Below are 121,896 nucleotides of genomic sequence, written 5' to 3'. Positions count from 1 at the left end.
GTCTCCATTACTGAAGGCGAAGGTCTCCATTACTGAAGGTGAAGGTCTCCATTACTCTATCCAAAGGTGAAGGTGAAGGTCTCCATTACTCTATCCAAAGGTGAAGGTGAAGGTCTCCATTACTCTATCCAAAGGTGAAGGCGAAGGTCTCCATTACTGAAGGTGAAGGTCTCCATTACTCTATCCAAAGGTGAAGGCGAAGGTCTCCATTACTGAAGGTGAAGGTCTCCATTACTCTATCCAAAGGTGAAGGTGAAGATCTCCATTACTCTATCCAAAATGGGAAAAAAAAAAAGTTTTGCCTATTGTTCTAATTTAATGACTGAAAATGAAACCAGAAGATGTTATTTCAATGATGTGGCAGTTGCAGAAGAACAGCAGATGGTTCAGTATGCCAGGAGGAAGTCATTGATGTCTAATATTGTGTGAGCTGAATCATCAGAGCAAAGTTCCCCTCCTCGTGGTAAACAAGAGAAGACTTCATTGTTGGTTTTCATTCTTCTCCAATACAATCATAAATTGGTCCATTGTCCTCCTCGCCCCTCACCGGCCTGAGAGACCTGAATAGTATGGGTGACACAAGCGGCGTGAGATTCGGTGACATGATGGACACCAGAAATGTTGGTAAATATGACTCATTAGAATGACTGCATATTATTCCTGATGGGAGGATGTTTCTTTGTACTTGGGAAAGTTTGATGGGTGAATGTTGCTTTGGTCCCATCATGCTCACCAGTGAAGGACACAGCTGATTGTGTGTGTTGCTCCCTCACCAGTTGGATGATAGAGGCGTCATTCTCCTGCTGGTGACTTACATTCTTTAGCATTTTTCGGGAGGAATAGCTAACTATCCCAACTAGTGGGGAGCCACATAAGGAGACAGGGTTCTCTCTACATGTGTTAGTGATTCCGTCATTGCAGAGTCCTCACTAATGCCTCAGAATTATATCTGGGAAGATAGGGGACAAGGTGAAGGTCTGTTGGAGACTGCCAGATCAGATATCACTGGCTACAAGTAATATCTCATTGTATGTCATTGACCCATCAATGAAAGGACACGTTAAGGTGTTTTGCCCAACTGGAAAGTTTCATGAAATGTTTTTTTTTTTTTTTCTTCATGATTTTTACCTAATTTACAATGTTTTTATGACTTGCTGATAAAGTTTATTTCGGCCCTTACATCGGCGTTAGATTTTCATCCGCCCGTAGTTAATCTATTGACACAGTGACTTCACAGACTCATTGCACATTATTCATTAGTATAAATTAAATAAGAGCCTTCACATTTGTGTATGCTTTACTGTATATACATTAGAAATGCAATCTCCATGCATGCTGTTCATTGATCAGCCATAACTTCATGAACACCCACCTAACATTGAGAAGGTCCCCCTTTCGCTGCCAAAACTGCTCTGACCCACTGAGGCATGGACTCCACTAGACCTCTGAATGTATGCTGTGGTATCTGGCACCAAGCCATCAGTGGCAGATGCTTTAAGTGTTGTAAGTTGTGCGGTGGGGTCTCCATGGATCAGATTTTTGGATTGGATTGAGATCTGCAGAATTTGAACTTATTGTTGTATTCCTCAAACCATTCTTGAACCTTTTGCAGTGTGGTGGGGCACATTTATCCTGCTAAAACAGGCCACTGCCATCAGGGAATACAGTACCAATTCCATGAAGGGGTGCAATTGGTCACCAACAATGCTTAGGTAGGTGGCACTTGTCCAGTAACATCCACATAAATGGCGGGAGCCAATGGTTTCCAGTAGAATATTGCCCAACGCATCACAGTGCCTCTGCTGGCTTGCCTTCTTCCCATACTGCATCCTGGTGCTATATTTTCCCCAGGTAAGTGATGGACACGCACCCGGCCATCCACATGATGTAAAAGAAAATAAGATTCATCAGACCATACCACATTCTTCCATTGCTCCCTAGTCTAGTTCTGATGCTTACGTGGCCATTGTAGGTGCTTTTGTCTGTGGACATGGGTCAGCATGATCCTTAACTCCCCACCTCCATCAATGAGCCCCCCACCCCCATCGATGTGCCTTCCCTCCCCACCTCTATCAATAAACCTTCCCCCACCCCCATCAGTGAGCCTTCCCTCCTCACCTCCATCAATGAGCCTTCCCCACCCACATAAGTGAACTCCCCACCCCCATCAATGAGTCTTCCCTCCTCACCTCCATCAATGAGCCTTCACCCCCCACCTCCATCAATGAGCTTTCCCTCCTCACCTCCATCAATGAGCCTTCACCCCCCACCTCCATCAATGAGCCTTCCCTCCTCACCTCCATCAATGAGCCTTCCCTCCCCCACCTCCATCAATGAGCCTTCCCTCCTCACCTCCATCAATGAGCCTTCACCCCCCACCTCCATCAATGAGCCTTCCCTCCTCACCTCCATCAATGAGCCTTTCCCCACCCACACCAGTGAGCTCCCCACCTCCATCAATGAGCCTTCACCTCCCACCTCCATCAATGAGCCTTCCCTCCCCACCTCCATCAATGAGCCTTCTCTCCTCACCTCCATCAATGAGCCTGCCCTCCTCACCTCCATCAATGAGCCTTCACCCCCCACCTCCATCAATGAGCCTTCCCTCCTCACCTCCATCAATGAGCCTTCACCCCCCACCTCCATCAATGAGCCTTCCCTCCTCACCTCCATCAATGAGCCTTTCCCCACCCACATCAGTGAGCTCCCCACCTCCATCAATGAGCCTTCACCCCCCACCTCCATCAATGAGCCTTCCCTCCCCACCTCCATCAATAAGCCTTTCCCCACCTCCATCAATGAGCCTTCCCCCACCCCCATCAGTGAGTCCCCCACCCCATCAATGGGTCTTCACTCCTCCACCTCCATCAATGAGCTTTCCGTCCTCATCTCCATCAATGAGCCTCCACTCCCTAACTCCATCAATGAACCTTTACCCCCACTTCCATCAATGAGCTTTCACACCCACTTCCATCAATGCCTTCCCTTCAACTCCACCAATGAGCCTTCTCTCCTCACCTCCATCAATGAGCCTTCCCATCCTAACCTTCATCAGTGAGTCTTCTTGGACCCACCTCCAACAAAGAGCCTTCCATCCCCACTTCCATCAATGAGCCTTCCCTCCCCACCTCCATCAATGAGCCGTTCTTCCCCCACCTCCTTCAATGAGGCCCCAACCTCCTTCAATGAGCCCCTCACCCACATCAATGAGCCTTCCCTCCCCACCTCCATCAATTTGCCTTCCCTCTCCACCTCCATCAATGACCCCCCCACCACCTCCACCAATGAGCCACCTCAATTAATGAGCCTTCCCTCCCCACCTTCACCAATTAGTCTTCTCTCTTCACCTTCACCAATGAGCCTCTCCCCCCACCTCCATAAACGAGCCTTCCCTCACCACCACCATCAATGAGCCTTTCCTCCCCACTTCCATCAATGAGCCTAACCTCCCCACCTTCATCAATGAGCCTAACCTCCCCACCTCCATCAATGAGCCTCCCACCTCCATCAACGACCCTTCCCTCCCCACTTCCATCAATAAGCCCCCCACCTCCACCAATGGGCCTTACCTCCCCACCTCCATCAATAAGCCCCCCCCCCTCCATCAATGAGCTTTTCCTCCCCACCTCCATCAAAGAGCCTTCCCTCCCTACCTCCATCAATGAGCCTAACCTTCCCACCTCCATCAATTAGCCTTCCCTCCCCACCTCCATCAATGAGCTTTCCTTCCCCACCTCCATCAACAAGCTCCTCCTCACCTCCATCAATGAGTCTTTCCTCCTGACCTCCATCAATGAGTTTTCCCCCCACCTCCATCAATTAGCCTTCCCTCCCCCACCCTATCAATGAACCTTGACATCCCCCATGACCCTGTCCGTGGATGGCCAGGTTTCCTTCCCTGGACCCCTTTTGGTTGGTCTTGACCACTGCACAGAATAAACACGCCACAAGAGCTACTTTTGGTTTTGTCATGATCCAGTTGTCTAGACATTACAATTTGGTCCTTGCCAAAGTTCCTCAAATCCTCACACTTGTCCATTTGTTCTGCTTTAAACAAATTAATGTTCACTCGCTGCTTAAAATATCCCACCCACTTTAGGATGCCATCGTAACCAGATAATCAATGTTATTGACTAAACCTTCCCTCCCCACCTTCATCAATGAGCCTAACCTCCCAACCTCCATAAATTAGCCCTCCCCCACCTCCATCAAATAGCCTTCCCCCCCACCTCCATCAATGAGCCCCCCACCACCTCCACCAATGAGCCTTCCCTCTTCACCTCAATTAATGAGCCTTCCCTCCCCACCTTCATCAACAAGCTCCTCCCCACCTCCATCAATGAGCATTTCCTCCCTCATCCATCAATGAGCCTTTCCTCCTGACCTCCATCAATGAGTTTTCCCCCTACCTCCATCAATTAGACTTCCCTCCCCCACCTCCATCAACGAACCTTGACACCCCCCATGACCCTGTCCGTGGATGGCCAGTTTTCCTTCCATGAACCCCTTTTGGTTGGTCTTGACCACTGCACAGAATAAACACGCCACAAGAGCTACTTTTGGTTTTGTCATGATCCAGTTGTCTAGACATTACAATTTGGTCCTTGCCAAAGTTCCTCAAATCCTTACACTTTACGATGCCATTGTAACCAGATAATCAATGTTATTCACTGAACCTTCCCTCCTCACCTTCATCAATGAGCCTTCCCTCCCCACCTCCATTAATGAGCCTTCCCTCCCCACCTCCATTAATGAGCCTTCCCTCCCCACCTCCATTAATGAGCCTTCCCTCCTCACCTCCATCAATGAGCCTTCCCTCCCCACCTCCATTAATGAGCCTTCCCTCCTCACCTCCATCAATAAGCCTTCCCCCACCCACATCAGTGAGCCCCCCACCCCCATCAATGAGCCTTATTTTCTCACATCTATCAATGAGCCTTCCCTCCCCACCTTCATCAATGAGCCTTCCCCCACCTCCATCAATGAGCCTTCCCCCACCCTCATCAGTGATCCCTCCACCCCCATCAATGAGTCTTCACCGACCCAACCTCCATCGAAGAGCCCTCCGTCCTCATCTTCATCAATGAGCCTTCACTCCCCACCTCCATCAATGAGCCTTCCCTCCCCACCTCCATAAATGATCCTTCCAACCCCACCTCCATCAATGAGCCTTCCCTCCCCGCCTCCATAAATGTGCCTTCCCCCCCTCCACCTCCCTAAATGATCCTTCCAACCCCACCTCCATCAATGAGCCTTCCCACCTCCACCAATGAGCCTTCTCTCCTCACCTCCATCAATGAGCCTGCCCTCCTCTTCCATCAATGAGCTTTCCCATCCTAATCTTCATCAATGAGGCTTCTCTCCCCATCTCCATCAATGAGCCTTTACCCCCACCCGCATCAATGAGCTTTCACCCCCCCCCCCCCACCTCCATCAAAGAGCCTTTCCTCCCCACTTCCATCAATGAGCCTTCCCTCCCCAACTTCCAACTGTCCGTGGTTGGCCGGTTTTCCTTCCTTGAACCCCTTTTTTGGTCGATCTTGACCAGTCCTCTAGACATTTGGTCCTTGCCAAAGTCCCTCAAATCCTCACACTTGTCCATTTGTTCCGTTTTAAACACATTCATTTCAGGGACAACATGTTCACTCGCTGCCTAAAATCTCCCACCCACTTTGCGATGCCATCGTAGCCAGATAGTCAATGTTATTCACGGGACCCGTCAGTGGTCAGAATGTTGTGGCTGATCGGTGTGTAAATATTGTTTTCTATATTCTATATGTGCTTCTTGCAGCTGTTCTCAGTTTCCATTATTATTGTTCTTTAATTTTGGTATCATTTAGGGAAGTGAAAGTTCAAATGTTCTCCACGTACTTAGTAAGATCTCCTCTTATAGTTTGTAGAGTGGAAGAAAAGTACTTGGCTCCCGCCCTCCGAGCGCTCCCCTCATAGGCTGAAATCAGGTCCATCCATTCTCCACACCAGGGAGGAGCTAAGGCATGTCTGGACATGAGTTGGAACCCGCCCCCGAGCTATCTCACCAGGAAGCTATCAAAGCTGACAGCCAATCATAGGCTCCGGAGACATTCTGTGCCCCGCAGCTGCACACATACAATAGGTGTGTATACATGAGGGTGTGGGGCAAGGAATGCCTCTGCAGTCTTTGATTGGCTGTCAGCCAATCATAAGCTATAGGTAAACAACCTTTGTGCAGCAACCCCTCCCCTCCCCCAGTGCCCACGAATACTTACCTGAGCCCCATCTAAATCCAGCGATGTAAATGAGAGGCTCGGCTCCAAGGGAACTCTCCCTTGGAGCGGCGGCTCGGGAGCGAGCCTGCTTGGGTTCCCCCATAGCAAGCTACTTGCTCTGGGGGCACTCATCAGGAGGGAGGGGGCCAGGAGCTCTGACGGGGCACCAGAGAGGAGGAGGATCGGGGCTGCTCTGTGCAAAACCATTACACAGAGCAGGTCAGTGTAACATGTCTGTTTTTTTAATGTAGAAAAATCTGAAGCTTTAATATAATTTTAAGGTTAGGGTTAATTATAGTGTTAGTGATTAGAGTTTAATATTAGGGTTAGGGGGTTAATATTAGGATTAGGGGTTAGGGGTTAATTATAGTGTTATGATTTAATATTAGAGTTATTATTAGGGATAGGCATTAATATTACAGTTAGGATTAGTGTTAGGGTTTAGGATTAGGGTTTGGGGTCAATATTAGTATTCGGATCAGTGTTAGGGTTTAGGGTTTAGGATTGGGTTTGGGGGTTAATATTAGGGTTAGGATTAGTGTTAGGGGTTAGGGTTTAGGATTAGGGTCAGGGATTAATATTATTATTAGGATTAGGTTTAGGATTATGGTTTAATATTAGGGTTAGGGGTTAGCATTAGGGTTTGGGGTTAATATTAGTATTTGGATTAGTGTTAGGGGTTAGGATTAGGGTTTGGGGTTAATATTAGTATTAGGATTAGTGTTAGGGTTTAGGATTAGGGTTGGGGGTTACTATTAGTATTAGGATTCGTTTTAGGGGTTAGGGGTTAGGATTGGGGTGTGGGGTTAATATTAGTATTTTGATTAGTGTTAGGGTTTAGGATTAGGGTTGGGGGTCAATATTAGTATTAGGATTAGTGTTAGGGTTTAGGGTTTAGGATTGGGGTTTGGGGGTTAATATTAGGGTTAGGATTAGTGTTAGGGGTTAGGGATTAGGATTAGGGTCAGGGATTAATATTATTATTAGGATTAGGTTTAGGATTATGGTTTAATATTAGGGTTAGGGTTTAGCATTAGGGTTTGGGGTTAAAATTAGTATTTGGATTAGTGTTAGGGGTTAGGATTAGGGTTTGGGGTTAATATTAGTATTAGGATTAGTGTTAGGGTTTAGGATTAGGGTTTGGGGTTAATATTAGTATTAGGATTAGTGTTAGGGTTTAGGATTAGGGTTGGGGGTTAATATTAGTATTAGGATTAGTGTTAGGGTATAAGATTAGGGTTGGGGGTTAATATTAGTATTAGGATTAGTGTTAGGGTTTAGGATTAGGGTTTGGGGTTAATATTAGTATTAGGATTAGTGTTAGGGTTTAGGATTAGGGTTGGGGGTTAATATTAGTATTAGGATTAGTGTTAGAGGTTAGGGTTTAGGATTAGGGTTGGGGGTTAATATTAGTATTAGGATTAGTGTTAGGGGTTAGGATTAGGGTTTGGGGTCAATATTAGTATTAGGATTAGTGTTATGGGTTAGGATTAGGGTTGGGGGTTAATATTAGTATTATGATTAGTGTTAGGGGTTAGGATTAGGGTTTGGGGTTAATATTAGTATTCGGATTAGTGTTAGGGTTTAGGATTAGGGTTTGGGGTTAATATTAGTATTAGGATTAGTGTTAGGGTTTAGGATTAGGGTTGGGGGTTAATATTAGTATTAGGATTAGTGTTAGGGTATAAGATTAGGGTTGGGGGTTAATATTAGTATTAGGATTAGTGTTAGGGTTTAGGATTAGGGTTTGGGGTTAATATTAGTATTAGGATTAGTGTTAGGGTTTAGGATTAGGGTTGGGGGTTAATATTAGTATTAGGATTAGTGTTAGAGGTTAGGGTTTAGGATTAGGGTTGGGGGTTAATATTAGTATTAGGATTAGTGTTAGGGGTTAGGATTAGGGTTTGGGGTCAATATTAGTATTAGGATTAGTGTTATGGGTTAGGATTAGGGTTGGGGGTTAATATTAGTATTATGATTAGTGTTAGGGGTTAGGATTAGGGTTTGGGGTTAATATTAGTATTCGGATTAGTGTTAGGGTTTAGGATTGGGGTTGAGGGTTAATATTAGGGTTAGGATTACTGTTAGGGGTTAGGGTTTAGGATTAGGGTCAGGGATTAATATTATTATTAGGATTAGGTTTAGGATTATGGTTTAATATTAGGGTTAGGGGTTAGCATTAGGGTTAGGATTAGGGTTTGGGGTTAATATTAGTATTAGGATTAGTGTTAGGGGTTAGGATTAGGGTTTGGGGTTAATATTAGTATTCGGATTAGTGTTAGGGTTTAGGATTGGGGTTGGGGGTTAATATTAGTATTAGGCTTAGTGTTAGAGGTTATGGTTTAGGATTAGGGTTTGGGGTTAATATTAGTATTCGGATTAGTGTTAGGGTTTAGGATTGGGGTTTGGGGGTTAATATTAGGGTTAGGATTAGTGTTAGGGGTTAGGGTTTATGATTAGGGTCGGGGATTAATATTATTATTAGGATTAGGTTTAGGATTATGGTTTAATATTAGGGTTAGGGTTTAGCATTAGGGTTAGGGGTTAGGATTAGGGTTTGGGGTTAATATTAGTATTAGGATTAGTGTTAGGGTTTAAGATTAGGGTTGGGGGTTAATATTAGTATTAGGATTAGTGTTAGAGGTTAGGGTTTAGGATTAGGGTTGGGGGTTAATATTAGTATTAGGATTAGTGTTATGGGTTAGGATTAGGGTTTGGGGTTAATATTAGTATTAGGATTAGTGTTAGAGGTTAGGGTATAAGATTAGGGTTTGGGGTTAATATTAGTATTGGGATTAGTGTTATGGGTTAGGATTAGGGTTTGGGGTTAATATTAGTATTAGGATTAGTGTTAGAGGTTAGGGTATAAGATTAGGGTTGGGGTTAATATTAGTATTGGGATTAGTGTTAGGGTTTAGGATTAGGGTTGGGGGTTAATATTAGTATTAGGATTAGTGTTAGGGGTTAGGATTAGGGTTGGGGGTTACTATTAGTATTAGGATTCATTTTAGGGGTTAGGGGTTAGGATTGGGGTGTGGGGTTAATATTAGTATTTTAATTAGTGTTAGGGTTTAGGATTAGGGTTGGGGGTTAATATTAGTATTAGGCTTAGTGTTAGAGGTTATGGTTTAGGATTAGGGTTTGGGGTTAATATTAGTATTCGGATTAGTGTTAGGGTTTAGGGTTTAGGATTGGGTTTGGGGGTTAATATTAGGGTTAGGATTAGTGTTAGGGGTTAGGGATTAGGATTAGGGTCAGGGATTAATATTATTATTAGGATTAGGTTTAGGATTATGGTTTAATATTAGGGTTAGGGGTTAGGGTTTGGGGTTAATATTAGTATTCGGATTAGTGTTAGGGTTTAGGATTAGGGTTGGGGGTTAATATTAGTATTAGGCTTAGTGTTAGAGGTTATGGTTTAGGGTTAGGGTTTGGGGTTAATATTAGTATTCGGATTAGTGTTAGGGTTTAGGGTTTAGGATTGGGGGTTAATATTAGGGTTAGGATTAGTGTTAGGGGTTAGGGATTAGGATTAGGGTCAGGGATTAATATTATTATTAGGATTAGGTTTAGGATTATGGTTTAATATTAGGGTTAGGGTTTAGCATTAGGGTTAGGGGTTAGCATTAGGGTTTGGGGTTAATATTAGTATTAGGATTAGTGTTAGAGGTTAGGGTATAAGATTAGGGTTGGGGTTAATATTAGTATTGGGATTAGTGTTAAGGGTTAGGATTAGGGTTTAATAATAGGTTTAGAGGTTAGCATTAGGGTTAGGGGGTTAAGGTTTAGGGGTTAATATTAGGGGTTAAGGGTTGGGGGTAAAGGTTTTTTATTTAATTTTTTTAAATTATTTATTGATGTATTATTATGTAGGCCCCAATCACAGCTCATCAGGGAGAAAAAAAAAATCAATTATCCTCCATGGAGACGGATCACATCTCCACTACAACCCGCCTGAAGCTCAAAAAAGTTTAAAAGCTTTTTCTATTTTTATTTTTTGTATCTTAAATTGGGCAGATTGGTGAGTTTTTTTTAAGCATTTTCAGTACCATAAAAATGCGCGGAACCGTTTGATTTGAGTGTTTTAGTGCATTTTTTTTTCTGCTTAAATACAATAAAAATAAATAATAAGTAAACAAAATAATAAAATAAATAAGTAACTAATAATAAAAAGAATATAATTACTTAACCCTGGTATTACCCCTAACCTTACCAAGAAAGAAAGAAAGAAAAAATCACTTTACTTACAAAAAAGTAAAAAAAAATGAATTAATAAATAAATATTATTATTATTATTATTATTATTATTATTATTATTAATAATAATAATAATATTACATAAATAATAAATAAATATTATTCATAATAATAATAATACATACATAATAAATAAAAGAGGATTAAAAAACAGCAACAAATGATGAAAAACATGATATTTTTCACTATTGGCTAATTCAAAATCGCTTTAAAAATTCTGTACAAAAATTCTCAAAACCGCTCATACAAACGCTTGAAAAAACGCTCACAAAAAACGAGACGGTCAGGTGTGAATGCAGCCTAATTTTTCATTTAATTATTGCAGTTGTGTAGAAAAATGCAGAAAAACGCCTAAAAACGCTGGACAAAACAAACTAAAATGCTCAAATCAAAGGTTTCCATGCATTTCTACGGAACAAAAAAAAAAACACTTAAAAACACACCAATCTGATCGATTCAAGTTACAAAAAAAAAAACTTAAGAACTTTTTTGAGCTTCGGGTGACCTGAAGACCTGAAGTGGAGATGTGAACTGTCTCCAGGGAGGATAATTGATTCTTTTCTCCGCTCTTCCAATGTTTTGGAGCTTCAAGCCTCAAGGGGGTTAAAGCGGAAGTTCCACCCATATAAAAGTGTATCTGCTGACTTATAATAATCGGACACTCACTTGTCCCGCGGTCCAGCGATGCAGGGGCAGGAAGCCCCGCTCCTCTCCCCCTCCGCTCCACGGCGCCACAGCCGGGCACCACGCACGGCGCATGTGCGAGCCGCGTTGCACGCTGTGAATGGTCGGGCAATCTTCTGGGACCCGTGACGCATCCCAGAAGATTGCGGGGGGGGGGGGGGGGGGGCAGGTGATCTTCCTTCCGGCGCCGTGGCACCTGTGGAGGAAGTGGGACCTGGGTGCCTGTAAAAAAGAGGTTACCTGCTCCCCTCCCCCTACAAAAAAAATGTCAGGGGGTCGCGGTCACTTAAAGCTGAAGTTCCATTTTTGGGTGGAACTTCCGCTTTAAAGTTCCATGCACGCTAGCAGCTGTAATAAATGACAGAAAAACTACAAGAAAACAAAACCCGACTTCCCCGGAGAAGACTGTGATTGGAGTCTCTGGTCAGATGTTGTCTGTTTTTAGCACCTTTATCCTTTTGTTTTTGTAGCCCCCATAATGGAAGCCCATGTAAGGGGATTCCTCGTCTCTATCAGTCTTCATTACTTTGGAATTGTTACATTTTATTTCAGTGTTGTGTCATCTATTGCTTATGTACGAAGCTGTTCAAGGAATGACACCTTAAAAACGAAGTAATAATATAAATAATAACAGGTTCCGCCCCTGAGGAGCAGATGGAGAGCCAGGACATCATGTATGAGAACACTGATGGTTTGGAGCCCCTCCGGAGGGAACCATCCACCTCCCATAATGACAAGAGGAAGTCAGGTAATGGCAAGTGAGGTGTATCTATGTACTCCCAATGTGGGTTATATGTTGTGCCGTCCAAGATGGGGGGCGGTGCGGCATGGACAAATGTTGGATGCACAATGTGAGCAGACCGGGTGAGAGTCTTCATCTCAGAGGAGACATACTGAGTCCCTTCCACCATACGTCTCTATCCGGCAGGCAGGTTTTTACATTTCAGGTTCAGTTTCCTTTTAGCGTCTTCCATTTTTTGCATCATCAGTGTTGAAAATTGGATTCCATTTTCTATCAGTGTTGTGTAATTGGTGACATGCTGAGGAGCAAACTATGCTGGGCTCCACGTCCTCCATGTGTCAGGCATGAACCCATTCCTTCCCCACATAGGTTGTTCCTCTTCAGCTCCCTGAGGCACTCTGGGCACAGAATTCTCCCCTGAGCACCAACACAGAAGCCCTCTCAGGAGGAGGCCCCTGGCCTGGACTAACCAACACCACCTACTAGGCCAGTGGTCACTAAATGGTGGTCCATGGTCCGGAACTGGACCCACTGACAGTCTTGTCCAGATGTGGCCATGCCACTTCCATGGCTGGGTGTCCTCTCCCAGGCATTCTGCCTGGCCACCCATGGCATCCTCACAGTGGGCAGGGTTGGAGAAGCTGCAGATTGGGACCAAGGGGCAGGAGCTGCCCATATTATTAGGTTAAAAAGGGGGTACTCAGATGGACTGTGACAGGTACTCAAGTACTCAGATGGACTGTGACGGGTTCTCAGGTACTCATATGGACTGTGACAGATACTCAGGTACTCATATGGACTGTGACGGGTTCTCAGGTACTCATATGGACTGTGACGGGTTCTCAGGTACTCATATGGACTGTGACGGGTTCTCAGGTACTCATATGGACTGTGACGGGTTCTCAGGTACTCATATGCACTGTGACGGGTTCTCAGGTACTCATATGGACTGTGACGGGTTCTCAGGTACTCATATGGACTGTGACAGGTTCTCAGGTACTCATATGGACTGTGACAGGTTCTCAGGTACTCATATGGACTGTGACGGGTTCTCAGGTACTCATATGGACTGTGACAGGTACTCAGGTACTCATATGGACTGTGACGGGTTCTCAGGTACTCATATGGACTGTGACGGGTTCTCAGGTACTCATATGCACTGTGACGGGTTCTCAGGTACTCATATGGACTGTGACGGGTTCTCAGGTACTCATATGGACTGTGACGGGTTCTCAGGTACTCATATGGACTGTGACGGGTTCTCAGGTACTCATATGGACTGTGACGGGTTCTCAGGTACTCATATGGACTGTGACGGGTACTCAGGTACTCATATGGACTGTGACGGGTTCTCAGGTACTCATATGGACTGTGACGGGTACTCAGGTACTCATATGGACTGTGACAGGTTCTCAGGTACTCATATGGACTGTGACGGGTTCTCAGGTACTCATATGGACTCCTATTTCTGTTTAGTAGGCACTTCACTTCCCAGGAACTGCTTAAATCTCCAGACCAACAATCCTCCCAAAAACCATAGAAAACATAAAACAAAGTGGCCTCATTGCGCAGGTATACTGATAAACCAATAATCTTTTTATTCTCTAAAACCGTAGTTGAACTCACATTTAAGATGAGATATACAGGCATCAAATGACAATCGGCTACAGATGGAAAGAACGAATGAAGACCACTCCTGTGCTCCTTCTGATGTCACCAGGTCCCAAAAAACGCCCGACGTTTCGCCACCAACGTGCGTCCTCAGGGGCATGACCGTGACAGAAGAAGGAGAGCTATAAATACAGATAACTATCAAACAATTAGTGGCCTACCTTGATTCAGGTGTCAGTCTGTGGCTGCAATGTGCAACCCATTAGAAATCACCGCCGCCCCACCATGTTCCCAGCACATTCAATTGCATTCAAACAGGGGGAAGGTAAACAAGGTGACCACTTCCGGTGCGCCGTGCGTGTCAAAACACCGGACTTCCGGTCTAAAGATGCGCTCCAGCGGAAAGAAAAAACCCCAAATGAAAACGAAAAAAGAAATAGGAAAATTGTGTCCTGCACAAGAGAAAACCCAAACAGACCATATCGATCCACCCAACGAGTGCCCCAGGGCATCCAGCCCCTGAAGCAACCTCGTCAGGTCACTCAGTATACCCGGAAGTGAAGTACGTCACACGGCGCACCACTTCCGGTGTATAGATGCGTTCCACCTCACAGAGCCACTGCATGGATGGTAAACTTCCGGTCCTGCGCAGAGCACTCAGCAGCGAGGGAACAATTCCCTCAGTGTCTATGTGCTCAGCAGGAGTAAAGCCGCCTGTAAACAAGCAGTCTACAACGAACATGCCCAATGCAACCGGCCACACAGAAGCAAACGCACAAATCTGAATGGAAACACCCACACCCCCCTTATCATGACCAAAAACAGGGCAGAAATACAGCATCCAATGGCCACACAGAAATGGAGAACTGCTGACCAGAGCAGCAGTGTGAACCAAACAAAACAAAAAAAAAAAAAATTTTATTTTGTTTATAAAATATGGAACAGCAAAAAAAAAAAAAAAAAAAAAAATTTTTTTAAATAAATAATTCAATTAAATTAAAACAAAAGAGAAGAGATATAAACTAATATATTATGTCACTAAAAATATACCCATAATATATCCCTTTTGATGGGGACCATAAAAAGGATATAATATCTCCAAAAAGAGAAATCAATTAAAATTAACTCAGCAGAGTCAAAAAGTATATCGCATAATACACCTATCCACCCAAGGATCTAGTATAGCTATATGGGAAAGGAACCATAAACATCGTACAGGAGCAAAGGAGTGGTATCCATGTACATAAGTCACAAATTAAAACACACACACAAAGAAATTCAAACAACTTTAGCTGTTACTGATAAATGCATTTACATCCCATTCGACATTCATGCCGAATGGGGCATAGCACTGAACCTGATATATCCATTTAGTTTCGAGACGTGAAATTTCACGAACCATATTGCTACCTCTCCAGTGCCCCTGAAATCTGTCGATACCCATAAAGATGGTGCCCTGAGGGTTCTTATTATGCTTTAGGGCAAAATGTTTCGATAGACTATGTTTTGGGAATCCTTTCTTAATATTGGCTATGTGCTCTTCAAGCCTAACGTGTAATTGCCGCTTGGTCCTCCCAATATATTGTTTCGAACATGGGCACTGTATTAAGTAAACTACATATTTGGAGGAGCAAGAAATAAATGGCTTTATCTGAAATGTTTCCAATGTCGAAGTTGACTGGAACGATTCAGTTCTCCTGCCGGTAAGGGAATTCAGTTTACACGTGGGACATCTCCTGCATGGAAAAAACCCACCCATATTCTGAAAAAAGGAGGATTTCCTCGGTGGACTAATAACGTTAGGGGCCAGCTGCAGTCGTAAAGGGGGCACTCCCCGATAAACTTCTCCAGTTTTTGGTGGGGAAGAAATTGGAGAAGTTACAGAGGGTTGATGCTGAGGTTAATGTCCTTAGGGAGAATCTGAAACCATTTAAAGATTCCGGAGAATATTTGGAGAAATCTGAATCTCTCAGAAAATATTTAGAAAAGGAGGGGATAGAACAGCGTAACAAAAAGAAGAAGAAATATCTTAGAGATTTAGGTGACTACCAAAAAAAAGAAGTATTTAAATGGCAGTCCAAAAAGATAGGAGGAGCTAATGCAGTGGGAGGGGGGGGTGCTGAATCCTCTATGGAGGTTCAAAACCATCAGATTGCTACTGTTGGTTCATCTAATGTTAGTTTAAGCCAATTACCTACTAACAGCCAATATACGGGCCATCCTCAACAGCATGGACCACCAGCCAAAGGTAGTGGTAGAGGAGGTGGGAAGAAACGGGGTGGTAATCAGAGATCGTTACAACCTCCACCACTTAATACACAAAATCGTTTTGCCCCACTTGAGTGGAGAGAAGGTCCATATGTGGACGACCGTTATCTCACTGAGTATCCCAGTCAATGGAGTAACAATAACTTTATGGGGAATAATCGATCTCCTAGAACGCCCAATGACTGGTGGCAGGAGCCAAGGTACCCTCCCACTGGTGTACCAGGTGGTGGAGGGGGTAGGCCTCTAGGAGAAAATAGTTTTTTTCAGGGGGCCCAGAATTACAAGAGAAACCTAAACCCAAAAGGGGTACCAGAGGGGGGAGGCGGGTCCGCACAAAAAAGGAAGCGCATTTGAAGGATTTTGGCTTATTTAATTTGAGCCGAACAGTTTTGACTAACGAGGAGAAACATGTCTTGAATCATGGTCTTAAATTTGCCCCCCCCAAACCTCTGAATAAATTTCAAACTTTTATAGATGTTCAAAAATTCATCAGAAGAATTAATATCCAGAGGTATATGGTTGGGAATCCCTTTACTAAGAAGAGTGTGGTTTCTAATGAGATTAGACACACTCGTTTAACAAATGCCTCCCTTTTCAACCCTCCAGGCCCTATTCCTCCAGCGGTTGCAGTTTTTAAAGATTTGGTCTTGAAAGACCTACAGGAGTTACATGTTAAAAAAAGTAAACAAGAATATACGTTTAGGAAGGGTATGGAAACTTAAAAATAGAGATGATATCATAGTCCGCCCCGCGGATAAAGGGGGGGGAATTGTCATCCTAGACAAAGAGGCCTATAGGACCGAGATGACACGTCTCTTGTCCGATAAAGCCACCTACTCTTTGCTAAGAGGGAATCCTGTAATACAGTATAGAAAGGATTTGGTGGAAATTGTTGATAGGGGTCATCTCGATGGTATTGTTTCCAAAAAAGAGAAAGCCTTCTTGATTCCTATTGTGCCACGCACACCAATCATTTATTATCTTCCCAAGATCCATAAGGATCCTATTTGCCCCCCTGGAAGACCGATTGTCAGTGGCATCGACTCGGTGACTTCCAGGGTGGGCAAATATATTGATAATTTTTTGCAGCCCCTGGTGATAAATACACCATCGTACCTTAGGGATTCTAAGCAGGTCATTAATCTGCTGAGAGATATTTGTTGGGATTAGTGATGGCCGAACGGTTCGCCCGGCGGTCGTTTCGCGGCGAATTTCCGACTTTCGCCGTCCGCGGGTTCGAACGCCTTTTTCCGTCGTTCGCCCCGGCGGACTTACGTGTTTAATGTATACAAGAACTTTAACCTTTCGTGACACGTTTATCATGTGTTACAGGACAACCAATTGAGACATGACAGCTCATGGACACTTGGACATTCCCCCTAACCTATAAATACACCCGATCCGGTGGCCATTTTACATTCTTTCTTCTGTCACTGTAGGGAAAGGATCCTGTGTGGAGTAGGGACAGAGAAAACGCTAGCTATTTGGTACACAAAAGTTCTTTTCAGGACTGGTATAGGTGTTAGGTCAGCAGCCTGAGTTTCTTTTGTCAGTTTAGATAAAGGGACAGAGCGCTGTATGCTGCTATTTTAGGGACAGCTCAGCCAGATTAGTCTTTCTTCATCATCATCATCATCATCATCATTAGCTGTTACTATCAGGTCCACAAAAGAGCTGTTCCAGCTAATCGTTCCAGCCTACTCTTTTTTGCCAATTTGTATAGGGACAGGCAGGAAGCAGTGTGTCAGGCAGTGAGGATAATTTTAAAGACTTGCTGTTACTATTAGTTCCACAAAGGTTCTTTTCAGGACTGGTATCAGTGGTACGGTAATAGGCTTGTACACGTATAATATTCTTTCTTCCAAATATAGAAAGAATATTATACTTGACTGCTGCCCTTCTGCTGCAGTCTGCTAATCATTCACAACTCACTTGTTCCACAAAGCTCTTTATCAGGACTGGTAACTTGGTCTGTCTAGGGTGCTACGGTACATAGGCTTGGGTGCGGTACAGTCTGCTGTTCTGTAAGGACCGCTATCGGTCCACAATACATAGGGTTGCCGTGCACTACTGCTGACCGCTGCCCTATACTGCAGCAGTCCTTCATTGGTATAGGGACTGACGTACAGTCTGCTAATCACTAACACACAACCTGCTTGGTCCACAAAAGTTCTTATAAGGACTGGTAACTTGGTATAGGGTGCTACGGTACATAGGCTTGAGTGCGGTACAGTCTGCTGTTCTGTAAGGACCGCTATCGGTCCACAATACATAGGGTTGCCGTGCACTACTGCTGACCGCTGCCCTATACTGCAGCAGTCCTTCATTGGTATAGGGACTGACGTACAGTCTGCTAATCACTAACACACAACCTGCTTGGTCCACAAAAGTTCTTATAAGGACTGGTAACTTGGTATAGGGTGCTACGGTACATAGGCTTGAGTGCGGTACAGTCTGCTGTTCTGTAAGGACCGCTATCGGTCCACAATACATAGGGTTGCCGTGCACTACTGCTGACCGCTGCCCTATACTGCAGCAGTCCTTCATTGGTATAGGGACTGACGTACAGTCTGCTAATCACTAACACACAACCTGCTTGTTCCACAAAAGTTCTTATAAGGACTGGTAACTTGGTATAGGGTGCTACGGTACATAGGCTTGAGTGCGGTACAGTCTGCTGTTCTGTAAGGACCGCTATCGGTCCACAATAGATAGGGTTGACGTGCACCACTGCTGACCGCTGCCCTATACTGCAGCAGTCCTTCAGCGGTATAGGGACTGACGTACAGTCTGCTAAACACTAATACACAACCTGCTTGGTCCACAAAAGTTCTTATAAGGACTGGTAACTTGGTATAGGGTGCTACGGTACATAGGCTTGAGTGCGGTACAGTCTGCTGTTCTGTAAGGACCGCTATCGGTCCACAATAGATAGGGTTGACGTGCACCACTGCTGACCGCTGCCCTATACTGCAGCAGTCCTTCAGCGGTATAGGGACTGACGTACAGTCTGCTAAACACTAATACACAACCTGCTTGGTCCACAAAAGTTCTTATAAGGACTGGTAACTTGGTATAGGGTGCTACGGTACATAGGCTTGAGTGCGGTACAGTCTGCTGTTCTGTAAGGACCGCTATCGGTCCACAATAGATAGGGTTGACGTGCACCACTGCTGACCGCTGCCCTATACTGCAGCAGTCCTTCAGCGGTATAGGGACTGACGCACAGTCTGCTAAACACTAACACACAACCTGCTTGGTCCACAAAAGTTTTTATAAGGACTGGTAACTTGGTATAGGGTGCTACGGTACATAGGCCTGAGTGCGTTACAGTCTGCTGTTCTGTAAGGACCGCTATCGGTCCACAATACATAGGGTTGCCGTGCACTACTGCTGACCGCTGCCCTATACTGCAGCAGTCCTTCATTGGTATAGGGACTGACGTACAGTCTGCTAATCACTAACACACAACCTGCTTGGTCCACAAAAGTTCTTATAAGGACTGGTAACTTGGTATAGGGTGCTACGGTACATAGGCCTGAGTGCGTTACAGTCTGCTGTTCTGTAAGGACCGCTATCGGTCCACAATACATAGGGTTGACGTGCACCACTGCTGACCGCTGCCCTATACTGCAGCAGTCCTTCAGCGGTATAGGGACTGACGTACAGTCTGCTAAACACTAATACACAACCTGCTTGGTCCACAAAAGTTCTTATAAGGACTGGTAACTTGGTATAGGGTGCTACGGTACATAGGCTTGAGTGCGGTACAGTCTGCTGTTCTGTAAGGACCGCTATCGGTCCACAATACATAGGGTTGCCGTGCACTACTGCTGACCGCTGCCCTATACTGCAGCAGTCCTTCATTGGTATAGGGACTGACGTACAGTCTGCTAATCACTAACACACAACCTGCTTGTTCCACAAAAGTTCTTATAAGGACTGGTAACTTGGTATAGGGTGCTACGGTACATAGGCTTGAGTGCGGTACAGTCTGCTGTTCTGTAAGGACCGCTATCGGTCCACAATAGATAGGGTTGACGTGCACCACTGCTGACCGCTGCCCTATACTGCAGCAGTCCTTCAGCGGTATAGGGACTGACGTACAGTCTGCTAAACACTAATACACAACCTGCTTGGTCCACAAAAGTTCTTATAAGGACTGGTAACTTGGTATAGGGTGCTACGGTACATAGGCTTGAGTGCGGTACAGTCTGCTGTTCTGTAAGGACCGCTATCGGTCCACAATAGATAGGGTTGACGTGCACCACTGCTGACCGCTGCCCTATACTGCAGCAGTCCTTCAGCGGTATAGGGACTGACGTACAGTCTGCTAAACACTAATACACAACCTGCTTGGTCCACAAAAGTTCTTATAAGGACTGGTAACTTGGTATAGGGTGCTACGGTACATAGGCTTGAGTGCGGTACAGTCTGCTGTTCTGTAAGGACCGCTATAGGTCCACAATAGATAGGGTTGACGTGCACCACTGCTGACCGCTCACCTATACTGCAGCAGTCCTTCAGCGGTATAGGGACTAAGAGTTTTGTCACAGGGTCATTTAAAAAATGACATGCAGAGGAAGAGGCAGGCCCTTCCGCAGGGGTGGTAGGGGTAGGGCAGGAGCAACAGGCTTGAGCCAAAGTGGGAAGTTGCAGAAGGTGCGTTCAATTACTTTAAAGGATGCACCAGACTTGGTTGAGTGGCTCGCTCAGCCTTACTCTTCTGCACCCTCCTCATCCTCTCGATCTGCACCCTCTTCTTCACTCTCTGCTATGTGCACCCCCAAAGACACTACCACCAACAACACGACCACCACCACCACCACCACATACCTTCCGCTTGAGTCACTGGAATTATTTTCCGATCCATATCAAGAGGACATTTCTGATGCGCAGCCACTCTTGGTATTGGATCAGGAAGAGGAGGTAGCAACAAGCGCTACTCAGCAGTCTGACGCCAGTACCCAGATCAGCCCAAGGAGGAGGTTGGTCCCCGGTGTTGCTGCCTACTCTACTTATAGCGGTGGGGAAGGTGACGTTGATGATGACGTGTCTAGTGATGTCACGTGGGTGCCCACAAGAGAGGAAGAGGAGGGGAGTTCAGAGGGAGATATGGACCAGCAGATAGGGAGGAGAAGCAGCAATGACTTACATTGCACAGCAGGGACAAAGCAGACTGCAAATGTATCAGGAGCGAGTCATCGACCATGTACGGTCACATCTGGCGCTCCCAGGACACCGGCACATGGCTCCGCAGTGTGGGCTTTTTTTAACGTGTCCGCTGCTGACAATAGCGTTGCCATCTGCAATCTTTGCAGTCAACGCGTTAGTCGCGGTAAGCCCAATACTCACCTAGGGACGACCGCCTTAAGAAGGCACATGAGCAGCCATCACCGAGCCCAGTGGGAGCAACGGAACACACAAAGCCACACTGCAGGCTCTCACCGTCCAGCCTCGTCTTCTACTTCTCCTTCTCCTCTCTCCTCACAATTGTCCTCCACTCCACCTTCCATCACGCCAAGCTCACATTTTTCTGCAAAAAGGCAGGCTTCCGTGGGCCTAATGTTTGAGCGTAAAAAAATGATGACGCCGGATAACCCTCTTGCCCAACGGTTGGCGGCTGGCTTGTCAGAACTCATAGCCCGCCAACTACTGCCATATAAACTGGTGGACTCGGAGGCCTTTCGCAAATTTGTGGCCATTGGAACACCACAATGGAAGGTCCCAGGAAGGAAGTATTTCTCAGAGAAGGGCATCCCAGAGCTATATGGCCATGTTCAGCGGCAAGTGAATGTATCTCTGGCACACAGTGTCGGTGCCAAGATACATCTGACCACAGACACGTGGTCTAGCAAACACGGGCAGGGAAGGTATATCAGTTTTACTGCCCACTGGGTGAACCTTCTGACGGCCGTCAAGCATGTAACCCGTGGCACCCGTGTAGATTTGGTTTTACCGCCACGGATTGCATGCAGGCCTGACTCTTCTTCTCCTCCTCCTACTCCATCCTCCTCCCTCTCCTCCTCAGCTGCCTCCTCCTTTTCCGCTGCTAGCGTCTCTTCCACTGCACCGCCCAAGCTCCCCAGAACCTATTCCACATGCCAGGTGAGACGTTGCCATGCCGTGCTGCGTCTGTTGTGCCTGGAAGCAAAGAGCCACACTGGCCCGGCACTCCTTTCAGCTTTGCGTTCACAGGCAGATGAGTGGCTAACACCGCTCAATTTGACAGTTGGTAAAGTGGTGTGTGACAACGGTGCCAATCTGCTTAGCGCATTGAAACAGGGCAAAATCACGCACGTGCCGTGCATGGCACACGTCTTAAACTTGGTCGTGCAGCGATTCCTTGTCAAATACCCTGGGGTCCAGGACATCTTGCGGCAGGCAAGGAAAATCTCGGCCCATTTCAGAAGATCTTACACGGCCATGGCTCGCCTTGCTGACATTCAGCGGCGACACCATCTGCCGGTCAGACGTCTTATTTGCGATTGCCCGACGCGATGGAACTCAACCTTCTATATGCTTGATAGGCTGCTCCAGCAGAAACGTGCAGTTAACGTCTACCTGTATGAACTCTGCGAAAGAAACGGTTCTGGGGAGCTGGGTTTTTTTTCACCGCGCCAGTGGCTGCTCATGCGCGACACATGCAGACTTCTGCGGCCATTTGAGGAGATCACCAAACTGGTCAGTCGCAGCCATGGCGCCATCAGTGACATGGTACCTTATGCCTTCTTTCTGGAGCGTGCATTGCGTCGTGTCATTGATCAGGCTGTGGAGGAGCAGGAGCGGGAAGATGAGGAAGTCGCAATGCTGGATGAATTCCCAGGGGGGGCTACTCTATCTGAGACAAGTCAACAACAGGAGTCTGATGAGGAGTCAGAGGAGGATGGTGCCGGGGCGGATGAGCAGGAGCAAGAAGAGCATGCTTTAAACCTTTCTGGGATCCCTGTTGTGCGAGGATGGGGAGAGGAGAATGAAGAGGACGACATTATCCTGGATGATGAGCAGGAGCCAGGCCACCACACCGCTTCCACTTTAGTGCAAATGGGGGCCTTCATGCTCCAGTGTTTTAATAGGGACCCCCGTATAAAAAGCATGAGGGTCAAGGACCAGTACTGGGTGGCAACGTACTTAGACCCCCGGTACAAACACAAAATGGCGGAAATGTTACCGCCGTCGCAGAGGGCTGTCAGAATGCAGCACTTCCAGGCCTTGCTTCGAGAAATGCTGCATTCTGCTTTTGCGTGCGCTGGCAGAGGAGCAATTCCCACTCCCAGAGAAGGATTTGCGGGTACCAATCCAACAGCGCCTGCAAGAAGAGGCCGGTTTGAAGATGTGTTGGTGACTTCGGATATGAGGTCATTCTTTCAGCCGACCCATCGACAGGTGTCATCCGGATCCAGCATCAGGGAACGCCTAGACCGTCAGGTGTCCGACTACATTGGGTTAACGGCCGATGTGGACGCTCTGAGGAGTGATGAACCCCTAGACTACTGGGTGGGCAGGCTTGACCTCTGGCCAGAGCTTGCCCAATTTGCAATCGAACTGTTGGCTTGCCCCTCATCCAGTGTCCTGTCCGAAAGGACGTTCAGCGCAGCAGGGGGGATTGTGACCGATAAGCGTACTCGCCTAGCTCACCACAGTGTTAACTACCTCACATTTCTAAAAATGAATGAGGCATGGATCTCGGAGGAATTCAACACATGTGATCAGTAGACCATGTATATGTCTATAAACAATTTTTGGAATCAAGCACACAGACCTTCTTAATTCATTTGGCTCACTTCCCTGACCCAAAAAAGCACACCGTACTATATGCCCCTACCCTCCTCTTTGAAGAGGTTGAGCGGTGTCATATTTCTACTGGGGCTGCTTATTATGAGGGGTTCCCACCATCCCTGTGCTGTGCTGACTTCCTCCTGGGTGTTCTTATTATGAGGGGCTCCCACCATCCCTGTGCTGTGCTGACTTCCTCCTGGGGGTTCTTATTATGAGGGGATCACACCATCCCTGTGCTGTGCTGACTTCCTCCTGGGGCTGCTTACGGTGCTGCTGTCAGCGCTGTATGTCACGGAGCTGCTGTCAGCGCTGTATGTCACGGAGCTGCTGTCAGCGCTGTATGTCACGGAGCTGCTGTCAGCGCTGTATGTCACGGAGCTGCTGTCAGCGCTGTATGTCACGGAGCTGCTGTCAGCGCTGTATGTCACGGAGCTGCTGTCAGCGCTGTATGTCACGGAGCTGCTGTCAGCGCTGTATGTCACGGAGCTGCTGTCAGCGCTGTATGTCACGGAGCTGCTGTCAGCGCTGTATGTCACGGAGCTGCTGTCAGCGCTGTATGTCACGGAGCTGCTGTCAGCGCTGTATGTCACGGAGCTGCTGTCAGCGCTGTATGTCACGGAGCTGCTGTCAGCGCTGTATGTCACGGAGCTGCTGTCAGCGCTGTATGTCACGGTGCTGCTGTCAGCGCTGTATGTCACGGAGCTGCTGTCAGCGCTGTATGTCACGGAGCTGCTGTCAGCGCTGTATGTCACGGTGCTGCTGTCAGCGCTGTATGTCACGGAGCTGCTGTCAGCGCTGTATGTCACGGAGCTGCTGTCAGCGCTGTATGTCACGGAGCTGCTGTCAGCGCTGTATGTCACGGAGCTGCTGTCAGCGCTGTATGTCACGGAGCTGCTGTCAGCGCTGTATGTCACGGAGCTGCTGTCAGCGCTGTATGTCACGGAGCTGCTGTCAGCGCTGTATGTCACGGTGCTGCTGTCAGCGCTGTATGTCACGGAGCTGCTGTCAGCGCTGTATGTCACGGAGCTGCTGTCAGTGCTGTATGTCACGGAGCTGCTGTCAGCGCTGTATGTCACGGAGCTGCTGTCAGCGCTGTATGTCACGGTGCTGCTGTCAGCGCTGTATGTCACGGAGCTGCTGTCAGCGCTGTATGTCACGGTGCTGCTGTCAGCGCTGTATGTCACGGAGCTGCTGTCAGCGCTGTATGTCACGGAGCTGCTGTCAGCGCTGTATGTCACGGAGCTGCTGTCAGCGCTGTATGTCACGGAGCTGCTGTCAGCGCTGTATGTCACGGAGCTGCTGTCAGCGCTGTATGTCACGGAGCTGCTGTCAGCGCTGTATGTCACGGAGCTGCTGTCAGCGCTGTATGTCACGGTGCTGCTGTCAGCGCTGTATGTCACGGAGCTGCTGTCAGCGCTGTATGTCACGGAGCTGCTGTCAGTGCTGTATGTCACGGAGCTGCTGTCAGCGCTGTATGTCACGGAGCTGCTGTCAGCGCTGTATGTCACGGTGCTGCTGTCAGCGCTGTATGTCACGGAGCTGCTGTCAGCGCTGTATGTCACGGAGCTGCTGTCAGTGCTGTATGTCACGGAGCTGCTGTCAGCGCTGTATGTCACGGAGCTGCTGTCAGCGCTGTATGTCACGGAGCTGCTGTCAGCGCTGTATGTCACGGTGCTGCTGTCAGCGCTGTATGTCACGGAGCTGCTGTCAGCGCTGTATGTCACGGAGCTGCTGTCAGCGCTGTATGTCACGGAGATGCTGTCAGCGCTGTATGTCACGGAGCTGCTGTCAGCGCTGTATGTCACGGAGCTGCTGTCAGCGCTGTATGTCACGGTGCTGATGTCAGTGCTCTGTATTACGGTGCTGCTGTCAGTGCTCTGTATCTCCTGCACCCTCTTGTTTGCCTACCCTGGTCCCTGACCTTCCCTCTCCTCCATTGCCTTCATTAGCTCCATAGTCCTGAATTGTCAGAACAATTTCCCAAATAAAAAAAAAATGCTTGTAGTTATCGATCCCAAATTCACCTCATACATGTATTATGCTATTGTCCAGGTGGTGGGACTACGTGCTACCCCCTAATAATTACCCCGTGGCCGCAAATTCGACCTAAAGGTTTGCGAAATTCGCCTCCCATTGAAGTCAATGGAGCCCGCGGCGAACGGTCGTTTTCGCGAACGTTTGTGTCCGTTCGCGTTTCGCGTTCGCGAAACGTCCCGTCGGAAGTTCGTCCATCACTAGTTGGGATGATACTTTTATTTTCGCAACAGCGGATGTTTCCTCCCTTTATACGATTATCTCTCACCAACATGGAATGGAGGCCGTTGAGTATTTTTTGCAACGCGATACCTTGCATCCGCAACAGATTGATTTTATCATGAGCCTCCTTAAATATGCCATGGAGAAAAACTACTTTTGGTATGATGGGTCCTATTATGTCCAAAAGAGAGGTGTCGCCATGGGGGCAAAATTTGCCCCGAGTATGGCTAATCTATTTATGGCCAAATGGGAGGAGGATGTCATATATCGCGAGGCCAAGCCAGAGCTGGTTCTCTGGAAACGGTATATTGATGACATCCTCCTCCTATGGAAAGGTAGTTTGCAGTCACTTAGGGATTTCATTCATGGCCTGAATCAAAACGATAGGGGCATAGTTTTGACCTTTGAAGCCAGCAGTAAGGTAATTCACTTTCTAGATTTGGACATTAGGGTGATAGATAAGAAGATTGTCACCAAAACTTTTTTCAAAGAAACTGACCGCAATGGGTTTATTAATATTAATAGTTGCCACCATAAGGTCTGGTTGGATTCTATTCCCAAAAGTCAGTTTTTACGATTAAGGCGGAATTGCACCGAAGTTGAGGATTTTTTAAGGAGGCTGGCATTCTGAGGGCCCGTTTTATTGAAAAGGGGTATCAGGAAGAAATTTTAGAAAAAGCTTTTTTTGCAGCTCTCTATAAGGATAGGGAAGAGCTGCTAGGGACGAGAGATAGAGTTGAGGACATTTCCTTTAGGTTCTCGTTTACCACGAGTTATTCCAATCAATATTATGACATTAAAACTATAGTGTCTAAATATTGGAATGTACTCAAAGGTGACAAGGTTCTTGGTTCTTTATTGCCGGAACGCCCCAAAGTCGTTTATCGGGGAGTGCCCCCTTTACGACTGCAGCTGGCCCCTAACGTTATTAGTCCACCGAGGAAATCCTCCTTTTTTCAGAATATGGGTGGGTTTTTTCCATGCAGGAGATGTCCCACGTGTAAACTGAATTCCCTCACCGGCAGGAGAACTGAATCGTTCCAGTCAACTTCGACATTGGAAACATTTCAGATAAAGCCATTTATTTCTTGCTCCTCCAAATATGTAGTTTACTTAATACAGTGCCCATGTTCGAAACAGTATATTGGGAGGACCAAGCGGCAATTACACGTCAGGCTTGAAGAGCACATAGCCAATATTAAGAAAGGATTCCCAAAACATAGTCTATCGAAACATTTTGCCCTAAAGCATAATAAGAACCCTCAGGGCACCATCTTTATGGGTATCGACAGATTTCAGGGGCACTGGAGAGGCAGCAATATGGTTCGTGAAATTTCACGTCTCGAAACTAAATGGATATATCAGGTTCAGTGCTATGCCCCATTCGGCATGAATGTCGAATGGGATGTAAATGCATTTATCAGTAACAGCTAAAGTTGTTTGAATTTCTTTGTGTGTGTGTTTTAATTTGTGACTTATGTACATGGATACCACTCCTTTGCTCCTGTACGATGTTTATGGTTCCTTTCCCATATAGCTATACTAGATCCTTGGGTGGATAGGTGTATTATGCGATATACTTTTTGACTCTGCTGAGTTAATTTTAATTGATTTCTCTTTTTGGAGATATTATATCCTTTTTATGGTCCCCATCAAAAGGGATATATTATGGGTATATTTTTAGTGACATAATATATTAGTTTATATCTCTTCTCTTTTGTTTTAATTTAATTGAATTATTTATTTAAAAAAATTTTTTTTTTTTTTTTTTTTTTTGCTGTTCCATATTTTATAAACAAAATAAAAAATTTTTTTTTTTTGTTTTGTTTGGTTCACACTGCTGCTCTGGTCAGCAGTTCTCCATTTCTGTGTGGCCATTGGATGCTGTATTTCTGCCCTGTTTTTGGTCATGATAAGGGGGGTGTGGGTGTTTCCATTCAGATTTGTGCGTTTGCTTCTGTGTGGCCGGTTGCATTGGGCATGTTCGTTGTAGACTGCTTGTTTACAGGCGGCTTTACTCCTGCTGAGCACATAGACACTGAGGGAATTGTTCCCTCGCTGCTGAGTGCTCTGCGCAGGACCGGAAGTTTACCATCCATGCAGTGGCTCTGTGAGGTGGAACGCATCTATACACCGGAAGTGGTGCGCCGTGTGACGTACTTCACTTCCGGGTATACTGAGTGACCTGACGAGGTTGCTTCAGGGGCTGGATGCCCTGGGGCACTCGTTGGGTGGATCGATATGGTCTGTTTGGGTTTTCTCTTGTGCAGGACACAATTTTCCTATTTCGTTTTTCGTTTTCATTTGGGGTTTTTTCTTTCCGCTGGAGCGCATCTTTAGACCGGAAGTCCGGTGTTTTGACACGCACGGCACACCGGAAGTGGTCACCTTGTTTACCTTCCCCCTGTTTGAATGCAATTGAATGTGCTGGGAACATGGTGGGGCGGCGGTGATTTCTAATGGGTTGCACATTGCAGCCACAGACTGACACCTGAATCAAGGTAGGCCACTAATTGTTTGATAGTTATCTGTATTTATAGCTCTCCTTCTTCTGTCACGGTCATGCCCCTGAGGACGCACGTTGGTGGCGAAACGTCGGGCGTTTTTTGGGACCTGGTGACATCAGAAGGAGCACAGGAGTGGTCTTCATTCGTTCTTTCCATCTGTAGCCGATTGTCATTTGATGCCTGTATATCTCATCTTAAATGTGAGTTCAACTACGGTTTTAGAGAATAAAAAGATTATTGGTTTATCAGTATACCTGCGCAATGAGGCCACTTTGTTTTATGTTTTCTATGGTTTTTGGGAGGATTGTTGGTCTGGAGATTTAAGCAGTTCCTGGGAAGTGAAGTGCCTACTAAACAGAAATAGGAATCCTCTTTTCCCATTGGACGACTCCCATTGAGATGATTGCGCTTCTGTAGACGAAGGGAAATCAGCATAGAAAACTGCCTCCCCCTTGGTGATTTACTACATGCGTTTTTATCTGTACATCTATGGTAAGAGTCAGTGTTTTTGGGTGTTGGTGACGGTTCCCCTCCTCCTCTGCGTATGAAATGGATTATGACTATTCCTTCTTCTGCCTTTGGATGTGATCACCATATCTGAGGATATCGTATTTTGAAGCCATTCACTATATTTTTGTTTATGAACTTTTTTTTATATATATATTTTGTTTGTTTTGAATAGAGCGCTATATCATTGTCCATATATCTTTATATATTGTTTCCAGCAATATTTGTGTTAGCAGCTATTTTTGTTTTATATAGATTGATTTTGCTTTTTAGCGCAACAAATTTTTTCACTTTACTCATATGGACTGTGACAGGTACTCAGGTACTCATATGGACTGTGACGGGTTCTCAGGTACTCATATGGACTGTGACGGGTTCTCAGGTACTCATATGGACTGTGACAGGTTCTCAGGTACTCATATGGACTGTGACGGGTTCTCAGGTACTCATATGGACTGTGACAGGTTCTCAGGTACTCATATGGACTGTGACGGGTTCTCAGGTACTCATATGGACTGTGACAGGTTCTCAGGTACTCATATGGACTGTGACAGGTACTCAGGTACTCATATGGACTGTGACAGGTACTCAGGTACTCATATGGACTGTGACAGGTTCTCAGGTACTCATATGGACTGTGACAGGTTCTCAGGTACTCATATGGACTGTGACGGGTTCTCAGGTACTCATATGGACTGTGACGGGTTCTCAGGTACTCATATGGACTGTGACGGGTTCTCAGGTACTCATATGGACTGTGACGGGTTCTCAGGTACTCATATGGACTGTGACAGGTTCTCAGGTACTCATATGGACTGTGACGGGTACTCAGGTACTCATATGGACTGTGACAGGTACTCAGGTACTCATATGGACTGTGACAGGTACTCAGGTACTCATATGGACTGTGACAGGTTCTCAGGTACTCATATGGACTGTGACAGGTTCTCAGGTACTCATATGGACTGTGACGGGTTCTCAGGTACTCATATGGACTGTGACGGGTTCTCAGGTACTCATATGGACTGTGACGGGTTCTCAGGTACTCATATGGACTGTGACGGGTTCTCAGGTACTCATATGGACTGTGACAGGTTCTCAGGTACTCATATGGACTGTGACGGGTACTCAGGTACTCATATGGACTGTGACGGGTTCTCAGGTACTCATATGGACTGTGACGGGTTCTCAGGTACTCATATGGACTGTGACGGGTTCTCAGGTACTCATATGGACTGTGACAGGTTCTCAGGTACTCATATGGACTGTGACGGGTTCTCAGGTACTCATATGGACTGTGACAGGTTCTCAGGTACTCATATGGACTGTGACGGGTTCTCAGGTACTCATATGGACTGTGACGGGTTCTCAGGTACTCATATGGACTGTGACAGGTACTCAGGTACTCATATGGACTGTGACAGGTTCTCAGGTACTCATATGGACTGTGACGGGTACTCAGATACTCATATGGACTGTGACGGGTTCTCAGGTACTCATATGGACTGTGACGGGTTCTCAGGTACTCATATGGACTGTGACGGGTTCTCAGGTACTCATATGGACTGTGACGGGTTCTCAGGTACTCATATGGACTGTGACAGGTACTCAGGTACTCATATGGACTGTGACAGGTCCTCTTTATTGGGGAGGGGGGCAATCAGTGTGATTGGTGTACACTGTAAGCAGTAACGAGATGTTACCGCAATCTCCTCCTCATATAAGATCGGTGTGTGAGGAGGAGAACCCGGTAACATCTCGTTAACGCCGTTTGTTGACATTTAGAGATCGGCTGTGAAATGATCACAGCTGATAACGTAGTAAACAGCCTCCGGCCAATGGCTGTTTACCAACATCAGTGAGGAGCAGTGTTCCCAGGAACAAGCCACCACCGACGTGCACGTGCAACGCACCCGCAATTGCATACTTGCGCCATGCACAGTGGGGCGGAACCATCTGTGATTGGCCGTGACTTCATCACGATGACCAATGGCTGTTTATCAACATCGGTGACGAGCAGTGTTCCCGGGAACACACTGCCACTGATGTGCACGCACAACGCGCCCGCGATCACATGCTTGCGCCGTGCACAGTGGGGTGGAACCATCTGTGATTGGCCGTGACTTCATCACCATGACCAGTGGCTGTTCACCCCCCTCGATCTCCGTGGCACACCACCACCGAAGGAACAGGGATGTGCGGGCATGATCGATGTTTAAATTGAGGGCCGTCACATGAGGCCCTCCCAGAATGAGAGCCGCGCGATCTGGCCATCATATGAAGGCCAGTGGGTGGCAAACGGTTGCTTTTTGCATTTGAGTAGAAAAACGCTCAAAAACACTGGACAAAACAAACTAAAAAACCAAAACAAATTGTAGCTGCTGACTTTTAATAATCGGACACTCACCTGTCCCACGGTCCTACAATGCGGGAGCAGGAAGCCCCGCTCCCTTCCCCCTCCGCTCCGCGACGCCAGCACTCTAACTTTGGGCACGCACTGCGCATGCGCAAGCCACGCTGCACGCTGTGAATGGTTGGGCAATCTTCTGGGACCTGTGATGTGTCCCAGAATATTGCGGGGGGGGGGGGCCGGGGGGTAGGTGATCTTCCTTCCAGCGCTGCGGCGCCAGGGGAGGAAGTGGGGACCTGGGCGCCTGTAAAAAGAGGATATCCACCCTCCCAAAAAAAATTACATGCCAAATGTGGTTTGTCAGGAAGTCACCTTCACTTAAAGCGGAAGTTCCATTTTTGGGAGGAACTCCGCTTTAAAGTTCCATGCACCATGGTCCATGTTCCATAGCAGCTATAAAAAATGCCAGAACAAAACCCGACTTCCCCGGAGAAGACTGTGATTGGAGTCCCTGGTCAGATATTATCTTTTTTTAGCACCTTTATCCTTTTCTTTTTGTAGCCCCCATAATGGAAGCCCATGTAAGGGGATTCCTCGTCTCTATCAGTCTTCGTTGCTTTGGAATTGTTACATTTTATTTCAGTGTTGTGTCATATATTGCTTATGTACGAAGCTGTTCAAGGCATGCCACCTTAAAAAAAAGTAATAATAATAATAATAACAGGTACCACCCCTGAGGAGCAGATGGAGAGCCAGGACATCATGTATGAGAACACTGATGGTTTGGAGCCCCCCCGGAGGGAACCATCCACCTCCCACAATGACAAGAGGAAGTCAGGTAATGGCAAGTGAGGTGTATCTATGTACTCCCAATGTGGGTTATATGTTGTGCCGTCCAAGATGGGGGGCGGTGCGGCATGGACACATTCTGGGTGCACAATGTGAGCAGACCGGGTGAAAGTCTTCATCTCAGAGGAGACATACAGAGTCCCTTCCACCATACGTCTCTATCCGGCAGGCAGGTTTTTACATTTCAGGTTTAGTTTCTCTTTAACGTCTTCTATTTTTTGCATCATCAGTGTTGAAAATTGGATTCCATTTTCTATCAGTGTTGTGTAATTGGTGACATGGTGAGTAGAAAACTATGCTGGGCTCCACATCCTCCATGTGTCAGGCATGAACCTACCTATACACTTTAACCCATTCCTTCCCCACATAGGTTGTTCCTCTTCAGCTCCCTGAGGCACTCTGGGCACAGAATTCTCCCCTGAGCACCAACACAGAAGCCCTCTCAGGAGGAGGCCCCTGGCCTGGCCTAACCAACACCACCTACTAGGCCAGTGGTCACTAAATAGTGGTCCATGGTCCTGAACTGGACCCGCTGACAGTCCTGTCCAGACGTGGCCATACCACTTCCATGGCTGGTTGTCTTCTCCAGGGCATCCTGCCTGGCCACCCATGGCATTCTCACAGTGGGCAGGGTTGGAGAAGCTGCAGATTGGCACAGAGGGGCCATATTATTAGGTAACAAGGGGGTAATTACCCGTCTCGCCATTATGAAAAAAACTCCCACACTATGTCCCGATCTGCAGCTCCTCCCACCCCACCCGCAGTGAGGATGACATCAGTGGCTGGGCGGAAGGCCCGGGAGAGGACACCCCAGGAATGATTAGTTCCTCTGCCCTGCCAAAGGTACTGTAGGACTATGCAGGGGAGTCATGCTTTAAAGGGTCTCTGTGTTGTGTTAAGGGGCACTGCAATGTAAAGGGGGGCAGTGATGTAAAGGAGAACTGAGGACACTGTGGGATTACTTTAAAGAGTGGACTGTGATGTAAAGGGGACTAAGGTACGCTGAAGACGATGATGTACAGCGGGACCGTGATGTGTTGTAGCGCTAATGAAATTCGAACCTCCGGCCGAAGGAAATTTTTCTGAATGGACATTTTAATTCCAGACCTCTGTGCTAGGCAGTAGGGAAGAGCGAACGGTTTGGCCGGAGCATAAGTTCAGGCCAAACTTGGTTGTTCAGATGTTCTGCGAACACCGAACAATATGCAGTGTTCGGGGGAAAATTTGGAACACCGTTAAAGTCTATAGGACACGAACATGAAAAATCAAAAGGCTTAAATACAAAATATTATCATAAAAAGCATTTGGGGACCCGGGTCCTGCCCCAGGGGACATGTATCAATGCAAATAATTTTTTTTTAAATGGCCGTTTTTTCGGGAGCAGTTTTTTAATGCTTAAAGTGAAACAATAAAAATGAAATATTCCTTTAAATATCGTACCTGGGGGGTGTCTATAGTATGCCTGTAAAGTGGCGCATGTTTCCCGTGTTTAGAACAGTCCCTGCACAAAATGACATTTCTAAAGGAAAAATTGTCATTTAAAACTGATTGCGGCTGTAATGAATTGTTGGGCTTCGGCAATATAAAAAAAGAGCATGGGATCCCCCCCAGTCCATTACCAGGCCCTTTGTGTCTGTTATGAATATTAAGGGGAACAGCGAACCAAGATTTTTAAAAAAATTGCGTGGGGTCCACCTAAAATCCATACCAGGGCCCTTCAGATCTGGGTGGGATGGTCAGATGTCAGTCGGGTGGCATGGTGTAAAGTGGCAGATGCAGCCATGAGGGTTGGCATTGCCCGAAGATGTGGTGCTGGGCTCAGTGACCACAGAGAGAAAGTGAAGGAGAACGAGTAAGCTGTGTCACTCCAGTGTGCTGCTGTTAAGGGACTGTGAGATCCTGCCTGTGATGGGCTGTTGCTGAGCTGACAATCAGGCCTAACAAAGTAAGCCAGCAGGAACCAAGAATGTGCAGGTGGCTGAGGAAGAGGAGGCTGTGTATAGAGACTGTATATAGGGACTGTAGATAGGAAGCTGTTCCTGAAGTAGTTGAAGTCAAGTGAGCATCCCATAACCTCCCATCCCCAATAAGAATGTATTCCCCACCACCAGCCCATCAGAATGGTCCCATTTGCTATATTTGCCGTCTCTGGTGGAAGTCATATTCAGTGTTTTCTCTTCTGTACATTGGAGTACGATGGACGGGAAACTTTACCAGATGCAGGAAATTCTCACTAATTACAGCTCTCTGTGTGGTTTAATGCAACCACAGAAAGTGTCCCAGTAGGTTTACCGACATCAAATATCCATTGTGATAACAGTGCTAGAGGTCCGCGCCCAGCTTCCTCTTTCCTGACCAAAAGAAGCAGCTACAATGAAGTCTGTGTCAGGCCCGGAACAGATCTACAGGAACTGAGAGAGAACTTCCTCTTCTACAACAAAGACCCAAATTCAGCATTCATTTCTCTCCAAGTCATTGCTTTTCTAATATACCCCCCCCACGCTCCGAGATCCAAGATATCTCCAAGATTAGATCTAAATATATTTCAAATAAGGGACCAACAAGGGATCTCCGATTCATGTGATCCCGAGTCTCCTGACAGCACAGCCAGGAATCTGTGCTACACTTTGTAATACAATAATTTGCTCTAAATTGCTTTTTACACCAGCAGCCCCCTGTAAAATTATAAGTGGTATAGTTATAGGTCCATCATGGTGAGTGTATTCTTCATCCTCGTGCAGAGCTCCAGGTGCCACAGTTATACATCAATTCCAGCTGTGTCAAACAGTGTGTCCTCTGCTGGGCATTGTGGTTCCTCCTGTCAGCTCCCACTGTGACCATACACCCATGGTGGAAGGGAGATGAGTGTACACCCATTGTGCAAAGTAGATAAGCGTACACTTAAAAAGGGTGGTGAGCATACACCCATGGTGAAAGGGGGGTGAGTGTATACCCATGGTGGTGAGTGAATACCTATGGTGGAAGGGTGGTCAGTGTATACCCATGGTGGAAGGGAGGTGAGTGAACACACATGGTGGAAGGTTAGTGAGTGAACACCCATGGTGCGAGGGTGTTGAGTGAGCACACATGGTGGAAGTGTAGTGAGTGAACACCCATGGTGGAAGGGAGGTGAGTGAACACTCATTTTTGAAGAGTGATGAGTGAACACACATGGTGGAAGGGTAGTGAGTGAATACCCATAGTGGATAGGTGGTGAGTGAACACCCATGGTGGAAGGGAGGTGAGTGAACACTCATGTTTGAAGAGTGATGAGTGAACACACATGGTGGAAGGGTAGTGAGTGAATACCCATGGTGGATAGGTGGAGAGTGAACACTGATGGTGGGAGGGACGTGAGTGAACATTGATGATGGAAGGGTGGTCAGTGAACACCAATGGTGGAAGGGTGGTGAGTGTACACCTATGGTGGAAGGGTGGTGAGTGAACACCCATGGTGGAAGGGTGGTGAGTGAACACCCATGGTGGAGGGTGGTGAGTGAACACCCATGGTGGGAGGGTGGTGAGTGAACACCCATGGTGGGAGGGAGGTGAGTGGACACCCATGGTGGAAGGGTGGTAAGTGTACACCCATAGTTGAAGGGTGATGAGTGAACACACATAGTGGAAGGGTGATGAGTGAACACACATAGTGGAAGGGTGATGAGTGAACACACATAGTGGAAGGGTGGTGAGTGTACACCCATGGTGGAAGGGTGGTGAGTGAACACCCATGGTGGAAGGGTGGTGAGTGAACACCCATGGTGGAAGGGTGGTGAGTGAACACCCATGGTGGAAGGGTGGTGAGTGAACACCCATGGTGGAAGGGAAGTGAGTAAACACCCATTGTGGAAGGGAGGTAAGTGAACACTAGGGATGAGCTTTGAGTTCGAGTCGAACTCAAGTTCGACTCGAACATTGCCTGTTCACCGAACAGCAAACAATTTGGGGTGTTCGCGGCAAATTCGAAAAGCCGCGGAACACCCTGTACAAGTCTATGGGAGAAATCTAAAGTGCTCATTTAAAAGGCTTATATGCAAGTTATTGTCAAAAAAAGTGTTTGGGGACCCGGGTCCTGCCCCAGGGGACATGTATCTATGCAAAAAAAGTTTTTTCGGGAGAAGTGATTTTAATAATGCTTAAAGTTAAACAATAAAAGTGTAATATTCCTTTAGATTTCGTACCTGGGGGGTGTCTATAGTATGCCTGGAAAGGGGTGCATGTTTCCCGTGCTTAGAACTGTCCCTGCACAAAGTGTCATTTCTGCAGGAAAAAAAGTAATTTAAAATCACTTGCGGCTATAATGAATTGTCGGCTCCCCGTAATACAGAGAACAGTCATTGAAAGTCATTGATAAAAAAAAAGCGTGGGGTTCCCCCAAATTCAATTACCAGACCCTTCAGGTCTGGTATGGATATTAAGGGGAATCCCGTGTCAAATTTTAAAAAAATGGCGTGGAGTTCCCCCTAAAAATCCATACCAGACCCTTTATCCGAGCACGCAACCTGGCAGGCCGCAAGAAAAAAGGGGGATGAGAGAGCGCCCCCCTACTGAACCATACCAGGCTACATGCCCTCAACATTGGGAGGATGCTAGGGTGGGAAGATGCCCACGATGACACAAGAAGTGGGCAACTAAAAAGAGAATGAACGGATGCAAATGTAAAAAAGAATAATTGGTTACGGAAATGTGTTTGGAGGAAAAGACCGGAACTCTGGCCTGACAAGTGGATTCTCCACCATGACACTTCTCCTGTATATGAAGTGTTCAGTGTTTTGGCAAATTCCTGGCTTAGAAATTCATTCCGAAACATAACCAACTACCTTATTCCCCTGACTTAGCACTCTGCGACTTTTGGCTGTTACCAAAATGTAAAAAATACCTGAAAAAGACACAGATTTAAGGACATCCCAGACATCCAGCATGACACAACAGAGATACTGCACAGCGCTCCGGAAAAAATTTCAAGGAATGTTTCCAGCAGTGGCATAGTCCGCTGGGACAGCGTGTCGCCTCACAAGGGGACTACTTTGAAGGTGACAACAGCCGCTGGTGTATAGGTAAGCAAACTTTTTTTTTTTTTTTTACAGTCCATTCCGGGAATTAAATTGTCACACATCATACATTAGAGTGGAAATGAGATGAGTATACACACATGATGTAAGGGAGATAAGCTTACATCCATGGTGAAAGGAGATGAGTGTGCATTATAGTAGAAGGGGGATGAGTGTACATTAGGATACAAGGGAAATGGCTGTAGAACCGTGGTGGACAGGAGTTGAGTGTGGACCCGTGGTGGACAGGAGTTGAGTGTGGACCCGTGGTGGACAGGAGTTGAGTGTGGACCCGTGGTGGACAGGAGTTGAGTGTGGACCCGTGGTGGACAGGAGTTGAGTGTGGACCCATGGTGGACAGGAGTTGAGTGTGGACCCATGGTGGACAGGAGTTGAGTGTGGACCCATGGTGGACAGGAGTAGAGTGTGGACCCGTGGTGGACAGGAGTTGGGTGTGGACCCATGGTGGACAGGAGTTGAGTGTGGACCCATGGTGGACAGGAGTTGAGTGTGGACCCATGGTGGACAGGAGTAGAGTGTGGACCCGTGGTGGACAGGAGTTGGGTGTGGACCAATGGTGGACAGGAGTTGAGTGTGGACCCATGGTGGACAGGAGTAGAGTGTGGACCCGTGGTGGACAGGAGTTGGGTGTGGACCCATGGTGGACAGGAGTTGAGTGTGGACCCATGGTGGACAGGAGTAGAGTGTGGACCCGTGGTGGACAGGAGTTGGGTGTGGACCAATGGTGGACAGGAGTTGAGTGTGGACCCGTAGTGGACAGGAGTTGACTGTGGACCCATGGTGGACAGGAGTTGAGTGTGGACCCATTATGGAAGGAATATTAGTACCCAAAGTAGTAGAGAGATGAGTGTACGCTTCAGGGGGCAATGAAGAAGAGTTTACATCGAGGCGGGGATAAGTGTACATTATGGCAGAATGGGGATGTACAGTACATTATGGTGGAAGGGAGATGAGTGTGCATCAGGATAGATGGGGGATGATCACACACCCGTGGTGGAAGGGGCAGTGTGCACTCATGGTGGATGGGAAAAGAGTGAGCGCCCATGGTGGAAGGGAGATGAGTGTGCCTTATGGTGGAAGGCAGAGGAGTGTACATTATATTGGAAGGGAGAAGAGTGTTTATTATAGTAGAAGGGAGATTAGTGTACAATCATGGTTGAAGTTGATGAGTGTATATTGAGGTAGAAGGGAGATGAGTGTTTATTATAATAGAAGGAGATGAGTGTACATCCAAGGTGGAAGAGGTATGAGTGTAAATTATGGAGGAACATAGATGAGCATATTTCCATCTGTTTGAGCCTTACTCGTGTCTTTTAAACACTATATATGCTGATCATCTGTATTAATGATGTAAAAAGAAATGTACTTTGTGAAATTAATTTATGTTTTTTCTTTTTGAATTTATTATGTTGGTAGTTGGCTTATCCTCTGATGAAGCATTAAGCGAAACATGTCAGGATAAATCAATCACAACTACCTCAACTTTACCGTCTATTGGACCACAAAGCTGTATATAACCTCAGTATGATTATACAGATTACTGCTCTGTTTTTATGAATTTTGTATAAATACATTTTGTATAGAAAAACCTTTTATTATGAATATAACTCTGATTTTTTGCACCGTTAACGTCCCATTTTCTTAGGTTTGGTTTACCTTAAAAAACCTTGTTTGATAGATGAGCATATGTTACAGTGGAAGGGGGCTAAGTGTATATCATAGTGGAAGGGAGATTAGTGTTTATTATAATAGAAGGGGGATGAGTGTACACTCATGGTGGATGGGAGTTGAGTGTACAACCATGGTGGAAGAGAGATAAGGGTACATTATAGTGGAAGGGAGAAGAGTGTTTATTATAGTAGAAGGAAAGTTAATGTACATCCATGGTGGAGGAGAGAAAGGAATACACTCAAGGTATAAGGTAGATGAGTGTACATGCATGATGGATGGGAGTTGAGTGTACATGCATGATGGATGGGAGTTGAGTGTACATGCAAGATGAATGGGAGTTGAGTGTACATGCACGATGGATGGGAGTTGAGTGTACATGCATGATGGATGGGAGTTGAGTGTACATGCATGATGAATGGGAGTTGAGTGTACATGCACGATGGATGGGAGTTGAGTGTACATGCATGGTGGAATCAATATGAGTGTACGTTATGGTAAAAAGGGGAGGAGTGTACCCCAAAGGTGGAAAGAGGATGAATGTGCATTATGGTAGAAGGAGGATGGGTATAAATCCATGGTGGACGGGGCACAGGAATAAACTATGGCGGAAGAGAAATGTGTTCATCAGACGGGTGTACACCCCTATTGGACAAGAGATAAGTGTCCATGCATTATGGTGGAAAGGGGATGGTTGTACACTCTGGTGGAAGGTGGGATTAGCGCTCACCCTTGGTGGAAGGAAGATGAGTGTGCGTTATGGTGGAAGGGGGATCGGTATGCCGTCACTTACAGTATCTGCGCCAGCTGTAAAAATAAATGTAATGATTTCTACATAAAACAACTGAATACGGCCGCAGTTTGTTTCAAATCTGACTGGACTTCAGATTTTAAAATATGTCCACATCAAGAAAGTCCAACCACTTCATAGGGGACCTTGTGCCTTCAGGTGGACTCCACAGAGATTGGCCTTCTCCTCGCCACCCTCAGGATTAACCTGGGAGAAGCTGGTAGAGATTTAGCTTTGTGGTCTGTTTTACCAATTCACCTGGAGCGGGATTGGAAGCCATACACAGGTGGGACATTCAGGCTTGCATGCTTGGTTGTTGGGGGCTGAATGGATATCTTACTGTAAGAAACAATACTTAATTCTCTGAGATATGTGACGTCACCAGCTAATTCAGTTATCTGCATCCTTATTCCTTTGCTTTTCAAATAACGTTGTTATGTCTGTGTTCTAGGCATCCAGAAGTGGCTTCCTCACCGTACCACCATCTGTCTGCTGTTGTGTCTTGTGTTGGTTACAGTTATCATTGTCCTCATTGTGAGATGTGAGTAATGTGTTCCATTTTCTGTATGGTGACATGTCGGGTGTATAGTGTTGGGGGGCATCTGAAGTACTGGGTTTTGGGTGGGCATCTGAAGAAGGGTAGAAGGGTGAACTCTGAAATCTGCTCACATAACTAGCCTGGTGTTGACATCACCTGGTCTCTGCCGTGTTACAGGTGACTTCAGACCCAGAAAATGGGCCATATGGAACTCCTTCCCCATTTGTTAGAAGGTCCCCTAGAGGTCATCAGAGGTCCCTCATGCTAGTGACTACAACCTTGGAAAACACACAGGAATTGGAGTTGTTGACTCTCCTACCCATAGGAAAGAGTCCACCAGCGCCTAGAGGCGATTCAGTTCGCATTGTGCGCTATACAAGTATTTCATTCATTCACCATCTTGTCATTGTTCAGATACAGTAGGCCCAAGGCCTTACCATAGGTTTCAAAACCCTCTTGTATCAGGTAATGCAGTTCCATCGTTTCTTCCAAAATAATGAACGTCCAGCCAGAACTTGCTTTTCAATGCTTCGCTGGAATGTAAACATAACACATCCCAGCCTCGGGCTATGCGCTCAACACAACAGGAGCTCTTCTGTACAGGGGGTTTCCAGCCAGCATTCAGTTTACTGCAGTCTACTATGCCCTCTCCATACCCTGAAGGTCCGTTGTGACTCAATGAAGCCAGACAAGATGTAACCATTGTGCCATTTTTCCTACCACATATTGGGGAACACCAAGGCTTCTCTTTCTCATCTGCCCCTTCTAATTCTCCTCCTTTCCTTCTTATACCATCTTCCTGGGGAAGGAGCCCAGAACATCAGTGATGGTTCTCATTTATCCTGGTCTACTGTATCCGGTAGTATTAATATAATTCCACTGGACCCGTCCTTTATTGTTGAAGACATTTCATTGCATATCCAAGTGGCTTTCCTACTTCAGATGAGTGTAAGGGAATTATGCCCACCATACCAGGAACATACTCCAGTATTCATATCCACCATACTGAGAACATACCCCAGTATTTATACCTACCATACAGAGAACATACCCCAGTATTTATACCCACCATACAGAGAACATACCCCAGTGTTTATACCCACCATACCCCAGTATTTATACCTACCATACAGAGAACATACCCCAGTGTTTATACCCACCATACCCCAGTATTTATACCCACCATACAGAGAACATACCCCAGTGTTTATACCCACCATACCCCAGTATTTATACCCACCATACAGAGAACATACCCCAGTGTTTATACCGACAGCAACCAACGTCCAAGAAAGCAATCCCGTCGTCCACTGCGAAACCAGTGGACGACGCACTGGACGACGGGGTTGCTTTCTGGCGCCGCCATCTTGGACGTTGGCTGTTGTCGGTTCTGTGAAAGTGAAAGCATCGTTCTCTCGGGTTTTTACACTATTGGAGCCCTATTCTCTTTTCCATGGTGTACGTTTTGAGCCTTCCAAATTTGTGAGAGGTATCCCATGAAAAACGCATCCAGCTACTCGTACATGGAAAGGGTGGTGTAAAGGCGAACAGGAAGGATTCCTTTGAAGTGGGGGACAACCTTATATTCATATGCTCATCTTGATCCTAGGTAGTGGGGGATCATGAAGTTCCGGTAAGAAGTAACTTCAGATACTTGGTGGTGGATTGAACACTTTACGTATATGGAGGATTCTATTTGCATTTAATCCATTACAGCTGGACTTTTCTTCATTTATTTATTCATCCATTATTTTGTGTGTGTTTAACCACTTCCCGACCAGCGCACGACTATGTACGTCAACAGAATGGCACGGGCAGGCATATTGGCGTACAGGTACGTCCAATATTCGATGCCGCCATGCCATCGGGAGCGCGCCGCCGGCGGCGCGCTCCCGCGCTGGTCGGGACCCCCGTGAGTCCGGTCGCGGGACCCGCGGACTCGATCGCCGCGGGAATCCCCGCAATCGTCTCACGGAGCGGCTGAATGGAGGAAATGCTGTGTAAACAACATTTTTCCATTCTGCCTAGCAACTAGTGACGCTGATCTCTGCTCCATGTGATTGGAGCAGAGATCAGTGTACACTAAATGAAAGCCCAACCCCCCACAGTTAGTAACACACCCCTAGGAACACTTAACCCCTACACTGCCACCCACTGGTTAACCCTTTCACTGCCAGTGTCATTTACACAGGAATCACTGCATTTATATAGCAGTGATTACTGTATAAATGACAATGGTCCCAAAAATGTGTCAAAAATGTCCGATAGGTCCCCCACAATGTCGCAGTCACAATAAAAATCGCAGATCGCCGTCATTACTAGTAAAAAAAATAATAATAAAAAATTATTAATAAAAATGCTATAAAACTATCCCTATTTTGTAAACGCTATAACTTTTGCGCAAACCAATCAATAATCGCTTATTGCGATTTTTTTTTACCAAAAATATGTATAAGAATACGTATCGGCCTAAACTGAGGGAAAAAATGTTTTTTTATATATTTTTGGGGGATATTTATTATAGCAAAAAGTAAAAAATAATGCGTTTTTTTCAAAATTATCGCTCTATTTTTGTTTATAGCGCAAAAAATAAAAACCGCAGAGGTGATCAAATACCACCAAAAGAAAGCTCTATTTGTAGGAAAAAAAAGGATGTCAATTTTGTTTGGGAGCCATGTCGCACGACCGCGCAATTGTCAGTTAAAGTGACGCAGTGCCGAATCGCAAAAAGTGGTCTGGTCTTTGACCAGCAAATTGGTCCGGTCTGAAAGTGGTTAAAGGCTTTCAGTTCACGGGTGTTTTTTGATATGATCACCTGATTTGCATACATTTTTTGTACACTAAGCTGTGACCTGCCCACTTAAGGGTGTGGCTGGGAATAATATTTATATTGTTTGTTCTCCCACTGGTTGGGGGCAGAACAATATTGTCTTTATATTGTCACTTTAATCTGTTGTAGTGCACTTAGCGCGGCTTAATATTTTTCCTAATCATACTAGGAACATACTCCAGTTTGTATAACCCCCATACTGGAAAAATATTCAAAGAATTATAGCCACACCTTAAAGATCTTCCACTGGTGACTCAAACTTCACTATTTCAGAACTTCACCAAACAATGGATCTTCAGCACCCAACAAACTTCTGGAAGTGTCAGATGTCGGCATTCCCTGTTGTGTGCTGTGCTTCTACCCACTGGCAGCTACATCACTACAGCCCTGCGGGAATACAGTAGGACCATATTGCTCATCAGGTGTGTTCCCTAAACTGTTACCATAAGGTTGGAAGAACACACTTGTCCACAATCTCTTTGTATCCTGTAGTATTAACAGTGCCAGTCTGTCAGGAAAAGAACATTCCTGTATGCAGATACACTGATGTGAGAAACCCTGGTCATGGCCGGATTGCGGTTGCACACAATAGCCTGGCTTGTCCCTGGATTACGCCTCTGTCTTCTCCTTCTGCTCTTCAGTGCTGTTGTTACTGACCTTGGCCTGACTCCTGACTACCCCCCTGCCTGCCGCTTGAACCTGATCTGTTCGTTAGTTGTTGACCTGAACCATCTGACTTTGTCTTGTGCCTATCCTGCACCTGCACCTGCCTTCCTGTACTCTTCTCTGGCTCCAGTCCTTCCACTAGCATGTCTGGTCCTGCCTTCCGTGCATTCCAGATGCACAGGAGCACCTTCCAGGGGAAGACTTACCAGGTACTCGTGCCACTCTGTGCTCCAGAGTTCACTGTCAACTTACCAGGGATTCCAGAGCCAGGTCTGTAGGCCCCTGTACACACGGTCGGACATTCCGACAACCAAATCCGTTGGATTTTGTCCGACGGATTTTGTCCGAAACTGTTGCATACACACAGTCGGACAAAGTTGTCGGAAAATCCGATCGTTCAGAACGTGATGACGTTATTTCGTTACGACGGGACTACGTTCAGGCTAGTAGCCAATAGCTTTGATGTAGGAATTTGATCTGAGCATGCGTGGCACTTTGTCATTTTGTCGGAAAATTTTACCAACAAGTTGGAAAACTTGGTCCGTCGGATACTCCGACGGAAACAGTCCAATGGAGACCACACACAGTCGGAATATCCGACAAAACGGTCCGATCGGACACATTCCATCGGAATCTCCGTCCGTGTGTACAAAGGCTAAGAGAGACCTTCCTCAACAGTTCAGGCTCCACCACCAGGTATGTTACACCGTCACTGGCAACACCTGAACTCAAAATGTTGGATCTATCTCCACATACTTTTGTGTCCATAATAGCTGTGTTGGTCAAGTGGTGACAAGCTTTTAGCAGTATAGTGTATTTCCTTAATTACCTGTATGTGCTACACCCTGCAGCCATCCCGCTGTTCAGCAATCCCAAGCAACCAGAGGCCACCTACCACATATTGGAGAGCAATGTGACTGAGACTCCCAGGGGTGAAAAAGAGTTCCTGGAACCATTGAGAAGAGAGATGTCAACTACCAAGACTGAGCTGAAGGAGACCCGTCTGGAACTGGAAAAGGCACTACAAGAAAATAGGGACTTGAAAAACCTTCTACTGAGCCGCCAGCAGGAAGATCAAAATGCTACAACCAATAGACCGACAACAGAGGAGGTGTTGAAGCACACAGGATTAGGGCTGGACCAGCGAGAGATAGGTATTGTTGGGATTTGTCACTTTAAGTGAATTTCAACATGCTTGAGATCACCTTAGCTCCTTATTTTAACAAAAAAAGTAAAAAACAAAAGCTTTAAAAAAAAAAGGGGGACAGCCTTGATGGGCCACTTGGCCATTTTCTGCCATTACTCTCTTCTGCTTTTATTTCTAGGTATTTATCCAAGCCTGTTAGCTACCTGAGTTTTCTCCATTACCCAAGGGTCCATTTCTCCTCCGAAAAGGGAATTCCTTAATTCTTTGAACACCTTGGGGGGCAAGGCTCCAGACAGTGGCAAGGCACTCTAGTGCTAAAGCCGTTGCCATAACCAAAGCCAAGTGGACTCCAATCCATAGGAACCAGTCGAAGCCGGCCCACCAAGTACCAATTTTGAGGAGAGGAAAAAGGCTTGTAAAAGCCACAAATCCTCCCCACAACAACAGAGAAGGCCTCCAGCCACCCATCTCTGTGGAGTAAAAAAATTTAAAAATTAAAATCACACATGCTCATGCAGTGATAAAAAAATAAATAGAAAGTGCCAAGTGCAGTGTACATGGCTGGCCTTCTGTCTGATATAACAATTTCTCCAGATTAAGCAGATTCCTTGCCTAGGAAATGTGTGCTAAAGAAGCATAAGTGACATGACCTTGTGCCCATGCCACACAGGGGGTCCTAAACCCATTGCATTTTTCTGCCAACCCAGAGACGCCCCGGGTAGCACCTCATCTGAAGCTTCTTGCATTCTTAACCCCTGGCTAGACAAGGGCAGCCCCATCACTATTAACCAGTTCCCGACCAGCGCACGCCGATGTACTTCGACAGAATGGCACGGGCAGGCATATTGGCGTACGCTCGCGTGCCTGTCGGGACCCCCGTGAGTCCGGTCGCGGGTCCCACGGACTCGATCGCCGCGGGCATACCCGCGATTGTCTCACGGGACGGCTGAATGGAGGAAATGCCGTGTAAACAGCATTTCTCCATTCTGCCTAGCAACTAGTGGCGCTGATCTCTGCTCCATGTGATTGGAGCAGAGATCAGTGTTCACTAAATGAAAGCCCAGCCCCCCCCCCACAGTTAGTGACACGCCCCTATGAACACTTAACCCCTACACTGCCACCCACTGGTTAACCCCTTCACTGCCAGTGTCATTTACACAGGAATCAGTGCATTTATATAGCAGTGATTGCTGTATAAATGACAATGGTCCCAAAAATGTGTCAAAAATGTCCGATGTGTCCGCCACAATGTCGCAGTCACAATAAAAATCGCTGATCGCCGCCATTACTAGTAAAAATTAAAATAAAAAATTATTAATAAAAATGCTATAAAACTATTCCTATTTTGTAAACGCTATAACTTTTGCGCAAACCAATCAATAATCGCTTATTGCGATTTTTTTTACCAAAAATATGTAGAAGAATACGTATCGGCCTAAACTGAGGGAGAAAAATGTTTTTTTTATATATTTTTGGGGGATATTTATTATAACAAAAAGTAAAAAATAATGCGTTTTTTTTTTCAAAATTGTCGCTCTATTTTTGTTTATAGCGCAAAAAATAAAAACCGCAGAGGTGATCAAATACCACCAAAAGAAAGCTCTATTTGTGGGAAAAAAAGGACGCCAATTTTGTTTGGGAGCCACGTCGCACGACCGCGCAATTGTCAGTTAAAGTGACGCAGTGCCGAATCGCAAAAAGTGGTCTGGTCTTTGACCAGCAAAATGGTCCGGGGCTGAAAGTGGTTAAAAGACATTAAAACCCAGTAGCAAGCAAAAGCCCCTCATTCTCTCCATACCACTTTATATGACACCACTCCTATTTAAGAGACTCAGACACCTCCTGAAATCCTCCACCAAGGACAACTCTTCTACGTCTAGTTTAGAACCTCACTAACTGACGCTTCCTTCGTTTCTGATTTCAGAGTTCTGCCCCGAAGGATGGGTCCTCTTCAAGAAGACATGTCTTTGGATTTCCACGGAGCAAAACACATGGAGAAAGAGTTCAAATGATTGTGAAGAGAGAGATTCCAACCTGATCATTGTGCCGTGGAATGACACGGCTCTCCAGGTAAGTGTAGGTGATAGCGATTAATGATATAGTGTCATGTTGGGGATATCCAAACCTCAACTGACTTCTCTGATATTAGATATTAACATTCTGTTTAGCACTTCCTGGCAGGAGAACAAGGAGGATTCTGGGTTGGAAAAGAATTGACCTGGAGGTGGCCAGACGAATGGAGTTGGCCCGGAGGTTATGGATCCACGTAAGTACTAACACTCCAACGCCGGATCCCGACAGTTGAAATAGAGAAAAAAGAATGCTGACAGTGGTAGTGCCCACATTGGATAGAGATTTAAAAGGAAAGTAACTAACACAAAAAGTTACAAAGTAGCGAACAATTTTATTATTACACAGTTTGCCAATACATTCTGTTCCAGGACCAGGAGCCCGGAGCCGGCGGTGTTTGTTGAGCGGCTTTTTAGTGTGAAAATTAAACTTGGCCCTTCCTGACATTTAGTCTATTCCTTATACTCCCTATATTTAACCCCTCATCGATCTTAACACTTAACCCTCACCTGACCCCACAAGACTTTAAAACTAAAGCGATAGTAAACCGCCTTTGGTTAAAAATCCCTGCAAGGCAATGTCATAATGTGCTAGTACCCATGGCAAACGAGCAAATTATGAGAAACTTACCTTAGAATGAAGCCCTCTATGCGCTGTCACTGCTCAGATGGCTGACATCTCACCCTTGCAGGTTCGTGGCCTCCAGCTACATGAGTGGTCGGTGGCACGATGACGTCACTCCTGTGCATGCGTATGGGAGCCGTCGTATGTGGCACAGGCTCTGAAGGTCTGACATTGTAAGCTGGACCTTCGGAGTGCATGCGTCCATGATGTCACCGTCTGCATGCACTCTGAATTAACTTCCTCTGGACCATTGACACCTAACCACAACCTCAACCTGGCCCCGATACTGAACCCCAATCCCCTCGCTCATCCCTAACACTGAACTATAATCCACACCTGACCATAACCTCTAATTATAAAATACTATCTAAACCTAACACTTAACTATAACCCTCATCTAACCCTAACACTTAACTATAGTCTCCTAAGTGACCCTAAAACCCCGTACACACGATCGGACTTTCCACCAGCAAAACCATGTTTTTTTGTCCGAAGGATGTTGGCTCAAACTTGTCTTGCATACACACGGTCACACAAATGTTGGTCAACAATTCCGAACGTGGGAACGCGGTGACGTACGACGAGCTGAGAAAAAGGAAGTTCAATAACCAGTGTGGCATCTTCTGCTTGATTCAGAGCATGCATGAACTTTTGTGCGACGAACTTGTGTACACACAATCGAACTTTCCGAAAACAAGTTTTGCTGGTGGAAAATTTGAGAACCTGCTCTCAAACATTTGTGGGCAGAAATTCTGACAGAAAAAGTTCGATGGAGCATACACACGGTGGGACTTTCCAACAACAAGCTCACATCGAACATTTCCCATCGGAAAATCCGACCGGGTGTACTTAACCATGACCTCCACCTGACCTTAACCCCCATCTAATAATACCTCCTAATTATAACATCCCATCTGACCCTAACATCATAGAATAATCACTCACCTGACCTTAACACTTAAAGAGGAAGTAAACCCTGATGGGTTTACTTCCTCTTTTTTTCCCTGCAAAGGTAAAGCATAATGGACTACTATGCATCGCATCGCATCGCATAGTAGCTCATTATGTGTCACTTACCTGACACAGGAGCCAGCGAAGTCGCCGCTGTCCCCTGTAGTCCGCCGCATCCATGTTGCTGGTGGCGTCTCGCAGCTCCGGCGAATCACAGCAGCGCAGCCGCGATGACGTCACTCCCGCGCATGCGCACGGGAGTCGCGTCTCGCAGCTCCGCCGCTGCCATTCGGCGAAGCCGCGATGACGTCACTCCCGCGCATGCGCACGGGAGTCAAAAAATTAGGCAAATCCATTCTTGGACTTGCCATAGACAGCGGTGCCCATTTTCGGGCAAATATCTCCTAAACCATATAGGTTTAGGAGATATTGCTTGGACCTACAGGTAAGCCTTAATCTAGGCTTACCTGTAGGTCCAAGTGGTTTGGAAGGGTTTACTTCCTCTTTAACTATAGACCTACTTACCTGATTACCATGGTCTCTTCTAGGATTTAATCCCAGCACCATAACATCCCTCCAATTTGACTGTAACACTTAACCATAACCCCCACATGACCCTAAGGCTTCACCATGATCCCCTGTCTGACTCTACCACTTAGCCATAACTCCCACTTGACCCTAAAGCCCCGTACACACGAGAGGACTTATGTCCGACAGACTTCCGAAGGAGTCCTGCCGGAGTTCTGCTGGAGTTCCGACAGAGTTCTGACTGACTTTTCGACTGAGTGGACTTGGCCACACACAATCACACTAAACTCCGACGGATTCGAACATGATGACGTACGACTGGACTCGAATAAGGAAGTTCATAGCCAGTAGCCAATAGCTGCCCTAGCGTCGGTTTTAGTCCGTCGGAATAGCATACACACGAGCGAATTTTTCGAAGGGACTGGGTCCGGCGGAGTTCCGTCGGAAAAATTTGAAGCATGTTCCATTTTCTAAAGTCCGTCAGACTTTTGCGAATCAAAAGTCCGTTGCAGCCCACACACGATCGGATAGTCTGACGGAATCATTCCGTCGGACTTTGGATGTTGAAAAGTCCGCTCGTGTGTACGCGGCATAAGGCTTCACCATGATCCCCTGTCTGACTCTACCACTTAGCCATAACTCCCACTTGACCCTCATGCTTAGCCGTTATTTCCCACCTGACCTTATTGCTTAGTCTTAGTAATAACCCGAATTTGACCCTAATGCTTAGCTATACCCCCATCTGACCCTAACAGTTATCCACAACCCCAGTCTTATCTGTAAAAATCTTTACATCTTCTAATAATACTTGTTTCCTGGCTGTCTCTTAAATTCAGTGCTTACTGGATCCCTGACCCACAGCTAATGTGAGCCTAAATGTAATTGTAACCTTAACCCCTAACACTGTATATAGATCACCATGACTTTATCTCTTTACAGAATGAGCGATCACTGCTGGACCCTGAGCGGTGGAACTCTGCGGAGTGTGACCTGCTCGGATAATCATAGATGGATCTGTGAGAGGAATATTGTTCTAACTTCATATAAAGGCTCCTCTTATAACAATCTGGAATTCAGCCTGTGGAGGGCAATCTTCTCTTGTTACAGAAAATCGAACTGACCAATGGAGGGAAACCTATCTATAAAACCTGTGATAATTACTATCAACTGCTTCCAGCATATAAACATTAACAAGGCTTTCATGGTTTTAACTTTTATTTTAAAATGGGACTCTGTGTTCCCCCCAGCAGTTGGTCACATGACCAATTCCAAGATTTGGGGGGGGGGTGACTGATGTCAAGGCAGGGCTGGCAATTCTGCAGCTGGAGAGTGCTTCTCTGCTTCAGCAGAACCCATGATGCCAATAGTATAAGCTGCTGAAGAGGGCTCCTCACTTTCAATGGAACCCATGTGGCCAATAACATAAGTAGCTTAAGAGTTCTCCTCCCCTTCAGTGGAACCCATGTAGCCAGTAGCATGACCACCTGAACAGTATTCCTCCCCTTTATTTGAACCCATGCAGCCAATAGTATAAGCAGCCGAAGAGTGCGCCTTCCCTTCAGTGGAACCCATGTAGCCAATACCATAAGCAGCTTAAGAGGTCTCCTCGCCTTCAGTGCAACCCATGTGGCCAATAGCATAATCCCTTTCAGTAGAACCCATGTAGCCAATACCATAAGCAGCTTAAGAGTTCTCCTCACCTTCAGTGGAACCCATGTGGCCAATAGCATAATCCCTTTCAGTAGAGCCCATGTAGCCAATAGCATAATCAGCTTAAGAGTTCTCCTCGCCTCCAGTGGAACCCATGTGGCCAATAGCATAATCCCTTTCAGTAGAACCCATGTAGCCAATAGCATAAGCAGCTTAAGAGTACTCCTCGCCTCCAGTGGAACCCATGTGGCCAATAACATAAGCAGCTGAAAAGTACTCCTCCCCTTCAGTGGAACCCATGTAGCCAGTAGCATGACCACCTGAACAGTATTCCTCCCCTTTAGTTGAACCCATGCAGCCAATAGTATAAGCAGCCGAAGAGTGCTCCTTCCCTTCAGTGGAACCCATGTGGCCAATAGCATAATCTCTTTCAGTAGAACCCATGTAGCCAATAGCATAAGCAGCTTAAGAGTTCTCCTCGCCTTCAGTGGAACCCATGTGGCCAATAACATAAGCAGCTGAAGAGTACTCCTTCCCTTCAGTGGAACCCATGTAGCCAGTAGCATGACCATCTGAACAGTATCCCTCCCCTTTAGTTGAACCCATGCAGCCAATAGTATAAGCAGCCAAAGAGTGCTCCTTCCCTTCAGTGGAACCCATGTGGCCAATAGCATAATCAGCTTAAGAGTACTTCTCCCTGTCAGTGGAACCCATGTGGCCAATAGTATAAGCAGCTAAAGAGTGTTCCTCCCTTTAGATGGAACTTTTGTGGATAGTAGCATAACCAGCTGAAGAGTACTCCTCCCCTTCAGTTGAACCGATGTGGCCAATAGTATAAGCAGCTAAAGAGTGCTCCTCCCCTTCAGTGGAACCCATACAGCGAATAGCATAAGCAGTTCAAGAGTTCTTCACTTCAGTGGAACCCATGTGGACAATAGAATAAACAGCTAAAGAGTGCCCCTCCCCTTCAGCAGAACCCATGTGGCCAATAGCATAAACAGTTGAAGAGTGCTCCTCCCCTTTAGCAGAACCCATGTGACCAATAGAATATTCAGCTGACGAGTGCTCCCCCTTCAGTGGAACCCATATGGTCAATATCATGGTTGTTCCTTTCGGGGATGCGTGTGCTTCTTCTCCTCTGAGGTGCCTCGGGCCTCTCTCGAGACTCAAAGAAAAGGGAGCTGTGAGAAGGGAAATGGACAGTAATTAATGGGAACTCTGATCTAACTGGTAAACTTGATGTCATCCTCAGCCATGGGAAGCAACCAATTCAACCAATTCATAATTTGACTTTCTTCTTGCAATGGAATTTCACACAATGGGGACGTACCAATTCCAATTTAGGCTTTTTATAGCCTATGAAGGAGATCACATCAAACATACATGGATTCCTGGACAATAGATATGTGATCTTGTAAATAAAAGCTCCAACAAGGTGACTGCATAGTATTTCATCTACATTAACATTTCTCTAACTGTCTGCAAGGCGTTATAAAATGGTAACAATGGTGATAGGGAACTGTCTTTATGCAGTCCAGTAATTATCAGCCAAGATCTTCACATAGCGATGGTTTCGGTTTAGTAGAGTCTCCAGCTGGGGAAGTGGCCTGGACTGTGGTGTAGAAGTGTCTTGGATGTTACACACAGGTCTCTTGTTGATGGTCATGTGATGTGTCATGTTCAGTATTCTACAGGCTTTTTTAATCAGAAAATGGTTGCAGGAACTCAACTACGATCCCCCAAAATCCCCCTCCTGTCGTGGATATTTCACTATACTCTTGTGCTAATAAGCGCCCATTCAGTCTAATGGTATAATACATCTTACCTATCACTCTATTTCCCACATATCCCCAATGAAACAGACATGACCACGCTTACGTCCTCATCTCAGCATCACTCCCCCCTCCTGGACAGAGGCTCTTGCTTTTACTCACACGCACAAACAGGAAGCCACAAACAGGATGTGACCTCACAGGATATGACCAAATAAGGATATGACCAAACAAGGATATGACATCACAGGATGTGAAAACACAGGATATGAGTTCATACAACAACCAATGACTAAACTTCCAACTGATTGGAGATTATCTGCAGGTGTATGCTCATGGCACCATAAATATGTTGATCGGGCATACAGGGGTGGCAAAGACGCACATCCGCTAAACCGATAATGTCTTTGCAGAGCGAATACATCCCCCCCCAGATGAACATCTGTGAATCGTACAGGGGCCCATTCGCCGGCAGTAGGGATGAGCCAAACACCCCCCGGTTCGGTTCGCACCAGAACTTTCGAACGGACCCCAAATTCGAACGAACTTTAGAACCCCATTGAAGTCTATGGGACTCGAACGTTCGAAATGAAAAGTGCTAATTTTAACGGCTAATATGCAAGATACTGTCCTAAAAAGGGTTTGGGGACCTGCCTCCTGCCCCAGGGGACATGGGTCAATGCCTAAAATGTTTTTAAAAATGGCTGTTTTGGCGGGAGCACTGATTTTAATGACGATTAAAGTGAAAAAAAAAGTGAAATATTCCTTTAAATATGGTGCCTGGGGGGTGTCTGTAGTTTGCCTGTGAAGTGCCACGTGTTTCCCGTGTTTAGAACAGTCCCTGCACAAAATTACATTAAACGGAAATAACATCATTTAAAACTGCTTGCGGTTTTAATGTTATATCTGGTTCCTGCAATATGGTTGAAAATCATTCAGAAAAATGGCATGAGTAGCCCTCCCTGCCCATTACCAGCCTATTTGGGTCTTGTACGCATATTAAGGGGAACCCTGTACCCATATTAAAAAAAGGAAATGCGTGTGGCCCCCAGGCCCTATATACTCATAACAGCAGTATACAGGCGGTGCAAACAAGACAGGGACTGTGTATTAAGTTGAATCTGTTTGTCATTTTCAACTGGTACATTTTTAAAGTGTAGCTCCAGTCAAAAAAACTATTTTTAAGCTTTTTGGAAAACATAGGGAAGGGTTATCACCCCTGTATAATTTGTTTTGTCGTCCATCTTTTTTTCATCTCACTTGCTGTTGTCTCCTTCCGTTTGCAAGTAGGAGATGTTTGTAAGTTGGATGTTTGAAAGTAGGGGCCTGCCCTATATGCTCTGCAGAAATGGCGGAACAAGGTGTTGGTTTTGCCACAACATTGTAAGCCCTCAAAGTGACTCTTGGTGGGCGCTGGAGCGCCCTGCTGTGAACGATTATATCAAGAATTGTAATTACATGCCATTGTTGAACAGTGGTAGAAAAATTGACCTTTGGTGGTTGTGGTGCTGGTGCCACAACACTATAAGTCCTCACAGTTACTCTGGGTGGGCACAGGAAGGGGCCCTCCTGTGAAATATTATATCAAGAATTGTAATTACATGTCCCTGTTAAACAGGGGCAGAAAAATTGGGCCTTAGGCACTGGTGCTGGTGCCACCACACTGCAACCTCTCCCATATACTCTTGTTTGATTGCAGGAATTAGCCCTGCTGCAAAGCATTGCATCAAAAATTGTACTTAAACGCCCCTGTTAAACAGGGGCAGAAAAATTGGGCTGATGGCATCAACCAGAACCAGAAATGTTCTTCCAACATATCAGCGGAGGAGGAAGAGGATAGACAATCAACATAACAGGACAGTCACTCAGCATCAGCATAGGCAGTCTTGAAGGGATGTGATATTTCCAAAAAAATTATTCGGTTACATCAGCTTCAGGTGCTTGGTAGCTGTGGGTGATCCAAGACTGATTCATCTTGATGAAGGTCAGTCGATCAACTGATTCGGTGGACAGGCGCACCCTGTGATCGGTAACAAAGCCACCAGCAGCACTGAAGGTGCGTTCCGAAAGAACGCTGGATGCAGGACAGGCCAGTAGCTCAATTGCATACTGTGCAAGCTCTGGCCAGTGATCCATCCTCAAGACCCAGTAAGCCAGAGGATTTTCAGTGGGAAAGGTGTCCAAGTCTGACCTTGCCCCTAGGTATTCCTGCACCATGTAAATCAGACGCTGGCGATGGTTGCTGGAACCGATCATACCTTGGGGCTGCGGACTAAAAAATTGTCTGAAAGCATCAGTCAAACGGCCACCTTCTCCACCGCTCCTTCTGACCGATGCCTCAGCAACACGTTGTCCAGGACCAGGAGTTTGTAACCTCCCAGTCTCTGGGAACGCGTTGCACAGACCTTTCTGCAAGGCCTCCCGGAGATGTCTCATTCTCTGCTCCCTCTGCGACGGCAAGATAAGGTCGGCAACCTTACCCTTGTACCGTGGATCAAGGAGAGTGGCCAGCCAGTAATGGTCCCTCTCCTTGATCCGAAGAATACGAGGATCCTTCCGCAGGCTTTGCAGGATCAGGGAGGCCATGCAGCATAGGTTAGCTGAGGCATTCGGTCCGGAGTCCTCTGGGTCACTAAGGACAACATGATCCGCAGCTACCTCCTCCCAGCCACGTACAAGTCCACGGGTTTCTTGGGACTGTAAATCATCCCTACAAGACTGCTTCTGCTGATGCTGATGCTGAGTGCCAGCCTCCACCTCCATGCTGACACAATCATCCTCTTCTTCCTCCTCCTCATCCTCTTCCTGTGTGATGGGTGGCACAGCAGGAACACTGTCTGGATAAAGGGGGCCTTGAGAGGCAAGGAAGTCCTCCTCTTCCTGCCTCTGTTCTGCCTCAAGTGCCCTGTCCATTATTCCATGCAGCGTATGCTCCAAGAGGTGGACAAGAGGTACAGTGTCACTGATGCATGCACTGTCACTGCTCACCATCCTTGTGGCCTCCTCAAATGGTGACAGGACAGTGCATGCATCCCTGATCATGCCCCACTGGCGTGGTGAGAAAAAACCAAGCTCCCCTGACCCTGTCCTGGTGCCGTAGTCGCACAGGTACTCATTGATGGCCCTCTGCTGCGTGTGCAGCCGCTGCAGCATGGCCAATGTTGAGTTCCATCTGGTGGGCATGTCACATATAAGGCGGTTCTTGGGCAGGTTCAACTCCTTTTGGAGCTCAGCCAGCCGAGCACAGGCATTAAATGATCGGCGGAAATGCACACAGACTTTCCTGGCCTGCTTCAGGACATCCTGTAAGCCGGGGTACCTGCCCAAGAACCGCTGCACCACCAGGTTAAGGACGTGAGCCACACAGGGCACATGGGTCAGTTGTCCCTGTCAGAGGGCGGAGAGGAGGTTGGTGCCATTGTCGCAAACCACCATTCCTGGCTTAAGCTGGCATGGCGTCAACCACCTCTCGGCCTGCCCCCGCAGAGCTGACAAAACATCCGCCCCAGTGTGGCTCATGTCCCCCAAACAAACCAGCGCAAGCACGGCATGGCATCGTTTTGCCTGCGTACTTGCGTAGCCCCTGGAACGCTTACGGAGCACCGCTGGTTCTGAGGACAGAGCACTGGAAGAGGCCATGGAGGAAGAAGAAGAGGAGGGGGTGGAGGAGAGAGGTGTGTCACAACCAATAGTAGCATTTTGGAGGCATGGTGGCGGAACAACCTCCGACACTACTGCACCTTGTCCTGCATCCTTCCCAGCTGCCAGAAGAGTGACCCAATGGGCCGTGAAAGACAGGTAACGTCCCTGTCCATGCCTGCTGGACCATGAGTCAGCGGTAATATGCACCTTACCGCTGACCGCCCTGTCCAGCGAGGCAAGGACATTGCCTTCCACATGCCGGTAGAGAGCCGGAATCGCCTTCCGTGAGAAAAAGTGGCGTTTGGGGACCTGCCACTGAGGAACCGCACATTGAACAAACTCACGGAAGGGGGCCGAGTCTACCAACTGAAAAGGCAGCAGTTGAAGTGCTAGCAATTTAGCCAAGCTAGCATTCAACCGCTGGGCATGTGGATGGCTGGGAGTGAACTTCTTTCGCCGGTCCAGCAGCTGGGGCAGGGACATTTGCCTGCTATAATCGGACGTGGGTATACCGCTAGCAGAGTTCCCGGAAGCGCTTGGCTGTGACACACCTAATTCTACACCTTCATTCCTCTCAGAGCAAGTTTCAGAGAGGACTGAAGGTCTAGTGGGGTTGGAGATGCCAGCTGATGAGGAGCAAGGAGAGGTCTGCTTTGTTCTTTGGTGTGGGTCTTTGAGGTACGCTTGCCAACGAGCTGCATGGCAGGTCAACATATGTCTGGTCAAGCATGTGGTGCCCAAGCGGCTGATGTTTTGGCCACGTGAGATACGCTTGAGACATATGTTGCAAATAGCAGCGGTGCGATCTGATGCACTCGTCTCAAAAAAGGCCCACACCAAAGAACTTTTAGAATAACGCGCAGAGGCAGCGCCCTGAAAAGGCGGAGCTCTGCGGTGTGATTGAGTCGGTGTGCTGCCCCTAAGCTGGCCCCAGGAGGGCATCCTGCCTCGTTGGACATGTGCCTCCTCCTCTCTCCTTCCAGGCACCCACGTGGAGTCAGTGCCCTCATCATCCCCTCCCTCTTCATCGCTGTAGCAAACCTGGCAGTATGCTGCCGCTTGTGGAACATGACTGCCAGATTGCTGTCCTTCTTGAGCATCCCCTCTCTCTGCGCTCACGCTACTGCCTTCCTCTAGCTGAGTGTCATCATCAGAGCCCACAAAACACTGGGCATCCTCCTGGAGCATGTACCCAACACTGTGCTCAAAGAGTTCAGGAGACTCCTCAGGAGGATGTGGTGGGTCTAGGGAAGGAGTCACTGATGATGACATTGAGACGAGGGAAGACGATGCGTTGGCAGCTGCTTTGCTAGTACCCTGAGCCTGGGTGAGAGAGGATGAGGAGGATGAAGAGGGCTTGGTCATCCACTCTACCAAGTCGTTGGCATGTTGCGGCTCAACATATCCAGCTGCCGAAAAGAAGGACAAGCGTGTCCCATGGCCACGTGCTGATGACAATGCACCGCGTCCACGACCAGCACTGTTGTCTCTAGACACAGAGCCTGCTTTCCCTCTTTTATCGGCTCGCGCCTGTCTGCCTCTCCTTGCTGGCCTTCCAGACATGGTAATGGCCTGAAGGGAGTTGGGTAAAAAAGCAGTTGGGTAGTGTATATTGTGCTGGAGGCACACAACACCCACTAACTCCTGCAGATGCCTTTATTATAGAACACCAGAGATAAAGGGGTATATACAGATGTATACTGTGCTGTGCTGGAGGCACACACAACTTCCAATAACTCCTGCAGATGGCAAGTGGGCTCAAATAGAGAACAGCTATGTAGGTGGATATAGCGGTATGTACTGGGTACAGAGCACGCAGACAGCACGCACAATCTCCTAACACTACTGACTGCAAGCTCTATTATAAATGATAGATAACTAGCTATATAGGTGAGGTGAATATAGCAGTGTATACTGCGGTCAGGGCACAGACAATAACCACTACACAACAGCAAGATCGAAAATCGGCCGAAAACGATCGGTGTGTACTGTGTTGAAGGTACACAGAACACCCACTGCTTCAGACGCCAACACACTACACAAGGCCGCCGCGCTGGCGGCCTTATATAGTGTGGGGCGTGCACTACACAGCCTGGGCTATGATTGGCCACAGGCATCCTGCCTGTGGCCAATCATGGCTCTCCTCGCTGCTGGCGCTGCGATTGGCCAAGCATGCGGGGTCACAGTGCATGCTTGGCCAATCATGAGCCAGCAATGCACTGCGCCATCGCAGTGCATTGTGGGCCGTGAGCGCTACACGAATTTGGTGCGAACGGACCAAAATGTTCGGACTTCGCCGAACGGACGAACAGCCGATGTTCGAGTCGAACGTATGTTCGACTCGAACACGAAGCTCATCCCTAGCCGGCAGACATATCCTCACTCCGCAAACACCTCTCTCCAACAAAAGGAAGTTTTCCACTACCTTACGGATCCCAACCAGTGTCAGTCTGCCCCAGTCAGCTCTTTAGAGCGGGTTGCGGGAGAACTAACACTGGGAGACACTACGACAATAAATATTAAAATACATCTTCATAAAATTTCCACAACACTCCCCACACACACACCCTTCAAAGCGAATCAAATAGTGGGTGTGGTCAAATGTCACTAACAGTGGGAGGGTCTTAAAGGGGAATTAAATACCAGGAGTGCATTACACACATAGTGCAGAGTTGGGGGAGGGAGGGTTATGCTACGTGCAGAGTTTGAGGTTGTGCTAAGTACAAGGTTCAGAGTTCAGGGGTGCGCTGCATACAGAGTGCAGAGTTCAGGGGTGCACTGTATATAAATTGCAGAGTTAAGGGGTGCACTACACACAGAATGCAGCATTCAGCCTTCCTAAACAGCTTTTTACATCTATATCCCTAGGGTTGCCACCTGTCTGGGAATCACCCGGACAGTCCGATTTTTACATCCTCTGCCCGGGTTTCTCACTGCCTGACACTCGGACACCAGGTCACCCCTAAAAACTCTTCCAACACCCCCATAGCAACCCCATTAAAGCTTAATCAGAATCTTGCTTACATAACATGTATTAGATGTTCACCTATCTTCACATATTTGTAATTGTCTGGATGGGAACAGCCCTAGTTACAAGTGACTTCCTGGCCGCATTTTCTGATGCTTTGCTTCTAGTTCCAGGCTAATGGAGCCCTCTCAAGACTGCTCACTCTGGCAGACCGATCTATTGTCAGAGGAGGGAGCTGTGAGTGTGTGTGGGCTTGCGTTTTTAATGTAATATCTGTTTCCGGTAATATGGATGAAAATCATTGAGAAAAATGGCATGGGTAGCCCTCCCTGCCCATTACCAGCCCCTTTGGGTCTTGTACGCATATTAAGGGGAACCCCGTACCCATATTAAAAAAAAGGAAATGCGTGTGGCCCCCAGGCCCTATATACTCAGAACAGCAGTATACAGGCGGTGCAAACAAGACAGGGACTGTGTAGGTTTGTTGTGTTAAGTAGAATCTGTTTGTAATTTTCAACTGGTACATTTTTAAAGTGTAGCTCCAGTCAAAAAAACTATTTTTAAGCTTTTTGGAAAACATAGGGAAGGGTTATCACCCCTGTATAATTTGTTTTGTCGTCCATCTTTTTTCATCTCACTTGCTGTTGTCTCCTTCCGTTTGCAAGTAGGAGATGTTTGTAAGTTGGATGTTTGAAAGTAGGGGCCTGCCCTATATGCTCTGCAGAAATGGCGGAACAAGGTGTTGGTTTTGCCACAACATTGTAAGCCCTCAAAGTGACTCTTGGTGGGCGCTGGAGCGCCCTGCTGTGAACGATTTTATCAAGAATTGTAATTACATGCCATTGTTGAACAGTGGTAGAAAAATTGACCTTTGGTGGTTGTGGTGCTGGTGCCACAACACTATAAGTCCTCGCCGTTACTCTGGGTGGGCACAGGAAGGGGCCCTCCTGTGAAATATTATATCAAGAATTGTAATTACATGTCCCTGTTAAACAGGGGCAGAAAAATTGGGCCTTAGGCACTGGTGCTGGTGCCACCACACTGCAACCTCTCCCATATACTCTAGTTTTATTGCAGGAATTAGCCCTGCTGCAAAGCATTGCATCAAAAATTGTAGATATAATGAAGTATACTGCGGTCAGGGCACGCAGACAACACGCACAATCTCCAACAACTGACTGAAAGCTCTATTACAGAAGAGCAATATAGCTAGCTATATAGGTGGATATAATGGTGTATACTGCGCTCAGGGCACACAGACAACACGCACAAACTCCTGCAGATTGCTAAAAGCTCAATTACAGAAGAGCAAGAACGCTAAATCGGCCGATAACGATCGGTGTGTACTGTGTTGAAGGTACACAGAGAGCACCCACTAACTCCTACACATGCCAACACACTACACAAGGCCGCCGCGCTGGCGGCCTTATATAGTGTGGGGCGTGTACTACACAGCCTGAGCTATGATTGGCCACAGGCATCCTGCCTGTGGCCAATTATGGCTCTCCTCGCTGCCGGCGCTGTGATTGGCCAAGCATGCGGGGTCACAGTGCATGCTTGGCCAATCATGAGCCAGCAATGCACTGTGATGGCGCAGTGCATTGTGGGGAGTGAGCGCTACACGAATTTGTCGCGAACGGCCCATAACGTTCGGTATTCACTGAACGGGCTAACAGCCGATGTTCGAGTCAAACGTGTGTTCGACTTGAACATGAAGCTCATCCCTAATGTGTACAAATGTGGACACAAGTCCCCAGAAATGATCTATAAAACTTTTGTTCCTGACTCAAGCCAGCCCATCATATGGGACCTCGAGCAGCCCTAAGAACAAGGATCAGAGTGTTTCTTCACCATATACTGTGTTTCTTGAGGACCTACTATGGGCTGAATGGAGGACTTCACCTGAGCTCTGCCAATCATATTCATCAGTAGAGATGAGCCGAACGCCCCCCTGTTCGGTTCGCATCCAGAACATGGATGGAACATTCCAACACACGAACACTGTTAAAGTCTATGGGACATGAACATGAATAATCAAAAGTGCTAATTTTAAAGGCTTATATGCAAGTTATTGCCATAAAAAGTGTTTGGGGACCCGGGTCCTGCCCCAGGGGACATGTATCAATGCAAAAAAAAAAGTTTTAAAAACTGAAGTTTTTCTGGGAGCAATGATTTTAATAATGCTTAAAGTGAAACAATAAAAGTGTAATATTCCTTTAAATTTCATACCTGGGGGGTGTCTATAGTATGCCTGGAAAGGGGCGCATGTTTCCCATGTTTAGAACTGTCTGACAGCAAAATGACATTTAGAACGGAAAAAAAGTCATTTAAAACTACTCGCAGCTATAAAAGTTCATTGATAAAAATGGCATGGGGTTCCCCCACAGGGGAACCCCCGAACCAAGATGACAAGTAAAGTGTGGGGGTCCCCCTAAATTCCACATCAGGCCCTTCAGGTCTGGTATGGATATTAAGGGGAACCCCGCGCCAATTAAATGGCACGGGGTACCCGCAAAAATTCATACCAGACCCTTATCCGAGAACGCAACCTGACAGGCCGCAGGAAAAGAGGGGGGACGAGAGAGCGCCCCCCTCCTGAACTGTACCAGGCCACATGCCCTCAACATTGGGAGGGTACTTTGGGGTAGCCCCCCAAAGCACCTTGTCCCCATGCTGATGGGGAGAAGGGCTTCATCCCCACAACCCTTGCCTGGTGGTTGTGGGGGTCTGCAGGCTGGGGGCTTATCAGAATCTGGAAGCCCCCTTTAACAAGGGGACCCCCAGATCCCAGCTCCCCATGTGAATTGGTATTGGGGTACAAATGTACCCCTACCATTTCACAAAAAAAGTGTCAAAAAGGTTAAAAAAAACACAAGAGACGGTTTTTGAAGTCCCCGTCAGTGGGGGGTGGTGTCATCGGGTGGCCCCATCCTCCGTTGTATAAGAAGTGTCAGAAGAACAGAAGCGTCACGCGGTGGAAGACTCCCACTGAGGATCATGCGGACGGAGCGGAGAAGAAGCCGGAGTAAGATGCAGAATGAGAAGAGTGAGGAAGAAGAAGATGAAGAAGAAGATGGAGAAGAACAAGAACACAGAAGGAAGACCAGAAGAAAGAATATGGAATAAGAAGTGGAAAGAAGAAGAAATTAATAAAGGACTTGTCAAAAAACCGTCTCTTTTTTTTAAATGGTAGGGGTACCCCATTACCAATTCACACGGAGGGGATCTGGGGGTCCCCTTATTAAATTATTCCCTTCAACATGAGGACAAGGCCCCAAAGCACCCTCCCAATGTTGAGGGCATGTGGCCTGGTACGGTTCAGGAGGGGTGGTGCTCTCTCTCACCCCCCCCCCCCCCTCTTTTCCTGCAGCCTGCCAGGTTGTGTGTTCGGATAAGGGTCTGGTATGATTTTTTGAGGGGACCCAACGCCATTTTTTTTAAAATTTTGGCATGGGGTTCCCTGAAGGGTCTGGTATGGATTTTGAGGGGCACCCCACACCCTTTAAAAAAAAAAAAATTGGCACTGGGTTCCCCTTAACATCCATATCAGACCTGAAGGGTTTCCCTACGAGAAGTGTGGGTGATGCTTGGAGGAGATACCACTGCCAACTTTGCAGGAGCTCAAGGGATTCAGAGTCAGTGAATCAGAGACCAGGAGCTCAGTGTTGAAGAACTAAAAGAGGCAGTTGTAGGGGAGCTGAAAGAACTGTTACGTTTGAATTAGGAACTGTTAAAGGACTGTTGCCATAGGAGACAACATTCCTGCATGTGCAGAAGTGGCGCCTTGCTGGGGCCTTTCCCTGCACGGCTGTCCTTCTATTGAAGTCTCAGAGTCTGCCAATTGAATCTATAACTATCTAAGGGTGTCCTGTCCTTAACCCTCTTTCCCCCAAAAATACAAAAAGGACTGTCAAAAGAAATAAAACCTCTTTTACATCCAAGAAGTGCCTGGCACCCAATGACTTCCACCATCTTTGAACCCACTATGTCTCACAACCCACTACATATTAAAGGATGTTAGCTATCTTTGGCCTTGGAGGTCCTCATTAGACTGGACAAGACCGGAGACCTTGCTACACGGGTATACAGACATCCAGGCACACAACAGCTCAGACAGTCTTATGTTGTGTACACACGATCGAAGATTCCGACAACAAAATCCTGGATTTATTTCCGACAGATGTTGGCTCAAACTTGTCTTGCATACACGCGGTCGCATAAATGTTGTTGGAAATTCCGAACGTCAAGAACGCGGTGACGTACAACACGTACGACGAGACAAGAAAAATTAAGTTCAATAACCAGTGTGGCTCTTCTGCTTGATTCCGAGCATGCGTGGAATTGTGTGCGTTGGAATTGTGTAAACATGATCAGAATTTCCATCAACGGATTTTGTTGTCGGAAAATTTGAGACCGCGTCCGATGGAGCCTACACACGGTCGGAATTTCCAACAACAAGCTCACATCGAACATTTGTTTGTCGGAAATTCTGACCGTGTGTACACGGCATTACAAAGCAAAAACCAGGCAGGGGGTGTGTTTTTCGTGCTTTATTGCTTATTGAACTTGGTTGGGGTGCAGGGTGGGCTTTAGGATACTCCGAATTTAGTGCATAATTAACCAAAAGACACTCTTCACCCTGTCTGGTCTCTAGAGGGCAACTTCCCTCTTGCTAGACACTAGGGGATCACACACTCCTGTGACTCCAGCAACAGGAAGGTCCCAATACAGCAGCACTGGAGCAATTTCTCAAGGGGTTTAAGCAGCGGACAGTCACTAGGATCTTACACACAGGCCTATACTCACAATGTTCCCATATACTCACATGGCTCTGTCCAATTTCAGCCAGGCAATTCTCCGGTGAATCTCCAGGCCAGATCCTCAATGAATCCCTCTTTATCCAGCTCCAACTATTTCCAGAAAATAGCCCAGCCCCCCCCCCCCCCACAGCTCTTACTAAGATGGGACCTCGGTGAGCGGTCCAGAAAAAATAAAACTGTCTAGAAAGGCAACAGCCCTGCAGGCTTGGATCTTTTCCTCCTGGACAAGAACTCTGCTGCTTCAGGCCCCAAACTCTTTATGCACTCCTCAACCACCTACTGAGCATTCTTCCCCAGGCATTGAGTGAGACCACATAAATATTCAAGCCAAGGGTCTGCCTCTTCCAGCCCACTACATTCTATAATCCACTAGAAGGCAGGGAGAAGTAGTCGAGCCAACAAAAAAAATAGATTTACCTCTCTAGCCACCTACACTAGGAGGGTGCTATATCAGCAAAACAAAGCCTATACTTTATAGTCTTGGAAAAAGGCAAGTTGTACAGTTCCAATGACCCTTCAGACTGGGACATCTGTAAACCAGCTACGGAGAAAATTTAGAGACAGCAAAGTGCAATGACCTGGTGTATTGGCATTTATTAAATGCAAGAATAAAACGCACTCACAAAACCCTTGCTTGGGGGGATGCTCATATCAGAGCCCTAGTTGTCTGCCGTAAAAACTGCATCATCTATGGCCTGCAGGGTGACTGTGGGTATCCAGAGAAGAGCATCCTGAATTCCTGCTATAAGATGCGTTGGAACCACCAATAGAGCTGGTAAATGGTGGCATCTTGGTGGCTCCCAGGCAACCAATCTCCAGATTACAAGTTTGCGGCAAGCTGTTTTGGGAATTACTTCCCTTTTCATTCGCATTTCTCTTTCTACACCAGGAATTCGGGTCACTCTTCTATGGCTCCCCACAGCCCCATTGCTGGCCACAGCATTTGCTCTCTTTAAATTGGACTCTGATATGAACAGGCTTCTTCAGACCTTGTGAGTACGTTTTATTCTTGGACTTAATAAATGTTTTAATATGGTAATACACAGAGTTGTTTCACCCTGCTGTCTCAGAGCACACTGGACCATCCATATAGGGTAACCAGCATGTAAGCAAGTTCAGTTAGCTAGTCTGCCACTGGGTGGCTCTGTCCCAGAATAGTGTGTAGTGAGTCGTGACAGAGAATAATGTAATCAGGTGCTAGGTCCCTTTTAACTAGAGCCCTATTGTAGTGATTATACATGTACAACTTGAGTTAGTTCTTTAATAAATTTCGACAAATTTGCTAAATCTGAAATAAAAAACACAAGAAACCCCCACTAAAGTTAGCCCAGTTTTTTTGTATAATGTGAAAGATAATGTTACGCCGAGTAAATAGATACCCAACATGTCACGCTTTAAAATTCCACGCGCTTGTGGATTGTCGCCAAACTTAAGTACTTAATAACTTGGCGACCGGCTCATGCCGATAAACGTCGGCAAAGTGGCACGGGTGAACAAAACAACGTACCCATACATCGCTCCGTCATCGGCGTCGTGGGAGCGTGCTTGCGGGTCCTGCGGGACACAATGTCCGCCGGTGCCCAGTGATCGTGGCACGTAGAAGCAGAACGAGGAAATTCCTATGTAAACAAGGCATTTCCCTGTTATGCCTAACAACATGGCAGGGATCTACTGCTCCCAGCGATCTCTGTCATGTTCTAGTGAGCCCAACCCCCCCTACAGTTACAACACGCTGATGGAACACATTTAACCCGATGATCGCCCCCTAGTGTTTAACCCCCCCCCTCCGTGACATTTACACAGTAATCAGTGCATTTTTATAACTCTGATCGCTATATAAATGTCAATGGTCCCAAAATAGTTTCAAAAGTGTCTGATCTGTCCACAGCAATGTCGCAATCATGATAAAAATCACAGTTTCAAAGTCCCAGGGCGATTTCTCCCTTTCGTGATAAAAATCGCATTACTAATAAAAAAAAAATACAAAAAAATGCCATAAATCTATCCCTATTTTGTAGACGCGATAACTTTTGCACAAACCAATCAATAATCGCTTATTGCAATTTTTTTTTTACCAAAAATATGTAGAAAAATACTTATCAGCCTAAACTGAGGAAAAAATTAGTTTTTTTTATATATTTTTTTGGGGATATTTATTATAGCAAAAAGTTTTTATTTTTATTTATTTTTATTTTATTTATTTTGAAATACTGCTTTTTTTTTTTTTTTTTTTTTATAATTGTCGCTCTTTTTTTGTTTATAGTGCCACAAAATAAAAATCTCAGAGGCGATCATATACCACCAAAAGAAATCTCTATTTGTGGGGGAAAAAAAAGACATCAATTTTGTTTGGGTACAACGTCGCACGACCGCGTAATTGTCAGTTAAAGCGGCGCAGTGCCGTATCGCAAAAAAGGGGCCTGGTTAGGAAGAGGGGTAAATCCTTCCGGGGCTGAAGTGGGTAGAAATCTCCATAGGTGACGCTTGAATTTTTTTTTTACAGGTTACATGCCACAGAGGAGGTCTCGAGTCACAGAGGAGGTCTAGTGCTAGAATTATTGCTCTCGCTCTAATGATCGCGGCGTATGTAACCGTGTGTGTATCTGGCTCTGATACTAGCCGGTGCCTCACCAGTCATGGACCTCACCGCACGTCCCTGGTAACTACTGTATGTAACTTCTGTTATCTTGGGAGCATTTTATAAGTCTTTGCAGCAGCTGCCTGGCACTGGGTGGTACTATGCAGCTTAACCACTTGAGACCCGCGCTATAGCCGAATGACGGCTACAGCGCGGATCTCCTTTTCCGGGACGACGTCAATAGACGTAGTCCCGTGCACGAGCGGCCTGCGCACCCCCTGAGGGGCGTGCGCGGCGCGCTCTGTGATCGGCGAGTCTACGAGACTCGCCTGATCACCGATCCGTGCAAGGGGTCGATCCCGACCCCTTATCATGTGATCAGCTGTCAGCCAATGACAGCTGATCATGTGATATAACGGAGCCGGTAATCGGCTATTATTCCTCCTCGCGCTGAAAGCGCGAGGAGAAAAAAAAAAGCCGATCACCGGCGGCCGTGATCGGGACATTAGTCCTGATCACGGCCAGCCCTGCTAGTGCCCACCTGCCCCCTGCCAGTGCCACATTAATAAAAAGTAAGTGCCCCCCGTCAGTGCCACCCAGCAGTGCCCACAGTGCCACCCAGCAGTGCCCACAGTGCCACCCAGCAGTGCCACCCAGCAGTGCCCACAATCTGCCTCAACAAAGGTGCTGCACCCCAGTGCCACATATCCGTGCCCATCAGTGTCATCTACCAGTGCCCAGCAGTGCCGCCCATCAGTGCCCAGCAGTGCCACCTATCAGAGCCACCTATCAGTGCCACGTATCAGTGCCCATCAGTCCCATCTATCAGTGGTACCTATCAGTGCCCATACGTGCCACCCATCCGTGCCATCTTATCTGTGCCTATCTTTGCCCATCAGTGCCGCCTTATCTGTGCCCATCGGTGCCGCCTTATCTGTGCCTATTAGTGCCGCCTTAACTATGCCTATCAGTGCCCACCAGTGCAGCCTATCAGTGCCCACCAATGCAGCCTATCAGTGACCACCAGTGCAGCCTATCAGTGCCCACCAGTGCAGCCTATCAGTGCCCACCAATGCAGCCTATCAGTGCCGCCTCATCAGCGCACTTCAATGAAGGAGAAAAATGACTTGTTTGCAAAATTTTATAACAAACTATTAAACATGATTTTTTATTTTTTTGCATTGTAATTAAATACCACCAAAATAAAGCTCTATTTGTGGGAAAAAAATGATAAAAATTTCATTTGGGTACAGTGTTGTATGCCCGCGCAATTGTCATTCAAAGTGCATCAGCGCTGAAAGCTGAAAATTGGTCTGGGACTGAGGGGGGTTTACGTGCCCAGTAAGCAAGTGGTTAAAGAGGAAGTAAACCCTGATGAGTGTTACTTCCTCTTTTTTTCCCTGCAAAGGTAAAGCATAATGGACTACTATGCATCGCATCGCATCGCATCACATAGTAGCCCATTATGTGTCACTTACCTGACACAGGAGCCAGCGAAGTCGCCGCTGTCCCCTGTAGTCCGGAGCATCCATCTTCTCGGTTGGGTCTCGCTGCTCCGCCGCTGTCATTCGGCGAAGCCGCGATGACGTCACTCCCGCGCATGCGCACGGGAGCTGCCACTCGCGGCATATTGCTGTTCAGTGCGGCGCGCTCAGTGCACCTGCGCGCCGCTGTCTTCGGCTCATGCGCCGTAGACAGCGGTGCCTGTCTTCGGGCAAATATCTCCTAAACCGTATAGGTTTAGGAGATATTTCTTGGACCTACAGTTAAGCCTTAATCTAGGCCTTCATCTAGGCTTACCTGTAGGTCAAAGTGGTTTGTAAGGGTTTACAAGCACTTTAATATGTTACAGGTAATTTGAAAATCCCTTTATACAGAGACCCTGGGACTCAAACAAATAATCATCTCATAAAAAAAATGACCGTGTGAGTCCTCAGCCTGAGCTCAGATATTGCACAAGCTGAAGGGCCCTACAACATCTATCATTAATATTCTCACACATCGAGGCCTGTGGTTAAGGCCGCTGTGGTCAGATTCTCACAGGAAATGAGTTGATCGTTCAGTACGTGTATCAGATGAGTAAGAAATAATGGAGGGACCAGACGAGACAGAGAAGACCTCCAGCCCTCAACACTCAGGTATAGAAATATCTTCATATCATTTGGGACTTATGGACTGATGGTGACGGGGGAAATCCTCAGTAGGAAGGTTTGGGGCAAGAATTTGAGTCCCGGGACCCGTCTTTGTTGATAGAACTAGAGGAAATGTGAGTCAAAGTCTGCTCCCTTCATTACAGAATAAAAAACCTTTTTTCTTCAGCTGGAGGTCTTTTTTTTCAAAATTTGCCATGTTCGGTTCAGTACGTCTTCATTGTTAGTTTGTAACGGACTGATTGGCAGGGCCGTCTTTAAGGCAGGGCAAAAAGGGGCAGCTGCCCTGGGCCCTGTCATTGTTGTGGGGCCCAAAGCAGCTGCCTCATTCTTGCCAACTATCCCAGTTTACATTCCCTTGTCCCTTGAGGTTTTAGTCCTGTGCTGTGTCCTGATGTCTCAGTGTGAAGTGCTGCTACTAACGCTGCTAGGGTTGCCACCTGTCCAGGATTCACCCGGACAGTTCGGGTTTGGAATCATGTGTCCGCGTTTCAGACTGCCTGAAACCCGGACACATTATTTAGACTGGACTATGGCTTCCCAGCAGGGTTGCTGGCTGCAGTTGTCTAAGCTGAGAGTGTCTGTTACACTCTTTCACACTGCCCAAAGCCAACACTAACAACCCCTCTCCAAACACAGTCCTCCCTTACAGCAGAGTTCCCAGAGTTCTCCCTTACAGCAGAGTCCACAGAGTTCTCCCTTACAGCAGAGTCCACAGAGTTCTCCCTTACAGCAGAGTCCACAGAGTTCTCCCTTACAGCAGAGTCCACAGAGTTCTCCCTTACAGCAGAGTCCCCAGAGTTCTCCCTTACAGCAGAGTCCCCAGAGTTCTCCCTTACAGCAGAGTCCCCAGAGTTCTCCCTTACAGCAGAGTCCCCAGAGTTCTCCCTTACAGCAGAGTCCACAGAGTTCTCCCTTACAGCAGAGTCCCCAGAGTTCTCCCTTACAGCAGAGTCCCCAGAGTTCTCCCTTACAGCAGAGTCCCCAGAGTTCTCCCTTACAGCAGAGTCCCCAGAGTTCTCCCTTACAGCAGAGTCCCCAGGGTTCTCCCTTACAGCAGAGTCCCCAGAGTTCTCCCTTACAGCAGAGTCCCCAGAGTTCTCCCTTACAGCAGAGTCCCCAGAGTTCTCCCTTACAGCAGAGTCCCCAGGGTTCTCCCTTACAGCAGAGTCCCCAGAGTTCTCCCTTAAAGCAGAGGCCCCAGAGTTCTCCCTTACAGCAGAGGCCCCAGAGTTCTCCTTATATCAGAGCCTGCAGAGTTCTCCCTTACAGTGAGAGGGAACTCTGTGAGTTCAGATGTAAAAGGGGAACTCTGTGGACTCTAATGTAAAGGGGGACGCTTGTTCTTAACTTCATATGATTAGAAATGTTATTTAGTAGCAAAATATATGTATAGTTTATACTATAAAAAAAAAAAAATTGCCGTGCGCCACTAAAGTGTTCGGGTTTGACGTAAAAAAAAGGTGGCAACCCTAAACGCTGCCCAGCTCTGACCTATTGTTGTGTGTAGACGACTCACCTGCAGACCCTGTGTTTACATGTAAATAACCAGCATTGATATGTAAATAAGGCAGCATTCATATGTATATCACGCCCCCTGCAGTGAGGAGATGATGTGCTGTAACCTACAGCAACCAGTGAGCAGTATTACTGTACAGTAATCTCTAGCAGCCAATCAACAAGCAGAAATCATGTGCTGTAACCTCTAGCAACTAATCAGTGAGCCTTAAGGAGTGCTGTAACCTCTAGCAACCAGTCAGTAAGCAGTAATGATATGCTGTAACCTCTGGCAACTAATCGCAATCGCTGCCTGATCTGATACAGTAAACTGATTTTAAGTCTAGCTGCTATTTATTGTATGTCTCAGAGAAGGTGGAGAGCGAAATTGCATAGGGGGCCCTAAGAAAATTTTTGCCCAGGGCCCAATCAATATTAAAGACGGCCCTGCTGATTGGTCTTTATAGTCCATGGAATTTAGACAAATGAAGGAAATTTGCGAGTATTTTAACATCCGTGTATAATAGAGATAGAGAATTAGGTCTATAGGAATCGGGGTATAAAGGGTCTTTATCTTTCTTAGGTATAACTATTTTAGCAGCATTACCCATAGAGTCTGGGAGCCCCCCCATGGAAAAAAGGCCTCATTAAATGCATTAAAAAGGGCTGGAAGCAACACTTCAGGGTATTTTTTTTTTATATAAATCACTATAGTGAGATCATCGACCCCCTGGAGCTTTAAGCCACATACACACGGGCAGACTGTCTGGCCAACTTAGTCCGTCGAAACACATTTCAGCGGACAATCCGCTCGTGTGTGGGCTTCAGCGGACTTTTTCAGCGTGCAGTCTGGCGGACTAAGTATTTCGGAATTTCCGTAATATTGTCCGTCATACTTTGGTTTAAGCGGACAATCCGCTCGTGAGTAGGCTAGTTCGACGGACTAAGAATGACGCATGCTCAGAAAGGATTTACACGGCGAAAGGTTGCATTGCTGTGTATTGGACTTCCTATTTCTAGTCCCGTCGTACGTGCTGTACACGTCATCGCGCAAGCTTTCAACGGACTGTTTGTGCATCCGTGTGTGGTCAAGTCCGTTCATTCGAAAATAGGACGGACTGTCCATCGGATTGTCTGACGGACTAAGTTGGGCAGACAGTCCGCCCGTGTGTACGCGGCTTAAGTCTTGATAATAGGACTGAAAAACTGACATAATAGAACTTGCCTGGGTCTTAATCTCCCCTTCTCGATTCTTCAGAACCGAAACATGAGTAGGATTAGATTGGGACCGGACTATCTGGGCCAACAACCTGCTAGTTGCCTCTTCCTCAGCCCAGGTCAGCCTCCCTTGAAAAAAAAAAAAAATGTTTATTCCTGGCCCTAACCTCCAGCAGCTCATTCAACCTTCTCTGAGAAGATAGCCATTCAAGTTGATTATCCAGGCTATGGTCCAGAATAGGGATGAGCTCGGTGTTCGAGTCAAGCGCATGTTCGACTCGAACACCGGCTGTTCGCTTGTTCAGCGAATCCAGAACTTTGTGGGCCGTTCGTGCCATATTCGTGTGGCGCCCACAGCCCACAATGCACTGCGCCATCACAGTGCATTGCTGGCTGATGATTGGCCAAGCATGCACTGTGACCCCGCATGCTTGGCCAATCACAGCGCCGGCAGCGAGGAGAGCCATAATTGGCCACAGGTAGGATGCCTGTGGCCAATTATAGCTCAGGGGGGTTTAGTACACACCACACGCTATACGAGGCTGCCAGCGCGGCGGCCTTGTGTAGTGTGTTGGCGTGCAGGGTGACAGCAGGATAGGCAGGAACAGTGTCATCTTTGCTTGTTAACCTAGCACAGTTACAGTGGGCATGGTGTGCCTCCTGCACAGTATACACCTGAAGCTACCCCTTATTGCTGGTGTTGTTCTGTTTCTATACCACAGGCATCTGCAGCGGTAAGATCGGTATATTGTGCCACCTGCACAGTATACACCTGAAGCTACCCCCAATTTCTGCTGGTGTTCTCATCTCCCTGCAGGCCATTAGTATGTCTGGAAGGCCAACAAGGAGAGGCAGACAGTCACAAGCCAATAAAAGAGGGCAAGCAGCCTCTGTGTCTAGAGACAACAGTGCTGGTCGTGGACACGGTGCATTGCCATCAGCACGTGGCCATGGGACACACTTGTCCTTATTTTTGGCAGCTGGACATGTTGAGCCGCAACATGCCAACGACTTGGTAGAGTGGATGACCAAGCCCTCCTCATCCTCTCTCACCCAGGCTCAGGGTGCTGGCAAAGCAGCTGCCAACACGTCCTCTTCCCTCATCTCAATGTCATCAGTCACTCCTTCCCTAGACCCACCACGTCCTCCTGAGGAGTCTCCTGAACTCTTTGAGCACAGTGTTGGGTACATGCTCCAGGAGGATGCCCAGCGCTTTGAAGGCTCTGATGATGATACCCAGCTAGAGGAAGGCAGTAGCGTGAGCGCAGAGAGAGGGGATGTTCAAGAAGGAAAGCAATATGGCAGTCATGATCCACCTGCTGCAGCATACTGCCAGGTTTGCTCCAGTGATGAAGAGGGAGTGGATGATGAGTTCACTGACTCCATGTGGGTGCCTAATAGGAGAGAGGAGGAGGAGGAGGCACATCTCCAACGAGGCAGGATGCCCTCCAGGGGCCAGCTTAAGGGCAGCACACCGACTGAATCACACCGCAGAGCTCCGCCTGTGCAGGGCGCTGCCTCTGCGCATTATTCCAAAAGTTCTTTGGTGTGGGCCTTGTTTGAGACGAGTGCATCAGATCGCACCACTGCTATTTGCAACATATGTCTCAAGTGTATCTCGCGTGGCCAAAACATCAGCTGCTTGGGCACCACATGCTTGACCAGACATATGTTGCCTGCCATGCAGCTCGTTGGCAAGCGTACCTTAAAGACCCACACCAAAGAACAAAGCGGACCTCTACTTGCTCCGCATCAGCTGGGATCTCCAACCCCACTAGACCTTCAGTCCTCTCTGAAACCTGCTCTGAGAGGAATGAAGGTGTAGAATTAGGTGTGTCACAGCCAAGTACTTGCGGGCACTCTGCTAGCAGTACACCGACGTCCGATTGTAGCAGGCAAATGTCCCTGCCCCAGCTGCTGGACCGTCGAAAGAAGTTCACTCCCAGCCATCCACATGCCCAGCAGTTGAATGCTAGATGGCTAAATTGCGACTGCTTTGCAACTGCTGCCTTTTCAGTTGGTAGACTTGGCCCCCTTCCATGAGTTTGTGCAATGTGTGGTTCCTCAGTGGCAGGTTCCCAAATGCCACTTTTTCTCAGGGAAGGCGATTCCGGCTCTCTACCGGCATGTTGAAGGCAATGTCCATGCCTCGCTGGACAGGGCAGTCAGCTGTAAGGTGCAATATTACCGCTGACTCATGGTCCAGCAGGCATGGGCAGGGACGTTACCTATCTTTCACGGCCCATTGGGTCACTCTTCTAGCAACTAGGAAGGATGCAGGACAAGGTGCAGTAGTGTTGGAGGCTGTTCCGCCACCATGCTTCCAAAATGCTACTACTGGTTGTGACACACCTCTCTCCTCCACCCCTCCTCTTCTTCTTCCCCCATGGCCTCTTCCTGTGCTTTGTCCTCGGAACCAGCGGTGCTCTGTAGGCGTTCAAGAGGCTACGCAAGTACGCAGGCAAAAAGATGCCATGCCGTTCTTGCGCTGGTGTGTTTGGGGGACAGGAGCCACATTGGGGCAGATATTTTGTCACCTCTGCAGGGGCAGGCCAAGAGGTGGTTGACGCCACGCCAGCTTAAGCCAGGAATGGTGATTTGTGACAATGGCACCAACCTTCTCTCTGCCTTCCGAAAGGGAAAACTGACCCATGTGCCCTGTGTGGCTCACGTCCTTAACCTGGTGGTGCAGCGGTTCTTGGGCAGGTACCCGGGCTTACAGGATGTCCTGAGGCAGGCCAGGAAAGTCTGTGTGCATTTCCTCCAACCATATAATGCCCGTGCTCGGCTGACTGAGCTCCAAAAGGAGTTGAACCTGCCCAAGAACCGCCTTATATGTGACATGCCCACCAGGTAGGGCCATCAATGAGTACCTGTGCGACTACGGCACCAGGACAGGATCAGGGGAGCTCGTTTTTTTTTCACCACGCCAGTGGGGCATGATCAGGGATGCATGCACTGTCCTGTCACCATTTGAGGAGGCCACGAGGATGGTGAGCAGTGACAGTGCATGCATCAGTGACACTGTACCTCTTGTCTACCTGTTGGAGCATACGCTGCATGGAATAATGGACAGGGCACTTGAAGCAGAGCAGAGGAAGGAAGAGGAGGACTTCCTTGCCTCTCAAGGCCCACTTTATCCAGACAGTGTTCCTGCTTTCCCACCCATCACACAGGAAGAGGAGGAGGACGAGGATTGTGTCAGCATGGAGGTGGAGCCTGGCACTCAGCATCAGCAGTCTTTTAGTGATTTATAGTCCCAAGAAACCCGTGGACTTGTACGTGGCTGGGAGGAGGTGGGTGTGGATCATGTTGTCCTTAGTGACCCATAAGGACCGAATGCCTCAGCTAACCTACGCTGCATGGCCTCCCTGATCCTGCAAAGCCTGCGGAAGGATCCTAGTATTCTTCGGATCAAGGAGAGGGACCATTACTGGCTGGCCACTCTCCTTGATCCACGTTACAAGAGTAAGGTTGCAGATCTTATCTTGCCATTGCAGAGGGAGCAGAGGATGAGACATCTCCGGGAGGCCTTGCAGGAAGGTATGTGCAACGCGTTCCCAGAGACTGGGAGGTTACAAACTCCTGGTCCTGGACAACGTATTGCTGAGGCTTCAGTCAGTAATAGAAGGAGCGGTGGAGAAGGTGGCAGTCTGACCGATGCACTCAGACAATTTTTTAGTCCGGAGCCCCAAGGTATGATCAGTTCCAGCAACCATCGCCAGCGTCTGATTTACATGGTGCAGGAATACCTAGAGGCAAGGTCAGACTTGGACACCTTTCCCACCGAAAATCCTCTGGCTTACTGGGTCTTGAGGATGGATCACTGGCCAGAGCTTGCACAGTATGCAATTGAGCTACTGGCCTGTCCTGCATCCAGCGTTCTTTCGGAATGCACCTTCAGTGCTGCTGGAGGCTTTGTAACCGATCACAGGGTGCGCCTGTCCACCGACTCGTTAATCGACTGACCTACATAAAGATGAATCAGTCTTGGATCACCCACAGCTACCAAGCACCTGAAGCTGATGTAACCAAATACATTTTTTTTTAAATGTTAGATCCCTTCAAGACTGCCTATGCTGATGCTGAGTGACTGTCCTGTTATGTTGACTGACTATCCTCTTCCTCCTTAATGATCCTGCTGATAGCTTGGAAGAACATTTTAGGTTCTGGGTGCCACCACCAGTGGCTAAGGCCCAATTTTTCAGCCCCTGTTTAACAGGATGCGTGTAATTACAATGTTTGATGCAATGCTTTGCAGCAGGGATCATTCCTGCACTCCAACTAGAGTATCTGGAAGAGGTTGCAGTGTCGTGGCACCAGCACCAGTACCTAAGGCCCAATTTTTCAGCCCCTGTTTAAAAGGGACGTGTAATTAAAATTTTTGATACAATACTTTGCAGCAGGGCTCATTCTTGCGCTCCAACTAGAGTATCTGTGAGAGGTTGCAGTGTTGTGGCACCAGTGCCTAAGACACAATTTTTTAGCCCCTGTTTAACAGGGGCATGTAATTACAATTCTTGATATAATATTTCACAGCAGGGCCCGTTTCAGCACCCACCAAGAGTAACTGTGAGGACTTATAGTGTTGTGGCACCAGCACCACTACCACCCAAGGCCCAATTTTTCTACCACTATTCAACAATGACATGTAATTACAATTCTTGATATAATAGTTCACAGCAGGGCGCTCCAGCGCCCACCAAGAGTCACTTTGAAGGCTTACAGTGTTAACTTGTGGCAACACCAACACCCTAAGCCCTCATTTCTGCAGAGCATATAGGGCAGGCCCCTACTTTCAAACATCCAACTTACAAACGTCTCCTACTTGCAAACGGAAGGAGACAACAGCAAGTGAGATGAAAAAAGACGGACGGCCCAAAAAATTATACAGGGGTGATAACCCTTCCCTATGTTTTCCAAAAAGCTTAAAAATAGATTTTTTTGACTGGAGCTACACTTTAAAAATGTACCAGTTCAAAATTACAAACAGATTCTACTTAACACAACAAACCTACACAGTCCCTGTCTTGTTTGCACCGCCTGTATACTGCTGTTCTGAGTATATAGGGCCTGGGGGCCACACGCATTTCCTTTTTTAATTTATCCGTACAAGACCCAAAGGGGCTGGTAATGGGCAGTGGGGGCTACCCATGCCATTTTTCTCAATGATTTTCATCCATATTGCCGGAACCAGACATTACATTAAAACTGCAAGCAGTTTGAAATGACTTTTTTTCCATTAGAAATGTCATTTTGTGCAGGGACTGTTCTAAACACGGGAAACACGTGCCACTTCACAGGCATACTACAGACACCCCCCAGGCACCATATTTAAAGGAATATTTTACTTTTTTACTTATTTTTCACTTTAAGCGCCATTAAAATCAGTGCTCCCGAAAAAAACGTCAGATTTAAAAAAAAAAAAATTTGCATTGACCCATGTCCCCTGGGGCAGGAGCCAGGTCCCCAAACCCTTTTTAGGACAATATCTTGCATATTAGCTTTTTAAATTAGCACTTTTGATTTCGAACGTTCGAGTCCCATAGACTTCAATGGGGTTCTAAAGTTTGTACGAATTTTCGGTCCGTTCGAAGGTTCTGGTGCGAACCGAACCGGGGGGTGTTCGGCTCATCCCTAGTCCAGAATATAATTGTGTTCAGACTCAGAGGTCGCCGCCTTCACAAATTCCAGAAGCATTTTTAATGGCAGTGATTTATTGGTTTAGCAGGCCTCGGAGAAAAGCCTTAAGGGCATCCCATGGGAATTGGGACCCACATTAAGGGAAGGAAAAGGATGAGGGTACGAGATCTTCTTTGGGGAAGAAATCCAACCAAAAGGCCATAGAATATTAGATTCCAGGTGCTTTGATATTAAAGTGATTAACAGGGGGGAATGATCAGATGTTCCTCTAGGTTCTACATTGGCCTCTACAAGGGTTGGAGTAAGCTTGGCAGAACACGAAATGAAATCAGTTCTGGACAAGGAATTATGTGATTTGGAAGAGCACGGATAGGCAATAAAGGAGGATTAACATGAATTGATGACACACTTCACCAAAACCACAGCCATCCATTGGACACTTATAACAAAATACAACTTTTTTTTTACTTTAAAAGAAAATTATTTACAGCTATCAGCTAGTTTTAGGAATCATTCATAATTTCTCAGAAGCAGGAGCTGAATTTATCCTTGTGAACAGTGGCGTAACTAGAACCTTCAGGGCCCCGATGCAAGAAACCATGAAGGGCCCCCCCTTGAACCCCAGCCAGGGCCCTTCCCTCCAAGTCCGTTGGTGGAACTCCAGGGCGTGGTCACAAGTATGACCTTTGTGAGCTCTGTAAGTTCCACCACTGGTATCAGTAGTTTTTTTTTTTTTTTTACATTTTTAGGTGCCCCATTGGAGGACTGTCCCTAGGCAGGATGGGGTCCCCGTCCCCAGAAGAAATGAGGTCCTTTTCTCCAGGGCAGATGAAGTTACTGCCCCCAGGTGAGAAGGGGTCCCTGGCTGGGGATAACAGACATCGGACTGAGCGGCAATGCATGGAGCAGGAGAGGGGTACTCTGAGGAGCCGGTCGAGGACACAAGTCATGCGGGGAATGCACAACTAAAGAGCAGCCAGTTCGATAGTCGAGCATGGAGCTCTGCTAGTCACCCTCCACCTCCAGCCACCCGTGTGCATGGTGCACTGGTACCCCTAGCTGCCTATGCTGCTGCCGGCCATATGTAGAGGGGGCTGCATGGGCCCCCTGCATCACAGGGCCCAGTTGCGGTCGCAACTGCTGCACCCCCTATAGTTACGCCCCTGCTTGTGAATTGTTTCATACAGTAAGTAAGGAAATAAAAGGAAACGTTTTAACCACTTGCCGACCAGCCGCCATCATTATATGGCGCAGGCAGGTCGGCTCATTCCCGCTAATCACCGTAGCTGTACATCGGGCTCTTTATATATATTTATAAATATATATATATATATATATATATATATACCAGCTGGAATGATGCTCAATGTCCACTGGCCACCCACGATCGCTCCACAGAGAGCCAGAACAGGGATCTGTCAATGTAAACAAACAGATCCCCGTTTTTTTCAGGGGAGTAGAGAGAGATCTGCTGCTTCTAGTGATCAGGAACAGCGATGGGTCTCCTCCTCCAGTCAGTCCCATCCCCCCCCCCCAACAGTAAGAAACACACGCAGGGAACACATTTTACCCCTTGATCGCCTCCCTAGTGTTAACATCTTCCCTACCAGTGACATTTACACCGTAATCAGTGCATTTTTATAGCACTGATCGCTGTATAAATGTCAATGGTTGCAAAAATGTGTCAAAAAATGTTCCGATCCGTCCGCTGCAATGTCACAGTACCGAAAAAATAAAATAAAAAAATCGCTGATCGCCGCCATTACTAGTAAAATACACATAAATAAATAATGAAAATGCCATAAATCTATCCCCTCTTTTGTAGACACTATAGCTTTTGCACAAAGCAATCAATATATACGCTTATTGCGTTTTTTTTTTTTTTTATACCAAAAATATATAGAAGAATACATATCGGCTTAAACTGAGGAAGAAATTTGTTTAAAAAAAAAAAATTGGGTATATTTATTATAGCAAAAAAAAAAAAAAAAAACATTGAGGGTCATTTACAAAAGACAAATTCACTTTGCACTACAAGTGCAAACTACAAGTGCAAAGTGTAGTCTGTCCCACGTCAAGCCAAGCTCCGCCCAACGTTTCGTCAGGGCCGTCTTTAAGGCAGGGCAAAAGGGGCAGCTGCCCTGGGCCCTGTCATTGTTGTGGGGCCCAAAGCAGCTGCCTCACACTTGCCAACTATCCCAGTTTACATTCCCTTGTCCCTTGAGGTTTTAGTCCTGTGCTGTGTCCTACTGCCCAGCTCTGACCTATTGTTGTGTACAGATGACTCACCTGCAGACCCTGTGTTTACATGTAAATAACCGGCATTCATATGTAAATAGAAGTGACATGCATATGTAATTAGCTGAGGCCAATGGCATTCATATGTAAATAAAGCAGCATTCATATGTATAGCATGCCCCCCTGCAGTGAGGAGATGATGTGCTGTAACCTATAGCTACCAGTGAACAGTATTACTGTACAGTAATCTCTAGCAGCCAATCAACAAGCAGAAATCATGTGCTGTAACCTCTAGCAACTAATCAGTGAGCCTTCAGGAGTGCTGTAACCTCTAGCAACCAATCAGTAAGCAGTAATGATATGCTGTAACCTCTGGCAACCAATCGCAATCGCTGCCTGAGCTGATACAGTAAACTGATTTTAAGTCTAGCTGCTATTTATTGTATGTCTCAGAGAAGGTGGAGAGTGAAATTGCATGGGGGGGAGCGGGGCCCTAAGAAAATTTTTGCCCAGGGCCCAATCAATATTAAAGACGGCCCTGCGTTTCGTCACGCAAAGTGCATCATCAGGGGCGTGGCTAGAACGTTTATAGGGACAACATTAAATGGACAAACATACCTGGAAGCGGAAGTGCTGTGCTTTCCACGCGTCAAGCGGGAAAAAACAGCTTAACCGGAAGTGACCTCTACATCGTAATCACCAATGACCAACCGTAGAAAATAAAATAAAAAACATAACAAAGTACCTTAGATACTTGATAATAACTTTGAGTGACGAAACGTTGGGGCGGAGCTTGGCTTGACGTGGGACGTGAACAGACTACACTGCAGCGATTGTTACTGAAGCGCTGGACGTTTCAGCTGTTTGCTTTTATGAATCAACAAAAATGTAAGTAGGAATTTTTTTTAACAATAAACCGGTCAATGTTTTTTTAAGTTATCTGCGCAATGAGCGATGTTATTTCTTTTTACCCATATGACTGCTGAGCCACATAAGGATCCTTATACCTGTTTCATGATTGGAAAGATTTTGCTCCAGAGTATTGTTTGGGAGGATTTGTAGAGGAGAGTGGTGTCATTACATGTGCATTATCGTTGCACTGATGGTAAGGGGTCTGTCGTGTTGGGTGATGGTGATGGGACCCCCTACTGTCTTCATATCTGCTGGACAAGGTGGAGGGAGATCAGCTGTTGATTTGTTGAACTTTTTCTTACTTTTCTGGACTTTCATGCACTATTTATGTATTAATACATGTTAACCACTTGCCGACCAGCGCACGCCGATGTACGTCCACAGAATGGCACGGGCAGGCAAATGGGCGTACATTTACGTCCCTTTAAATTTGCCGCCCTGCCATCGGGAGCGCGCCACCGGCGGCGTGCTCCCGCGCTGGTCGGGACCTCCGTGAGTCCGGTCGCAGGACCCGCGGACTCGATCGCCGCGGGCATACCCGCGATCGTCTCACAGAGCGGCCGAATGAAGAAATGCCGTTGTAAACAGCATTTCTCCATTCTGCCTAGCAACTAGTGACGCTGATCTCTGCTCCATGTGATTGGAGCAGAGATCAGTGTTCACTAAATGAAAGCCCAACCCCCCACAGTTAGTAACACACCCCTAGGAACACTTAACCCCTACACTGCCACCCACTGGTTAACCCCTTCACTGCCAGTGTCATTTACACAGGAATCACTGCATTTATATAGCAGTGAGTGCGGCATAAATGACAATGGTCCCAAAAATGTGTCAAAAATGTCCGATGGGTCCCCCACAATGTCGCAGTCACAATAAAAATCGCTGATCGCCGCCATTACTAGTAAAAAAAAAAAAATATTAATAAAAATGCTATAAAACTATCCCCTATTTTGTAAACGCTATAACTTTTGCGCAAACCAATCAAAATTCGCTTATTGTGATTTTTTTTTACCAAAAATATGTAGAAGAATACGTATCGGCCTAAACTGAGGGAAAAAAAATGTTTTTTTTATATATTTTTGGGGGATATTTATTATAACAAAAAGTAAAAAATAATGTGTTTTTTTCAAAATTGTCGCTCTATTTTTGTTTATAGCGCAAAAAATAAAAACCGCAGGGGTGATCAAATACCACCAAAAGAAAGCTCTATTTGTGGGAAAAAAAGGACGTCAATTTTGTTTGGGAGCCACGTCGCACGACCGCGCAATTGTCAGTTAAAGCGACGCAGTGCCGAATCGCAAAAAGTGGTCTGGTCTTTGACCAGCAAAATGGTCCGGTCTGAAAGTGGTTAATTAATTTTTTTATGTGCGCCGCATTTGTTTCTTTTTCTACACACGGTCACACCAAATTCCGACTGCCAAGAACACTGTGACGCGTACGACGGGACTAGAAAAAGGAAGTTCAATACCCAGTAGCCAATAGCTTCCGTCTCGTAGTTGAATCTGAGCATGCGCGATTTTTGGCGTGTCGGAATTGCATACACACGATCGGAAATTTCCAAAAGAAAGTTTTTCCATCGGGAAAATTGAGAACCTGCTATCAAATTTTTGCTGGTGAGAATTCGGACAGCTAAATTCCGATTGGAGCGTATACACACGGTCGCATTTTCCGATGAAAAGCTCTCATTGGTCTTTTGCTGGCCGAAAATTTCCGATCGTGTGTATGCTGCATCACAGTGCAATTTTAAGCGCATTTTGCATTTGTAGTTTGCACAAAGTGGATTTGCCTTTCACAAATAACTCCCAATGTTTTTTATTTGTTTTTTTTTTCAAAATTGTCACTCTCTTTTTGTTTATAGCGCAAAAAATAATAAAAAATACCACCAAAATAAATATTTATTTGTGAGGAAAAAAAGGACGTCAATTTTGTTTGGGTACAGCGTCACGCGACTGCGCAATTGTCAGTTAAAAGCGACGCTGTGCCGAATCACAAAAAAAGGGCATGGTCATTAAGGGGGCAAATCCTTCCGGTCCTTAAGTGGTTAAAATACTGTCCAGTGTGGCATGATGTGAGGGTGTTGTTGCCATATCATTGTATGAAATGTAGTTACATTTTATAATATATGATATTTAAGTGAATGTATAGACAAAAAATGGTTCGCTTTGGATAAAGTAGGTTAGAGAAAAACTACAATCCTGTTTTCCCATTGGAAGATTTTCCCTTTATTTCCTTTCCCAGAAACAGGAGAGGTAGGGAGGGGATATACAGGGATTGTTCACACGAGCTTTGGATCTGGAGGTGTTGTATCCTGCCTGCTTTACCTCTTGATTGCCTGAATAGCGTAACCACAACTACATGCATTGCACCCATATGCGGGGCTCTTGTAGAGTGGACCCAGGTCTATTCACACCAGCTTGCTAAGGACGCCAAGCAGGTCCCGGCTCTGCTTTTTACTGGTTGTTAAGGAACCAGCACCCCCCCCCCATGTCCTTACCAGCCAGCAAATTGATCGTTGTTAAGGGCACAGTGGGTGTCGGCTCCTTAACAGCCAGCTATTCACTGGTTGTTAACCACTTGAGATCCGTGCTATAGCCAAATGACGGCTACAGCGCGGATCTCCTTTGCCGGGACTACGTCTATTGACGTCGTCCAGTGCAGGAGCAGCCTGCGCGCCCCCTGAGGGGCACGCACGGCGCGCTCTGTGATCGGCGAGTCCCGACCCCTTATCACGTGATCAGCTGTCAGCCAATGACAGCTGATCATGTGATATAACGGAGCCGGTAATCGGCTATTATTCCTCCTCGTGCTGACAGCGCGAGGAGAAAAAAAAAAGGCCGATCACCGGTGGCCGTGATCGGGACATCACGGCCAGCCCTGCTAGTGCCCACCTGCCCCCTGCCAGTGCCCACCTGCCCCCTGCAGTGCCAAATGTTTAAAAAGTAAGTGCCCCCCGTCAGTGCCACCCAGCAGTGCCCACAGTGCCACCCAGCAGTGCCCACAGTGCCACCCACAGTGCCACCCACAGTGCCACCCAGCAGTTCCACCCAGCAGTGCCCACAATCTGCCTCAAAGGTGCTGCACCCCAGTGCCACTTATCCGTGCCCATCAGTGTCATCTACCAGTGCCCAGCAGTGCCGCCCATCAGTGCCCAGCAGTGCCACCTATCAGAGCCACCTATCAGTGCCACCTATCAGTGCCCATCAGTCCCATCTATCAGTGGTACCTATCAGTGCCCATCCGTGCCACCCATCCGTGCCACCCATCCGTGCCACCCATCTGTGCCCATCTTTGCCCATTAGTGCCGCCTTATCTGTGCCCATCGGTGCCGCCTTATCTGTGCCTATTAGTGCCGCCTTAACTATGCCTATCAGTGCCTACCAGTGCAGCCTATCAGTGCCCACCAATGCAGCCCATCAGTGCCCACCAGTGCAGCCTATCAGTGCCGCCTAATCAGCGCACTTCAATGAAGGAGAAAAATGACCCGTTTGCAAAATTTTATAACAAACTATTAAACATGATTTTTTTTTTGCATCTTTTTTTGTTTGTTTAGCAAAAAATAAAACTCCGAGCTGTAATTAAATACCACCAAAAGAAAGCTCTGTTTGTGGGAAAAAATGATAAAAATGTCATTTGGGTACAGTGTTGTATGCCCGCGTAATTGTCATTCAAAGTTCATCAGCGCTGAAAGCTGAAAATTGGTCTGGGCAGGAGGGGGGTTTAAGTGCCCAGTAAGCAAGTGGTTAAGGACAATGATGGGTGCCGGCTTCCTAGCAACCAGTGAATAGTGAAGCTGGCACCTGCCGGAATCCTTAACAGCCAGCTAATCACGGCATATGCATTGCGTTAAATTTTAACGCAACACATTTAAAATGCACCATACTTTTTTTTAAGCACATTTTAAATCACAGCAGTGTGAATCCGGCCTAAGTTGGCCCTTCTCCAACAATGACAGGGCTGCACCCATTAAAGTTGTGCTATATTCAGGACAGGGCACCACACATGGTAACAGGCCACCTCCAGAACTAGACAGCGGTCAGGAACCATGAAACAGACAGAGACAGAAGTACAATCTAATCACACTTGTTTATTAATAAAAATAAAAAGGTAAATAGAAAAAAGCGTAGTCAAGCATAGCCAGAGTCTAGTAGCCAGTCCAAAGTTCATTAACCAGATCGGGTAATCAGCCAGGCCAGAAGTCAGGGATCCAAGGAGAGCAACTGCAAGCCGGATAAGAAGCCAGGAGGGATGTCAGCAAGCCAGTCTTGAAACAAACAGCAGGAGATGGTTCCTTGTGATGTGACCAACGCGAAGGCAAATGAAAAAGTGAGCAGGAAGGCTATAAATAGGCAGGTCAGACGAGCATCATCGGGAACAGCTGGTAACTGTGGAAAGAGAAGAGAGCTGGCAATTAGCCGACAGCTGAGCGGCCAGCCCAGAGAAGGAAGGGCTAAGCCAGCCCTGACAATAGCCTTCAGTGCTTGGATGGAACTTTAGCTGTGCTCATGGGCGTCCGCAGGTATGGGCAAGGGGGGTCAAGTCCCCCCCCCCCCGGAATCAGGGGTCGGATCTTAAATTCAGCACAGTTGCATCGCTATCGGGGTGTGGGCAGCCCTCACCCAGGTGCCACCATCAAGGTGCTGTCAAGCCCCCCATCAGTGTAGTGTGACTTTTGGCTGTGGCTCTTTTCCCTGCTCAGTCCAGCAGAGAACTCTGCGGCGTAGTGACAGGAGAAAGGCGAGCTGCGGGCTATCAGAGGTTTCCCCCGCTCGTCCCTCCTGTTAGGGAGAAGAGACGGTGGCTCTCACCAGGTTCCCCGCCCAGCTTTCTGCCCGCTCCTTCCCTAATGGCCATAACTGAGGGCCAATCAAAAGGAGACTAGGAGAGGAGAGCATCATGAGACATGTAGTCCCAAAGACTGGCGCCCCCATTTTCCACAGAGAAGAGGCTACAGCTCGATCAAGAGAGATTGAGACACTGCAGCCTGGAAAAAAGGGAGAGAGTGCTACAGGAGAAAGAACGAGGAGTGTGCTGGGCGGAAGCCAGAGAGAGAGAGAGCCCCACTGCCCAGCACCACCAGAGAGAGCTACGCTTCCCAGTGCCACCAGAGAGAGCTACGCTTCCCAGTGCCACCAGAGAGAGCTACACTTCCCAGTGCCACCAGAGAGAGCTCCGCTTCCCAGCACCACCAGAGAGAGAGCCACACTTCCCAGCGCCACCAGAGAGAGCCACACTGCCCAGTGCCACCAGAGAGAGCTACGCTTCCCAGCACCACCAGAGAGAGAGACACACTTCCCAGCGCCACCAGAGAGAGACACACTGCCCAGTGCCACCAGAGAGAGCTACGCTTCCCAGCACCACCAGAGAGAGAGACACACTTCCCAGCGCCACCAGAGAGAGCCACACTGCCCAGCACCACCAGAGAGAGAAAGGCTGAGCCACTACCAGGGTACTGAAATACTAAACTACTGACCAGAGACGCCCCGGGGAACCAAGAGTGAGCGACCCTTCAGCCGGAGGGATCACTGCTGTAGTTTCGCTGGGTCTGGTAAGAGGGCCTGTTAGCCATTATCCATTACTTATCCTAGGGAATGTACTATGCCTGCAGACTCTGACCATGATAATGTGATAATGACATTGTCGAAAAGGGGAGGTGCATGAGTGACCCTAAAATGATGCCCCCTCTGAAAAAAGTTCTGCGGATGCCCATGGCTGTGCTACACAGGTCCTCTTCAGAATTATCATATCTGGTAGACAGGTGAGATAAGAGTGTAGAAGAGCCTCATGCCTGTCATGTTCCTTTTCTCCAGGTCCCTGGTCTAAAAAGACGGCCTTCACCATCTGGGTTCTGCTCACCACCATCCTCATTCTGCTGGTTCTGTTGCTGAGAGTCAGCATTCCCAGTGCAAAGCCAACTCCTGTGCCAAGTGAGGGTAAGTACAATGGAATTATTTCCCTTTCCTGTGTTCATATGGCGCTGCCCACTATAAGGTTAGTCTGAAAAGGTTAGTTCAAGGTATCACCACAGGGTGGCATTGTGGATACCAAAATGGTCTAAATATGTGCCATGTCCCTTTAATTTGGAAATAATAGTAAAGACTCGGTACTTGGACTTTATAGGCACTGAGGTACACAATATTAATATTTTAAAATGTTTTTATTATAAATTGATTAAAAGATGAAAAACAATCAAACAAACAATTAAAAAGCTTTGCAAAGTAGAGGTTGCCTAGATACTGATACCACACAGAACAGATGGTTTCTCTATCAGTCTTGGTGGGAGTTGGTCATGTTAGGCAGTAGCTTGGCTCTATATTTTACGCATATATATATATATATATACGCTTCGTCAGGAGCTTAGGCATACGTTAGTGCACTCGTCATCACATAAGGTTTGGCAATGAGGTAGGTATCAAGGTAAGTAAGTATCCAGGGATATGGCAGGTACGATAAGTACGTAGCATCAAAATGGTGACTGGTCCATAGCATTTATTCCCAATTAAACAGTGATTAAAGATTAGCACCATCTTGGAGTTGCAGGTTCGTGATCTACCCTTTCCCCACCCTATCATACTGTGGTAAACTATAAAGTGCAAGCACCAAGTCTTTACTATCACTACAGGCTTTTGGATTAGATGGTCTCCATACACACCATACATAAGAAGACGTTCTGCTTCACCTTCCACACACACCATGAGAGGCGGGAGAACTCACAGGACCCTGAAATATCACTTCAGGCCAGAATGATCTCTTCAAATAGAGAAGATATTTTTTTCTGAGAGCAGTAAGTTCCATTCCGCCCACTTAATGTGATCTACAGCCAGGTGAGAGGCCCTACACTGCCAGTGCTGGCATAACAGCAGCAGTAGCTTGAAACTTCCACTGAAGACCCAGCCACTGCACAGAGTTATTTTCCAATTACTACCAGAGTACTGCATTGGCATGGCCCTGGGACTCCTCCAGCTGCCCACCTGTGGTGCCATCCTTGGTATTCCTCCAGCTGCCCACCTGTGGTACCAGCCTTAGGATTCTCCCATCTGCCCACCTGTAGAACCAGCCCTAGGATTTTTCCAGCTGCCTGCCTGTGATGCCAGTTCTGGGACTCTTCCTCCAGCTGCCCACATGTGCTACCGGTCCTGGGATTCCTCCAGCTGCCTGCTTGTCGTACCAGCCCTGGGATTCCTCCAACTTTCTACCTGTGGCACCAACTCTGGTTTTCCTCCAGCTGCCCATCTGTGGTACCAGCCCTGGGATTCCTCCAGCTGCCTTCCTGTGGTGCCAGCCCTGGGATTCTACCAGCTGCCCACCTGTGGTGCCAGCCCTGGGATTACTCCAGCTGCCTTCCTGTGGTGCCAGCCCTGGGATTCTACCAGCTGCCCACCTGTGGTGCCAGCCCTGGGATTACTCCAACTGCATTCCTGTGGTGCCAGTCCTGGGACTCTTCCAGATGCCCGCCTGTGTTACCAACCTTGGGATTCCTCCAGTTGCTAAAGCAAATCCTCCCCGAATGTGTAATTTTCACCTATGGAATGATATTAGGCGCTTAGGATGCCCGCAGACTCCTGGGATTGATGAAGCCGATATCCCAGGAGTCAACGGATTAACATAATGATGTCACTCACCTAGGCGAGTGGTACTTTCAAATAATGAAAATAAAAAACAATAATATCCATTTATTAATGCACTATGGATGGGTATTACAATGGGGATAACTTTTGAAAATTGGTGAAGATCTGCTTTAATTATATAAACAGAACCTACAGCTGCCCTTACCAATATTCAAACACAAAAAAACATCCCAAAACAGATAAACCACAAAAGATATCAATACCTGTGAGATAAACCTACAGGTCCAGTGCTATTTTTCCATTTTCCTCTCTATCATTACTGACTGTCTCTATTATTCCATATTACAGAACGGTCTCCTAGATGTCTGAATCTCTGGATCACCATCAATGATAAATGTTATTTCTTCTCTGAGGACAAGAAGTCACGATCACTCAGTGATAAAGACTGTGGAGAACGTGACTCCAGACTGGCCCTGGTGAAGGAGGAGACCATACGGGTCAGTGTCGGGATCACCAGTTGTAGGGAGGGGGGAGGGGTGGAGAGCATCTGGTGTTCCATATATTGGGCTCCTGTATTGGAATCCTCTCCCTCTTAGATTAGTCTTGATCAGCATATTCTGTGGTGGGGCCCCAGCTATCAATGCGACTGTTAGATAATCAGTGTTTCTTGGACCAAAGAAACTTGATGTGATTGTAGCCGCATTAGTGCACTTGCAACAGAAACAACTGAGTAGTGTCCATATCATTTTTCGATGCAAGCTTTCGGGGTATTGTCCCCTTCTTCGAGGTCCCAGCAGTACTTAATTGTTTTGGAACAAATTTATTACCGAAAAACTGTAAAATTAAGGGATATCTCATGAGACTATAACGACCTAGATCACCGATAGAAAGAAGTTCATTGGAGAGAGTTCTTTATATATAAATGTAAATATGTATAGTTTATTAATATTTAGCTTGGGGCCTGTAAAGCTGCCATCATATCAGGATCAGAAGATCAGTTCTGAGTCCGTTACTCCATATATACAGTATATATTTATGATCAAGGACATAGAGATGTAGATGTAGCACTGCCCCCTAGAGGGCTGCCTTGATTTACCTGTTCATCTGCATCGCCCTGACCCAATGAACACTCCAACCCACCTGACACTCTGGGTTCAGACATCTTTTTGCAGGCACCTTTAAATGACACTCAACACAAGTCAAATACATATACAGTGCTGTGAAAAAAGTATTTGCCTCTTCCTATTTTTTTTTCTTTTTTTTGCCATATTTTTCACACTTAAATTATTCAAATAATAAAAAAAAAATATTACACAAAGATAATCTGAATAAATCCAATATGCAGTTTATAAATTTTTATTTCATTTATTAAGGGGAAAAAAATCTGCCTGGCCATATGTGAAAAAGTAATTGCCCCCTCCCATGCTGAATCATGAATTTTTTGGAAAGCTGAGGTGAGCGGGGTCAGGTGACGAGTGGCCCCGCCCTCCTAATATAAGAAACGTCAGCGCTGGGATCTACGCAGTATCTCCGGAATGGAGAAAGAAGATGGATGTATGGACAGCGCTGGACTGAGAGATCCCCCGTCGCTGGATATGATCATCCATCGCTGGACCCCGGAGATCCGTCGCTGGATAGCAAGAGTGTATTACCACCGCTGGAATTTTTTTTTTATTTTTTTTATTTTTAGTAAAGACATTTTTCAAAAGTGTGTTTGTCTTATTCAACCATTTTTACACTTTCTTTGTGAAATGGTAGGGGTACTTTTGTACCCCCTTACCATTTCAAACAGGGGGGGGCCGGGATCTGGGGGTCCCCTTGTTAAAGGGGGCTTCCAGATTCTGATAAGAGCCCCGCCCGCAGACCCTCACAACCACCGGCCAGGGTTGTGAGGATGAGGCCCTTGTCCTCATCAACATGGGGACAAGGTGCTTTGAGGGGTCACAGACCCCCAAAGCATCCTCCCAATGTTGAGGGTATGTGGCCTGGTACGGTTCAGGAGGGAGGGGGGGCGCTCTCTCGTCCCCCCCTCTTTTCCTGCAGCCTGCCAGGTTGCGTGCTCGGATAAAGGGTCTGATATGGATTTTTAGGGGGACCCCACGTCAATTTTTTTTTATTTGATGTGGGGTTCCCCTTAATATCCATTTCAGACCTGAAGGGTCTGGTATGGATATTTAGGGGGACCCCCGCGTCAATTTTTTTTTTTAATTTGACACGGGGTTCCCCTTAATATCCATGTCAGACCTGAAGGGCCTGGTAATTGAATTTAGGGGAACCCCCACGCTTTTTTTTTAATTTTTTTTTATCAATGAATGAATGAATTGTCGGCTAATACAGAGAACACTCATTGAGCGTTCTCTGTATTAAGGGAGCCGACAATTTAGCCGCAAGTGATTTTAAAATACTTTTTTTCCTGCAGAAATGACACTTTGTGCAGCGACAGTTCTAAGTTCTAATTTCTACGAAATTTAAAGGAATATTACACTTTTATTGTTTCACTTTAATCATTATTAAAATCACTGCTCCTGAAAAAACTGCAGCTTTTAAAACTTTTTTTTGCATTGATACATGTCCCCTGGGGCAGGACCCGGGTCCCCAAACACTTTTTAGGACAGTAACCTGCATATTACCCTTTAAAATTATCACTTTAGATTTCTCCCATAGACTTGTATAGGGTGTTCCGGCTTTTCGAATTTGCAGCGAACAGCCCAAACAGGCAATGTTCGAGTCGAACATGAGTTCGACTCAAACTCGAAGCTCATCCCTATTCTTAAATATTCTAAGTGGAATGTGTTGCATATGACAGTCTTGGCAATCTTGTAAGTATATGTGCCATACACATATTTATAGTATTACTAATGTATGTTACTATTTCTGTATATATATCTAAACTTCGCGCCGGTAGGATTTCCAGGAACAGCCTCAACTTTCAGTGGTTATATCTGAATGATACCTGAGGCCACAGACATCATTCAGATATTGTCATTTTCAGCCGGCGATTCCCTGCACCATAAGAATGATCATAGAGGCTATTCCGCCGCTTGATCGTCCTTGCGGGCGGTGGGAGGGGACTCCCCCCTCCCGCCGCCCTCCGGTGCTTCTACCGACTCACCGCTTCCATCGGTGAGTCGGTCACGGAATCCGCTGGCCCCCGGATGATACCATAGAGATTTCCGGCGGACCAGACGGTCCCCGGAGTCTCTATGATCGTTCGGAGGCCGGGCGTGATGTTATGACGTCACGCCCGGCCTCTGCATTCAAAATAACGGCGCCACCTTGGCTGGGAAGTCGTGATCGTTTTTTGTTTTTTTACTTTAGGCTTCCCAGCCTAGAGGTGAGATATGGGGTCTTATTGACCCCCAAATCTCACTGTAAATATGTCCGATCGTGCCATATTCCTATCACAAGGGATGTTTACATTCCTTGTAATAGGAATAAAAGTAATCAAATTTTTTTTTTTTTTTTTTTAAGTGTCAAACAAAAAAAAAAAAGGTAAAATTAACAATAAAAAATAAAATAAAAAAATTAAAGCGCCCCTGTCCCCATGAGCTCGTACGCAGAAGCGAACGCATACGTAAGACCCGCCCACATATGAAAACGGTGTGCAAACCACACATGTGAGGTATCGCCGCGAACGTTAGAGCGAGAGCAATAATTCTAGCACTAGACCTCCTCTGTAACACAAAAACATGTAACCAGTAGGGATGAGTTTCGTGTTCGAGTCGAACATACGTTCGACTCAAACATCGGCTGTTCGCCCGTTCGGCGAATTCCCAACGTTATGGGCCGTTCGCGCCAAATTCGTGTGGCACTCACGGCCCACAATGCACTGCATCATCGCAGTGCATTTATGGCTCATGATTGGCCAAGCATGCACTGTGACCCCGCATGCTTGGCCAATCACAGCGCCAGCAGCGAGGAGAGCCATGATTGGCCACAGGCAGGATGCCTGTGGCCAATCATAGCTCAGGCTGTGTAGTACACGCCCCACACTATATAAGGCCGCCAGCGCGGCGGCCTTGTGTAGTGTGTTGGCGTCTGAAGCAGTTAGTGGGTGTTCTGTGTACCTTCAACACAGTACACACCGATCGTTTTTGGCCGATTTTCGTTCTTGCTCTTCTGTAGTGGTTGTTGTCTGCTTGCCCTGACCGCAGTATACACCGCTATATTCACCTAACCTTTATAGCTAGTGATCTATCTTTTATAATAGAGCTTGCAGTCAGTAGTGTTAGGAGCTTGTGCGTGCTGTCTGCGTGCTCTGTACCCAGTACACACCGCCAGTGGCGGAACTACCGCCATAGCAGCACATGCGGGCGCTATGGGGCCCGCAGTCAAATGGGGCCCGGTGAGGACAGGCGCTATGGCTCCGCGGGAGATAGCGGGCGGCTCCGCGGGTGGCCCGAGGGCAGTCCGCGGCTCCGCGGGTGGTCCGCGGGCGGCTCCGCGGGTGAGAGCTGGCGGTCCGCGGGCGGCATTCGGGTAGTCCGCGGCTCTGCGGGTGGACCGCGGGCGGCTCCGCGGGTGAGAGCGGGCAGTCCGCGGGTCCGCGGGGGGCTCCACGGGTCCGCGGGGGGCTCCGCGGGTGATAGTGGGAGGCAGATGAGAGTGGCCGGTCCGCTGGTGAGAGAGTGGGCGTGAGCGGGCTGGCCAATCAGGGAGCTGACGGGAGAGGGAGCATAGAGATGACATCATCTCTCGCCGCCCTCTCATCCCTGCAGTGCAGTTCCCCCCTCACTGTGCAGGCAGCCAGGAAGCAGAGAGATGACATTATCTCTCTGCTGCCTGACTGATAATCTGCTGCCTGACTCTGTGACACAGCAGGAAAGTGGCAGAGCAAGTGACAATCCATAATGTGTGGCAGGCAACGTGGCAAGTGACAACCCAGGACGTGGCAAGTGACAATCCGTAACGTGTGGCAGGTGACGTGGCAAGTGAAAATCCATGACGTGGCAAATGACAATCCATAATGTGTGGCAGGCAACGTGGCAAGTGACAACCAGGGACGTGGCAAGTGACAATCCGTAACGTGTGGCAGGTGACATGGCAAGTGACAACCTGGATGTGGCAAGTGACAATCCGTAACATGTGGCAGGTGACGTGGCAAGTGAAAATCCGTGACGTGACAAGTGACAATCCGTAATGTGTGGCAGGTGACGTGGCAAGTGACAACCTGGGACGTGCAAGTGACAATCCATAATGTGTGGCAAGTGACAATCTAGGATGTGGTAAGTGACAATCTGTAATGTGTGGCAATCTAGGACGTGGCAAGTGACAATCCGTAATGTGTGGCAGGTGACGTGGCAAGTGACAACCTGGATGTGGCAAGTGACAATCTGTAACATGTGGCAGGTGACGTGGCAAGTGAAAATCCGTGACGTGACAATCCGTAATGTGTGGCAGGTGACGTGGCAAGTGACAACCCGGGACGTGCAAGTGACAATCCATAATGTGTGGCAAGTGACAATCTAGGATGTGGTAAGTGACAATCTGTAATGTGTGGCAATCTAGGATGTGGCAAGTGACAATCCGTAATGTGTGGCAGGTGACGTGGCAAGTGACAACCTGGATGTGGCAAGTGACAATCCGTAACATGTGGCAGGTGACGTGGCAAGTGAAAATCCGTGATGTGACAAGTGACAATTCGTAACATGTGGCAGGTGACGTGGCAAGTGAAAATCCGTGATGTGACAAGTGACAATCCGTAATGTGTGGCAGGTGACGTGGCAAGTGACAATCCGTAATGTGTGGCAGGTGACGTGGCAAGTGACAACCCGAGACGTGGCAAGTGACAATCTAGGACATGGCAAGTGACAATCCGTAATGTGTGGCAGGTAATGTGGCAAGTGACAATCCGGGACTTGGCAAGTGGACAATCCGCAACATGTGGCAGGTGACATTCTGCAACGTGTGACAAGTGACAATCTGCATCTGGTGGCAGGCGACGTGGCAAGTGGACAATCTGCAATGTGTAGCAGGTGATGTGACAAGTGACAATCCTTAATGTGTGGCAAGTGACAATCCAGGACGTGGCAAGTTACAATCCATAATGTGTGGCAAGTGACGTGGCAAGTGACAATCCAGGACGTGGCATGTGACAATCCATAATGTGTGGCAAGTGACAATCCAGGACGTGGCAAGTGACAATCCATAATGTGTGGCAAGTGACAATCCATAATGTGTGGCAAGTGACAATCCAGGACGTGGCAAGTGACAATCCATAATGTGTGGCAGGTGACTTGGCAAGTGACAATCCGCAACATGTGGTAGGTGACATTTCGCAACGTGTGACAAGTTACAATCTGCATCTGGTGGCAGGCGATGATGGCAAGTGACACGCTCAGGGATCCCACTGATTTTGCATTATGGTGAGTTGAACTATTTCATTTTATATAACAGAACAGAAATTGGTTAGAAGGCCTGGAGGTCAGCAATGTGTTCCCTCCAGGGGCTGCATAGAGTATACTGCATACTTTGTTGTTCAAAATTAATATAAGCCGTTGCCTGGGTACTGTGCCACATGGGTGTGGTAGTCTGTTGTTTAATGGCATTAGTTAATTTTTTTTGGTGGGGGGGGGCCCATACAACATTTTGCTATGGGGCCCTGTGATTTCTAGTTATGCCCCTGCACACCGCTATATCCGCCTACATAGCTCTTCTCTATTTGAGCCATCTGCCATCTGCAGGAGTTATTGGAAGTTGTGTGTGCCTCCAGCACAGCACAGTATACATCTGTATATACCCCTTTATCTCTGGTGTTCTATAATAAAGGCATCTGCAGGAGTTAGTGGGTGTTGTGTGCCTCCAGCACAATATACACCTGTATCTACCCTTTATTGCTGTTCTCTAATAGAGCCATCTGCAGGGCTTAGTGGGTGTTGTGTGACTCAATTACAGTATACCCCTTTATCTCTGGTGTTCTGTAATAAAGGCATCTGCAGGAGTTAGTGGGTGTTGTGTGCCTCCAGCACAATATAAACTACCCAACTGCTGTTTTACCCAACTCCCTTCAGGCCATTACCATGTCTGGAAGGCCAGCAAGGAGAGGCAGACAGGCGCGAGCCGATAAAAGAGGGCAAGCAGGCTCTGTGTCTAGAGACAACAGTGCTGGTTGTGGACGCGGTGCATTGTCATCAGCACGTGGCCATGGGACACGCTTGTCCTTCTTTTCGGCAGCTGGACATGTTGAACCGCAACATGCCAACGACTTGGTAGAGTGGATGACCAAGCCCTCTTCATCCTCCTCATCCTCTCTCACCCAGGCTCAGGGTACTAGCAAAGCAGCTGCCAACGCATCGTCTTCCCTCGTCTCAATGTCATCATCAGTCACTCCTTCCCTAGACCCACCACGTCCTCCTGAGGAGTCCCCTGAACTCTTTGAGCACAGTGTTGGGTACATGCTCCAGGAGGATGCCCAGTGTTTTGTAGGCTCTGATGATGATACTCAGCTAGAGGAAGGCAGTAGCGTGAGCGCAGAGAGAGGGGATGCTCAAGAAGGACAGCAATCTGGCAGTCATGTTCCACAAGCTGCAGCATATTGCCAGGTTTGCTCCAGTGATGAAGGGGGAGGGGATGATGAGGGCACTGACTCCACGTGGGAACCTGGTAGGAGAGAGGAGGAGGAGGAGGCCCATGTCTAACGAGGCAGGATGCCCTCCGGGGGCCAGCTTAGGGGCAGCACACCGACTGAATCACACCACAGAGCTCCGCCTGTGCAGGGCGCTGCCTCTGCGCGTTATTCTAAAAGTTCTTTGGTGTGGGCCTTTTTTGAGACGAGTGCATCAGATCGCACCGCTGCTATTTGCAACATATGTCTCAAGTGTATCTCGCATGGCCAAAACATCAGCCGCTTGGGCACCACATGCTTGACCAGACATATGTTGACCTGCCATGCAGCTCGTTGGCAAGCGTACCTCAAAGACCCACACCAAAGAACAAAGCGGACCTCTCCTTGCTCCTCATCAGCTGGGATCTCCAAACCCACTAGACCTTCAGTCCTCTCTGAAACCTGCTCTGAGAGGACTGAAGGTGTAGAATTAGGTGTGTCACAGCCAAGTGCTTCCGGGCACTCTGCTAGCAGTACACCCACGTCCGATTATAGCAGGCAAATGTCCCTGCCCCAGCTGCTGGACCGTCAAAAGAAGTTCACTCCCAGCCATCCACATGCCCAGCGGTTGAATGCTAGCTTGGCTAAATTGCTAGCACTTCAACTGCTGCCTTTTCAGTTGGTAGACTCGGCCCCCTTCCGTGAGTTTTTACAATGTGCGGTTCCTCAGTGGCAGGTCCCCAAACGCCACTTTTTGTCACGGAAGGCAATTCCGGGTCTCTACCGGCATGTGGAAGGCAATGTCCTTGCCTCCCTGGACAGGGCGGTCAGCGGTAAGGTGCATATTACCGCTGACTCATGGTCCAGCAGGCATGGACAGGGACGTTACCTGTCGTCTTTCACAGCCCATTGGGTCACTCTTCTGGCAGCTGGGAAGGATGCAGGACAAGGTGCAGTAGTGTTGGAGGTTGTTCCGCCACCACGCCTCCAAAATGCTACTATTGGTTGTGACACACCTCTCTCCTCCACCCCCTCCTCTTCTTCTTCCTCCATGGCCTCTTCCAGTGCTCTGTCCTCAGAACCAATGGTGCTCCGTAGGCGTTTCAGGGGCTACGCAAGTACGCAGGCAAAACGATGCCATGCCGTGCTTGCGCTGGTTTGTTTGGGGGACAGGAGCCACACTGGGGCAGATGTTTTGTCAGCTCTGCAGGGGCAGGCCGAGAGGTGGTTGACGCCACGCCAGCTTAAGCCAGGAATGGTGGTTTGCGACAATGGCACCAACCTCCTCTCCGCCCTCCGACAGGGACAACTGACCCATGTGCCCTGTGTAGCTCACTTCCTTAACCTGGTGGTGCAGTGGTTCTTGGGCAGGTACCCGGGCTTACAGGATGTCCTGAAGCAGGCCAGGAAAGTCTGTGTGCATTTCCGCCGATCATTTAATGCCTGTGCTCGGCTGGCTGAGCTCCAAAAGGAGTTGAACCTGCCCAAGAACCGCCTTATATGTGACATGCCCACAAGGTGGAACTCAACGTTGGCCATGCTGCAGTGGCTGCACGCGCAGCAGAGGGCCATCAATGAGTACCTGTGCGACTACGGCACCAGGACAGGGTCAGGGGAGCTCGGTTTTTTTTTCACCACGCCAGTGGGGCATGATCAGGGATGCATGCACTGTCCTGTCACCGTTTGAGGAGGCCACAAGGATGGTGAGCAGTGACAGTGCATGCATCAGTGACACTGTACCTCTTGTCCACCTCTTGGAGCATACGCTGCGTGGAATAATGGACAGGGCACTTGAGGCAGAACAGAGGCAGGAAGAGGAGGACTTCCTTGCCTCTCAAGGCCCCCTTTATCCAGACAGTGTTCCTGCTGTCCCACCCATCACACAGGAAGAGGAGGAGGAGGAGGAAGAGGAGGAGGAGGATGATTGTGTCAGCATGGAGGTGGAGGCTGGCACTCAGCATCAGCAGCAGCAGCAGCAGCAGTCTTGTAGAGATGATTTACAGTCCCAAGAAACACGTGAACTTGTACGTGGCTGGGAGGAGGTAGCTGCGGATCATGTTGTCCTTAGTGACCCAGAGGACTCCGCACCGAATGTCTCAGCTAACCTACGCTGCATGGCCTCCCTGATCCTGCAAAGCCTGCGGAAGGATCCTCGTATTCTTCGGATCAAGGAGAGGGACCATTACTGGCTGGCCACTCTCCTTGATCCACGGTACAAGGGTAAGGTTGCCGACCTTATCTTGCCATCGCAGAGGGGAGGTTACAAACTCCTGGTCCTGGACAACGTGTTGCTGAGGCATCGATCAGAAGGAGCGGTGGAGAAGGTGGCCGTCTGACTGATGCTTTCAGACAATTTTTTAGTCCGCAGCCCCAAGGTATGATCGGTTCCAGCAACCATCGCTAGCGTCTGATTTACATGGTGCAGGAATACCTAGGGGCAAGGTCAGACTTGGACACCTTTCCCACCGAAAATCCTCTGGCTTACTGGGTCTTGAGGATGGATCACTGGCCAGAGCTTGCACAGTATGCAATTGAGCTACTGGCCTGTCCTGCATCCAGCGTTCTTTCGGAACGCACCTTCAGTGCTGCTGGTGGCTTTGTTACTGATCACAGGGTGCGCCAGTCCACCGAATCAGTTGATCGACTGACCTTCATCAAGATGAATCAGTCTTGGATCACCCACAGCTACCAAGCACCTGAAGCTGATGTAACAGAATAATTTTTTTTGAAATATCACATCCCTTCAAGACTGCCTATGCTGATGCTGAGTGACTGTCCTGTTATGTTGATTGTCTATCCTCTTCCTCCTCCGCTGATATGTTGGAAGAACATTTCTGGTTCTGGGTGATGCCATCAGCCCAATTTTTCTGCCCCTGTTTAACAGGGGTGTTTAAGTACAATTTTTGATGCAATGCTTTGCAGCAGGGCTAATTCCTGCAATAAAACTAGAGTATATGGGAGAGGTTGCAGTGTTGTGGCACCAGCACCAGTGCCTAAGGCCCAATTTTTCTGCCCCTGTTTAACAGGGACATGTAATTACAATTCTTGATATAATATTTCACAGGAGGGCCCGTTCCTGTGCCCACCCAGAGTAACTGTGAGGACTTATAGTGTTGTGGCACCAGCACCACAACCACCAAAGGTCAATTTTTCTACCACTGTTCAACAATGGCATGTAATTACAATTCTTGATATAATCGTTCACAGCAGGGCGCTCAAGCGCCCACCAAGAGTCACTTTGAGGGCTTACAATGTTGTGGCAAAACCAACACCTTGTTCCGCCATTTCTGCAGAGTATATAGGGCAGACCCCTACTTTCAAACATCCAACTTACAAATGTCTCCTACTTGCAAACGGAAGGAGAAAACAGCAAGTAAGATGAAAAAAGACGGACGACAAAACAAATTATACAGGGGTGATAACCCTTCCCTATGTTTTCCAAAAAGCTTAAAAACAGTTTGACTGGAGCTACACTTTAAAAATGTACCAGTTCAAAATTACAAACAGATTCTACTTAACACTAGTGATGGCCGAACGGTTCGCCCGGCGGTCGTTTCGCGGCGAATTTCCGACATTCGCGGTCCGCACGTTCGAACGCCTTTTTCCGTCGTTCGCCGCGGCGGACTTACGTGTTTAATGTATACAAGAACTTTAACCTTTGGTGACACGTTTATCATGTGATACAGGACAGCCAATTGAGACATGACAGCACATGGACACTTGTACATTCCCCCTAACCTATAAATACACCCGATCCGGTGGCCATTTTACATTCTTTCTTCTGTTAAGATAGGGACAGGTTCCTGTGTGGAGTAGGGAGAGATAAACCACTAGCTATTTGGTACACAAAAGTTCTTTTCAGGACTGGTATAGGTGTTAGGTGTTGATAGGTTTGCTGTGCTGCTGATTCTTGCAGCAGCCTGAGTGTCTTTTGTTAGTTTAGAGAAAGGGAAAGGACGGTGTATGCTACAGGGACAGCCAGATTAGTCTTTCATCATCATCATCATCATCATCATCATTAGCTGTTACTATCAAGGTCCACAAAAGAGCTGTTCCAGTAACCACTAATCGTTCTCTTTTTTTGCCAATTTGTATAGGGACAGGAAGGAAGCAGTGTTGTCAGGCAGTGAGGGTAATTTTAAAGACTTGCTGTTATTATTAGTTCCACAAAGGTTCTTTTCAGGACTGGTATCAGTGGTACAGTAATAGGCTTGTACATGTATAATATTCTTTCTTCCAAATATAGAAAGGATATTATACTTGACTGCTGCCCTTCTGCTGCAGTCTGCTAAACATTCACAACTCACTTGTTCCACAAAAGTTCTTATAAGGACTGGTAACTTGGTATAGGGTGCTACGGTACATAGGCTTGAGTGCGGTACAGTCTGCTGTTCTGTAAGGACCGCTATCGGTCCACAATAGATAGGGTTGACGTGCACCACTGCTGACCGCTGCCCTATACTGCAGCAGTCCTTCAGCGGTATAGGGACTGACGTACAGTCTGCTAATCACTAACACACAACCTGCTTGTTCCACAAAAGTTCTTATAAGGACTGGTAACTTGGTATAGGGTGCTACGGTACATAGGCTTGAGTGCGGTACAGTCTGCTGTTCTGTAAGGACCGCTATCGGTCCACAATAGATAGGGTTGACGTGCACCACTGCTGACCGCTGCCCTATACTGCAGCAGTCCTTCAGCGGTATAGGGACTGACGTACAGTCTGCTAAACACTAATACACAACCTGCTTGGTCCACAAAAGTTCTTATAAGGACTGGTAACTTGGTATAGGGTGCTACGGTACATAGGCTTGAGTGCGGTACAGTCTGCTGTTCTGTAAGGACCGCTATCGGTCCACAATAGATAGGGTTGACGTGCACCACTGCTGACCGCTGCCCTATACTGCAGCAGTCCTTCAGCGGTATAGGGACTGACGTACAGTCTGCTAAACACTAATACACAACCTGCTTGGTCCACAAAAGTTCTTATAAGGACTGGTAACTTGGTATAGGGTGCTACGGTACATAGGCTTGAGTGCGGTACAGTCTGCTGTTCTGTAAGGACCGCTATCGGTCCACAATAGATAGGGTTGACGTGCACCACTGCTGACCGCTCACCTATACTGCAGCAGTCCTTCAGCGGTATAGGGACTGACGTACAGTCTGCTAATCACTAACACACAACCTGCTTGTTCCACAAAAGTTCTTATAAGGACTGGTAACTTGGTATAGGGTGCTACGGTACATAGGCTTGAGTGCGGTACAGTCTGCTGTTCTGTAAGGACCGCTATCGGTCCACAATAGATAGGGTTGACGTGCACCACTGCTGACCGCTGCCCTATACTGCAGCAGTCCTTCAGCGGTATAGGGACTGACGTACAGTCTGCTAAACACTAACACACAACCTGCTTGGTCCACAAAAGTTCTTATAAGGACTGGTAACTTGGTATAGGGTGCTACGGTACATAGGCTTGAGTGCGGTACAGTCTGCTGTTCTGTAAGGACCGCTATCGGTCCACAATAGATAGGGTTGACGTGCACCACTGCTGACCGCTGCCCTATACTGCAGCAGTCCTTCAGCGGTATAGGGACTGACGTACAGTCTGCTAAACACTAATACACAACCTGCTTGGTCCACAAAAGTTCTTATAAGGACTGGTAACTTGGTATAGGGTGCTACGGTACATAGGCTTGAGTGCGGTACAGTCTGCTGTTCTGTAAGGACCGCTATCGGTCCACAATAGATAGGGTTGACGTGCACCACTGCTGACCGCTCACCTATACTGCAGCAGTCCTTCAGCGGTATAGGGACTGACGTACAGTCTGCTAATCACTAACACACAACCTGCTTGTTCCACAAAAGTTCTTATAAGGACTGGTAACTTGGTATAGGGTGCTACGGTACATAGGCTTGAGTGCGGTACAGTCTGCTGTTCTGTAAGGACCGCTATCGGTCCACAATAGATAGGGTTGACGTGCACCACTGCTGACCGCTGCCCTATACTGCAGCAGTCCTTCAGCGGTATAGGGACTGACGTACAGTCTGCTAAACACTAATACACAACCTGCTTGGTCCACAAAAGTTCTTATAAGGACTGGTAACTTGGTATAGGGTGCTACGGTACATAGGCTTGAGTGCGGTACAGTCTGCTGTTCTGTAAGGACCGCTATCGGTCCACAATAGATAGGGTTGACGTGCACCACTGCTGACCGCTGCCCTATACTGCAGCAGTCCTTCAGCGGTATAGGGACTGACGTACAGTCTGCTAAACACTAATACACAACCTGCTTGGTCCACAAAAGTTCTTATAAGGACTGGTAACTTGGTATAGGGTGCTACGGTACATAGGCTTGAGTGCGGTACAGTCTGCTGTTCTGTAAGGACCGCTATCGGTCCACAATAGATAGGGTTGACGTGCACCACTGCTGACCGCTCACCTATACTGCAGCAGTCCTTCAGCGGTATAGGGACTGACGTACAGTCTGCTAATCACTAACACACAACCTGCTTGTTCCACAAAAGTTCTTATAAGGACTGGTAACTTGGTATAGGGTGCTACGGTACATAGGCTTGAGTGCGGTACAGTCTGCTGTTCTGTAAGGACCGCTATCGGTCCACAATAGATAGGGTTGACGTGCACCACTGCTGACCGCTGCCCTATACTGCAGCAGTCCTTCAGCGGTATAGGGACTGACGTACAGTCTGCTAAACACTAATACACAACCTGCTTGGTCCACAAAAGTTCTTATAAGGACTGGTAACTTGGTATAGGGTGCTACGGTACATAGGCTTGAGTGCGGTACAGTCTGCTGTTCTGTAAGGACCGCTATCGGTCCACAATAGATAGGGTTGACGTGCACCACTGCTGACCGCTCACCTATACTGCAGCAGTCCTTCAGCGGTATAGGGACTAAGAGTTTTGTCACAGGGTCATTTAAAAAATGACATGCAGAGGAAGAGGCAGGCCCTTCCGCAGGGGTGGTAGGGGTAGGGCAGGAGCAACAGGCTTGAGCCAAAGTGGGAAGTTGCAGAAGGTGCGTTCAATTACTTTAAAGGATGCACCAGACTTGGTTGAGTGGCTCGCTCAGCCTTACTCTTCTGCACCCTCCTCATCCTCTCGATCTGCACCCTCTTCTTCACTCTCTGCTATGTGCACCCCCAAAGACACTACCACCAACAACACGACCACCACCACCACCACCACATACCTTCCGCTTGAGTCACTGGAATTATTTTCCGATCCATATCAAGAGGACATTTCTGATGCGCAGCCACTCTTGGTATTGGATCAGGAAGAGGAGGTAGCAACAAGCGCTACTCAGCAGTCTGACGCCAGTACCCAGATCAGCCCAAGGAGGAGGTTGGTCCCCGGTGTTGCTGCCTACTCTACTTATAGCGGTGGGGAAGGTGACGTTGATGATGACGTGTCTAGTGATGTCACGTGGGTGCCCACAAGAGAGGAAGAGGAGGGGAGTTCAGAGGGAGATATGGACCAGCAGATAGGGAGGAGAAGCAGCAATGACTTACATTGCACAGCAGGGACAAAGCAGACTGCAAATGTATCAGGAGCGAGTCATCGACCATGTACGGTCACATCTGGCGCTCCCAGGACACCGGCACATGGCTCCGCAGTGTGGGCTTTTTTTAACGTGTCCGCTGCTGACAATAGCGTTGCCATCTGCAATCTTTGCAGTCAACGCGTTAGTCGCGGTAAGCCCAATACTCACCTAGGGACGACCGCCTTAAGAAGGCACATGAGCAGCCATCACCGAGCCCAGTGGGAGCAACGGAACACACAAAGCCACACTGCAGGCTCTCACCGTCCAGCCTCGTCTTCTACTTCTCCTTCTCCTCTCTCCTCACAATTGTCCTCCACTCCACCTTCCATCACGCCAAGCTCACATTTTTCTGCAAAAAGGCAGGCTTCCGTGGGCCTAATGTTTGAGCGTAAAAAAATGATGACGCCGGATAACCCTCTTGCCCAACGGTTGGCGGCTGGCTTGTCAGAACTCATAGCCCGCCAACTACTGCCATATAAACTGGTGGACTCGGAGGCCTTTCGCAAATTTGTGGCCATTGGAACACCACAATGGAAGGTCCCAGGAAGGAAGTATTTCTCAGAGAAGGGCATCCCAGAGCTATATGGCCATGTTCAGCGGCAAGTGAATGTATCTCTGGCACACAGTGTCGGTGCCAAGATACATCTGACCACAGACACGTGGTCTAGCAAACACGGGCAGGGAAGGTATATCAGTTTTACTGCCCACTGGGTGAACCTTCTGACGGCCGTCAAGCATGTAACCCGTGGCACCCGTGTAGATTTGGTTTTACCGCCACGGATTGCATGCAGGCCTGACTCTTCTTCTCCTCCTCCTACTCCATCCTCCTCCCTCTCCTCCTCAGCTGCCTCCTCCTTTTCCGCTGCTAGCGTCTCTTCCACTGCACCGCCCAAGCTCCCCAGAACCTATTCCACATGCCAGGTGAGACGTTGCCATGCCGTGCTGCGTCTGTTGTGCCTGGAAGCAAAGAGCCACACTGGCCCGGCACTCCTTTCAGCTTTGCGTTCACAGGCAGATGAGTGGCTAACACCGCTCAATTTGACAGTTGGTAAAGTGGTGTGTGACAACGGTGCCAATCTGCTTAGCGCATTGAAACAGGGCAAAATCACGCACGTGCCGTGCATGGCACACGTCTTAAACTTGGTCGTGCAGCGATTCCTTGTCAAATACCCTGGGGTCCAGGACATCTTGCGGCAGGCAAGGAAAATCTCGGCCCATTTCAGAAGATCTTACACGGCCATGGCTCGCCTTGCTGACATTCAGCGGCGACACCATCTGCCGGTCAGACGTCTTATTTGCGATTGCCCGACGCGATGGAACTCAACCTTCTATATGCTTGATAGGCTGCTCCAGCAGAAACGTGCAGTTAACGTCTACCTGTATGAACTCTGCGAAAGAAACGGTTCTGGGGAGCTGGGTTTTTTTTCACCGCGCCAGTGGCTGCTCATGCGCGACACATGCAGACTTCTGCGGCCATTTGAGGAGATCACCAAACTGGTCAGTCGCAGCCATGGCGCCATCAGTGACATGGTACCTTATGCCTTCTTTCTGGAGCGTGCATTGCGTCGTGTCATTGATCAGGCTGTGGAGGAGCAGGAGCGGGAAGATGAGGAAGTCGCAATGCTGGATGAATTCCCAGGGGGGGCTACTCTATCTGAGACAAGTCAACAACAGGAGTCTGATGAGGAGTCAGAGGAGGATGGTGCCGGGGCGGATGAGCAGGAGCAAGAAGAGCATGCTTTAAACCTTTCTGGGATCCCTGTTGTGCGAGGATGGGGAGAGGAGAATGAAGAGGACGACATTATCCTGGATGATGAGCAGGAGCCAGGCCACCACACCGCTTCCACTTTAGTGCAAATGGGGGCCTTCATGCTCCAGTGTTTTAATAGGGACCCCCGTATAAAAAGCATGAGGGTCAAGGACCAGTACTGGGTGGCAACGTACTTAGACCCCCGGTACAAACACAAAATGGCGGAAATGTTACCGCCGTCGCAGAGGGCTGTCAGAATGCAGCACTTCCAGGCCTTGCTTCGAGAAATGCTGCATTCTGCTTTTGCGTGCGCTGGCAGAGGAGCAATTCCCACTCCCAGAGAAGGATTTGCGGGTACCAATCCAACAGCGCCTGCAAGAAGAGGCCGGTTTGAAGATGTGTTGGTGACTTCGGATATGAGGTCATTCTTTCAGCCGACCCATCGACAGGTGTCATCCGGATCCAGCATCAGGGAACGCCTAGACCGTCAGGTGTCCGACTACATTGGGTTAACGGCCGATGTGGACGCTCTGAGGAGTGATGAACCCCTAGACTACTGGGTGGGCAGGCTTGACCTCTGGCCAGAGCTTGCCCAATTTGCAATCGAACTGTTGGCTTGCCCCTCATCCAGTGTCCTGTCCGAAAGGACGTTCAGCGCAGCAGGGGGGATTGTGACCGATAAGCGTACTCGCCTAGCTCACCACAGTGTTAACTACCTCACATTTCTAAAAATGAATGAGGCATGGATCTCGGAGGAATTCAACACATGTGATCAGTAGACCATGTATATGTCTATAAACAATTTTTGGAATCAAGCACACAGACCTTCTTAATTCATTTGGCTCACTTCCCTGACCCAAAAAAGCACACCGTACTATATGCCCCTACCCTCCTCTTTGAAGAGGTTGAGCGGTGTCATATTTCTACTGGGGCTGCTTATTATGAGGGGTTCCCACCATCCCTGTGCTGTGCTGACTTCCTCCTGGGTGTTCTTATTATGAGGGGCTCCCACCATCCCTGTGCTGTGCTGACTTCCTCCTGGGGGTTCTTATTATGAGGGGATCACACCATCCCTGTGCTGTGCTGACTTCCTCCTGGGGCTGCTTACGGTGCTGCTGTCAGCGCTGTATGTCACGGAGCTGCTGTCAGCGCTGTATGTCACGGAGCTGCTGTCAGCGCTGTATGTCACGGAGCTGCTGTCAGCGCTGTATGTCACGGAGCTGCTGTCAGCGCTGTATGTCACGGAGCTGCTGTCAGCGCTGTATGTCACGGAGCTGCTGTCAGCGCTGTATGTCACGGAGCTGCTGTCAGCGCTGTATGTCACGGAGCTGCTGTCAGCGCTGTATGTCACGGAGCTGCTGTCAGCGCTGTATGTCACGGAGCTGCTGTCAGCGCTGTATGTCACGGTGCTGCTGTCAGCGCTGTATGTCACGGAGCTGCTGTCAGCGCTGTATGTCACGGAGCTGCTGTCAGTGCTGTATGTCACGGAGCTGCTGTCAGCGCTGTATGTCACGGAGCTGCTGTCAGCGCTGTATGTCACGGAGCTGCTGTCAGCGCTGTATGTCACGGTGCTGCTGTCAGCGCTGTATGTCACGGAGCTGCTGTCAGCGCTGTATGTCACGGAGCTGCTGTCAGCGCTGTATGTCACGGAGCTGCTGTCAGCGCTGTATGTCACGGAGCTGCTGTCAGCGCTGTATGTCACGGAGCTGCTGTCAGCGCTGTATGTCACGGTGCTGATGTCAGTGCTCTGTATTACGGTGCTGCTGTCAGTGCTCTGTATCTCCTGCACCCTCTTGTTTGCCTACCCTGGTCCCTGACCTTCCCTCTCCTCCATTGCCTTCATTAGCTCCATAGTCCTGAATTGTCAGAACAATTTCCCAAATAAAAAAAAAATGCTTGTAGTTATCGATCCCAAATTCACCTCATACATGTATTATGCTATTGTCCAGGTGGTGGGACTACGTGCTACCCCCTAATAATTACCCCGTGGCCGCAAATTCGACCTAAAGGTTTGCGAAATTCGCCTCCCATTGAAGTCAATGGAGCCCGCGGCGAACGGTCGTTTTCGCGAACGTTTGTGTCCGTTCGCGTTTCGCGTTCGCGAAACGTCCCGTCGGAAGTTCGTCCATCACTACTTAACACAACAAACCTACACAGTCCCTATCTTGTTTGCACCGCCTGTATACTGCTGTTCTGAGTATATAGGGCCTGGGGGCCACACGCATTTCCTTTTTTTAATATGGGTACAGGGTTCCCCTTAATATCCGTACAAGACCCAAAGGGGCTGGTAATGGGCAGGGAGGGCTACCCATGCCATGTTTCTGAATGATTTTCAACCATATTGCAGGAACCAGATATAACATTAAAACCGCAAACAGTTTTAAATGATGTTATTTCCGTTAAATGTCATTTTGTGCAGGGACTGTTCTAAACACGGGAAACACGTGGCACTTCACAGGCATACTACAGACACCCCCCAGGCACCATATTTAAAGGAATATTTAACTTTTTTTTTTCACTTTAATCGTCATTAAAATCAGTGCTCCCGCCAAAACGGCCATTTTTAAAAACATTTTAGGCATTGATCCATGTCCCCTGGGGCAGGAGCCAGGTCCCCAAACCCTTTTTAGGACAGTATCTTGCATATTAGCCGTTAAAATTAGCACTTTCCATTTCGAACGTTCGAGTCCCATAGACTTCAATGGGGTTCTAAAGTTCGTACGAATTTGGGGTCCGTTCGAAAGTTCTGGTGCGAACCGAACCGGGGGGTGTTCGGCTCATCCCTAGTAACCTGTCTGACGAACATCAGGGAGAGTTGGGCCCTCCGGGGGCCCGGGTTGGAGTTACTCGATCGCCGCGTGATAGGCTGCAGCCCTCTCTCTGTGCAGCAGAGAGGTGCGGACTCGGTGAGGCCCAAGAAAAGAAGAGAGCGCGGCGCGGGTTCACTGACCCTTTTATAGTTTCTCCCAGAGGTCCCCTCATGTTGCACAGGGATATCTGGGGTGTGTAGTCCTGGGGGTAATATCTCACCATCTGAATGGCCAATCCAAAGACTACTAGTCCCCTTGTTTGTCTCACAGATATAATGACAGTTACTAGAGCCCAGCACTAGAGGGACATTGATATAGATGAGAATGACAGGAGGCAGTCCTCATAACTGGTAATTGTAGTCCGTTGTTGCTACAAATAACAGATTATTAGGAATAATGGGAAAAATGGTAGCTTCAGAAGTCTTATATTGTATATATTACCAGGTATAACAATCTTGTCTGGAGCTAGGAGAAGGTGATAGGAATATGATGAATAATACGTTGTGCATTATGTTATCCAGAGACTGGTGACCATCACAGGGAAGGAATTCTGGGTCGGGATAACCCTATATAACTTCCATGGTGGAGTGTGGAGAGGAAATTGGATAGATGACAGCATGGAGTAAGTATGACAGGACTTGTTTTCTTCTTAAGTAGAAACACACCCAAATCTTCAATAGAAGTATCTCCGTATGATGATGGGCTTCCTCCTCCTCCTCCCTCTTCCTCCACAAAGATTTGCACACACTCTGGATGACAGAACAGAATATTCTCTTTATTGAACCCTGGCAGCCAATGAGAATTCAATTCAGGACTTTCTTTTAGGCTCAATAATCAGTTTTTTTGGTTTTGGTTCTGTTTATTGAGGGGACAAACTTGGATAAAGAATAGAGTGTAGAGCTTAAATGAAAGCTTGAGGACTTGCTCGTCAATCTGACTGCTAGGTATTACCATTAACAGCGCTGTTGTCACCTACCTTACAGCGGAGCCCGAAATGCTGAAGGTGGCCTCTTGCACGGTTCTGGTCCAAGCACCCCTGGTAGTGGAGACAGGGACTGCTAGGGCAACGAAAATGTCCAGGTGCCTGTAGGCAAAAGGCTGAAGCTTGGAGATACAGGAACCTCTCTGGAGAAGATGTGGGAACTGATCACCTGACTTGTTCAGCAGGAGCCAGGTAGGTAAGTACAGACTCAGGATCAACTGTAGTGTCAGGAACAGGCAATGGTTGGCAACGGGTTGGCAGAGAGGTACCCAATCAGGAAGCAGAACCATAGTCAGGGACAGGCAGAGGTTGGTAATGGGCTGGCAGCGGAGTACACAATCTATTAGGACCCCCAGGTCCTTTTCCATCCTAGATCCCCCCAGAGGTTCTCCCCCCAGTCTATAGATTGCATTCAGATTTTTGCCACCCAAATGCATTTTTTTACATTTTTCTACATTGAACCTCATTTGCCATGTAGTTGCCCCCCCCCCCCCCCATTAATTTGTTCAGATCTTTTTGCAAGGTTTCCACATCCTGCAGAGAATTTATTGTCCTGCTTAGCTTAGTATCGTCCGCAAATACAGAGATTGAACTGTTTATCCATCCTCCAGGTCATTTATGAACAAATTAAATAGGATTGGTCCCAGCACAGAACCCTGGGGGACCCCACTACCCACCCCCGACCATTCCGAGTACTCCCCATTTATAACCACCCTCTGAACTCACCCTTGTAGCCAGTTTTCAATCCATGTACTCACCCTATGGTCCATGCCAACGCACCTTATTTTGTACAGTAAATGTTTATGGGGAACTGTGTCAAATGCTTTTACAAAATTCAGATACACCACGTCTACGGGCCTTCCTTTATCTAGATACACCACGTCTACGGGCCTTCCTTTATCCAGATACACCACGTCTATGGGCCTTCCTTTATCCAGATACACCACGTCTACGGGCTTTCCTTTATCTAGATACACCACGTCTACGGGCCTTCCTTTATCTAGATACACCATGTCTATGGGCCTTCCTTTATCTAGATACACCACGTCTACGGGCCTTCCTTTATCTAGATACACCACGTCTACGGGCCTTCCTTTATCTAGATACACCATGTCTATGGGCCTTCCTTTATCTAGATACACCACGTCTACGGGCCTTCCTTTTTCTAGATACACCACGTCTACGGGCCTTCCTTTATCTAGATACACCACGTCTACGGGCCTTCCTTTATCTAGATACACCACGTCTACGGGCCTTCCTTTATCTAGATACACCACGTCTACGGGCCTTCCTTTATCTTGATGGCAACTCACCTCCTCATAGAAGGTTAATAGATTGGTTTGGCAACAACGATTCTTCATGAATCCATGCTATATCTCTGCAATGTCCTCTATGAAATCTGAGTGTGCGAATTCTCAAACCCGTTTTAATTTACTTTATAGAACTATCACTGGAGGGACTGGAAGCTGTGCCAAGCTCGGATCTCATCTGACACGGGAGGACTGTTATACTGAACTGAACTATATCTGTGAGAGGAACGCTGTGTGACCGCACTGATCTGAGGAACGCTGTGTGAATGTTCTGGTCTCTGGGCCATTATACTGAACTGTATATAAGATACAGATGAAATCAGAGTTGTATTTTGCTTCTTTGTGTTAATTTCTGTCATTTTGACTAGACATGTGCATGACAAAAAAAAAAAAAAAAATTGTTTTGATTCGTTAATCTAGTTATTTGGTTTCATTAAATTTGGTTGATTCGTTAAATTCGTATTTGGGATTCATATTCAGAATTTTTATTCTTTGAAGTCTCTTTGAATTTACAGATTTTTTTTTTAGATTCAAAATGCTTGAATCAATTTTAAATCAGTCGAATCGAAAACTTTAGTTTTTTGTTTTTTTTCTCGATTCGAATGCGGCAAATTGAATAAACAAAAGATCGACAAAAAACAAAAAATCTTCATCAAAATGATCACAATGACTCTTTAAATCACATTTGGCTTAACTAAAACAGCATTGTTTCAAAATGGTACTCTAATAATTTCAGAAACATGTTTACAGTTATAATAATTTGACTGGAGTTCGATGTAAAATTTGATTCGAATTTCAGTCTGAATTTCCGAAATTCTGACAAATTTTGTTTCATTATTCAGAGCATTTGGTAAAAATTCGTTTATGTTGTATTTCAGGTATTCGGATCTATCTGAATCTCCGAATAACAAAAAAATTGTCTGAATATTAATTGGGAACGAAGCGAACATGTCTAGATTCCAGTAATAAAATTATTTATACCAATATGTGTATACTGATTCTTGTAAGGATAAGGTCACCTTTATCATACTCTACAATTTTGCAACTGTTAGTAAAACCGTACATATCATCACAACTACTCTGTGCATCTAGTTGAATTATACCACATTTTTTCATGGCAAATTGGGCTTTCATTTGGTGGTAAACGGTAATGGATGTCTCCTTATTTATTTATTTTTTGCGAATAACTGGTCCAAAATAGTAAAAAAATATATTTTTTTTACATTTAACTATATATTTATTGCTACTACCATAACCTACCACCAAAGAACAACCCAAAATATATTCTCCTGCTCCTGACAATCGCAGTAATATCACTAGGGATGAGCTTCGAGTTCGAGTCGAACTCATGTTCTACTCGAACATTGCCTGTTCGCCTGTTCAGCGAACAGTGAACAATTTGGCTGTTCGCAGCAAATTCAAAAAGCCGGAACACCCTATACAAGTCTATGGGAGAAATCTAAAGTGCTCATTTTAAAGGGTAATATGCAAGTTACTGTCCTAAAAAGTGTTTGGGGACCTGGGTCCTGCCCCAGGGGACATGGATCAATGCAAAAAAAAGTTTTAAAAACGGCTGTTTTTTCAGGAGCAGTGATTTTAATAATGATTAAAGTGAAACAATAAAAGTATAATATTCCTTTAAATTTCGTAGCTGGGGGGTGTCTATAGTATGCCTGTGAAGGGGCGCATGTTTCTGGTGCTTAGAACTGTCCCTGTACAAAGTGTCATTTGTGCAGGAAAAAAAGTCTTTTAAAATCACTTGCGGCTAAATTGTCGGGTCTCCGTAATACAGAGAACACTCAATGAGTGTTCTCTGTATTAGCCGACAATTCATTCATTCATTGATTAAAAAAAAAAAGCGTGGGGTTTCCCCTAAATTCAATTACCAGGCCCTTCAGGTCTGGTATGGATATTAAGGGGAACCCCGCGTCAAAAAAAAAAAAAAATTGACCTGGGGGTCCCCCTAAATATCCATACCAGACCCTTTATCTGAGCACGCAACCTGGCAGGCTGCAGGAAAAGAGGGGGGGATGAGAGAGCGGCCCCCCTTCCTCCTGAACCGTACCAGGCCACATACCCTCAACATTGGGAGGATGCTTTGGGGGTCTGTGACCCCTCAAAGCACCTTGTCCCCATGTTGATGAGGACAGGGGCCTCATCCTCACAACCCTGGCCGGTGGTTGTGAGGGTCTGCGGGCGGGGGGCTTATCAGAATCTGGAAGCCCCCTTTAAAAAGGGGACCCCCAGATCCCGCCCCCCCTGTTTGAAATGGTAAGGGGGTACAAAAGTACCCCTACCATTTCACAAAGAAAGTGTAAAAATGGTTAAATAAGACAAACACACTTTTGAAAAATTCCTTTATTAAAAATAAAAAAAATAAAAAAGATGCCAGCGGTGCTAATCCACTCTTGCTATCCAGCGACGGATCTCCGGGGTCCAGCGATGGATGATCATATCCAGTGACAGGGGATCTCTCAGTCCAGCGCTGTCCATACATCCTTTTTCTGTCTCCATTGAGGAGACACTGCGGGGATCCCAGCGCTGATGTTTCTTATATTAGGAGGGCGGGGCCACTCGTCACCTGACCCCGCCCCCTCTGATGCTGGTGAAGGGAGACAGGGGTTCCCCAGTGACATATGGGTGACCCCGCCCCCTCTGATGTAACGGAAACCTGCGTTACATCAGAGGGGCGGGGTCACCCACACGTCACTGGTGAACCCCTGGCTTCCCTCTCCAGCGTCAGAGGGGCGGGGTCAGGTGACGGGTGGCCCCGCCCTCCTAATATAAGAAACGTCAGCGCTGGGATCACCGCAGTGTCTCCTCAATGGAGACAGAAAAAGGATGTATGGACAGCGCTGGACTGAGAGATCCCCGTCGCTGGATATGATCATCCATCGCTGGACCCCGGAGATCCGTCGCTGGATAGCAAGAGTGGATTAGCACCGCTGGCAACTTTTTTTTATTTTTTTTATTTTTAATAAAGGAATTTTTCAAAAGTGTGTTTGTCTTATTTAACCATTTTTACACTTTCTTTGTAAAATGGTAGGGGCACTTTTGTACCCCCTTACCATTTCAAACAGGGGGGGCGGGATCTGGGGGTCCCCTTGTTAAAGGGGGCTTCCAGATTCTGATAAGCCCCCCTGCCCGTAGACCCTCACAACCACCGGCCAGGGTTGTGAGGATGAGGCCCTTTTCCTCATCAACATGGGGACAAGGTGCTTTGAAGGGTCACAGACCCCCAAAGCATCCTCCCAATGTTGAGGGTATGTGGCCTGGTACGGTTCAGGAGGGAGGGGGGGGCCGCTCTCTTGTCCCCCCCTCTTTTCCTGCGTCCTGCCAGGTTGCGTGCTCGGATAAAGGGTCTGGTATGGATTTTTAGGGGGACCCCCACGTCAATTTTTTTTTTTAATTTGATGCGGGGTTCCCCTTAATATCCATATTAGACCTGAAGGGTCTGGTTATGGATTTTTAGGGGGACCCCCACGTCCAATTTTTTTTTTCATTTGACACGGGGTTCCCCTTAATATCCATGTCAGACCTGAAGGGTCTGGTAATTGAATTTAGGGGAACCCTCACGCTTTTTTTTTTTATCAATGAATGAATGAATTGTCGGCTAATACAGAGAACACTCATTGAGTGTTCTCTGTATTACGGGGAGCCGACAATAGCCGCAAGTGATTTTAAAATACTTTTTTTCCTGCACAAATGACACTTTGTGCAGGGACAGTTCTAAGCACCAGAAACATGCACCCCTTCACAGGCATACTATAGATACCCCCCAGCTACGAAATTTAAAGGAATATTACACTTTTATTGTTTCACTTTAATCATTATTAAAAAAACTGCTCCCGAAAAAACGGCCATTTTTAAAACTTTCTTTGCATTGATCCATGTCCCCTGGGGCAGGACCCGGGTCCCCAAACACTTTTTAGGACAGTAATCTGCATATTACCCTTTAAAATGAGCACTTTAGATTTCTCCCATAGACTTGTATAGGGTGTTCCGGCTTTTCGAATTTGCTGCGAACAGCCCAAATTGTTCACTGTTCGCTGAACAGGCCAACAGGCAATGTTCGAGTAGAACATGAGTTCGACTCGAACTCGAAGCTCATCCCTAGTTTCCAGTAATAAAATTATTTATACCGATATGTGTATACTGATTCTTGTAAGGATAAGGTCACCTTTATCATACTCTACAATTTTGCAACTGTTAGTAAAACCGTACATATCATCACAACTACTCTGTGCATCCGGGTGAATTATATCGCATTTTTTTCACTACAAAATGGGCTTTCATTTGGTGGTTAATGGTAATGGATATCTCCTTATTTTTTCTACTATTCTATGAATAACTGGTCCAAAATAGTAATTTTTTATTTTTTTTTACATTTAACTGTATATTTATTGCTACTACCATTAACTACCACCAAAGAACAACCCAAAATATATTCTCCTGCTCCTGACAATCGCAGTGATATCACATATGTGTATGTTACTTGTTGTATGTACTTGTAGTACAGCCCAGAAATATTGCGCATTTTGCATTTTTTTTTATCCTACCTAAACCCCCCCCCCGACACAAATGCTCCGTACACACGGTCGGACTTTCCGACAACAAAATCCGTCTTTTCGGATCCAAAAAATCCGATTTTTTTTCCAACGGATTTTGTCCCAAACTTGTCTTGCATACACACAGTCACAGTTGTTGGAAAATCCGATCGTTCTGAATGCGGTGACGTAAAACACACGTATGACGGGACTATAAACGGGCCAGTAGCCAATAGCTTTCGTCTCGTAATTTATTCTGAGCATGGGTGGCGTTGGAATTGTCTACACACAATCGGAATTTAAACGATCGGATTTTGTTGTCGGGAAAATTTTAGATCCTGCTCTCAAACTTTGTGTGTCGGAAATTCCGTTGGAAAAAGTACACAAAAACTACACGATGGGATTTTCTGACAACGCGATCCGATTGCGCATTTTCTGTAGGAAAGTCCGACCAGGTGTGCAGGGCATTACACTAATGGAAAAAAAAATCTGTCCTAAAAATATTGACCCTTACCTTGACCTTTGACCCTGACCTTGACCCAAATACTAACCCTGAGGCTGACCAAGATTAAACCTTGGCTTAGGTATTTATTTTATTTAATTTTACTCTCTTCAAGGACAGAGAATGATACAATGTATCTGTTTCATCCATTCACAGAGAAAGGAAAGATTGGGGGTGGGCTTCACAGCGATTGGTCACTGTGATAGCCCATCACAGGCTACCACAGCCATCAGGTGACCCAGAATTGGACGTTCTGGGTCCCAATCGTTAGAACAAGCCCCCTGGGGCTCTCTGTGAGACCCCAGTCTCTGTGCTGGGAGCACATTGTGCAGTGTGCTCTCCCAGCACAAATGGAAGATACGCAAATATGCGGCCCCATGGAAAAAAGCGCAGTCCAGTGGGGCCGCATATTTGCATACGGTTGGCGTGAAGGATTAAGGAGGAATGGACTGCCTGCAGTCAAACCTACCCTCAATTTATCCATTGCTATACATGCTCCAACATGGAGACTCTCATAGTACAGAGTTAGGACTACACTATAAGGCTACATGCCCATAGACGTTTTAAAAAATGGGCTGTAAAGCCAGTACAGACGCCAGGAAAAAAAGCGGCGTTAAAAAACGCGATTTTATCTGCGTTCTGCATTGAATTCAATGCACGTTACTCCGCGCTGGCTTTCAGCCGCGTTTCACTGTCTCCACTCAAAATCAGTGGTTCCCTTTGGGAGCCCATTGATTTGAATAGAGGTCGCACCAGAAGTGGGATTAAGAGGATCTAACTTGCGGTGAGACTTGTGTGCTGAGAATCTTGAGGGGGGAACCCAGTGAAAATATAAAAAAAAAAACTTGCGTGAGGCTCCCCCCAAGACGATACCTTCAGTTTGGTATGGATTTTAAGGGGAACATTCACAGCAAAAAAAAATGGCGTGGGGGTCCCCCCAAGATCCATACCAGACCCTTATCCGAGGACGCAGCCCGCAGGTCAGGAAAGAGGGGGACGAGTGAGCACCCCCTTCTCCTGGACTATACCAAACCACATGCCCTCAACATGGGAGGGTTGGTGCTTTGGGACCTGGGCCCCCCACCCTAAAGCACCTTGTCCCCATGTTGATGAGGACAAGGGTCTCTTCCCGACAACCATGCAAGCGGGGGGCTTATCGGAATCTTATGTACCCCATACTCATTCACATAGGGTGGGGGGCTGGGATCTAGGGGCCCCCTTATTAAAAGGGGCTCCCAGATTTCGATAAGCCCCCCCGCCCGCAGACCCCGACAACCAAAGGCCAGGGTTGTCGGGAAGAGGCCCTTCTCCTCATCAACATGGGGAAAAGGTGCTTTGGGGTGGGGGGCGCAGGGCCCCCCTGCCCCAAAGCAAAAAACCCCCCTGTTGAGGGCATGTGGCTTGGTATGGTTCAGGAAGAGGGAGCGCTCGCTCACCCCCCTCTTTCCTGATCTACCGGGCTGCATGCTCGGATAAGGGTCTGGTATGGATTTTGGTGTAGGGGTTCCCCTTAAGATGGATAGGGGGTGGAAAGGAAAGGGGTGCATTCGAATCGGTGAGGAGAGAAGGCAAGGGAAAGAGAAAAGAGGTTGGAAATAGGAGGGTGCTGAAGGAGGAGTAGGGGAGTAAGATGGAGAAGAGTAAAGGGGCAGTGAGAGGAGAGAAAGGAAGAAAGGGGAGGGTGAAAAGGTGTTTTTTAGAATGGTGGGGAAAAGAGAGGAATGGTGGGGATAAAGAGGAATGGTGGGTATAAGAGAGGAATGTTGGGGATAAGAGAGGAATGGTGGGAAAAATAAAAAAAGGTGAGTATAAGAGAGGAATGGAGGGGATAACAGAGAGATGGTGGGAAAAATAAAGGAATGGTGAGGATAAGGGAGAAATGGTGGGAAAAATAAAAAAAAGGTGAGTGTAAGGGAGGAATGGTGAGGATAAGGGAGGAATGGTGAGGATAAGGGAGGAATGGTGAGGATAAGGGAGGAATGGTGAGGATAAGGGAGGAATGGTGGGGCCACAAGAGGAGTGGGGGGTGTACAAGAAGAATGGTGGGGATAAGGGAGGAATGGTGAGGATAAGGGAGGAATGGTGAGGATAAGGGAGGAATGGTGGGGCCACAAGAGGAGTGGGGGGTGTACAAGAAGAATGGTGGGGATAAGGGAGGAATGGTGAGGATAAGGGAGGAATGGTGAGGATAAGGGAGGAATGGTGGGGCCACAAGAGGAGTGGGGGGTGTACAAGAAGAATGGTGGGGATAAGGGAGGAATGGTGAGGATAAGGGAGGAATGGTGAGGATAAGGGAGGAATGGTGGGGCCACAAGAGGAGTGGGGGGTGTACAAGAAGAATGGTGGGGATAAGGGAGGAATGGTGAGGATAAGGGAGGAATGGTGAGGATAAGGGAGGAATGGTGGGGCCACAAGAGGAGTGGGGGGTGTACAAGAAGAATGGTGAGGATAAGGGAGGAATGGTGGGGCTACAAGAGTAGTGGGGGGGTGTACAAGAAGAATGGTGGGGATAAGAAAAAGGAATAGTAGGAATAAGAAAATCATTAAGGGGATAAGAGAGATATAGAGTAGTTAGAACAACCCCAGGGGTTTGCCTTGTGAAGGAGGTGGGGCCTTGGAAACGCATTGTGGCCCGCCCCCTTGCTTGTTCCTTGGGCCTGTCTGTGGCGTGTACATGTGTGTTCAGATGACACCACTGGTATCCATCCCCCACAGCAGATCCTGGCTCTGCTGTCTGCAACTCCACCGGTCCATCCAGACTGCTGTTGGTTCACTTCCTTCCTTCACCCACTTGGGCACTGGACCTTGGAGTCTTTCTATGTAGTGCTCTGCATTAGAAATGTAATTACATTTACCCTTGCTGACCTGGTGCCCTTTCCTTCTTGGATGAAAGAGGAATGGCTGAGATAAATGAAGTATGTTGGGGATAAGAGAGCAGTAGTCGTAGTGCAACTGTGGAATACTCCAGTACCGTTAAGTGAAGCATGGAAGTGGACTGGACCCTATTGGCAGGAAACATGGAAGTGGACTGGACCCTATTGGCAGGAAGCATGGAAGTTGACTGGACCTCAGTGGCAGGAAGCATGGAAGCGGACTGGAGCTCATTGGCAGGAAGCATGGAAGTGGACTGGACCCTATTGGCAGGAAGCATGGAAGCGGACTGGACCTCATTGGCAGGAAGCATGGAAGTGGACTGGACCTCATTGGCAGGAAGCATGGAAGTTGACTGGACCTCAGTGGCAGGAAGCATGGAAGCAGACTGGAGCTCATTGGCAGGAAACATGGAAGTGGACTGGACCCTATTGGCAGGAAACATGGAAGCGGACTGTACCCTATTGGCAGGAAGCATGGAAGTGGACTGGAGCTCATTGGCAGGAAGCATGGAAGTGGACTGGACCTCATTGGCAGGAAGCATAGAAGTGGACTGGACCCCTTTGGCAGGAAGCATGGGAGTGGACTGGACCTCATTGGCAGGAAGCATAGAAGTGGACTGGACCCCTTTGGCAGGAAGCATGGGAGTGGACTGGACCTCATTGGCAGGAAGCATGGAAGTTGACTGGACCCTATTTGCCGGGAGCATGGAAGCAGAGTGGAACCCATTGGCAGGAAGCATGGAAGTGGACTGGACCTCATTGGCAGGGAGCATGGAAGTGGACTGGACCTCATTGGCAGGGAGCATGGAAGTGGACTGGACCCTATTTGCAGGAAGCATGAAAGCAGAGTGGAACCCATTGGCAGGAAGCATGGAAGCAGAGTGGAACCCATTGGCAGGAAGCGTGGAAGCGGACTGGACCCCATTGGCAGGAAGCATGGAAGTGGACTGGAGCTCATTGGCAGGAAGCATGGAAGAGGACTGGACCCCCTCAACAGGCATCATGGAATCTGGAACTGGTTGAATAATAGCTGAGGTAGCAGTAAATAGTAGCAGAGTTATATAAGCAGGAAAAACACTTTAGTATATTTTTTGCTTTAGATACCGGAGTCCTGCCAGTAATTGGGTGCTGACCAGATTGTAGTGCTGGTGGAAAGGTGGAAGAAGTTCTGGAGAACATAGAGAGAAGAGTAGATGGGTTGAATGCAGAGGAAATGGGGTTCATGATCGCAGGGTCCTGATTTGCAGGAGATGAAGAACACTCAGGAGCAGCTGTGGTTGCTAAGGGTAACCAAAGAAGAGATTCTAAACATAGAGGCAGATCAGACTTGGTGTGGATCAGCTGACTCTGAGGATCGTATCCCTGACCAGGCTTGGAGCAGAGGCTGGACAATGAATGAATGAATGAAATACTTATATAGCGCACAATGCGAACTGAATCGCCTCTAGGCGCTGTGGCGAGCTTTGATCATCTGCTAAAAGAGGAAGGTCTTGAGTTTTTTCCTAAAAGCCAGGTGATTTTCTTCCAGGCGGATGTTGATTGGTAGAGCATTCCATAGCCGAGGCCCTTGGACAGCGAATCTCCGATCCCCCTTGGATTTATACCGGGCTTTGGGCACGAGGAGGAGGTTTTTGTTGGCTGATCGAAGACTGCGGTTTGGTGTGTAATGATTTATTTTCTCCATTAGGTATTGCGGAGCTTCTCTATGCACGCATTTGTGGGTGAGGCAAAGGGTCTTGAACGTGATCCGATTTTTTACGGTTAGCCAATGTAAGTTCCTCAGTGAAGGAGAAATGGATTCCCAGGGTTTTTTTCCTGTTATCAGCCTTGCCGCCGTGTTTTGGATCAGTTGTAATCGCGCAAGTTGATATTGTGGTAATCCTATGTAAAGCGAGTTTGCGTAGTCCAGTCGTGAATTAATGATTGTTCCAACTACCACTGCTTTGTCATTCTTTGGGATAAAAGGGATGAGTCTGCGAAGCATGCGCAGCAGATGGTGAGATCGACTGACTACTGCTCCTATTTGCGCATCCATTGACATTTGTGCGTCTAAAATAACCCCGAGACTCTTCGCTTTGGTCTTTGGGGAGATAGTCTGCCCAAAGACGGTTGGTGGAGACCAGGAGGTTTTGGTTGCGGGCTTATGATTTGGGTGTAAGATAAGAAGCTCTGTCTTTGATTGGTTCAGCTGGAGGGAGTTGGTGGTCATCCAGTCCTCTATTGATTTGAGGCAGTTTTCAAGTTGTTGTTGGTGATCTTTTTTTCCATTGATCCGGAAATAAAGTTGCGTGTCGTCAGCGTAAGAGTGGAAGCAGAGATCTGAGCATCTGATGATTTGAAGGAGTGGGCGAATGTAAATGTTGAAGAGAACGGGTGACAACGGAGAGCCTTGAGGGACTCCGCAGGTGACTGCCCGAGTTTCGGAGAGGAATTTTCCTAGTTTCACTGTCTGTGACCGATTTCCTAGGAAGGACGCGAACCAATGGAGATCTATGTCTTGGACTCCGGCTACTTCTGTGAGGCGGACGAGTAGAGTATTGTGATCTACTGTATCAAACGCTGCACTTAGGTCTAGCAGTACGAGGAGACACGGCTCTCCGTCATCTGCCGCTTCGAGGGCGTCATCCCAAATCTTGAGGAGAGCTGTTTCTGTTCCATGACCCGGGCGGAAGCCTGATTGCAGCGGGTCCAGGAGTTTGTGAGTATCCAGGTGAAGTTGTAGCTGATGTACTACAGCTTTCTCCATGATCTTAGAAATGGTGTTGAGGCTTGTAATTGGCCTACGGTTGTTTGGATCCTGAGGGTCCAGGTTTGGTTTCTTGAGTAGAGGTTTGACGATGCCTTGTTTGAGGATGCTGGGAACAATCCCTTCGTGGAATGATCGGTTTATGAGGTGGGTTATGGTTGGAGCCACGATGTCGGAGCATTCTTTCAGTAGTTTTGTGGGGATGATGTCAATAGGTGAGGTACTGTCACGCAGTTTATTAATGATGTTTTTTGCGGTGTCTACGGTAATTGGGGATAGTGAAAATTTCGGCGGTTGCGGTATGTTGGTGCAGACATCCTCTTTGTGTATTTGCTGGCTGGGGTCGGATGTTTTCTTCTGACAAATTGTTTCCCTGATGGTTTTGACTTTATCGATGAAAAAATCCGACAGTTTGTCACAGTAATCCTGGGATTCGCTTTCTGGGGGTTCTAGGCACACCGGATTCATTGATTGATTAACCAGTTTAAACAGTTCCCGTGGTTGGTTTGCGGCCGTTGAGATTGTATATGAGAAGTGGTCCTTTTTGGCTTTGAAGATTGCTTTCCGATAATTCTCTGTCAGACCTTTGTAGTTAAATAGGTTTTCCTCGGTGGGATTTCTTCTCCATGTTCTTTCCGCTCTTCTGCGTTCTTGCTTTAGTACGGAGAGGGAGCTATTAAACCATCCAGCATTTTTCTTCCTGATGAGAGCCCTGCGTTTTGGTGCTACCGAGTCTGCTGATTGCAGTAATGCCTTGTTCAGGGAGTTGAGTGTTTCCTCCGTAGAGTGGTTTAAGGTTATTGTAGATATTTTTTTGGACAGAGTGGTTTTGAAGGCTTCGGAGTACAGTTTTTTATGCGATCTGGTCCAGTGCGTTGTTACAGGTTTCCGTTTTGCGTTGGTGATGTTGGTAGTGATTTTGAATTTGATGGCGTGGTGATCCGTCCATGGCAGAGTTATGTTGTCGCATATGTTGACGTCGATGTTCTGTTTGAAAATGAGGTCCAGGGTGTGTCCTGACCCATGCGTGGGAGTCTTTATCAGTTGCTGTAGACCCAGTTCTTCTAGTTGATTGATGCAGGCAGTCGCGATGGGGTCTTTAGGCTCGTTTGCCCAAAGGTTGAAATCTCCGAGTGCCAGGAAATTTTTGAATTTTAGGGTGTGCATTGCAAAGGATTCCGTGAGGGGTGAAAGAAGATTGGACTTTGGTCCCGGTGGTCTGTAGCACAGTAGAATATGAGTGGTGTCATGGGGTGTTGGTTGAAAATGTAGCGTCAGGGTTTCCATAAAAGACACTGGGTTCTGAGATGATGGTTTAGTGAGATCCAGGTGACCTTTAAAGATCACTGCTAGGCCTCCTCCTTTTTTCCCTATCCGGTGTTCGGTTAGGATCCTGTAGTTTTCCGGCACCAATTCGGTGAGGATGGTGTTGCAGTCAGAGGTTAACCAGCTTTCGGTGATGAAGAGACAATCTACATTGTTCTCGATGATGAAGTCGTGTACTTCCAGTCTATGTTTGACTGCAGACCTGGCGTTAATCAAGGCGCAATCTAATTGTAGTGGTCGAGTAGATGTCTTCCTGTGGTTGGGAGCTGCTTGTCGTCCGGTTTTTAATAGTTGTTCTCTTTGAAGTATTTTTTGTATGGAAGATGGCAATGTGGTGTTGATGTTCCTTAGTCT

At 47.3% G+C, this 121,896-nt stretch overlaps 2 protein-coding genes across 3 annotated transcripts; both read left to right on the top strand.

Annotated features, from left to right (window-relative positions):
* Positions 1–400: 400 nt before the first annotated feature.
* On the top strand, positions 401–52,031 carry LOC143957705 (uncharacterized). Of its 2 annotated transcripts, XM_077467397.1 has the most exons (8): positions 402–624; positions 11,824–11,937; positions 31,934–32,047; positions 40,040–40,129; positions 44,474–44,776; positions 46,694–46,839; positions 46,938–47,035; positions 49,882–52,031. In XM_077467397.1, the coding sequence occupies exons 1-8, from the start codon at positions 570–572 to the stop codon at positions 50,060–50,062; spliced, it is 1,101 nt and encodes a 366-aa protein (XP_077323523.1). In that variant the 5' UTR covers positions 402–569; the 3' UTR covers positions 50,063–52,031. The 2 variants fall into 2 exon arrangements, with proteins under 2 accessions (XP_077323524.1, XP_077323523.1); XM_077467398.1 differs by lacking the exon at positions 11,824–11,937 and having other exon boundaries at positions 401–624.
* Positions 52,032–68,437: 16,406 nt separating this feature from the next.
* LOC143957727 (killer cell lectin-like receptor subfamily B member 1A) lies at positions 68,438–109,919 on the top strand. Its single transcript, XM_077467429.1, has 5 exons — positions 68,438–68,510; positions 85,838–85,960; positions 87,944–88,092; positions 107,778–107,878; positions 109,681–109,919. The coding sequence occupies exons 1-5, from the start codon at positions 68,462–68,464 to the stop codon at positions 109,784–109,786; spliced, it is 528 nt and encodes a 175-aa protein (XP_077323555.1). The 5' UTR covers positions 68,438–68,461; the 3' UTR covers positions 109,787–109,919.
* Positions 109,920–121,896: the final 11,977 nt, after the last annotated feature.

The sequence above is a fragment of the Lithobates pipiens genome, unplaced genomic scaffold (assembly GCF_037356315.1).
Source record: "Lithobates pipiens isolate NorthernLeopardFrog02 unplaced genomic scaffold, aLitPip1_a1.2 Scaffold_55, whole genome shotgun sequence".
NCBI lineage: Eukaryota > Metazoa > Chordata > Amphibia > Anura > Ranidae > Lithobates > Lithobates pipiens.
This window is presented reverse-complemented; position numbering and strand designations above follow the sequence as displayed.

Bases quoted from the DNA above. Each gene is read 5' to 3' on its own strand.
- LOC143957705 (XM_077467397.1), top strand. From the start codon at position 570: ATGGGTGACACAAGCGGCGTGAGATTCGGTGACATGATGGACACCAGA. The intron at 32,048-40,039 runs GTAATGGCAAGT...TCTGTGTTCTAG, and splicing joins CAATGACAAGAGGAAGTCAG to GCATCCAGAAGTGGCTTCCT. The intron at 46,840-46,937 runs GTAAGTGTAGGT...CATTCTGTTTAG, and splicing joins GGAATGACACGGCTCTCCAG to CACTTCCTGGCAGGAGAACA.
- LOC143957727 (XM_077467429.1), top strand. From the start codon at position 68,462: ATGGAGGGACCAGACGAGACAGAGAAGACCTCCAGCCCTCAACACTCA. The intron at 85,961-87,943 runs GTAAGTACAATG...TCCATATTACAG, and splicing joins AACTCCTGTGCCAAGTGAGG to AACGGTCTCCTAGATGTCTG. The intron at 107,879-109,680 runs GTAAGTATGACA...TTTACTTTATAG, and splicing joins TGGATAGATGACAGCATGGA to AACTATCACTGGAGGGACTG.